At 40.6% G+C, this 123149-nt stretch overlaps 10 protein-coding genes across 14 annotated transcripts; 5 read left to right on the top strand and 5 right to left on the bottom strand.

Annotated features, from left to right (window-relative positions):
* The first annotated feature begins 3215 nt into the window (after positions 1 to 3215).
* On the top strand, positions 3216 to 7786 carry LOC115780978 (interferon-induced GTP-binding protein Mx-like). The gene is made up of 11 exons (XM_030730450.1): positions 3216 to 3348; positions 3465 to 3619; positions 4161 to 4299; positions 4514 to 4712; positions 4807 to 4885; positions 4979 to 5101; positions 5202 to 5343; positions 5621 to 5812; positions 5899 to 5975; positions 6064 to 6276; positions 7426 to 7786. The coding sequence occupies exons 1-11, from the start codon at positions 3243 to 3245 to the stop codon at positions 7699 to 7701; spliced, it is 1701 nt and encodes a 566-aa protein (XP_030586310.1). The 5' UTR covers positions 3216 to 3242; the 3' UTR covers positions 7702 to 7786.
* A 1881-nt stretch (positions 7787 to 9667) lies between these two features.
* LOC115780069 (interferon-induced GTP-binding protein Mx-like) lies at positions 9668 to 14502 on the top strand. 2 transcript variants are annotated; one of them, XM_030729028.1, is made up of 12 exons: positions 9668 to 9941; positions 11048 to 11185; positions 11256 to 11410; positions 11615 to 11753; positions 12072 to 12270; positions 12364 to 12442; positions 12536 to 12658; positions 12774 to 12915; positions 13045 to 13203; positions 13309 to 13385; positions 13465 to 13713; positions 14007 to 14502. In XM_030729028.1, exons 1-12 carry the CDS (start codon positions 9755 to 9757, stop codon positions 14280 to 14282), a joined length of 1923 nt encoding a protein of 640 aa, XP_030584888.1. In that variant the 5' UTR covers positions 9668 to 9754; the 3' UTR covers positions 14283 to 14502. The 2 variants fall into 2 exon arrangements, with proteins under 2 accessions (XP_030584888.1, XP_030584889.1); XM_030729029.1 differs by lacking the exon at positions 9668 to 9941 and adding an exon at positions 10905 to 10953.
* Positions 14503 to 20243: 5741 nt separating this feature from the next.
* Positions 20244 to 26529, bottom strand: LOC115780072 (uncharacterized). The gene is made up of 2 exons (XM_030729035.1): positions 26460 to 26529; positions 20244 to 21486 (listed from the first exon to the last, which is right to left on the bottom strand). Exon 2 carries the CDS (start codon positions 21459 to 21461, stop codon positions 20547 to 20549), a length of 915 nt encoding a protein of 304 aa, XP_030584895.1. The 5' UTR covers positions 21462 to 21486; positions 26460 to 26529; the 3' UTR covers positions 20244 to 20546.
* Positions 26530 to 29526: 2997 nt separating this feature from the next.
* LOC115780071 (uncharacterized) lies at positions 29527 to 33126 on the bottom strand. Of its 4 annotated transcripts, none has more exons than XM_030729032.1 (7): positions 33069 to 33126; positions 31909 to 32002; positions 31478 to 31787; positions 31083 to 31141; positions 30742 to 30875; positions 30430 to 30566; positions 29527 to 30177 (listed from the first exon to the last, which is right to left on the bottom strand). In XM_030729032.1, the coding sequence occupies exons 2-7, from the start codon at positions 31914 to 31916 to the stop codon at positions 29806 to 29808; spliced, it is 1020 nt and encodes a 339-aa protein (XP_030584892.1). In that variant the 5' UTR covers positions 31917 to 32002; positions 33069 to 33126; the 3' UTR covers positions 29527 to 29805. The 4 variants fall into 4 exon arrangements, with proteins under 4 accessions (XP_030584892.1, XP_030584894.1, XP_030584891.1 ...); XM_030729034.1 differs by lacking the exon at positions 33069 to 33126 and adding an exon at positions 32126 to 32170 and having other exon boundaries at positions 31478 to 31810; XM_030729031.1 differs by lacking the exon at positions 33069 to 33126 and having other exon boundaries at positions 31909 to 32264.
* Positions 33127 to 33691: 565 nt separating this feature from the next.
* Positions 33692 to 41316, top strand: LOC115780070 (interferon-induced GTP-binding protein Mx-like). Its single transcript, XM_030729030.1, is given in 17 exon segments — positions 33692 to 33978; positions 34236 to 34376; positions 34496 to 34650; positions 38295 to 38433; positions 38594 to 38792; positions 38916 to 38935; positions 38938 to 38993; positions 39086 to 39164; positions 39167 to 39207; positions 39305 to 39446; positions 39517 to 39582; positions 39585 to 39674; positions 40366 to 40377; positions 40380 to 40441; positions 40567 to 40579; positions 40582 to 40829; positions 40939 to 41316. Coding segments are annotated over 17 exon segments (1875 nt in total). The 5' UTR covers positions 33692 to 33791; the 3' UTR covers positions 41164 to 41316.
* Positions 41317 to 41945: 629 nt separating this feature from the next.
* On the bottom strand, positions 41946 to 45448 carry thoc7 (THO complex 7). The gene is made up of 8 exons (XM_030729853.1): positions 45255 to 45448; positions 44902 to 45022; positions 44670 to 44794; positions 44502 to 44591; positions 42548 to 42605; positions 42366 to 42432; positions 42192 to 42261; positions 41946 to 42099 (listed from the first exon to the last, which is right to left on the bottom strand). The coding sequence occupies exons 1-8, from the start codon at positions 45271 to 45273 to the stop codon at positions 42038 to 42040; spliced, it is 612 nt and encodes a 203-aa protein (XP_030585713.1). The 5' UTR covers positions 45274 to 45448; the 3' UTR covers positions 41946 to 42037.
* A 2334-nt stretch (positions 45449 to 47782) lies between these two features.
* atxn7 (ataxin 7) lies at positions 47783 to 77584 on the top strand. Its single transcript, XM_030730393.1, has 13 exons — positions 47783 to 47948; positions 50767 to 50868; positions 56964 to 57176; positions 57372 to 57440; positions 64687 to 64791; positions 68820 to 69102; positions 70168 to 70487; positions 70895 to 70977; positions 71654 to 71934; positions 72104 to 72293; positions 72395 to 72516; positions 72721 to 73864; positions 74527 to 77584. Exons 3-13 carry the CDS (start codon positions 56972 to 56974, stop codon positions 74542 to 74544), a joined length of 2820 nt encoding a protein of 939 aa, XP_030586253.1. The 5' UTR covers positions 47783 to 47948; positions 50767 to 50868; positions 56964 to 56971; the 3' UTR covers positions 74545 to 77584.
* Positions 77585 to 77741: 157 nt separating this feature from the next.
* Positions 77742 to 82506, bottom strand: psmd6 (proteasome 26S subunit, non-ATPase 6). Its single transcript, XM_030729358.1, has 8 exons — positions 82223 to 82506; positions 81594 to 81799; positions 80890 to 81035; positions 80583 to 80802; positions 80391 to 80499; positions 80071 to 80239; positions 78039 to 78116; positions 77742 to 77955 (listed from the first exon to the last, which is right to left on the bottom strand). Exons 1-8 carry the CDS (start codon positions 82365 to 82367, stop codon positions 77859 to 77861), a joined length of 1170 nt encoding a protein of 389 aa, XP_030585218.1. The 5' UTR covers positions 82368 to 82506; the 3' UTR covers positions 77742 to 77858.
* Positions 82507 to 83908: 1402 nt separating this feature from the next.
* Positions 83909 to 90707, top strand: slc2a9l1 (solute carrier family 2 member 9, like 1). The gene is made up of 12 exons (XM_030730361.1): positions 83909 to 83947; positions 84708 to 84803; positions 84887 to 85047; positions 85120 to 85244; positions 85389 to 85518; positions 85687 to 85835; positions 88586 to 88773; positions 89133 to 89243; positions 89356 to 89457; positions 90071 to 90146; positions 90306 to 90433; positions 90522 to 90707. Exons 1-12 carry the CDS (start codon positions 83924 to 83926, stop codon positions 90705 to 90707), a joined length of 1476 nt encoding a protein of 491 aa, XP_030586221.1. The 5' UTR covers positions 83909 to 83923.
* Positions 90708 to 99362: 8655 nt separating this feature from the next.
* prickle2b (prickle homolog 2b) lies at positions 99363 to 112508 on the bottom strand. The gene is given in 8 exon segments (XM_030729466.1): positions 99363 to 101876; positions 102031 to 102355; positions 102357 to 102919; positions 103972 to 104158; positions 104756 to 104959; positions 106795 to 106932; positions 107904 to 108017; positions 112330 to 112508. Coding segments are annotated over 8 exon segments (2595 nt in total). The 5' UTR covers positions 112462 to 112508; the 3' UTR covers positions 99363 to 100944.
* Positions 112509 to 123149: the final 10641 nt, after the last annotated feature.

The raw sequence follows: 123149 nt of genomic DNA, 5'->3' as shown, positions 1-123149 counted from the left end.
TGAATCTGTGCCACAAACCTCTAGAGGCGAAATGGAGTTCGACGGTATTCAGGAAAGTGAGCGATCAGTTGTGAGATTCAAGTGAGAAGAGCATCAACACAATAACAAAATATATTTAGTAGTAAAATATGTGTAAGAAACAATAGCAGAGAGAGATGCAACATATTCTCCAAGATTTTGAGAGGAAAAATATAGAATTGTAAGTATTTTATAATGAAGGGCGAAAACACTGAAATCAAGGAAGAGAAGGAACACCCGGAGAAAATATGCACAGAGATGCATAGGATCCAAGACATGGAGAGCAAAAATACACCTTTGCAAGGACTGTGTAATAAAGTACATGCTTGCTTTCTTCCTTTTTTAATTTACTTATACGTTTTTTCAGCCTATTTTTTTTTAATGTATTGAAGATTTAACTGGGTCTGTATACGTATAAAGCAAATTTAGCTGCTGTCTAAAAGAAAATGAAATAAATATAAAAGCAGTGGGGCCAACTATAATTCTCTGCCATATCTAATTTCACATCCAGGAGCATGCTGTTTCTAAATGAGCAGCCAAATAGGTAGTTTAAGCTGTGGTTTATTTTTTTTAATTAAACCGTTATTTAACCAGGCAAACAGATTAAGAACAAATTCTTATTTACAACTGTGGCCTGGCAAAAGGGGAAGCCTTTTGAAGGGAAAGGAATAAAAGAACTAAAAAAGAAAACAGTAACAGTAAAATTGCAAGACAGTGTACAACAATAACAATCATAAAATGAATCGTGGTGTTAGTGGTGTTACTCACTATGCTGTAATGTTGTATGCTGTATTTTTTTTTTTTAAATTTTGTTAGTTATTTGTATACGGACAAATGTTAGGATAGATTGATCCAAATACTGATTGTCGATACCAACATTGGTATTTATATTTTGATATAAAGGATAATTCTTCTGGAAGAAACTGCTGGGAGTGAGGTCCTGAGGACTGAGACTCAGGTGGAGCACAGGGTTTATCTTTTTATATTTTGGAGAACTGCATTATTTCAAACACCATATAAACCCGAAACCTGTGCGCACAGAACACCAAACAGTACTTTCCCATCAGATCCTGAACCCTCACTGTGTTAATGAAAATACTTTTACTGTGGAACTTATTAAAGTCAATATTTCATATTTTACAGCCCCACCAGGCCAACCTGGTGTTGAGCAGCGGCTAGCTGACCCTTGTGTGGTGCCTTGTGTTGCCAGAAGGTGGATTTGAAGATTTGAATTTGGTGCTATTTGAAGATTCCACAAGCCTGTTTCTTCCCCTCTGTCTTGATTCTTGCTCTCTCTTCTTTCTCTCCATCCTTACAGTTCAATGACATAAAGTGTGCATTTGTAAAAAAAAAAAAAAAAGAAAGAAAGAAAAGGAAGCGTGTGAAGGTGCTATTGGAACGTCCCACAAGCTCGTGGCACTTTTTGAAAATCAATAATTTGTTCAAATGATTCACTTGGGATTGAGTGGCTTTTCCTACACTTGGCTTTAATTAGAGAGCAAGCTGCTGCTCTCTTTAATGCACTTTCAAAAGCTGTCTTTTGATCCTTGTCTTCCATTTAAATAAAAAAAAAAAAAGCAAAAAAAAATGTACAAATCTCCGCCCCTCGGTATAGAGAAGGACTTGGCGCTGCCCGCTATCGCCGTGATTGGAGACCAAAGCTCCGGGAAGAGCTCTGTGTTGGAGGCGCTGTCAGGGGTGGCACTGCTGAGAGGCAGTGGTAAGTACTCTCATTTCCAGCTCAGAAACTTTCTGTCTATTAGAAGAGTCAAAGTCAAGTACATAACGACATTGTATGAGGAAGTCAGGATGGAGACCTCAGAGAACATTGATGGATGTAGTGAAGGAGGACATGCAGTTGTAATTTTCACACCATCATCAACCACCTCAGCATTGCAAAATGTGGCACACAGATGAATAATGGACAGACTGCCACAGACTGGGTTGGGATCACTTTTGATTTTTATTTCATTTAATGCATGCCTTATTTTTTTATGTGTATGTGTGATACAACCCACACCCATGTAGGAGTAAAGAGTTCACTCTTGTTCAGGTGGAAGCTGATCACAGTTGAGTTTTGGGGAAGGTGGAAGTTTCTTTCTCAGAAAGAGAAAGTTAAATCAAGAAAGGAACTATAAACCAGCAAAAGAGCTAGTTTGGACATGACAACTTAATGTTGAACACATGCACCTTGGAGGAGAATAGTTTAAATTTTACTCTTTTTTAACTGTGGTGGAGGAACTCAACTGCTTCAAACTAATGGAAGAGGTTAAAAAACTTTCTGCCAGAAACTTTTATTGGTTTTTGTTCAGGTACAATTACAGTTTTAATTTTAGGCAACTAAACCGCCTGGTTAGGTTAAATGATTGTTTGAGTTAAATTCTTTCAGGCAGTCTGCACCCTTTAAAAGAAATAGTTTTTAAAGGGTGTAGACTGCCTAGAAGAATGATCACGTGGAAACGTTTTATTTGCTGATATAAAAAAAAAAAAAAGTCTATCATCAAGTACACTGGGTTCAGTGATGTTATGGATGGGCCTCAGGGGTCCAGGCCCACCCAATAGAGTCACAGGTTTCCCAGCAGAACATTGTCCAAGTATTACACTGTAACACACATGTACCATGCACCCAACCATCCACTTGATGTAAAAGAAAACGTGATTCATCAGACCAGGCCACCTTCTTCCATTGCTCTGTGGTCCATGTTCACATGCCCATTGTTGGTGCTTTCAGCGGTGGACAAGGGTCAGCATGGGCACCCTGACTGATCTGTGGATATACAGCCCCATACACAGTATGTACTCTGACACCTTACTATCAAATCCAGCATGATTTGATAGGTTGTAGAAGTATTCTGCATGCCTAGGTGCTTGGTTTATACACCTGTGGCCATGGAAGTGATTGGAACACCTGAATTCAATCATTTGGATGGGTGAATGAATACTTTTGGTAATGTAATGTAGTTCATGAATGCGCATTACAAACCAAGCTAATTAGTGTTAGCTGATAACTTTGAACTCCACCCTTTTTTTTTTTCTATATAAGAGAACGCGTGGCTATCAAAAACACCCAATATGGCTGCCACTGCGGGACATCACACTTGCTACATTTATGTTTTATAATGTCTGTGGTTTCACTTGGTTTCACTTTAACATTTACCTCCTTGTCTCACTTCTCACATTCTTAAAACACAGGTATTGTGACAAGATGTCCATTGGAACTGAAGATGACAAGAAAGAAGAGAGGAGATGAGTGGTATGGAAAGATAAGCTACCACAACTATGGAGAAGAGCTAAAAGATCCTGCACTTGTGGAGCAAAAGATTCGAGAAGGTAGAGAATACAAAATTCTTAAAGGTCACCACCAAAAGCCAGGCTAAAAGTAGAGGTAAAAGGTAGGTAACATAATTTGTTGTGTAGGCACACATGAAATCATATTCTCTCTTTAGCTCAGCTTAAACTGATTGGGAACGATGTGGGGATCAGCAGTGAGCTCATCAGTCTGGAGATCGCTTCCCCTGATGTTCCAGACCTTACACTGATCGACCTGCCTGGCATTGCCAGGGTGGCTGTGGAAGGACAGTCAGAGAACATTGGTGAACAGGTATGAGACTTCAGTCTCTCCTAATTTTTAACAAAATGTATTTGCTAGAAATTTGATCCAATAAAATGTGTTGACAGATTAGTTCTCTGTACTTTGCTCCAAAGTAAATTATTTGCAAATTATTGTAATTTATGTTTGCTGTTTAAAGTTTGGTTTTTGGACAAGCAACAAAGACTGCACCCTAAATACAGCACATGTATGATTGCTATCACTACAGCCCACAGAACACACATCCAGAGTCTGATTGGCACTGAATCCAGTTGGTTGTTAAACGCACATGTTACTAATAGCATTAATGAAAGAAGACGTTTCTCCATTTGCATCCATCCTATGTTTTTGTTCTGTGGTGTTTAAATTAAGACATCATTGTGGCACCAGTGTGGCTGCTGATTTTTTGCTGTTATATTTATTTATTGTTATAGATGTTTATTATTTGATCTGAACAGTCCTGATTGGATTGATTAGATAGGTGTACTGTTTATAATTACATTTGTACAATTAATGACATAATATTTGTTTTAATATAAATTCATACTTTCAGATAAAAGAAATGATCCAGAGTATCATCAAAAAACAAGAAACCATCAGCTTGGTGGTTGTTCCCTGTAATGTGGACATTGCAACCACAGAAGCTTTGAAGATGGCAAAGGAGGTGGATCCTGATGGAGAGAGGACTTTGGGTAAGCAAGTGTGTCTATCGTGTATTCTCTTTAATATAAATTCTTTTGCTGGGAGTGTTCAGTTCATTAAACAAGTTGCCTAATGAGCAAAATTATGTGTATCGAAACACGAACGCAAACTGTCATCCTGGAAGTTAGAGCCAGGTCACAACTTGCTTTTCCACAGCTGGTCTTTCTGTGTGCTGGGAAATCCAACACTATCTCTCTCTCTCAGGCATCTTGACTAAACCTGACCTGGTGGACGAAGGCACAGAAGAGACAGTGATTAAAATTGTCCATAATGAAGTCATCCCTCTGAAGAAGGGTTACATGATTGTCAAATGCAGAGGTCAGAAGGAGATCACAGAGAAGGTGCCTCTTAGTGAAGCAATAGACAAAGAGGAAACCTTCTTCAAGGAGCATGCTCATTTCCAGTAAGTTTGTTCTTTTTTTGGAAATTATGCAAACAAGTGTTTGCAGTGTGTTATTCTGTGTTGCATACACTCTAACTCTTTATTTGTGCTCTAGGATTCTCTATGATGAAAGTCAGGCCACTGTTCCTAAACTGGCAGAAAAACTGACTCTTGAACTGGTGCATCATATCCAGGTGAATTCTTGTTACTGCTTCATCGTATTGGTTCACTGCAGACGGCTTCAACCAGCTCCAGCTATGATGTCTTTATCTCCATGTGATTTGTAGAAATCTCTGCCTCGGCTTGATGAGCAGACACAGAAGAAACTCAAATGGACTCAGGCAAGGCTGGCCGAATTAAGAAAAGGACCTCCATCTGATGCAGCTGAGAGACTAAAGTTCCTCAGTGACGTGAGTTTACTAGCTGGCACATTTTATACCTCCTAAGCAAAAGGACTTTGAGCTTCTGGAAGCAACATGTCTTCTTTTATTTGAACCTGTTCTGTCTTAGAGAGTGTCAGCATTCACACAGGATGCTATCAGTCTCACCAAAGGTGAAGAATTAAGATGTGGCTACAAGTCCAACATCTTTTCCACGCTCAGAACTAAGTTTGAAGCATGGGAGAAATTCATACAGAACTCTGGAACATCATGTAAGTGAATTAACAACTTTTCATTACTTGCTTGTGACATACATTCTGCTACTTGTGCTGTTGTCAGTATAGTCGCTTGTGTTGCTACAAATGTCTTCCTGCAGTAAACTTTGAGTTTTGTGTAGCCGGCTCCTGTCCAGTTTTGTGTTTTATTTTTAGTTAATAAAATTTAAGTTAAACATGGTTCGAGCCTCAAGAGTCTTATGATCAGCCTTGCCTGTCGCAGCAGATAGTGACACTTCACACATGAAATGATGTAACTTTTATTACATTGCAGTTGAAACGAGTGTTCGGACAGCAGAGTCTCAGTTTGAACAAAAGTACCGTGGGAAAGAACTGCCCATGTTTATCAACTACAACACCTTTGAGGCCCTTGTCCAGGAGCAGATCAGGCAGCTGGAAGAGCCGGCTGTCCAGAAACTCAAGGAAGTGTCAGGCATGTTTTTTCTTAATGCTGCAATCATTGCAAGCCATCACCGTACATTATCCCTTGCCGATACTCTTTCATTTTATAGTTAGTTTGTTTTTTTAATCTTTCTAATATTATTTTTTTAGAGATTATGGGGAAAGAGCTGTTTGAATTGGCACAAGACAGCTTTGTTGGTTTTCCTAACCTCATCAATGCAACTAAGGTATCATCTTCTTTGTGACATGCTACTGCGCACATACTGTATTACTAAACATTGATTGAATATTTACTAAGATTTTTGTGTGATTCAGTTGAACATTGAAACCATCAGAAATGAAAGGGAAGATGCAGCAAGGTCCATGCTGAGGATGCAGTTTCAGATGGAGCTGGTTGTCTACACTCAGGACAACAGATACATCAGGAAGATGAATAAGAAAATTGCTCAACAAGGACTAGGACCACAACTGTACAGCAGTGGGTTCACCCCGAAAGAGATGATGAAACACTTTGGAGTATATTACAAAGTAAATGTCTCTGAAATGCTGTTCTTTATGTTTGCTCCTAAAAGCTTGTGATACGGTATAAAGTGTAGCCAGGTGAAAAAGTACATCCCATTGAAATAATTGACTCTTTTTTTTAAACAAGTAAACACTGAACCCTCCAGTCCAATGAAACCTAAAAACTAACATCTGTTATATTTAAACACACCTTCACCTTAAAATGAAAATCAGGAAAATCAGATCAGAACCTCCAGATGGAATATTTAGAATAATCTGGAATATTTATAGAATATTACACATTATTTGCAAAAGCCCTTTAAGGCTCTCACCTTTAAGGACAATTATTTACAAATGACATAGATTTCAAATGAATGCTAAAATACCCAGAACTGGCTGCCCCAGTAAATTCACCTTGATGAAAGCATAAGTCATAAATCCAAGTTAGAGTTGTTTTACCACAACTGTGACTTTTATTTCAAGCTTCAAATCAAGTCCAAAAGCTGAATTTGGGCCTCAAAATGGACCTTTCAGCACAATAATGATCCTGAGCAAACCTGCAAATCCTCCTGGATATGTCTCAAAAAGAAGAAATGGAAGACTTTGGAATGGAGTCAGAGGTCAGAGTCAGCTCATGTAGAAGTGGGAATGTTGGATCAACTTCCAAAACACAGGCTAAAAGCAAATCTAGTCAATCTGCCAGTAAATAATCAGTAAAGACAGAAACGTGTAGGATGCTGGTGATCAGAATAAACTTTCTGTGATGCTTGCTTCTGACACCAAAAGTACTTTTCTAAAGAATATGATACATTAATATTTTTGTGTAATAAATTGAAAAAGTTTAATATTGCAGCTACAAAGCTTTATGTAGACTGAGTTTAGGGTTACTTTTTTCTTTGTGTTCTTTGTTGTGAACAAAGTGCTTGAAAATTATTTTCATATTCAGATTAATTTGGGTACAAGGTTAAAACATTCCTTCAGCTAATTATTTAATGTTGAGCATTAAGCACACTAGAAAATGTCTCGACTTCTGTTCTGAACCAGACACACTTCTAATTTAAATTCTAAATACACATCTCGAGATATTACAGACCCCAACGATATTTTTGTGATCCAACCACATGCAGGAAGTAACTTTTAGTACATCCTTATTTTGTTATTTCTTTCATTCTGCAGATTGCTGGTCAACGTCTGTCTGACCAGATCCCCCTGGTGATCCGCTATCAGATGCTGCAGGAGTTTGCCTGCCACGTGCAGAGGGGGATGCTGCAGATATTACAGCAGAAAGAGAGAGCAGAGTCCCTGCTTGAAGAGGACACTGTCACAAAAAATAGAAGAGAAGAACTTCAGCTGCGCCTTGAGCGCCTCTCAAGAGCTCGCCTTCTGTTAACTGAATTTAGTATGAACACACACAAAGTCAACTCAATGGGAAAGTTAACATCAGATTTCTGACCTGACAAATATGTTCAGCACAAAATTGAACCTCACGCTACTCTTGTGTTACTTTCTGCAATAATAATTTTAAAGAAACATTACACTGAAGGTATAGGAATTAGAAGTATTAGAAGTATTTTTTTTCTTACTTCTTATTTGCCAAACGGCATAGCAACATCTAAAAAAAAAGAAATCCAGAGAGAAATATAACAAGGGGATATAATGAAGTGAATCAGGCAGATTTTGAATGCCCCCCCCCCATTTATGAAAATTTGAAGAGAATATGTGCAAAACTTCTTCTTTTTATAGAAAATTTGCTGCATACCAGAAACAGTTGCAACAGGAGTTCTTAAGTGGTAGAAAAAAAGAAAAAGCAGCTCAATCAGAATGTCTGTTGTGGACCAGAATATTTTTGCATTGGCAGGTACTCTGTGTACTAATGTGCTGTATCACTATAGGTTGTCTATTCCTCTTCAGTTGTAATAAATACATAAATAAAATACAGTGAAACATGCTAAACAAAACTCAAGTTTCTCAGAGTGTCTTTGCTGTGGCTCAGAATAACTGGGCTGGATCACTGCTGTGTATATACTGAAGTCACATTGTACATCTACACAAAAACCAAGCTATGCAATCAAAGGAGGTTTGTAAAGCATCCATCCATGTTCTTCAACTTCTCTAATTGCGGTGAGGCTCAAATGTAAAAGGTTTGCTGCCACTATCACTCTTCCCAGAGTCAGCTGTCCAGCATCTTCCAAAATTGATCACAAAGGCAAGTTTGTGATCAGACGTGGTTTCTTGAAGAAAGTTGTCTGCACACCAAGGATAACCGTGCTGCATTTCATGAGCTGATGGTACAGCTTAAATGATATTAGGATGTGTTTTAATCTACTGGGGAAATGAGAGTACTTTCTATACAGAGGACAATTTTAAAAATTAGTTAAAATAAAGAATAGTTTTGTCTAAATTTATCAGTCCACTTTAATTTTAAGTGTACTCAACTGAAGAAACCACTTTATTTCTTTATTCTCTCAAAGAATTCTTGAAATGACAAAATAAACTATTCATCTCATATTAAACTGTCCTTTTGGTTGAGATACAATATTTATCAACTCCAACTAAAATTAATTAAATCGCTCAAATTCATGTGTAATAACGCAGCTGTCGAGTGTCTTCTTATGGCTATTAATTAAGGCGTTTGCTGGATACTACATACTTCATAATTACGCAAATGATTGTGCACTTCGGCTCCCTCTTGTGGTTTCACACACACACACAAAAAAACAAACAAACAAAAAACACCACTAACAACAAAAAAACACCTTAAACAGCAACAATGTGGGTGTAACAATGGCACCAAGCCCGCATCTTCTTGGCCATGAAAAATTACAGAAAAAGAAAAGAAGGGAGCATGAACTGAATTAAAACATCCCGAAATAATCGAATAGAATAAACGTGAGTATTTCAAAAGGTCACACCATGGAAAAAGACAGACACAAATCTGACACAGAAACTGGATATAAAACTAACAGACGTTTTGTCTTTCTAACACGTTAATTCATTAATCAATTTATTAATTTCAGAGCCTTTCTGGAAGGCTCGAAGGATGCTGAATGACTGCGATTGGCCAGCAGAAACTGTCTGGTAGGGTAGAGTTACGGTAACATTACACCCCAACCAGATATGTCTCAGTCGCATGAACTCAAAGACAAGGAAACGAAACCTAACAGACCCCGTAGGTTATTACTGCTTTGGGATAAAATAATTAAAGTGAAGGAATGTAGTACTGTTATTGTAACCATGTTCATTTACAGCTCAACTGTATTATAGTTTATTTGACAGTGCTGCTTCTAAAGCAATGCGAAACTTTATAAAATTATGCACATGACTTTTAAAAGATGCTGCTTCCTGATTTGCGCTTGAATAGACAGCAGGTGCGGAGAAATGAAACCTATAGTGCAACTCAACCGGTTCGGCCCACAATCTGCTTTTGATAGAGCAGGTTACAGGTCACACTCCCATCTTGGTTGTTTTTAAATTTTTATTTTACGGAATACAAAAATTCGCCACCATGAGCACTCTGAACCAGCAGTATGAGGAGAAGGTCCGTCCCTGCATCGATCTCATTGATAAACTCCGCTCTCTCGGTGTAGAGAAGGACTTGGCGCTGCCCGCTATCGCCGTGATTGGAGACCAAAGCTCCGGGAAGAGCTCTGTGTTGGAGGCGCTGTCAGGGGTGGCACTGCCGAGAGGAGTTGGTAAGCAGGCTTATTTCTAATGCAGCAACTCTTCGTTAATTAGCTCCGTTTTGTCCAGTACAAAAATAACACTTTCATGCGTTACTTAAAAAAATATAAATTTTAAACCTCTTGGCGCTGTTTCCTTTTTTTTTTTAATGCAAATATTTAATTCAATTTGATTTCAAATTGAAAATTAGGATTTTTCGGCTTCTCTCTCTGTCCCAAATGGATGGATGAACTTATTCATTCATTGATGCGTATGTCACATATCATCTTAATGTTACAGCTCCAAATTATTTTAATTCCTGAGCAGTTTCGTTTTTAACAGCGTAATAAACAAGTCCATCCATCCATCCATTCACTTCCGCTTATCCTGTTCAGGGTCGCGGGGGGAGGGGTTGCTGGAGCCTATCCCAGTTGACATAGGGCGACATCTCCCTATGCCCCTCCCCCCCACCCCCACGTAAATTGCCATAAACTGCTGCAAAAACAGGTTTCTATTTATTAAACTGGCTGTCTTTTTTTTTTTTTTTGTAATTTTAACTATAAAATTAAAACAGAATTCTAATCTTTCAGGAACCGTTTAATTTTTCTCTGTAGCCCAAAATAGCTGAGGAGTTACAGTAATGTGAAGTCCACATGCTAAAATCTAGGAGGCGCTAATTTCTCTGTCTGTGTTCAGACAGCAGTACCTTGTGAATGCTTTGTGCTGCAGTGATACACCAAATATTCTCGTAAAGCTTGCCTTCTCTTCTTTCAGAAACTATTTGAATTTTCTCTTTTGCACAAATGGTAATGGAGTTATGGCCATTTTAAGGGCGTTTGTAAAATGTGTCTACCACCATGCTTATGACACATCCTCCTCCTGTCATGGCCCCCGGGTCTTGGGCCCAAGATTTTTGGAGTTTTGTGGGTTTGTGATTCTTTTTCACTTTGAGAACTGATTTATGTTCAAGCTCTATATTATTTGGTCCTTTGTATTTTGTAAGCCAAGTAAACAGAAAAGTCCTAAATAAAATACAACAGAAAGGTAAGGCTTTTGGGTTGACATAGCTTATCAAGTACTCTGGGCTTCACTTTAACTTTTTCCTCCCTGTCTCGCCACTCACTCTTTTAAAATGCAGGTATTGTGACAAGATGTCCATTGGAACTGAAGATGACAAGAAAGAAGAAAAGAGAGGGGTGGCATGGAAAGATAAGCTACAAGAACTATGAAGAAGAAATCGAAAGACCTGCACTTGTGGAGAAAAAGATTCGAGAAGGTACAGTGTAAAGCACTCTTAAATGTCGCTATTATTGATGGAGGTAAAAGGTGGACTATCCTTTCTTCAGCTCAAGATAAACTGGTGGGGAACGGGATTGGGATCAGCAGTGAGCTCATCACTCTGGAGATTGCATCCCCTGATGTTCCCGATCTGACGCTCATCGACCTGCCCGGCATCACCAGGGTGGCTGTCAATGGGCAGTCAGAGAACATTGGTGAACAGGTATGACCAACAGCATTCAGGTCCAGACAGGTTTTACTGTTAGTGGTATTTTGAACTTTGGTCGTAGCACACATCAGGGCAGATTAAAACACAGTTTACATATTTCATGTTTTAATTTTAGTGATTATGATTGTGTCTCATTTACAGCTATGTTTGTATGCTTTGTAATTTAATATTTGTTTTATTTCAAATTAATCCTTTCAGATAAAAATGCTAATCCAGAGTATCATCAAAAAACAAGAAACCATCAGCTTGGTGGTCGTTCCATGCAATGTGGACATTGCAACCACAGAAGCTTTGAGGATGGCGCAGCAGGTGGATCCTGATGGAGAGAGGACTTTGGGTAAAAATGACTGCTTTTGAAAAAGTGCTGCCCCGTTTATAAGCAAGTGTGTGTTGTGCGTCATTCATTTTCTATGTGGTGAATTTGACTGTGAATAAATATAGGAAATTAGAGCTCAGTCACCTCATAACCTTATGCACACTTTCAAAGCTGTGGCTAAATGGCTTCAGGGGTTATTGCTGTGCCACATCCTTAATTCAACAGAAAATTTGGCCACTACAGAAAAAAGACCCTAAAAACTGGAGCTCTGTAATGATCACTGTGATCCAACTGGTTTTCCCATGAGGTAGGAAATCCAACACTATCTCTCTCTCTCAGGCATCTTGACTAAACCTGACCTGGTGGACGAAGGCACAGAAGAGACAGTGGTTAAAATTGTCCTTAATGAAGTCATCCCTCTGAAGAAGGGTTACATGATTGTCAAATGCAGAGGTCAGAAGGAGATCACAGAGAAGGTGTCTCTTACGGAAGCTCTAGTAAAAGAGGAAGCCTTCTTCAAGGAGCATGCTCATTTCCAGTAAGTTTGTTCTTTTTTGGCAGTTATGCAAACAAATGTTTGCAGTGTGTTAATCTGTGTTGCATACATTCTAACTTTTTATTTGTTCTCTAGGTTTCTCTATGATGAAGGTCAGGCCACTGTTGCTAAACTGGCAGAAAAACTGACTCTTGAACTGGTGCATCATATCCAGGTGAATTCTTGTTACTGCTTCATCGTATTGGTTCACTGCAGACGGCTTCAACCCACTCCAGCTATGATGTCTTTATCTCCATGTGATTTGTAGAAGTCTCTGCCTCGGCTTGATGAGCAGATACAGAAGAAACTGAAAGGTACTAAGGTAAAGCTGGACAAATTAAGCAATGGACCTCCTTCTGATGCAAGTGAGAGACTTGGTTTCCTCATTGATGTGAGTTTATGTGTTTGTACTTTTTGCACCTTCTTAACAAAAGTGTGAGCAAATAGAGTTTGAGCTTCTGGAAGCAACATGTCTTGTTCTTTTATTTGAACCTGTTCTGTCTTAGAGAGTGTCAGCATTCACACAGGATGCTATCAGTCTCACCAAAGGTGAAGAATTAAGATGTGGATACAAGTCCAACATCTTTTCCACGCTCAGAACTAAGTTTGAAGCATGGAAGGAAGCCATTGAGAAATCTGGAACAAATTGTAAGTCAATTAGGAACTTGTTCATTACTTGCTTTTGCTATACCTTCTGTTACTTAATACTATTGTCTTTGCCACTACAACAAACTGAACACATTTTACATTTTTATGCATGAAATGATCACATTGCAGTCAGCTGGAATATTCAGAGAGAGGTCTCTCAGTATGAAAAAAAGTATCGTGGAAGAGAGCTGCCAGGGTTTATCAACTATAAGACCTTTGAGGCCATGATCCAGGAGCAGATCAAACAGCTGGAAGAGCCTGCTGTCCAGAAACTCAAGCAAGTATCAGGCATGTTTTTGCTTTTTTCAATCACTGCAAGCCATCACAGTACAGTATACCTTCCCAGGATTATTTCATTTTCTAATTTGACATATTCACAATTTTTGTTTTTAGAGATTGCAAAGAAAGAGCTGTTTGAGTTGGCACAGAACAGCCTGGTTGGCTTTCCTAACCTCATCAGAACAGCAATGGTATCATCTCCTTTGTGACTTGCTACTATGCACATTATTACACCGATTAATATTTGTTGACATTTTCTGTGTGATTTAGTTGAAGATTGAAGCCATCAGAAATGAAAGGGAAGCTACAGCAGAGTCCATGCTGAGGATGCAGTTCCAGATGGAGCTGGTTGTCTACACTCAGGACAACACATACGGCAAGATGTTAGCAAAGCGGAAGAGGGAAGATGAACAGCAGCCTGTTTTTCCCTGTGGTTCAGCCCCAAAAACCCTTGTGAACAGTAACAGCAGCGAGGCCACCCTGAAAGAGATGCTGAAACACCTTAGATCCTATTACCAAGTAAATTATACTGAAATACTGTTTTTTATGTTTGCACTTGAAAACACAGAAGCAAAAAAATATATATATTAATTGCTTTTTAGATTAAGTTTGGTACGAAATATTCAAATATTCTATTATTTTCTTTACAGCTAATAATTTAACAGATAATAACAAGAAGACTAAAAAATATTTCAATTTCCATGTTCAAATTCAGGTCTAGATATATTATAGACACAAACAATATTTTATGCTGCAGCTACACGCAGTAAGTAGCTTCTTAGTGAATCCTTATTTTTGTCTTCTCTATTCAGATTGCCGGTCAGCGTCTGGCTGACCAGGTCCCCCTGGTGATCCGCTATCAGATGCTGCAGGAGTTTGCCAGGCAGCTGCACAGGGAGATGCTGCAGATGCTTCAGGACAGGGAGAGAACAGAGACCCTGCTTCAAGAAGACAGTCAAACAAAAATTCAGAGAGAACAATTTCAGAAGTCCCTTAAGCGCCTCTCAAGTGCTCGTCTTCTGTTGACTGATTTTAGTATGAACACATACAACTTCAGCTCAAACACAAGCTTAAAACCAGATTTCTAATCTGTAGCACAATAGTTGACTTCACTCCACTTGTATTACACACTGCTAAGATTAAAATGTTATTTTAACTTGTAATCATCTGAAATAAAAAAAAAACATTGAAGGTATAGGAATGAATCTTTCCATAGCATTGACTCTGGAAACACAGTTTGTGATTTTATTATAGATTTTTCTTTTTATTATTTCTGTTAACAGCCTAACATCTAAAAAAAAAAAAAAATGCAAGGAAAACATAACGAAGGGACAAAACCTTCTTTTTATGGAAAATTTGCTGCACACCAGATACAGCTGCAGCAGAATATTTTCTGTTCATTTAAAAGGTGATAGAAAAAAAAAAAAAAACAGTTTGAAAAACGTCGCTAATGTCAATCAGAATGTTTGGACATGAATGTTTTTCCATTAATATGTACTCTGTTATGTTGTATTGTGTGTTACAGGTTATGTATTCAACTTCAGCATAAATAAATAAAGTGAAACACATATTAAAAGACTGACTTCTGAAAGTGAAAACATTTTAGAAATGTTTGCAAATATATTAAAAATCTCTCAACAAAGTATTCATTTTTTACAGAACGGATATACAAAACTTGTGTTGCATATCGGCATAAAAACCAAACCATGCAGCCAAAGGTACTCTGTGGAGTTCAATGGTAAATCTGTGGTGAGATGGAAAGTTTGAAGCTGCCACACTGAATAACAACATTGTTGGTCACTGCAGTGAATGTCATTTCAGTGATATTTTTCATCTTCAGAGACGGGAGAATCTGCTGAAAAAGAGCCATATTAGCAGCACTGTTATAGAGCAGCTAAATGTAAACCACTGCTGAGTGAACGGCACGTGACAGCTAACATGGATTTTGACAAAATGCATTCAAGTCTCAGAGCATGGAAAAAGAGGAAAGAGAGTCTCTGAGCTCATGAGCCAAAATAAATTAATGCGAACACCACACACTGCTCATCAGCTGGATAATACTATCCCTACAGTAAAATGCTGTGGCAGCATACTTGGGGTGTTTCTCAGCAGCATTGATTCTGTGTGACAACTGGTCAGAATCAAAGGGAGATGAATGCAGCCTGCAGAACAGTAGACATGTGGTCAAAAATTGAAACTGGTGGACACATAAGTAATACATACAAGTATAAGGTTTTTTTGTTGATAACTTGAAAAAGCTAAAATTGCAGTTATAAAGTGTTGTGTAGACTGAGATTAGCGTTATTATTACTTTTTTTTTTTTGCTGTGCATCTAGTATTTGCCTTTTTAATTAATTAATTAATTTATTTATTAACATTAATTTGGGTCCAGGGGTAAAATATTTTATTCACAGCTAATTATAATATGCTGAGCATTAAGCACACTAGAAAATGTTTTAACTTCATATCTCAACTATGTCCACTTCAAATTTAATATCCAAATTAAGGTCTGGATAAATATTTTTCTGATACAGCCACATGCAGAAAGTAGCTTTTTAGTACATCCTTATTTTCATTCTGCAGATTGCTGGTCAACATCTGACTGGCCAGATCCCCCTGATGATCCACTATTTGATGCTGCAGGAGTTTGCCAGCCAGCTGGAGAGGGAGATGCTGCAGATGCTCCAGGACAAGGGCAGAACAGAATCCCTGCTTCAAGAAAACAGTGGCACAAAAAATAAAAGAATTCCAGAAGCGCCTCTTGAGAGCTCGCCTTCTGCTGACCAAATGTAGTATGAACACATACAGTGGCATGCAAAAGTTTGGGCACCCTTGATAACGTTCATGATTTTCCTTTATAACTCACTAACATGGGAGCCTCTAAACAACTCTCAAATGACCTGAAAGCAAAGATTGTTCAACATCATGATTTAGGGGAAGGATCCAAAAAGCTATATCAGAGATTCCAGCTGTCAGTTTCCACTGTGAGGAACATAGTGAGGAAATGGAAGACCACAGGCACAGTTCTAGTTAAGGCCCGAAGTGGCAGGCCAAGAAAAATCTCAGATAGGCAGAGGAGAAGGATGGTGAGAACAGTCATCAACCCACAAAGCAGCTCCAAAGCTTTTTTTATACTTATTTGTTTTTTTCTGTAAGCACGAAGTACCGCAGCAATTTCCTAATGCTGTGAACCTGTTCACCCATATGGCAATAAAAACCTTCTGATTCTGATTCTGATTCTGAAAGACCTACAACATCATCTTGCTGCAGATGGTGTCACTGTGCATTGTTCAACCATTCAGCGCACTTTGCACAAGGAGAGGCCGTATGGGAGAGTAATGCAGAAGAAGCCTTTTCTGCACACACGCCACAAACAGAGATGCTTGAGGTATATTAAAGCACATTTGGACAAGCCAGCTTCATTTTGGAATAAGGTGCTGTGGACTGATGAAACTAAAATTGAGTTATTTGGATGTAACAAGGGGCGGTATGCATGGCGGAAAAAGGACACAGCATTCCAAGACAAACACTTGCTACCCACAGTAAAATTTGGTGGTGGTTCCATCATGCTGTGGGGCTGTGTGGCCAGTGCAGGTACTGGGAATCTTGTTAAAATTGAGGGTCGCATGGATTCCAGTCAATATGAGCAGATTCTTGAGAACAATGTTGAAGAATCAGTGACAAAGTTGAAGTTGTGCTGGGGCTGGATACTTCAACAAGACATCAACCCTAAACACTGCTCAAAATCTACTAAGGCATTCATGCAGAGGAACAAGTACAATGTTCTGGAACGGCCATCTCAGTCCCCAGACCTGAATATTATTGAAAAATCTGTGGTGTGATTTAAAGTGGGCTGTCCATGCTCAGAAACCATCAAACCTGACTGAACTGGAGATTTTTTGTAAAGAAGAACGGTCCAAAATGCCTTCAACCAGAATCCAGACTCTCATTGGAAGCTGTAGGAAGCATTTAGAGGCTGTTATTTCTGCAAAAGGAGGATCTACTAAATATTGATGTAATTTTTCTGTTGGGGTGCCCAAACTTATGCACCTGCCTAATTTTGTTTAAATAATTATTGCACACTTTCTGTAAATCCTATAAACTTCATTTCACTTCTCAAATATCACTGTGTTCGTCTGCTTTATGATATATTTAACTGAAATTGCTGATCCGAACAACCAATGATTTACAAAGGAAAATCATGAAAATTATCAGGGGTGCCCAAACTTTTGCATGCCACTGTAAAACACTGCAAAACCTAAAACCAGAGTTTTGACCTGACAGATATTTTAGCTCAAAGTTGGACCTCACTCCCCCTTTTTTTTCCCCACAGACTGTTCGGATTATAAAATGATTTTTTTTTTTCAGTTATAATCATATTTATTAAAAAACAAAAAGGAGGTTGAGGATTATTTTATGTCCAAGGATTCAGTCTTTTATCTCTCTGCTTTATGTTGTGCTCAACCTGTCGATGTGACTTGTTTGCCCAGTCTGCTGCATATTATCTTTTTATACTGTTTGTGGCCTGTGTAGGATAACTGGACTGTTACCCTAGAGTTAAGGTCTTCAGTTGTAATAAATACACAGTTCAATACATACATTAAAATAAGCCTCAGGTTCAATAATATACGATTACACAGTCAAAACTTTTTTCGAAATGTTTGTAAATATGTTAAAAATCCATAACCGATTATTAATCACCAAATTCATATTCTTTGCTCAGAATGCAAATGAGCTGGTCCACAAACATATGGCTATTTACAGAATTCACATTGCATGTCAGCACAAACCAAGCCATGCAGTCACCACCACTCTTCTTGGAGTCAGATATCCAGTCAAACTGGTTACTCAGCTTGAAATGGCTCAACAGAGAGATCACAGACCTGCTGTGGAAAAATTAAGGGTGAGTTTGACTTTTTAATGAACAACATGAACAACAGCGTCCTGTTTTAGAGGAAAAGTGACGCATTTGTATGGACATGACTGCAACAGGAAGCTGCTTCCTTCCTGTATTTTTGAATATGAGAGTAGGCCATCACAAACAACAGGTATCCTGTCCGTAGCACACCGAAATACGAAGAAAGACAGGCCAGCAACCTGCTGAGAGAAGCTTTTAGAGGGCATCATAAAATGTTTAGCTTACATTCAACAATTTAAAGTCAAGTCAAGTCAAGTTTATTTATAAAGCACATTTAAAACAACGACGTTGAGCAAAGTGTTGTACAAGATCTATAACCCCAAGGACTATACTAAATAAAAAATATAATACATAAAAAAAATAATATAAAGAAAAATAAATAAATAAATAAATAAATAAAATAAAAACATTTAAAACAAGTACCATAAAAATACCATAAAGCAATCGTCTAAAAGGAGGTAGCACTGCAGCCAAATGCCAAGGAAAAGAAATGTGTTTTAAATAAAGATTTAAATGTGTGTATTGTCTGAGCTGTGCGTATATGGAGAGGTAGATCATTCCATAGCTTTGGTGCTGCTGCTGCAAAAGCTCGATCACCTCTCTGTTTTAGTCTGGTTTTAGGCCTCTGTAAGAGCAGCTGGTTAGATGACCTCAAAGCTCTTACAGGGGTGTGACTGTGAAGCAGCTCAGACAGATACAAAGGTGCCAGTCCGTTTAAGGCTTTAAAAGTAAGCAATAAAATCTTAAAATTGATTCTTAAACGGACAGGGAGCCAGTGAAGGGATGACAGGACCGGGGTAATGTGTTCATGTTTTTTTATACCAGTTAAATGTCATGACCGGGGAGGAGATGGGCGAGGAAGGGCAAACACGAAGGACTCCGGAGACATACATAACTCAAAAGGTTTATTAAAGATGGGGGGAAAAGAATACAAAAACCTTTCAGAAGTGAGACGAAGGGAAACCACAGGGAGCACAGGAACACACAACATCAATGACGCGACAGAGAACAAATGGAAACTGAGGGCATAAATACACAATGGGTAAACAGGGCAAGAGGAAACAAGGCACAGCAGGTGAGGCAAATGAAACTAATAACACAGGGGGAAGCAAAGCTAGACACCAAGCACAGGGAAATCACACTGGCAAAATAAAACAGGAAGTGATAAACCAAGGAACACGCAGACAAGTCACAACACTGGGAACAAGACATCAAACATACTGGGAGGACAAACTCAGGAACCAAACTATAAACACAAAACGCTGGGCAAACGGCCCAGGACATGACATTAAAAGACGAGCTGCCGCATTCTGGACTACCTGCAGGTGTTACACCCTGAGAAGGGGAAAGGAAATCAATAAATACACTCGAACGCGATGCTTCTCCTTCAGCAGCTTCATTGAGAATATATAATTATTTTGAAGTATACACATAGATACAAAACATTAATATGGAACACTATAACAAAAGTACACATCAGTCAGTTCTAGGACAATATCACAAAATGATCTTCCTTCATCTGTCTTCACAGGTAAATAATGATTTCAACCAAGGTACAGTATAATTTCCCCGTCCTCCCTTGCAGGTAAACCCAAATATGACATAAATGCCCAAGCAAATTATTAAACACAAATTTAAATCATCAAACTCCAAAGTGTTGAAAATAACATTTATATACACACATCAACAGACATTTTTCCTTATTCCTATTCTCTCTACAATAGTTGTTCAGTACAAACAGAACTAACACGCACATGCATCGCCATCACCGTATGCACACATTCTGGCGGCGCAGTGCACTATGCTAGCGGCAGCGTAGAGCACTTAGCTCAGCTAGCTAGCCAACAGTATGCTACAAGAAATGCAAAAGAAATAACACTTCAAAACGTCTTGAACAGGTAGTGAGTCAGTCTACAGAGAGTCAAACAAAACTCGGCACATATCTCCACAGCTTAGGAGCACAACACTCATCACATACCTGAGAAGGGGAAAGGAAATCAATAAATACACTCGAACGCGATGCTTCTCCTTCAGCAGCTTCATTGAGAATGAAGCACCGCGGCCGGAGTGCCCCCCTCCTGCAGTGCAAGGTATGACTAAACGATCACATATCCCACACATTAACAAAAAGGCTCAACAAGTAGATCACCGATGGAAGAATGATAGGTTATATTCTTAACAATTCCCATGGAGATATTTACCTCAATTATGAACTTTGATTAATAATCAATAGAATAATAAAATCAACCTATCACACTCTCCCCTACAAAGTTAGATGTCGTCCCGACATCACAGCACTCATAACCCAAGGGTTCTTAAGTCATTATATCCTAGTTGGCTCAACCACGTGATCGGTGGGAGGGTACCGCCAATTAATCACCCAAATTTAGTGATCTGTTCTCTTCATTCATCATTTTCGGCACTGAATCTGTGTCTAGTATCCTTGCATAATTATAGGTTGGTAGGTCTGGAATGGATTGGTCCACAGTGTCACTGGTCGAATGTGTTGATATTGTATGGGCTGATGTTGGTAGAGCCTTTCATTTCCATATGCTGTACTATAGCATGTTGGAGTCCCAAGTTGATCATAGGTGAAGACTTTAGGGGCTCGTCTTTCCCTCCTTGGTGCACCATCTGTCTGTTCTTTTTCTCCTCCAGGTGGCTCTGGATGTTGGAATGCTGGAATTTCATCCACTGCTTTTTCAACTAAGCTCTCATCCCTGTCCTGATAGTTCTCTTCCTGTGGCACATTTTCCTGCTGTGTTTCAGGCTCATCTGTGTTTGCTATGAGCCTTCCTTCAATCAATTCATCATCACTCAAATTTTGTTTCTCCTGACCACTGTCCTGTTGTGTGTCTGCACGCTCAATCACTCCGTCTGCATGGGGCATTTGAGAGTGTATTACTGGTTTGTAACAGTACACCCATTCCTCTTCTTCATCTTCCTCTTTCTGATCTGCATTTTCTGTCTCTGTCTCCTTCACCCTTCTTTTCTCTTGCTTTGGTGGTGCTTTTGGCTGAGTTTCCAGAGGTAAGTAATCACACGGCAGCAACAAGTTGCGATGCATGGTTCTTGACCTTCCTCTTCCTTGCTCAGGCTTGACTTCATACACCGGGAGGCCTTCTGCAACCTGACGGATCACAACATGAATATCCTGTTCCCAGTGATTACGAAGCTTTCCAGTTCCTCCCCTAGGTGTCAGGTTTCGAACAAGGACTCGATCGCCAGGACATAGCACAGAGCTTCTTACTTTCCCATCATAATGTCTTTTACTTCTCTCTGCTGCCTTCTTTGCGTTCTCTCGTACTATTTCATGTGCCTCCTGCATTTCTTGTTTCCATTTCTCCATGTATGCTCGGTGGTCTGTTTTCCCTGTCCCAGTGGTGAGACCGAACAGGAGATCAATAGGTAACCTTGGGGACCTTCCGAACAGAAGGTAGAAAGGGGAAAAACCAGTTACCTCACATCGCGTGCAGTTATATGCATAGATCAACTTGTTCAGGGATTCTTTCCAGCTTGTTTTCTGCTGATCAGTAAGTGTCTTTAACATTTGTAATAGTGTTCGGTTGAAGCGTTCAACCTGCCCATTTCCTTGTGGGTGATAAGGTGTCGTTCGGGATCCTACTATGCCACAGTTCTTTTTCAACTGGGAAAAGAGTTGGTTCTCAAATTCGCCACCCTGATCATGGTGTATCCGTGCTGGCAGTCCAAACTTCAAGGCATAATCGTTAAATATACGATCAGCCACTGTTTTGGCAGACTTAGAGGTGGTGGCATAAGCCTGTGCAAAACGAGTAAAGTGATCAACGATTACCAAGATATACTCGTATCCACCTTTACATTTGTCCAAGTGAAGAAAATCTATTGACACCAGTTCAAATGGCTGTGTGGTAACAATACTTGTGAGAGGGGCCCTCGTTTCTCTACATGGTGGTTTTTGTTTCAGGCAAGTACAGGTCTTTGTCACATAATGTTCAATGTCTTTTTGCATGTAAGGCCAAAAGAATCTATCCCTGACCAACGATGTTGTTCGATCAGTGCCTTGATGACCCATTTCATCATGCAATTCTCTCAGTACAGTGGTTTTATACTTCTCAGGTAGTACAAGCTGTGTCTTGTTTGTTGTCTTCCTGCAAAGAATGCCATTGTTATCAATATGAAGTTTTTCCCATTCACGCAGTAGGCACTTACTGTGGGTGCTTAATGCATTGAATTGTTGTCTTGATGGCCTTTCATTCCTTATTTTGCACTGCATTATTGGGCTAATGTTTTCATCATCCTGCTGTGCTTGCCTAATCTCTGCCACTGGGAATGGTTTGTGTGTCTCTTCACTGACTGCTGTACACTGGAGAGGGGAAAGCATTGCACAGACATTTGCTAAGTTAGATTCTTGTGTCTCAACAGCTTGGGTTATTGTTGCCACACAATCTGATCCCACTTCCTCTGTGCAGTGTTTGATCATTTCCTCTATTTTAACATTTATTCTTGACAGGCTATCAGCATCCACATTCTCTCTCCCTGGACGATATCGGATGGTGAAATGGAAGTCTGCGAGCTCTGCCACCCATCTACATCCTGTTGCATTGAGCTTGGCACTTGACAGAATGTAGGTGAGAGGATTGTTGTCAGTGAACACTGTGAACGTAGGCGCATAATAGAGATAGTCTCTGAATTTCTCTGTGACTGCCCACTTTAGTGCAAGGAATTCCAATTTTCCTGAATGTAGGTGATAATTCCGTTCAGCTGCAGTCAATGTTCGGGAACCATAAGCTATTACACGGAGCTTATCATCCTGTTGCTGATAAAGAACTGCCCCGAGGCCCTGGTTTGAGGCATCGGTGTGGAGGATGAATGGTTTAGAGAAGTCTGGGAACCCGAGGATTGGTGGTTAAACCAAACAATCTATTAGACGTTCCAATATGCACTGGTGTTTTTCAGTCCACACAATTGGCTTATGGGATGGCACAGCTTTGCTCCTTCTTGTAGACTGTCTTGTGTTTGTCCTGTTTTGCGGCACATTATTGTCTTCTGCTGTGCCTTTCAGTAAGTCATAAAGGGGCCCTGCAATACGGGAGAAGTCCTGTATATACTGTCTATAGTAGCTTAACAAACCCATGACAGTCCGCAGCTCTCCCACATTGCTTGGCGCCTTATCTTTCAAAGCTCTTACTACTATGGTGTCACTTGGGTCGATTTTGCTACCTTCTGCTGAAACAATCCTTCCCAGGTAGCGAACCTCAGGTTTAAATAATTCGCACTTACTGGGTTTTAGCTTTTCGATACGCCCAATGTCATCATCTGATTTAGAAAAGGAAGCACATTCATCACGAAGCATCCCTTGTACCACCACTCTTTCTGGTTCACTCAGATGGCTCAGATCAATTGGTGGAACCCATGGAGTGTCAGGAACCCGCCCACTCTCTGCAGCCACGTGATTGACTAACACTGGGGGACACTGATTTGGTTTCTCTAAAATTGTAGCTGGATACACAGCTTGGACTTGCTGTAAGGTGCCCACAACAGTTTTTCCTGATAACTCAATGTCATGATCAGTGGGATTTTGCACATCGAGAGCAATGTAAGGAGGAACACCCTTTCTGAGTGTTATCAAAGTCTCACAAAACTCAAGCCCTTCAGCCCACTGAGGATTTATGTCAGGCTCAAAGAGAAGGGTAGTGTCTTTATTCGGTGGCTTGGTCTGCACCCTACAGTCAATCTGCACAGAGGTGTGTTTGGGTACAAGGATTTTCTCTTTTGACGTTCTCACCACATAGTCATGTGATCGGTCAGCAGTCACCAGATCAACGAAGGTAGTGACATTTTTCTCTCCAAGGCATGGGAAAGCCACTCTCAATGACTCATGCAGCTGCTCTGTTCTTGCGGTATCCATTTGCTCTACAGTACTGGTCTTCACTATTTGTTCAATGACATTAAAGCCTATAATGGGCTGTGGAAGGTTTCCACCTTTCATCACTAACATGGGAATAACAAGTTCTTTAGAGTTGGCTCCCTCAGCAGCCAAACTAAAATTGACTTCAATGAAACCCTTATAAGGCATGTTCTGTCCATTGGCAGCTGTGATTTTCAAGTCATCAGGTGCATCAAGTAACTCAGAGATGTCTTTTAATTTTTCATGTGGTAAATGTCTCTGTTTCCACTTTTCATCAACAATACACACTTGGGAGCCTGTATCCCATAACGCTTGAGTTCTGCAGTTTTGTATATAACATTCAACCATACACTGCTTCCCTACAAGAGCAACAAGACAGGATTGGCTATCCACCTTTATGGGGCGTACAGAACTTGTTTTTGGGTGAATGTGCTGGTTTACCTGAGGTTTTGGTTGTTTATTACAGTTTTTTCTGTGTTTTGGCCAATGTTCAGCTTGACAGATCTTAGAACAATAAATGCTTTTTTTACAGGCTGCACACCTTCTGAGTCTTTTGAGTTTCCCATGAACACCACAGTGGGAGCAAAGCTGTTGGGACATTACACTATTACTAGTTACTCCCTGTCCCGCGGGGGTAACCCTCTTCCGTTTAAAGGACCATCCCTGTCTTGTCTAGGGATTCTCACCCTGCAACCTGCGAGGAAGTGCTCGCTACTACCACATCTATAGCAGTGGGTGCAATATTCAGTTCCACTTTGCTGGCAGCCAACACACTTTCTGAGGCGTGCACGATTTAGAGTGGGATACTGGCGTTGTGGTGCAACTCTCGGCTGATTCTGAGCTGTATCACCTCTTTGTCCTGACCCTGCAGGAGACCAGTTTTGTGGCCAGTGCTGGAGCGGAGGAGGAGGAGGAGCACATTCTGGCACCATGGGTAAGGCAAAGTACTGTGTTTGTGCTGAATTGGGCTGTTGGATTGCCTCTCTGATTTGTGCAACTTCAGCGCCCAAGTTTTTCAACAATGCCATATCAGAACGTATTTCTTTGAGTTCATTCAGCAGGTCGGACTGGGGTTTGCTGTTGCTTTCAGGATTTTGGGTTTTTCCTTTTTTATCTGCAGGAGTGTCAGACTGGAGTGAGTGCACAGTGGTTGGCCGCCCCTGGGAAAGTGTTTTCTTTTTCTTTTGTCTCTCTGCTTCATTTGCACAGGCAACATTGAGTTTCTCAAGAAGCAGCTCATCACCAGTTGTTGCTTGTTGGAGGTATGGCTGCAGGTCACTTCTGATGTTGTCATTCTGCAAGCCTGTCAGAATTGTGTGGAGAAACATGCTTTGCACAAGGACAGGATCATATCTTAAACCAGATTCCTCTTCCTGTGAAGCAAATAGGATTTTTTGTCTCAAATCCAGAGCTCGAATTAAAAAGGTTTGTGGGGTTTCCTTACTACTCTGGACCTCTGATGTGAGCTGTTTGTACAGTTCTGTTGCACCTTTTTCTTGATAGTGGGACCTCAGAATCCTCCTCAAGGTAGGCAAGTTAAGGTTGGTTCTGCCCTCCAGATAACTGCGTAATTGTAAGCCTGGTGCTATTGACCTGATTACTGCATCAACTATTTCTATTTCAGGAACTCCTTTGCTGATGGCTTGTTCAATTTGGTGTGCTAGACTGGAGAAGGTAAGTTTGTCCTTTTGGCCTGGCTCACCAATCTGGCCAGCTATTCTGAATTCTCGGCCCCATGGTAATGATAGGCAGGGCTGGGGGACCTGTTTGGCATGGTTATCCTTCCCACTCACAGACTGTTTGGCTCCACTAATTGGATTTGTTTTTTCCAGTCGTGATAATGCTAAAGCCAACTGGAGTGTCTCTATCTCTCTTTTCAGTCGCTCTTCTTCTGAAGGCTGGGTGACCTGCTCTTGTGTCTCATTTGTCAGGTTAGCATCTGAGGTTATGTGTTCTAGTGCACTATTCTGAGTAGCCTGTTGCAACTCAGCGATTTTATCTTTCAAAACCAGGAACTCAGCCATACCTTGATCCTCAAGCTCGCCCAGCTCCTCTCTTTCTAAGTGCCTTATGACATATGAAATTAGGGAGGAGCGGCTTCTACCTGATACATTTTCAAGTTTTGAACCACCAATACACAGAAAATCACAAACTTCAATCAAAGTGTCCTTGTTCAATGTGTACAAAGCACCAAAAACTTCTAATTTCAAGTCCTCCAACTCTGAAGAATCCATTTCAGTCTCTAGTTTTTACAATGTATTAGTGTGATGCAGGACCTTCTCTTTGCAGAATAGACAGTGTAGCTCTCCTGGTACCAGTAGATGACCTCAGATTGCATGCGGATCCCTCTGCTCGGTCGCGGAACCACCACACCGTATCTCTCAGCCCGTTTGTAGATGGAAGGGGTTGAATGATGACCAGGGCATCTATCTGGGACAGCGGACCCTCATCACATTCATCCCAGCGGTGCCTCCAAAATGTTACACCCTGAGAAGGGGAAAGGAAATCAATAAATACACTCGAACGCGATGCTTCTCCTTCAGCAGCTTCATTGAGAATATATAATTATTTTGAAGTATACACATAGATACAAAACATTAATATGGAACAATATAACAAAAGTACACATCAGTCAGTTCTAGGACAATATCACAAAATGATCTTCCTTCATCTGTCTTCACAGGTAAATAATGATTTCAACCAAGGTACAGTATAATTTCCCCGTCCTCCCTTGCAGGTAAACCCAAATATGACATAAATGCCCAAGCAAATTATTAAACACAAATTTAAATCATCAAACTCCAAAGTGTTGAAAATAACATTTATATACACACATCAACAGACATTTTTCCTTATTCCTATTCTCTCTACAATAGTTGTTCAGTACAAACAGAACTAACACGCACATGCATCGCCATCACCGTATGCACACATTCTGGCGGCGCAGTGCACTATGCTAGCGGCAGCGTAGAGCACTTAGCTCAGCTAGCTAGCCAACAGTATGCTACAAGAAATGCAAAAGAAATAACACTTCAAAACGTCTTGAACAGGTAGTGAGTCAGTCTACAGAGAGTCAAACAAAACTCGGCACATATCTCCACAGCTTAGGAGCACAACACTCATCACATACCTGAGAAGGGGAAAGGAAATCAATAAATACACTCGAACGCGATGCTTCTCCTTCAGCAGCTTCATTGAGAATGAAGCACCGCGGCCGGAGTGCCCCCCTCCTGCAGTGCAAGGTATGACTAAACGATCACATATCCCACACATTAACAAAAAGGCTCAACAAGTAGATCACCGATGGAAGAATGATAGGTTATATTCTTAACAATTCCCATGGAGATATTTACCTCAATTATGAACTTTGATTAATAATCAATAGAATAATAAAATCAACCTATCACACAGGCAGCGCACAAGTGATTGATCTATGCCAAAATACAGAGAATTACAGTAGTCCAGGTGGGAAGTAATAAAAGCATGAATAACTTTTTCCAGGTCCTGCTGTGGGAGATAAGGTTTTACCTTGGCAATGACTCTAAGTTGGTAAAAACTGATTTTAGTAACAGCACTTACTTGCATCTCCATTTTAAAACTGCTATCTAAAATGACACCCAGATTTTTTACAGCATCACGACAGTGACGAGCCAAATGACTCGGAGTGCCAGAGGAGTTGCTTGAGGGGTCAGATTTACCAAAGCATATGACCTCGGTTTTGCTTTCATTAAGATTTACGAAATTCTTTCTCATCCAGGACTTGATGTCACTTAGACAGTTCAGCAGAGGTTCCCATGGATCTCTGCTGTTCAGTTTGATGGGCATATACACCTGGATGTCATCAGCAAAACAGTGAAAAGAAATATTGTGTTTCCTAAAAATCGACCCTAGAGGCAACATATACAATGAGAAAAGAATTGGGCCCAGAATGGACCCTTGAGGCACTCCACAAGAAAGCTTTGCTGTAGTAGAAAAACAGTCTCCTAGATGGTCAGAGAAACTTCTGTCAGTAAGATATGATCTGAACCAAGTCAGAACCGTGCCTTTAATGCCAATTTCATGTTCTAGGCGGGACAGAAGGATCTCGTGGTCCACAGTGTCAAAGGCAGCTGACAGATCAAGAAGTACTAAAACTGCAGGACTACCAGAGTCAACAGTTAAAAGCAGATCATTAAAAACTCTTAAAAGAGCCGTCTCTGTGCTGTGACGCAATCTAAAACCTGACTGAAACTTTTCCCACATTCCATGTCCACTTAAAAATGCTTGAAGTTGCTTAAAAACAACTTTTTCAAGGACCTTAGATAAAAATGGTAATTTAGATATAGGTCTGTAGTTTGAAAGAACATCAGAGTCAAGGTTCTTCTTCTTGATTAGAGGTTGTAAAACTGCATGTTTAAAGGCAGCTGTAACACAACCAGATGCAAGAGAACTGTTAATCAGAGCGAGGATAGTTGGTCCCACTGAATCAAAAGCCTCTCTAAAAAGGCGAGATGGAACACAGTCTGTGGGAGAGTTTACAGGTCTCAAATTTTGAATCACCTCCTTTAGTGTAGAGAGTGTGTCAGGTTCAACCTGCTCAAAGATAGCTCTGCTGGAAGGAGGTGCAGATGAGTCTGTTTCAGCCTGAGGTGAATTCTTATAAAGTGTGTTTTAACTGGAAGTACAATGAAAGAAATAAAACCTGAAATAAATACTTCTGTGCATTTTGGCTGGTTCTAATTGACCTTGTACAAGGCAGTTTTGCCAGATAACATGTCAGGTAACGTGGAAAACTGAGTGCACTAGGCTAAAGTGGATGGAAGCTTCTGACATCCACGGGGGAAAGTACTGATACCGCAATGGCAGCGTTATAATAGCGCGCTAATTTACATACAAAGAGGGCAACCACTTCATTTCAATAGTAACCAGCATTCTGCCAAGAGCAGCGCTCAAAAGCGACAGACCCAAAGAGGAAGTAATGTACTGTAATTACCAATGATCTGTCAGAAAACTAAAAACAAAACACCGCTACAAAAAATGCAGGAAAGATAAACTTTATTCTACACAGTAAAATGGGCAGTGTTAATGCAACACTAAAAGAGTCAATTTTAACACTGAGCCAGTGAACATATGGTCCCGCCCTGTACAGTGTTAAAATTACACTGAGCTCAGTGTTACATTTTCAGAGTTGATTTTACTCTGATTAGAGTTAAATTTAGCTATAGAGTAAAATTTAATCAGCACTCACATTGTTAATATACTTTTACTCTATGACATAAATAACACTCACAGTGTTATTTAAATATGACACTGCTACTTTAAGTGTTATTCTAAATCAACTCCTACAATTTTTTCTTAACAAGTGTAAGATCTATTTAACTGTTAATTAAATTTAACTCTAAACAGTGTTAATTTGTAACCAATTCAGTCAGTGTCAAAAAAATTTACACAATTATATACTGTTTTTATAAACCTATTGTTAATATTTCTTACGACATACAGCCAAAGATATTTGTAGCACAAAAAGAACCCATCTTCCTTGTCTTATTAATTTATTAAGTTCAGTACAAAAATAAAATGCACTTAAAGGCTTCTCTGCATTTTCAGTTTGATTAGAAAGAAAAAACTTTTCTAAGACAATGTGAATTGACTGGAACATCTTTATCCATTTATCTAAGAAATACATATTTTTTGAAGAACTTGACATTAGTGCCATTTTTAACAAACGACAAATATCAATTGGTCAGTGACAAAGTTAAAAGCACCCATTTTCTTAAGGTCACATAAAATTTTACACAAAAGCTTTTCAAATTAGATCTTTAGATTACCAGTGACCAATTAGGAATATGTTGTTGCCGATGAAATTCTGTAGCCCCAGTTGAAAGTAATTTTGTGTTTGACATGGAGAGAGAGAGTGTTCACTACAAAGTTCTGAAGCAATTTCAGCACCTTCCTTTAACTCTCCAAGTTCCAAGACGTACATGTTGTGGAGCATTTGATTATAAACAGTTCCAAATACGAAGTGAAAAATTTCATCAAAAGCTCCAAGTGAGCTGGCTGACTTGCATGGTACGACCTGCTTGTCCAGAACAATGAAGAACTCATGAATGGTGCTCCTCTTTGTCCCAACAGCAAGTGGGTAGGGCTGCGTAGTGGAGTTCATGGCATCAGCATGTTCCTGGACACTTGTTCCACTCTAAGTATGAAAAAAAGGAAAAATAAGTGGGATTTAAAATTTCTGTCAAAAACTGCCAGAAGCTTTCCCTGTCAAAGTTCAAATCAACACCTAACCAACACTCTCTGCCCCCAAATAGAAGAATACATAGCAATAAAAGGAATGAAATTGGTTCCATATAATTTTAAAACAGAATCCATTTCATATATGAAAAGAATCATAGCAAAAGAGGAGAAAGGGAACAGGTAATAGTTGTTGCAAAAATTAACATACATTACAAACCTTCTGGAAGACCACATGGTGCTCCTCATCCTGGGATGGAGAAACCTTCCCACGTCTTTTGTAACCCTGACAGGAAGGAGGAATCAGGTGGAACAGGAGAATGATGGAAGCCAGATCACTGTCCCAGCCTGTGAGAACAGAAATAACACAGAACATGAAAATAAAGAAAAAAAATTAGAAGGCTATTCCTTTAAAGCCGAAACATAAAGAAATCCAATAGAAAATTCAATTAAATAAAAAATTCTTTACAATTCCTCCAGCTACTATTAATACTTAGGTTTAAGTCCTACAGAATAAAACTACCAGAGGTAAGGGTCTCATCCAGTTCCTCCTCACTTGAAGCTCCTTCAGCACAGTAGATCACTTCTTCAAGGTCGGTTGAGGTAGGGAGAGTCTTGCTCTGCTGGATCACTTTATGCTTGAAAACAGTCGGCCACCTAAAGTAAAAGGCATTCTATTAATTGAGCACAGAAAATAAGACAAGAAGTACAACACTCATCAAAAATAATAAAAAACACATTGAAAATAATCACTGCAAACCATACACTACCATGTTGAAAAATTATGTAAAATAAAAACAAATGTATTCCAATATAAAACGAATGTTTGCAGTTTATGGGGGAAAAAAAAACGTTGGCACTAACCTCTCCAAAAACCTGGTAGCTACATCTTCTCCAAATTCCAGAATGAAGTCTTGATCAATCTAAACATATGGAAAAAGAGCTTATTGCAATATAACACAAAGCCAATTCATCTCCAGGCCTTTATTTCAGGGGCAGGTGTGTTTAAAGAGGTTATTAATTTAAAAAACAAAGATCTTACTGGATTGTGTGATCAACTCATGATCAGAAACTAACTTCTTTGATTTAATTTTTTTGACCAAACCTACTTAGGTAAAGCATCAAAAGTAAAGTGTGGAGTTTGCCCAAAATGAGATGTATAGCTATTTTAGAAGGTTTTCATTTTAGAGAACAAGTCAATTCACTTATGAACACACAATTGTACATCAACAGGCTATTTGTGTAAAATGCTGAATTACCAAGCCTCTGACATCTCTGAAGCGAGGAAATTCAGTCAAGACGCTGGATGATCTGTTTTCGTCCAGGACCATCTTGCAACGGTAATCAAACATCATCTTCATTTTGTTCCTGATGGCGGCCTCATCAGAAGAGTATTTCATGAAGGAATTAGCTTCCTTATATGGCTCTTCTCTTAGGGTCACCTCAGGGTTAAATGAAGCATCTCCTCTGGCTGTTGGTCCACACCCAGTCAGCTGACATGATGATCTTCTCCCCTCTGATAAGGTGCTCTTCCTCTGGATGGTTTTAAGCCTCCATGCTAAGTAGCCACTTTAACCATAATAGAAATCTTCCTTTAAAATAGGTTAACAGGCTATTTTATTAGAAAGGCAGCATTTGGGTCAAAAGATAAAGAATTTAAAACAACTTGGATATTGGATTTAATACTTACATATCCATTTTTGGAATAAGGATCACGCAGGTTTGGGAACTTTTCAATCATGCCTTGAGCATACATCTCTCTCACATGTTGTGGTGGTGCTGTCCTAAAGGAGCAAATTAAATTAGGGCTGCAACTTTAGTAATTAAGTATTCTATCGATAATTCCATTGATTACTGAAGTAATTGGATAAGAATTACAGTTCATCTGCATATTTTAACTTCCGTACAGCAGTTTTTCCCTGTGTGAAACAAACAGGGTGGATGAAGCAGCTACAAAGTTGTCTTTTCTTCACTTGCTGATCAGGTGGTTGATGGAGGACTTCCAGCTGCTTCCCAGTAAACGTTTAATAGTGGGTGGTTCGGGGGGGGGGGGGGGGGGGGCTTCTTTTGGATGCTAGAAAAACGTCTCCTTTTGCTCCACCTGAGCTCACGTCTCAGTAAGGGCTCCGCCTCTTTAGGTGTGTATGAAGCAAGCAGCAATAATAGCAGCGATCTAGCCGGTGTGGAGTCCGCGGGGTGTGCTCCTGTCTGCTAAATGCTGTGACAGCAGAATTCTGAAAGTAAACCGATTTTCTCAGCCCAGTGCAAGGGCGTCTCAGCGCCTGGCGATCAACGACTAAAACACTGTTTTGACTCAAGAATTACTTTAAACAAACCACAAACGTAGTTGATCATTTGATATTCATCTGAGGACGATTTCATGTTCGTTGATAGTAACAAGCATAACTTTAATAGAATACCATTAAAAAGTAGAAATAGCTGAGATTTAATTAACACCGACGATACATTTCATGCTGTTTCAGAGGAACCGCAGCTCCCGCAGAAGGAGTTTCCCCCGAGGCAAATTGAAAACATAACCCGGGGGAGCTCGAGGCAGGTGTCTGAAGTCAATTCCCAAAATCAGCCCTGAAGTATATTTTATAGGTTCCTATCAACGTTTGGAAGCGTAGTGACCCGTTAATGCAATTTTATGTCTAAAATGCCATCTTTATTTAATGCTAAATATAGGATAACATTTTGAAGGTTTAAGCTAGCTAACAACTCCTCAAACATCTGTCACGTGAAAAGCATATTTTTTTCTGTCTGAAGAACCATGTTATTTTAATATGCTGCTTTGAGTGTAACGACAGTGAAAATTCAGGAAAAAAATGAAAAATTGAGGAAACTTACCGAGACTTTTCCAGCAAGGCGGAGAAGTTGAAAATGGCGCCGATAAAATTCTCTTCGGTCTGGCACAAAGTGCAAGGGGGCGGAGCTTTTCAGAGTACTTTTTTACACTCAGTTTGGAGAATTTTCATTAACACTGCATTATAGTGTTTTAGTAACTCTAACCGAGTGCATTTCCTTTAACGCTTGACAAGTTACACTGTAAAGAGTTATTTTTAAAAAACCTGTTTTAACTCTGAATATTTACACCAACACTGCAGAACATAAGGAGGCATTTTACACCCACTGGTGTTGAACTGACTCTTATAGAGTTTACATGTTCTGACACTGCTTATTTGACACTCAGGATTTTACTGTGTACAAATGTAATCGGCATGCACAGCTGCTGGGTGGTGATAAATTCTTTTGACTTCTTTCCCCCTGCAGTGTAACCTGTTGGTTAACGTTCATCTCCAATAAAACTCTAGGTAAATTAGTTTTGCAACTGAGATACGTCACAACCTGTTACTGTAAATACTTGCTCTTATCACTGACACAATAGGGTAAAAAGAAAACCCTGTAGGCACGGAAATGCGGGAAAACGAAACCTACAGCCAAGCTTGTGGTTTCAACTCTGCAGAGTTTTCTGGTTTAATCCGCAGCCTCTTTCTGGTACAGCAGCCTGAACTCCTCTCGGTCTTTGCGACTTTAATTTAGGTGTATTCATTTGTTCTTGAGGTCATCACCATGAGCACTCTGAACCAGCAGTATGAGGAGAAGGTCCGTCCCTGCATCGATCTCATCGACTCCCTCCGCTCTCTCGGTGTAGAGAAGGACTTGGCGCTGCCCGCTATTGCCGTGATAGGAGACCAAAGCTCCGGGAAGAGCTCTGTGTTGGAGGCGCTGTCAGGGGTGGCACTGCCGAGAGGCAGTGGTAAGTTACACACACACACACACACACGCAAATAAAGAGTAATTATGAAGATAGTTATAAGATAATAAAGGACACACTGAGAAAACTGAAACTTTAGAAAATGTAATTTGATGAATAATCCCACAGGGACATAAATAATCCTGGCTCTATGGCTCTTGCTGTGTATTTAGTTAAGCTTTCAGTACGCTCAAAACAAACTTTGCTGTATTTATCAAATAATTCCTTTGACATCACTCATCATTCACTCATTAATCCAGGCATTGTAACAAGATGCCCTCTTGAACTCAAGATGAAAAGAAAGAAAGAAGGAGAAGACTGGAGTGGAAAGATAAGTTACCCGGGCCACGAGGAAGAAAAGATAGGAGACCCTACATCTGTGGGTGAAAAGATTGAAGAAGGTACTGTACAGAAACACACAATAATTTCTAAATCCGGCAATAAAAAGGCAGTTTTGATTGAGCTGCTGGATCTTTTAGGGTTCATTATGTTTTGTTTTTGTTTGTTTTTTTATCTTCAGCTCAGAATGAAATGGCTGGGGTTGGTGTGGGGATCAGTGATGAGCTCATCAGTTTGGAGATTGCCTCTCCTGATGTTCCAGACCTGACGCTCATTGACCTCCCCGGCATTGCCAGAGTGGCTGTAAAAGGACAACCCGAGAACATCGGTGATCAGGTATCATACTTCAGTCTCCCCCTGAAAAAATTCTTAGGGACAGCTTCGTTGGCAAAAAAAAAAAAAAAAAATGAGCGAAGGAAAACTGTGGCGGTGGGGGGTTGCAGATCAGAGCAACCAGAAATGACTTTCTACATCCTTTAGCAACCACATTAGGGAAATAAGGCGGGGTTAGTTCCATAAGTTTCATTTTAGTAGTTTTGCCTCTGTACACTAAATCATTAAACCTGTACATTAAATCAAAGAATGAAGATGTGATTAAAATGCAGACTTGCAGCTTTAATTCAAGGAGGCAGTTACTGATATATTTATCCAAAAGCATAAATATATCAGCGTAAGCATAAATGATCAGCTGGTGGCCCAGACCCGAACCGCAGAAATTATACAAAAATTCAGGCCAGTTTGTCTTGTCTCTTGTTTGTGTCCCTCGTTGAGTGAATGAGTATCTGGAGTGGAGCATGCTGCCCTCTGTGGCGGGGGCTGTGGTGCCGATCTCGGGCACTGCGGTGCTCCATGGTGCTGTCACCGGGGCCCCAGGTCCACCTGCGCCCGCCCTGTGCTGGGGTGTGGGGAATCGGGGTGCCTATTGAGCCAGCGGACAGCTGGCTCTCTTACTCCAGGTTTCCTGGTCATAAGCCCCCCCCCCCCCCCCCCCCCCCCCCCCCCCCCCCCCCCACACACACACACACACACACACACGCGCGCACATATACACACATATACAAACTTCATGTCGTGTGGAGAGGCCACGTGCGGAACCACACTTGCCTCTCCATTTTTATTGCATTACAGACATTACAAGTGACAATACACTCTGATACACATAGGACCTTGGGGATGATGAGAGGGGGCCACTATGATGGCCTCACTCTGGTCCAGTCTACCGTCAGCCCCCCAATTTTAATGGCACTTTAGACATTAAGGGCTTTGAGGGGGTGGTGTGGTCGAGCACTGATGGATGCTTGAGGCACAGCTGTCCCCTCAATTTTAACTGCATCTTAGACACTTCATGCATTCACAAACATGAAGCCATACACTTCAACATTTATAATTTGGGTGGGGGGTGGGGTGGGGCGGGCCATCCCACACCCGGATTTCCTGCACCTCGCCCGGGGTGGGAGTTGGGTGGTGCTTCGGGTGCCGGGCTGGCAGCATCGTGGGGTCGCTGTTGGCCCGGGTGGGGTGTCTACTTGCCCTGGCCTCAGAGGGTGGATAGATGTGGATGAATGTGCATTTGTCACAGTCCTCGTGGGTGTATTTGGGTGGGTAAATGCGTGTGGGTCGGGTTGTGTGTGGTGTGTGTGTGCGTGTGCGTGTGTGGGTGTGTGTGTGTGCGCATGAGCATGTGTGGGTGAGTGTGTGTGCGCATGAGCATATGTGGGTGAGTGTGTGTGCATACGTGTGTGCATGGCTGGACCTGAATCTGGGCCTTCTTGTGCCTTGCCTCCCGGCTGCTTCTCGGTGGTTGCTCCTGCGTCCCCCGCTTCCCCGGGGTGTGGATGCCTTGGGGTTCCTGGGCCGGGCTGGATGTTCTGGCGTGGGTGTCGACCTGCTCTCCTGGGGGCTGTGGGCCGGGGCGGCTTGGGCTTCTCCGGTGTGGAGGGGGGGGGGGGGGGGGGCTCTGCGGTATGTCGGGCGGTTCTTGGGCACCTGGGCCCTGGGGCCCTGCCACCGGCCTGCACGGGGGGCTGGCCTCTGGGGGGGCCGGTTTCCTGATGCCTCGAATTCCCTGGGGCCCTTGCCCCTCGACTGGGGGGGCTCCATCTGGGACCTCCCTCTTCCCTCTGCTGGGGTGGGTATGCGTTTGTCGCTGGAATGTGCGGCCGCGGGTTTTCATGGCTATTGATGGGCTGCGGATGGCTCGGATTTCCTGGGTCCTTCTCTGCCTGCCTCTGGCTCCTTGTGGGCGGAGCGGCGGCTTTCTGCCCTCGTTGGTAAGTGCATTCCATGACACAGAGACTAACACAATCACAGCATAACAAAATTGTTGTTCTTATACAACCATGCTTCATTTTGTTGTGCCTTTTCCACATAGTTATTTTTCTAGGTATTGCTTGTTCTGTTTTGGTATGTTGTCTTTTTTCTGGTTTTTTTGCAGTTGCAGCATTTGAATTGTTTTGGTCAGTATAGTGGTGCTCTGTCCTCTTTTTTCTGTTTTCTCCCCTTTCTCTCTCCTTTTTTTTTTTTCATTCCCCTCAGCCTGTCAACTGGAATTAAATGTATATGTACACAAATAAATAAATAAATAAATAAATAAAATAAAATAAAATAAAACAAACAAACAAACAAACAACAAAAACACAAAACACAAAACATTAACAAGAAAAGCTTATAGAGACTCTATAGAGCTTATCTTGGAAGAATAAATATGTTTGGCACAACAATGTATTCAGATCACAATTCTGCTTGCAAACAGTGCCAGACATGACAGGCTTTATAAAAAAAAAAAAAAAGAAGAAATTATACAAAAATTGCAATTTTATTATGTCATGACTGGAAGCTGCCTTTAAAGTGAAAATTCAAAGGATTGTTGCATGAACAAACCTGAAAAAAGTGGAAGAAATTGCATGATGTTTATTTTAGATGATATTGGGCCACCTGGTGGCAAGAATGGAGCTGATGAGGTAGTCAATTTTTCTCATAAGGAGATTTTGTTTTAACATTCATTGCAAAAGACGGTAAGTACGTAAAAGGAGTGCAGTGGCGGCTCCAGAAATATTTTTCTGCAGGTCCTAAGGGGGAGCTAAGCATTTTACTGAGGGTGCTATGAAGGATCAGTTGTTCTTTCAGTTCTCAACACACACAGACACAGGCTATTTTCTTGGGGGTGCTAGGGGGGTGCTATGACTTTTCCAGGGGGGAGCTATAGAATCACCCCCCCCCCCCCCCCACTGACGGAGTGTTTTAGCTGTATTATTTCTGGACATCTCAAAATGGTGACAAACCTTCTCCATTTGTCTTCACGACCACCTTGGAGATTTTAGTGGCTGCTTCGGACTGCATACCCGATCACAGTGATGGGGAATTCCCATTTCCAGACAACTGCCAGCACATGAACAGGATTGATATCAAGAATTTCTCCTTTCAAAATAACCTTTTAACGAAATTTGCACCGCATATTTTGCAGAAAAAACATTATATGGTTAACATGCATACTTCCAACTTTTTAAATTCTCTAACACTGCGCATTGCAACTTACCTGTTTTGCTTTTATTGCACAGAAGCTGTCCTTCTTGTGCATGAGTGTAACCTGTGGTTTGCACCTTATCGTAAACCTTCTGTATTTCCATTCATGAAGGCATCTCTTGATTCTAGACTTTGACAGTGACACAACTACCTCCTTAACATTCTTCTTGGTTTGATGTTGTGAAGTGTTTTTGCACTTTGGTTGTCTTCTTCTCTTGATTTGGCCTCACTCAGCCATGAAACTGCATGTCTGTCAACTGTCCAATTACTGTTGAGCTTCTGAAAAGGAAGGAACAAAGTAACCCTGAGACTGTGCAAAAGAGAGTTCTAGCAACTAGAAGTTCAAATGTAATTAATAAATTAGGAGAAGGTTTGATACAAAAATATCTGTGGAATCCTTTTTCATTTTAAGGATATGGAGTATTAATAAGCAACAATGCCATATGAATTTATTTCAGATAAAAAGACTGATCCAGAGGTTTATCAAAAAACAAGAAACCATCAGTTTGGTGGTTGTTCCATGCAATGTGGATATCGCAACCACAGAGGCTTTGAAGATGGCACAGCAGGTGGATCCTGAAGGAGAGAGGACTTTGGGTAAAGAGAACTGATTTTTAAAAAAAAACAAACTCCAAATTCCATAAAACTATTAAACTGTATTCCACAAATATGCTGGCTGTGTATGCATTTGCAAACTGCAACTTAGAGTTTGAAATGTGCCAAGACTTTTGAGCTGTTCTCTCTTTCTGTGTCTCAGGTATCTTGACTAAACCTGACCTGGTGGACAAAGGCACTGAACAGACGGTGGTTGAAATTGTCCATAATGAAATCATCCCCCTGAAGAAGGGCTACATGATTGTGAGGTGCAGGGGTCAGAAGGAGATCACAGAGAAGGTGTCTCTCAATGAAGCACTAGAAACAGAAGAGGTCTTCTTCAAAGATCATGCCTATTTCCAGTGAGTGTTTTGCTTTGTTTTGGGATTTTTTTTTGGGGGGGGGGGGGGGGGGGGGGGGGGGGGGGTTGTAATCTTTCTATTTATCTGGTAGAGTCCTGAGTAGCTGTTTTATTCTTGCTGTAGCACTCTTTACAGTGAGGGTCATGCACTGTTCCCAAACTGGCTGAAAAACTCACCCTCGAGCTGGTGCATCACATTGAGGTGATTTTTTATTTGTATTTTTTGCTTGTTAAAACAGATTTACTGTACAAATGAGTTATTATTTATAAGGTGTGTGCCATGGGATTTTACAGAAATCACTGCCTAGACTGGAAGAGCAGATAGAGGAGAAACTTGCCCACACTCAGGCAGAGCTGGACAGATATGGTAACGGACCCCATCTGATCCAGCTCAGAGACTCATCTTCCTCATTGATGTGAGCTCCCTCACACTATGTAACATTATGTAGCTACACCGGTATCTTTACGTATGTTTAATAAACATAAAATACATGTGACTCATGCATGCTGCAGAAAGTGACAGCATTCACCCAGGATACCATCAGCCTGACTACAGGAGAGGAGCTCAACTGTTGAGAGAACCTCAATGTTTTTACTTCACTGAGACAAGATTTTGGGAAATGGAAAGCCTTCCTAGACCACTCAGGAGAAAACTGTGAGTGTTTTATTTTTTGGGGTACACCTGTCCATTAGCACGACTCTGCTATATACCATTCGTTTTGCAGTTAACAAGAAAATTGAAAAAGAGGTGGACTCATATGAAGAGAAGTACCGTGGAAGAGAACTGCCAGGATTATCAACTATAAGACCTTTGAGGTCATGGTGAAGGAGCAGATCAAACAGCTGGAAGAACCCAGCTGTCAAGAACTCAAGGACATAGCAGGTAATGTCATAGTCCAGAGTGTGAATAATTACATAATAATTATTCATTTTTGTTCTTCTGGTTTTGCAGTTTACCACATTTTTAAGAAAATAAATTAATGCTACACTGAATAAGCATCGAGTGGTTTTGATGCATTTGGAAGATCTGAGCGCACAGAATGCTTTTACATACCTCTGTATTATCTCAGTAAATACCAGTGTGCCAAATTCACACTACACAGGTTCATGCAGTAGCAGAAGCACTGGATTAGGTGGTGCACTTTGGGCCCTGGGTCCTCCCTTTTGTCTTCCAATATTTTTTATAGAGAATTACTTTTGTTTCACCACTTCATAAACTATGTTTCCACAGCTGGCATCTTTTTTAATGTTTTTTTGCAAACATACATGACTCCTTTCTGGAGATCAATCTGCACAGTTATAAAAGGGTTTTCTACATCATACAGATTATTTTCTTGCCATTCATCCTCTCTGCATGGTCGTTGACTAGTCCCACTTAAATTAAATTAAATTAAAACTGAGAATTGGTACTCTGTTGTTTAAGCTGCAAATGAAAGTGCTGAGGCCAGCCTTAAAAATACAAATGTGTAACAGATGACCTGGATTATACAAGAGATTTACCCAGAACATGCTTGCATCCATGAAGCAATCAGTTAAAGTTAAATGGTTTTGTTTTGCATATCTGTTTTCTCTAGATGCTATTAAGAAGGGTTCTTACAGCTGGCCCAAAGAAACTTTACTGGATTTCCTAACCTCATAAAAACAACCAAGGTATCTTCTGTGACTTCTGTGGCTACTAAGGCATTTTCAGTATTATGTGTCATTATGTATGTGTGTATTATGTATCATTTGCATAATTTTAAGAAATGTTTAGACTGACTGGAAGTCTTTTCCAGGCAAAAATCGAAGCCATAAGCAGCAAAAAGAGGCCACTGCTGAATCAATGCTGAGAACTCAGTTCAAGATGGAGCTGCTGGTTTACTCTCAGGACAGGACCTACAGCAGCAGTTTGAGTGAAAGCAAGAAAGAGGAGGATGAAGAGCAGGAGAAATATCTTCACAAAGGCATGCTGCGTATGCCTGAAATAAGCCGTGTGTACACCAAGGATAACCATGCCACACTTCTGGAGCTGATGCTACATCTTAAATCATATTACAGAGTATGTTTTCATTTAGTGGAAAAATATATGAATAGAATCAGTGTGTACATTTTACAAAGAGTGTTTTTTTAATTATTCACAACTGTTTTTTTTCTACTTTCTCCCTTAGATTGCTGGCCAGAGGTTGGCTGATCAAATCCCACTGGTGATCCGCTACCACATGCTGCAAGAATCTGCCATCCAGCTGCAGAGGGAGATGCTGCAGATGCTTCAGGACAAAGAAAATTTGGAGTTCCTGCTGAAGGAGGACTCTGACATTGGCAGCCAAAGGGCCGCTTTGCAGAGTCGCCTCACACGCCTCATGAAGGCCCGCGGGTATCTGGTCGAGTTCTAAATGTGAAAGCTTTGCAGCCAGTGGTGTCAGTTGATGGGGAGACATATGATATTTTACTCTAACATGTAGTCTTTTCATTCAAGAGAGATAAATTTGATGCACTCAATGCAAATTTTTAAAAACTGCTTAAACAATCACTTATATATATTGGTTTAAATAAAGATAGTTTTGTCTAACCTGAACTTCCGTACTTCATTCTAAGTGTAAACTACCCAACAGCAGCCTAATTTCAAACCATTTATAGAATTCTAAAAAAACAAATAAACTGATCAGCTTCCCTTTGGCTGAAACACTGTAAATCACACATTTTTCCTTTGTGATACTGCAGCTACCACATGCTTCAGCTATGGAAGCTTTTTTTTAATCTACTCAAATAACTTAGCTCCCCCTTGTGGTTCTACACGGTAATTTAACAAGCTGAAACGGTTAAGACAAAATTATATTTGTTCATCCATCCTCTTTCTTCTACTTCTTCTTCCCCTCATTAGATCAACTATACCAATATTTTAGTGCATAAACAATCTTATCCTCTACATCAGCAATAAACAAATGTATTTTTCCACCTTAAGCTCTGCAAGGACTAAAGTTCTGGCTTCCATTTGGCAACAATTTTTTCTTCCAGTATTAATGCTTCAAGTCTTGTGGTACATCAGCCCCACTACATCTTTTTCTTAAATCTAGTGTTTATAAAATCTTTGCCTTCAGTCTGAAACCTTAGTTAATGATTTCAAATAATGTTGAGGGAAATGTGTTAATTTAGTTAATGAATTGAACACAGCAGGTGTGAACAAGTCATCTTTATTCAAAATACATACAAAAGTACGAGACAATTAAAATCAGTTCGCTTTTTGTTAAATTCAGGATGCCAACATGTTCACTCTCCGTTCTCGGCAGGGCTCTCCTGACTGTTGTCATCATTGTCCAACTTCTCATCATCTAGCAAAGAGAAAATTGGTCAGCAAGGCAAAGTGACGCCACCTTCTCCGTTGTACACTTTTTACTAACCTCTGAGAATAAAATGTACTCACTCTCAAGGGTCTGCTGTAGCTCCTGTATGGTACTGAGCAGCACATGGAACTGTTTCTTCCTCAACTCCAAACTGAGTGGGACAAAAGCAAATTTTAAAAAGGCAGAAAATCTTACAGATGGCTAAATAACATCTGAGAGCAGAACTGAAGAGTTTAAGAGACATTTGGCTTTACCTTTGCATCCACATTCTCCTTGATGTGAGAAAGATGCTGCAGTTCTTTGTCAAGCGCCTCCAACTGCCTGCAAAAAATAAAGTAAAACTGAGCTCAAAATCAGATCATAAAGAAGCTGAAAACCATAAAAGCAGAGCAATTTAATCAAGATTTGATGAAACAGAAGGCAAGGACAGGCTTACTTTAGTGTTTCATGCCGGTCTGGGTGTTGCTGGATAACCTTAGCTAGAGCATCATACTCTGAAAAAGTAAGGAAAGAGTGCAGTGGACAAACTAAATCTTATAAAATAATCAAAGACTTTTAGTTTTAAAAAAAAACAACAAAAAAACAGGGCAATATGTTTTCTAATATTTTTTGTGATACACCTCCAACTGTCGTCAGTGCACATGAAACCAACAAAAGGTGAGTCTTTTTTTCCACAGGGAACCTCAATGAACACATTCTTACGTTGTCTTAAGAGCTTGAAACGTGTGTGCACTTCTTCAGTTTCAAAAAACAAAAGGTGGAGAGTCCCTGGTATTTAAACCCTAGTGGAGGTTGCCCCCTTTGGAGGTGGTCATTGACCCACTTTTGATCATGTGTATCATCACATGAACCAAGCTGTGAAAAAAAAGGCACGGGTCATACCATCAAGGATTTCAGGCAAAACCACTGAGACTTTGCCCCATCTTATCATGTAACCTACTGAGGTCACCTGAAGTAAGGTATGAGTGGGGATTGAGACGCCTGGAAAGGGATCTCAAGACTGTATTGTAGGTGGCTGACAGCTGGTGTGGTAAGCTGTAGTGACGGCCAGTCAAAGTGTCATGAAGCTTGGAAGTTTTCATTCCAGTTGGTTAAAAAAATGTTACTTTCTCAAGGCTTCATGAGCACACAACACCTCTACTGGTCAAAACGTGTGTCATTTCAGTGATGTCAGCATGGCAATTATCGCTGTCAAGAATAAAAAATAAAAACTTAACTTGATGTTGTGTGGTTCATTCATTCATTTATCTAATCAGTTTTTGATTAGTCTGTAAGTAATGGTAATAGAGGTCTATTGTTGTCAAAACCTTGTGATTCAGTTAGATGGAATTTTTTTTTTTTTACTGTGTTTGGACTCGGCCAGTTTCTCTTTTTGGAACTAACCTCTCCGGCTTTGGAGAAAACCCTTTTACACGGTACTGAGGAGGCAGGGGTACACAAATATCCCACAGCAAGCCTGTATAGGCTTGGATATATGCACCTCTGCATAGGTAAATGGACCGGTTCTTATTAGCACTTTTCTACTCTACTCTACCCGAGCACTCAAAGCGCCATGTGCCCAGATGAGATGTTATTGCTGTAGTCCAGTGCTCAGCACAGAATTAACACTTCACTTTAGAATGAAAAGAAGAAGAAGGGAAAAAAAAGCTTGTAAATATTATAGTAGTAACACATTGATTATTTGCAGGTATATCATTGGAAGAGGTCAGCTTAATGTGTTGCCATACAGGGAAAACCTTCTCTTAGCAACTCCATGAAAACAAGCTCCTCTGTCACAGGCAAACTGGTGAAATTCCAACACAATCATGCAAATTTGGCAGGGATCCATTGCACTTTAAATATGCTAATAAATCATGTCAACACTCGAACCGCTACCTGAACTAGCAAGGATTACGATGTCATCAGTGACATCATTCGCTCTGAAAGAAGCAAGCCTCGATACGCGCTTCATAAGGCTTCCTGGATTTCTCGACACACGTTCCAAAGTCTCAGAACAGTAGTCCCATCACTGGCAAGCCACCACCTCTGTTCATTGATGGTCGTTCACAGTGGACATATATGGCTTCTTTTACTCCTCTTTCGAACCATCTGTCTTCCCAGTCCAAAATGTAAACACTGGTGGCTCCTCTATGTTGTGCCATGCGTTTTTGGAGTGGTTGTTTGGTTTCTCCAGTGCAGAGGTCCACGCACTCCTTTACTGCACTGCACAGCATACACTATGTTGCTTAGCTTGTGTTTGGGAGTTTTATCCTTGGGATGAACCCATTTTTGTCTTAGAACTGAAGAAGCCTCTTGGATGAGAGGTGAAACATCAAAAAAACATCTTAAAGAAGTCCAGTCCCCTTTTTTCAAGCTCTTAAGACTACCATGGACCTACAGACATTTCTTACCTTGGCGATTCTTTCGTATCCTCTTTGCCCTCTGAATTTCCTTTTTGCATTCTGCTATCTTCTCATGCGCAGACGAAATGTTTTGTTCTGCAATGTGAGAAAATTTAAGAGTTGGAAAGCAGGCGATACAAGATATGATGTACCAACCTCAGAAAATCCAGCCTTACCTATTAGAGTAGATTTTCTCATAATTCTCCATTTCCCGAAGATTCATGTCGTAAACCATCAACGTCTTCCCCATGGAAAATTCACACTGAGCCAGAATGCCCAGCATCCTCTGATACTGTGTGAATCTGAGCAGAATTACAGCACTTTTTTATGACTCAGGACAAGTCCTCCGCAATATTTAAGAGATGCGTGGAGACAGAGTCCATATCCAGAGTATGTAGAGCCCACTTACCCTTCCTCGGGGGTCCCAGACGAGTTGCACCATTTCGTGAAACTCTTTAGGAGTAAATTGATTCGGCGGTCATCTCCAGCTCCGTCCCCGTCGATAAGAAGGCGTTTCCGTATAACTTCGTCTGGAATACAGGTGAAATAATAACAGCATTTCAGGTACACCATGTAAACCCAAAACACCGGCTAACGTGGCTACTAGATGCTAGCTACGTCAAAAACAGGTCCCTTCTCCGTGTAAGAGTGGCTCGTTTTTGACCATATGACTGGGTACAGCGATATTTTTAAGGGCCTGGATAAACGTTGCTACTCACAGGTGGCATACAGCTAGCATGAATGCAGCGAAAGGTTACTCACCATCTGTAACAGCCCCCATGTTTGTACGGCGGCTTTGCAAACTCAGCTAAGCAGGAAGCGGACAGCCTCCCGCCCTTCTTCTTTGGTTTGGTGCGGGGTTGGAAAACTAGTCTGCAGGTGACTTACTGCCACCAACCGGACTGGGGTGGGCAAAAGTTGACTGCCATGGGATGTTTTGTCTCTTAGGAACAGAATGTGCTTTAGGGTCAAAGTGAAACCTTCAGTTAGAAAAAATGCATTAGGGTTTGTTGAGTGGTGGAGTTATGAACTGTCAACCTGAACTGATCTTTGTTCTGTTTGTAAACGCAAAACTGTGTGATCAACATCCCAGTTCAGCTGCAACATGCATTCATCTCTAATACATGCATTTATTATACTTCACAACGTTACCCACAATACTGTTGTAATTTTGTAAATTTAAAATCAAATTTTAATATTTTGGCTGGGATATTTACATTACATTTACTGAGTGCAAGTTATATTTAATATGTAATGATTAAACAAAGAACAAAAAAACGCACAGACGTGTGTCCTTCTCATACACTCTGGGTTAAATTCTGCAAACCAATATAAGTGGGAGCTATTATTCTTGATTAGCTCACGTATAGTGCTGTGCAAAAGTCTCGAGCCAGCCCTCATTTCTTCATATCGTACTAGAAAAATGGGAAATAGGTGCAGCAATTTATTTAAAGACGTGTGCAAATATCTGTGAGTACACATTACATAAGGCAAAAGCAGAGTTTGTACAATTCTAGTGAGCTAGAAAGTCAGTGTTTGGTATGAGCACCATTATTCTTCAACACAGCCTGAACTCTCTTAGGCAGCTTTCCTGTCATTTCTTTAAGTAGTCTTCAGGAATAGTTCTCCAGGTTTCTGGAAGGACATTCAAAGCTCTTCTTTGGATGTTGAGTGCCTTTTGTTCTGTTCTCTGTTAAGATGATCCTACACTGCTTCAATAATGTTGAGGTCCAGGCTCTGTGGAGGCCATTCCATGACTGATAGTGTTCCATTGAGTGTTTTTCTATCCAGATATCCTTTTACTACACTGGCAGTTTGTTTGGGATTATTGCCATGCTGAAAAATGAAGCTGCTGCCAATCAGACATTTTCCAGATGCACGATGGACCAATGCATCTCAGATCCTGTGTCAGGTCTCATAATTTTTAAGGACACACTGCACCATACAAAGATAGGCCACATTTTCAGCTAATAGCTCTTAGGGAATCACTTTGTTGGTGTGAAAATCCTATTTTATTGGCTGTCAAAGTGAGTTATTTTTGGTAGTTTTTGTAGATTTTAACTAAAGAAATTGGAACCATTTATTATTAGGCTGAGAGAGATATTTATCAGTGCTAAAGCTACACTTTAGCACTTACATTGTATTTTTAGCACTTGTAAAGTTCTGTCTGCTATGTGTGGAAATAACATTGATTCACCCATTTCTCTTCCTTTTATCAAGGACATTTTTCCACACATGCATCAACAAAGCCACCAGCATTGTGGATGATCCCATGCAACCCTCACACAAACTCTTTTGTCTCCTGCCATCTGGCAAGAGCTACTGAAGCATTTGGGCCCTCAAACACACACACATACACAGAAGTAAACACTCTACATCTTACAGCTGGGCTAGTAACACACACACACACACACACACACACACACACACACACACACACACACACACACACACACTCACTCACTCACACACACACATACATATTTGCACATTCATATTTGTATTGTGTATATTTCTGTGTATTTTATTTTTCATAATGTTGTGCACTTTTGTCATTCTGTGATAGCCTTATATGAAACACCATGGTCCTAAAGGAATGCTGTTTCCTCTCACGATGTACCGTATTATCTCTATGTGGCTGAAATGACATTAAAGTGACTTGACTAGAGTTGCCTTGAGTTAAGAGCTATTTATGCTTGAACGATTCAGAGGTCAGTGTTAAGTGGCTTAACAAACAAACAAAAACATTCCTGCCACAGGCATGTTGAAACACATAAGAGCACTTATTTGGGCAGTTATTTTGAGTCATTTGAGACATGAAAACTGCATATAGCCTCGCCAGTTATATCTGGTTAAAACTGCTTTAAAGTGTACTACCTTAAATTAGGTTTTAAAACTTTTTCTTTTTTACCTTTTCTTTTATGCTTCCACCACCATGTTTGCTTCTCTCATAGATTTCAACTCAGGATTCCTTCATTGACATATAATTGTTATCTCTGGTTCCGCCTGTAATCCATGGGTCATTTATTTAAAGCTTCTAAATCGAATAAAAAAACATGTTTGATGAACATTTTGTAGTATTTTGTTTCATCGGCTAGACGTTATTTATCAAACTTCCCCTATCACAAATCTCCCAAACTTCATGCCATTGTAAATACTGAATTTAACTGGACAATAAAATAAAATAAATATTTTTTATTAAAATAATTAAATCTCCTGGTGGAAAAGTGCCATCCAGTCATTGGTCAGTTCGCTCTTGCGTCGTGGCGCGGTGACGTCTCTCCGTCCCAGAATGCAGTCTGGTAAACAGACATGGAAGCACCAGGTGAAGACCTCCACAGAGGCTGAGCACTAAACTCGCTCTTTTCCACCGTCTTCTGTCTCCTTCACCCAGTGCATCCAGTTGATATATATCAGCCAGGTGTGAGATTTACTTCTGCAGGATCCAGAGCCTTGGTAAGAGTGAAGTTGTAGTCGATATGCGACCGCGGCTAATGACTTCTGCTGGGCTGTCAGGCTTCTGTCAGCTTCCTCGCTGTTGCTAGTCATGGCAGGCTAACGTTAGCCAGCTAGCAGGCTACCGTTAGCCAGCAGTGCTGTCCAGTTACGTTTGTGCCAGTCACAGACCCACACTGGACTGAGCCTGCTGTCGTAACACAACTGCTCATAGACATTTGGTCTGTTGTCAAAAGCCCTATTTCTGGTGAACAATTACGTTGTCTTCGGTGTGCTAAAAAAATAACTGCGATAGTGTAATTAGGGTCGAGTGGAAGTGCCAGCTGTTCCAGCCAATAAAAATCCAGGCTCATCTGCTCTCTGTTACCTGTCAGAGTTGCACCTGTCTGCCGATGACAAGAACGGTTTTTTAAAGAAATTACATAATGCTGTGTTCTTCCACTCATGGCCTTTAACATACTAGTTTCGTAAAACCTAAACCACAACTGAACTACTGATATGTTTATAAACCAGAACAATGTTATTACCATAATTAACATTGCTATGAATCTGTGTTCGATAAAATATTCTGTTTGGCTGTCATTTTATTCATCACAAGTTATTTTTAAGCATGCACTCAACAACTTAGAGATATTTTGTTTGTTTAGCTTTTGTTATTTGGCCAACCTTTTGGGTAAGGGTAAAAAAAAGGAAAAAAGAAATGGACAGCACAACAGATCACATCGATTGTTGTCATAAATATATTCAGAAGTTAATATTACCGATATTCAGCAGATATATTAGTGCATTCTAGGCATTTTTACATTCATTTGCCATCCTGATATACTGCTAAACATGTTATAAATACTTCCTGTTAATACTGTGACATTTTTAAGTAGAGCTGGCCAATATTAGCTATTTGTCCTTTTTTTTTGGTGTCGGCATTTATAAAGGTAATAAAAAGATGTGAGAAACGCCCTTCAGGGTCTGTCAGTATTCTAACACTAATATTTTAAGTTAGCTGAAACGTTTTGCACATTGTCACAAGTCAGAATGTTTGTGGCTTTCTGAAGATTAAATAGTAGGTATGTTACAAAAAATGTCATTCTTTCCAGTTACATCTAAAACCAATGCAGATAGAAAGAGCATGTAAAAAATTACATTTTTATACCAAAACCACACTAATAGCACAAATAATATGAAGTTACACCCAATTAACTAATCCGTTAGCATGCACTGTTTTACCGAGAAAAACAGCTTTATAACAACCAGAATAGTTTCATTTTGTCTAAACTGACTATTTTTTTTTCATTTGTTGATTGATGATTTGCATTGGCCTCCATGGAATGTTGCTTTGACAATGGACATTTTCCTTACGTTATTAAACTGCTTTCTGATCAAGAAAACTTGATGAAACTTTAACAGTTTGAAGTTGAAACATAAAATTACACGTCCATATACTTTAAATTGATGTCCATATGTGCCATCAGTGTTTTGACACGTTAACTTTGGCGAGGTTTTTGAAAAACAACCGTTCAATACGAAAGACTTGACAGAATGAAAAAAATGGAAAAAAAGAGGCTGTCCAGGGGAGTCCCCCTACATTATAGCAAAATACACACCTTCATTTGGTCAGAAACCCAGTTTTTGGCAGACCGCTGCAGCGTATTAGCCGAGGCTACAAACAGGTTAGCTCGGACTGTGTTGCTAGGCTATGATGCAGTGATTGTAACATACCTATAAATAGCACATTCCACATTCACCCATGTGCCATACTGCATGGTACATTTACATGGTGTCTTGTGATTATTTCCCAGTCTACCCGATGGAGAGTTAACGGTTAAAATATTGACCTCCTGCAATCTCGAGCCATTTTCACACATGCTCTTCAGCCCTGGATTTATATGTGAGAATGCAAATGTCTGATGCAGCTGGATTGGAGATTGAACCTTTTTTAACCTGCCAGTTCTCTGATATATAGTCTATGTGATGTTAGATTCGAGAATAGCGCAGATAATGCTATGGTGAATTCACAATGAGTCATTGGTCATCCTGTGCCCCCAATCGTGTAGTCAGGCAGCTCCCTCACTTAAACCACACAGTGTGTTTTATTAATAATGTCCTGCCACGTGAGAAGAGAAAATGTTATCATTTTTCAGAGTCAGTGTGTGAAAATAACTTTGGACTGCCACTCTCGCAGCAGTAATATTCAGATTTTTCTCTCTGATTTTGCCAAAAGGTGTTAAATATATACTATTGTTGTGTATATTGATAATACACATTTTTTACATAGCACCAGTACATCCAGGTCTCCTTGCAGCAAATTTACTGTCATTTCATGCATTAGATGATATTATAAATGGTATTTAGGTTGCGGGTTTTAAGCAAAAAACTTTGATGAGCAACCTTTTGATTAACAAATAATAAGTTGGTGTGAACCATATCCAACAGTGCGACACTGAATATACAACAGTGTGTGTTATATGAATAAAGACAACAAAAACAATAACTGTCTTTAAAAAGGAGGAGTGACAGTCTAGTCTTTTACACACTATCTAATCCATCCATCCATCCATTCACTTCCGCACATCCTGTTAAGGGTCGCGGGGGGGCTGGAGCCTATCCCAGCTGTCATAGGGCGAGAGGCAGGGTACACCCTGAACAGGTCGCCAGCCTGTTGCAGGGCCAACACGGAGTGACAGACAACCTTTCACACTCACATTCACGCACTCAGTCACACCTATGGGCCACTAATAATTCTACTTATTAAATGTGTTTAGAAAGTAATGATGTGATATTGCTACATCTTCCCTCAATGCTTGTCTGTGTGTGCCTCTAGAGTTCCTATCCAGTGTGTGTGCGCCAGCCAGGAATCACCCAAACTGATGTGGATCAACTGATTGAGTTTCAAGATAAATTCCTTGTTTCTTGTTTTGCCAAGGTAAGATCTCACTGCTGCTCATTTGGAAATCCTATTGATAATTTATGTTTAGTTTTTTAAAAATGTTTTCTAACTGCTGCAGAAAAATCACAGTTAGTGCTTAGGGTAGTGCTTCTAGATGTTCAGCATTGCCACTAACTTGGAGACATATTGTAATTTGGTATATCACCTGTGTATCAACACAGGTGATATGTTGCCTGTTAACCATTTTCATTTTTAAATGCATGTACCACAAAAGAAAACATTGTTTTTATGGATTTTGTAAGTCAATAGGCTGAGAGCACAGACTATGTGTTCATGTACTTTGGTAATTATGTCATGTTATAATCAAGTTAACGTGTGTGTGGCACAAGAAAGGTAGCAAAAAAAAACCCCAGAACAAAACAAAACACACCGTTACTCAGACGTTATTATACATTTACTGATCAGAACCATAAAAACACAATAAAATTAATTTAATCCATCACAAAAGCCCTACACTGAATACTATTTCTACTTTAAAGTATCAGGGATGCTGTAGTCTCATTGAGCAACACGCTCAATGAGACTACAGCATCACTGAGTTGCATTTGAGGATATGGTTTGTACTAATATTGTATTGGGTTTTTAGAATGCCGTTTTTCTTTTACTTTACATGTATGTTGTTTCAATTAAAAACATACTAGTAAAGCATCTGCTTCTCAATGAATATCAAGGAAATAGATGTTACCTTTGTAAAACTTGTAATTTCAAGACTTCTGCATTGGACTGCTTAATATTACAGAGGTCTTTTTTTAGGTTCTGCTCTGTGTATGTTGCTTAAAAGATCCAACATCAGCTGTCTGATCCAGGGTCTGCTAATCTCCTTTGTTTCAGTTGTTTGAACCCACAATAGATTTTGATTAGAATCACTGGAATAAATCATGGGAGATGATTACACACTCCTGTGGTGTTTGACCAAGTGGCAAATTCTGGGCTGAAAAATGAAGCAACATGGAAGTGCCAAATAAGTAGTTACTCTAGTGGCCACTTGAGGCTGGCCCTAAAGCAAGTCAGTCTCCATAGGTTGTTTTGTTAAATAGCCCAAATAAATGGCATTAAATCATATTTATAGCCTGGTACAAATAAAAATGCTTTACTTCAGTTTTGGTGAGTGAAATTCTAGTATTTTATTATATATTGATATCTCTGTCTGTGCGCTGTACCTATACAGTTGAGTTGTACCATATCATGTACTCCACAATAATCCCAGTATGTATTTTAACATGATATAAAAGTGTTATATCACATTATTAGTGATATAGTGACGCCATCCATTTACATTCCCTGATGTGCACAACAATGAGGAAAGCCCAGGCATGTCTGAGAGTGAGAGCCACAGCCAGTCTCTGATGGCGAGTTAATACCTCAAAATGGAGCTACTTCAACAACTTACAACAAAGCACAATACTTTGGAAAATATGCAAGATGGAAACAACAAACTTGTTTGACTACTTGAAGCAAAAACACACCATTGGGTACAACCAGGCTATGAAGGCAGGTGAGGAGGAGATACTGGCAGCTGGTCATGTGTGACCCAGATGTAAACGAATGACTCAGCCAAGACAGTTATGTTCTGTATCACAGGAAGAGGATGGATGCTTGGGTTATATAGTGGTAAGAGGACTTTAAACAACTGGTTAAAAAGCCTGACCCAGGGTAGAAAATATTTTTCAGTTTTATTGTGTGACATTACAGGCTCCTGGTGAGTTACAAGGTTAAGTTAGTTCAGTTATTGTTAAACTAAAGTATTAGGAGATATTTTATGCTTGCAATTTCCATTGCAAATTATACCTGTGCTACTTTTGTGTGCACATTTGACTTATGCCGTGTCACTGTATACAATGCTGTGTTGCACTATAATGCTACTGCTGCTGGCACCTTGTTTCAATAGATTTACACTTCAAATGAGGTAGTCTGTCATCAGTGACAGTAGCTTATTGGAAAAGAAGGATGTAAAATGCCCTTCATTTTGTTTGAACTAATAAAGGCTGCTGCCTGCAAGATACAGTCACTGATAAAACATTGTTTGTTTTTCTAGATCATCATAAATGTTATTGCAGATTTCCTTGAAATATCATAATATAATTTTGAGGCTAGTGAGCATTAGTTGATAAGTTAGCACTCCATCCTTTCAGTCACCTATGGTCATTTCTGTCTCCAAAAACAATGGGCAACATCATGATTGCTCCGTCCATCTTTTATATGCAGTCTGTGTCGTTGACCAGGATGTATATATTGATTCTGGAATTCAAGATCAGCAACTCAACAATGGCGTGACTTGAGAACCAGTGGGAGTGCTCAAAGTTTCACCTTACTAGAGAAAAACATTCTTTTAGAGGGCAGTGTGGATTTCACAGAGAATATTCACTGTAAAGATGATGTCATAAAAACAGCAACAGCATGAGGAGGGGTGTAAGAAAGGCAACAGTCCCCTGTAAACTTTTTTTTTTTTGTGCTTACAGAGCAATTTCTAAGGTAATGTAGCCAAGTAGAGTGTAAGTGTCTGCTGAGAACAACAGTATGAAACTGAAAAGGACAGAATCAGACAGGTAAAAGAAAATCCTAAAGATAATAAAACTGGGGATGACCAGGTGGACTGGGCTGGACTTGGCTGCATTTGAAGAGTTGGCTGTCCTCTAATATATCAATCACTATGTACTGAAGTGTATAGAAATGGGGACTTCTTCCTCTGAGCCGCAGGCAAGAGGCAGCAGTGGTGACTTCTTTCAGGTACGGTAAGCTTGACATTCCTGTGTGTCATAGGCATGTTATCACTGGCTTTGTGGTGCAGTTGCTTTTATTTGTAATTGTTTGAGGGTAGTTTAAGGAAATGTCATTACACTTTGCTCCTAATAAATGGTGCTAATAAGTTACATATGTAAAATATTTCCTCTCCACTGAAGCAGTAGTTCTCTGAAATTAATGAGTCAGGGTACACGAAAGGATGACGTCAATAACACAGTCCTCCTTCTCTTGAAATGCTCTTGATATAATCAGTGCACTGATCGTAACTGGTTCCTCCCACTTGAATGCCACAGCTATATGGGGCAGAGTCCCTGAAACTGCACTATTTCAATCATATTGCTTTGACCTCGTCAAAGCAAAATGCTGTGGCAACAAATGCAACAGCTGTTTAAAGAAATGAGAAGTCTGGGGTCACATCAGATTGTCAATGATTGAATCCAGTTAAAGCATTAAACAGTTTACAGAGAATGGGCGTATTGTAGCTTCAGTCTTTTTTTTTTTCTTTTTAAATACCCCCTTTGCCCCAACCTGGGAAAAAAGTCACTGTTTTTTGTTTTAGGTAGACTTGTTCGATTAATAAATAGATAATGTAGGGAATGGGTTCATCAAGACAAAGCTAGTCTGTATGAAACAAAGAGAAAAAATGTTGGGTGCACATTTTTTTGGTGTTTGGTCAAAACACTTGCTCTGCATGTCTCTTAAAAACAGCGATAGTTTGTGTCATTGTGTAAGACATTTGTTTGATTCAGATAACTATTTTGTTCACTGCTGTGTATGCAGCTGAATTCATATACAGTATAAGAGACGTTTCAAATCCCTGTAGGCTATTTTGCCTCCACTTATACTTTGTGAAACAGAATACAAACTTAATTTATATATTTTTAAAGAAAATTAGAAAGCACTGCAAAATCAAAACAAATAAAAAAAAATAAATAAAAATTTTATTCTTGGTAAGGATGTACACTCCAGGTGTACATATACCAATCAGTTATGTCAGACTTATTCTATATTCTTCTCAAGTTCAATCCTGGATGCCACTGTTACGTTGGTGGGCTTGAACAATCCAAATAGCCTCAAATAAGTCAGATGTCAAAAATGCTTAGTCTATGTTTTTCTACAGTCTATAGTTTTTCTGCTAAATACTGTCACACTATGAACCCGTGGTGCATGGCTTCATGGTCCGTGTTTACACATCTTTTAAAAAGTTGATACAACAGATGAGTTTGTCTGACTTTTCCCTGGTAGACACATCTTCAGGATGAGGTTTTTAATTTGGGTTTAAATGTTCATCCAAGTTTCTGAATTAGGGATGCACAACTGAAATTCTGGTTTGATACTGATGTTCGAGATCACAATTTAGTTGATATTGTATGTCAATACTAACTTTTTCTTTTCTTTGTTTCCTTATGTTGTCATTGCCATTACTTATTACTGCTTTGTGCTAGAGGTGTTAAGATGTTTTCAGTATATAAAAACCGAAGTAAACTTCAGGTTTTTAAGCTCTTCTTCACAGTGTTTGATCACCTGGCTCTAGCCCAGAGTTGATTTGATGCAGCAGAAAGCCGTCAGCGATTAATAAGTTAATATTGCATTTGCCAATAGGCCGATAACAGTCAGCAAGGCGAACGGCAGCCGATACTGGTGTTCAGCTGATTGTATCGGTGCATCCCTACACTTGAAGCTAACTAGAGGGGGCCAAGGTCATTTTTGTTCAAGGCTCTTTGGAGTACTTGACAACTCAGGATACACATTAAAAATCTTTTGACACATATTGGATTTTTTTTTTTCTCGTACAGCCGACATTTCTTATCAGAAGAATTGGTACTTGAACTAGGCCTTGTTATTCTGTCAAACTGACAGATGGTTGTGTCTTAAGAATTTCAGATAGAGGGGTAAAATGGGTACACGGAGTCCAGCACTGCATGATTTATATTAAAGAGGAAACGCCACAGCAGATGAATTGTGCCATTTGTAAGTCATGTCAGTTAGTACATCACGTCGTCTTTACACGACATCTGTATTGTTCCAGGTTTTGTTTCTGGCACGATGATGCACAGGGATTTCATTTCATGTTTTTTTGTTTTTGTGTTTTTGTTCAGCTTGCATTAAGTGAACACATGTTTTCTGGGTTGAATTAGAAGTGGTTCATTTTGAAAGTGAAAGTAAACTTGGCAGAACTGACTTTACAAATATAAAATGCTTAGAAATTAAAGAAGGATTGGTGTGTATCACTCAGAAACCTCATATTTTAGACATGTTTAATAGTAACATGAATCTTTCTTTAAATCGGATATGATAACTGATCATCATCCTTCTATACAAAATCTGTAAATGTATTTCTTTTGTATTCTATGTATTGGGATGCTTGTGCATACAGTCCAAACATAAACTCATAATATGAGGGTATTTCATTAGTAAGCCACCAGTAGTAAGTCTATATATTGATTGCACATTTGACCAACAGTATATTGGTTAATGCCTTCATAATAAATATGCAACTGGCCTCAAAAATTTAAATCCAGGACAACTATTTTGTTGTCCTGGATTTAAATTTTTTATGCTCTTGATTTTGACCCATGGCTGATAGAGAGATGTTAAAGTTGGTATTTTCTAAGTATGGGATTATTCTGATTAATTTCCCTCCTTTTTTTTTTATTGATAGCACAGCCATGTACTAGTGTCACACCCACCTTGTGTATTTAGTAAGGTTACACCTGTTATATTGAGACAAATCTGAAAATCAAGTCCTGATAACTTGTGCATTAAAATTATTGTTGTTGTTGCTGTTATTATTTATGTAGTTAATTTATAACCAAATCACAAATTTCCCTTTCACAAACATTTTTGAAAGGGCTTTATTTGATATTGTGTGTGTGTATGTATATATGTGTATGTATATATGTGTATGTATATATGTGTATGTATATATATATATATATATATATATATATATATATATATATATATATATATATATATATATATATATATATATATATATATATATATATATATATATATATATATATATATATAAAATAAATAATTAAAACTATAAATGATATTAGTGAATGAGCAACAGTGAAGGGAACCGGAGACCTTCAGATGAACCGCCAGACAGCCGATTTATTCGACGTATAACACTATGTTGTGTAAGCTTTGTATTGTACTTGTAACGTCAACTTGGCACACACGGTGATTTTTTTCCCCCCCTCGTTTTTAAGAGGCGGGTTTGCTGAAAACAACACGCGTATGCCCGTGTCAGTCAGTGAAACAGTCCTCCTATCCCGAGCTCGACCGGCGCTGACTCTTATGTTGTTACATTGTAGCGGAAAGAATGTCGGAAAGGGCCGAGGATGACGTCAGGGGGGAGCAGCGCCGAGCGGCCAGGCAGCAGCTGAAGCAGCAGCAGATCCAGCGGGGAGAAGGCTCCACAGCAATGGCGACTGTTGCGGAGCGGAGATCGTTGCCTAGTCCAGAAATAATGCTGGGACAGCCTTGGAGCAACTGGGTCGACGCCGGCAAACTCCACGGCAACGACGGTGAGTTCCCCAGCGTGCCGAGTGTTTGAGAGGAAGCGAGGAAGAGCGCGACAGTTGCCAGTCCTGTCCCTTTTTTTTGGCCGATTGCATGCAGTTTTAGGTTGAATATGAAGAAACGCTACTGGTAGCAACAGCACGGGCAGGGAAGCAAGTGCAACTATTCATTTGTCTGTTTCGGATCGCCTCATTTTTCAGGTGCTGAATCGGAGGAAAGTTTCAAAGACTTCGGGAAAAATCGAGAAGCCATGCGTTTGTGCAGAGAAGGTGAGTGTTTTTTTTTTCTCCCCTCTAGGGCCAAAGGTGTATTTTGGTTCTGGGGCTTTGCACACATACACTCACACACACTGACATGGATTTAAACACTTTACCGGCGTCGTTCTGCAAAACGTACTGTAAAACATGGGCACCCAGACAACCGGATATAATCAGCGAAACGTGTCGGCAATTCAGGTGGTGACATTTGCACATGGACCTAAAATAACGATTAGCAACTTAGACTTGCTGTATTTGAGTATAGTGGTAATATATGTTTCTTTGGTTGTGTGTTTCAAAGAATTTTATTGTTTAGCATTGAAATTTCTCTTGTTTCACATCTCTCCCCTTACACTGGGGTTTGTTACTAAGAGAATTGTAAAGTAGAAGGGAGTTAAAAAGTTACTCTGTAGACACATGTATGCTTTTTTTTTTTTTTTTTTTAAAAGAAAAAACATAAATCAAAATATTACTGTTAAAACTGTGACAGGAACTTGTACACTATAGTTAGGTTAAAATGACAATAAGTTACATTATTGACTGTTTCTGTTTCACATCCAACACATGATATCAGCAACAGTAATGCTTTACTGTGTATTTAGAAAAATACTGAAAGAATATTGGAACAAAATGCACAATTTAAGATGAGTTTTTATTGGCCAGTATGTGTGATCTAATCATGTATGAAAAATATAAAGCCTGCCTGGGATAAAAACAATTAACCAGACTACATTGATTAAAATGTTGATTAAAATATACTGACTAGGATCCTGCTAGTAGGTGTGGTTATCCCAGGGCCAGAAAACAGTAGGTTTAGCTAATAAAATTCCTGAAGGTTGATATGACAATAGTCACAGATAAAATAACGACAGAGGACATCATCTTAAACAATTGGTAAAACTCCAAATGTACGATGCACACATTATGTGGCTTCTGAGCAACAGAGATGTTTCAAAGCAGTTTGTACTGCTGTTTTATTTTTGGAAATGCCTCAATTAGCTTTAGCTGATTGGGCCTGCTGGCAGGCCTTGATTTAGAATGAATTTCATCACAAAGGTAAATTGTTATAACAATAAAATTGCATCTTCTTTACTTAAACTTTACAATGATGATTAATTTTTCAAGCATAACATAACACACCAGACCTCAAGATAGACATCGGGATGAGTCTGCTGGTGAGAAGAGCTGAGGACTAACCTGTTCATTTGAGTCACAGTTAAATCAAGTGATGAATCAACTTTGTCACTTCGGTGATACAGTGATCGTAAGCTTAGTTCTTTGATGAAAGGTGTTACGCTGAGCTAATGTTGTGCACTGTCTTGAGTTATTAATTAGGCAATCTGCTTAAAAGTGTACCTATCGATACGGCATGTTTTTTTTTTTATTTAATTTGTTTTCCCAAGACAGCTACTTCGTAGAAAGGATTTTTATCTCCTGCTCAAGGACAAACAAGCAGGGCATGTCATTTATGACCTTGCTGTTAAGGGGCAGTCACTGCAGTGGCTAGGCCACCAAGATTAAAATGCATTCTTTTGTTTAAGCTTCTTTTCAGAATGAAATGTGGACTAAAAATAATAATCTCTGTTTTGAGATTCCTTTTGCACGTAATATATTTGGCTGAGAAAATAAATGGCGATAATGAAGCAACAACTACAGGAAGCTCCTTTAGACACTCGATATTTAATTTGACTGTTTCTCATTCTCATCTTTGTTGTCAAAGCGTGTATCTACATTGAGTGTGGACAGTGACACAATGACACAGGCTCATGATCTTCACTCTAACAGCTGATATAGAATTCTTCGTAGAGCCTCTGACTTAACCTGTGGAAGTGGCAGATGCCGTTACCAGCATTCAAGCTTGCGTGCGGTACCTTCGTCGTTATTTATCTTGTGGTCCTGCCCTGGTGTTTTATATGTGGTGCCAGATAAAATGCTAGGACTTTTTCCCTCTTGGGTCCCCAGGTCCTCTTTGTTATAGTCAGGATTTTTTATTTCTTTTTTTTTTTGGGAGGCAAACATATTTGTCCCTCAGGTTTTTCCACTTCTTTGTACATTTCTTCACATGCATTTTAATAGCTTTGGCAGTCTCCATCCAGGCATTTACTGACATCTGTGAGTTTTTATATTGAGGCGATGTTTATTATTTTCTCACTGATTAATTAAAAAACTGCAACAAAAAAATAGCCAGAAATGCATAGGAAGAATTGACAGCATTGAACAAGCCAATCACAATAGTTGACGTGACATGTAGTTGCCTTTCCAGGGAGTTGTACGTTAGGCTACGGTGTAGGGTGTCCGAGGGGTTTGCGGTTATGACCTAAGCATGGTGTATATTTAACACAAGCATAGAGCCCCTGTAAGGTCCAGAGGTGTAGAGATTGGGTTTGGGCCCTCAGACTTAATTGATGTTACCTGTTAAGTGATTGCATGTGAAAGGATTCATTTACTCAAAATAGAGGAATAGGACAGCAGATTTGGACATATCATGTGATGTTACCTTAATTGCTTCCAAACTTTCTTGTTGTTTGGGACATTTTACTTTATATTGTTTATATTATGCACGGCCAAGGCTGAGCCATTCAGGTGATTTGAACATCTTCTTTGCAGTGGCTTTACGGCGAGAATGTGAGGTATTAATTCACTTGCTTTTGACAAATGGCAACACCAAGTAAAATAAAAAAAAAAAAGTTGATGAATATTTGAACAGATAGTATAGCATTTGATTGTGCCCCTTTGATTTTGTGTCATTACTATTCACATTATGGTTCTTTGCTCTTTCCATGCTTTGTTTATTCACCTTTTTTTAAAAATGTTTTTGGGCTTTTCCCCCTAACCCACTGTTTAACGTCACAACACTATGAACTGTGGGTAATTCCCTCAGGCAATGTTTGCAAAAATGCAGTGTGAGCATAAAGGGTTCAAAAAGTCTGGGAGAGAGCCCTTATGAATTTGACAGTTTGACAGTGGGACAGCCCTAAGGCCTCACTGTCTTAATAGTAATGCACTTTGAAGTCTATGAGCGTGGAGGTTGGGGTTGGGCCCTGCTTGTTTTTGGGCACATGAGTTTTGGTCCACACTTATGTCATCATTGCGCATCCATCTTTATTTTGTTTTTCCTCCTTATTGGTTGCATGGGGTTAATTGCACAGTTGTTCAGAGGCAACTTATCTAATATTGTTTTTAGTGGTCAACAGAGTGGCCTGTGTGCTTAATGCTATGATGCCCACATCCACTGGGCAGATAAGGGGATGGTTTGAGTATGAAAATGAAGTAAATCATATGCCGGGTTAGCCACCAGTTCTCAACTGAGTTAAACCGTATGGCAGGTTTCAAAGCAGCACGTTAGACGCTGCTCTCCAACGCCATCAACAAAACACTAAATGAGAGAAAATGTTTTGGAAGAATGGTTTCCCCATCCCTCCAGTCAGGTTCGTGAGACTCGGAGAGTCGATGCCAAAGTGAATTGAAGCTGTTTTGATGGCTCAAGACCTAATACACAACTAAGACACGTTGTCTTTAATTTGTCACCTATTTAGAAGAATTTTCAACATAAAGCAGAGAGTCATCTAAAATTCAAGGCTGCTAGGTCAGTTGACATGTGGCTATTGTGAAACATGTCTTTATCATGTAGTGGTGTCTGTCAGTGACTGTTGTCTGTGTCATAGGGCTCATCAACACATGCTGCTTGCAGCAGAAGTTAGTCTTTATAGAAAGTGTGTGTGTGTGTGTGTGTGTGTGTGTGTGTGTGTGTGTGTGTGTGTGTGTGTGTGTGTGTGTGTGTGTGTGTGTGTGTGTGTGTAGGTAGTCCGGGTATTACAAGTGGATGACTACATCTCTCCGCCATGACTCACCACCAGATTCCTCCTGTGGCATTACTGCCATTCTACCACACGCAGATAAATAACACACACACACAGATTGTAAAAATGTATGGCACTGGATGACTGATGAATTCATCATTCTGTCATGCTGTTGATAAATTTTACAGTGGCGCTGTCACAGTCAGGGAAGCTGGGAAATGTAGTGCCACTGTCAGCCACAGGTCAGATTCAGCCAGCATGTGTGCTGCTCAGAGGCAGCTAGAGCTGCTATGATTCCACCTAGATCATTCATCACTGCCACGAATGAGGATGCTGAAATTAACTGGACTCTCATTCTCTTCCTCTGCCTCATGCTCTCTTTTCCTCCTCTTCAGGCGTAGGCCCTTTGCTCACTGCCTTTTTGTCTCACAGAGGCCGCAGACAGCTTCTCTGTTCGTTTACTGTGCTCTCTTTCCCGTTTTGCACTTTTTTTCTGGCTTAGCTTCATTGTTCTCTTATTTCTCCTTTGCGGTGACTTCCTTTCTCACTGTCCTTTTACACCCCATGTTTGAAAAAGAAGAAAATGGAGGTTGAGAGTGGGGCAGACAAAGTGGCGTTAGACCACTTTTGAAGTCAGACAGTTTTAGCAGTAAACTCCATTTTGGTGCCAGGGCACTGAATGTAGAGTAGCAAAGCTATATAGCATGTCTACTTTCATAGTTGAGCAACCCGTTTGAAAAATACTCCATGTGAACAGCAGCAGCAGTTTGGAAATGAGTCTTGCTTGACCTTGCTATTGATCCAGTGAGGAAATGTGGTTGGATGCTGCAATTCCTGGGCTGTTTCAGTAAAAGATTTGAGAGAAGGTGCAGTTTTAATGAAGAACATGGGAAGTTATTGATTTAGCAAATCTGTTTGTCCTCTCATTATAACTGCAGATTGCTACTCAGCAAAGAGAATTGCATATAGACAGAATGGAATGAAATTAGATGTGTTGAACACAAAAGTTGCCTAGGTTTGTGTTTAGCTATTGCTTTGATGGCTTGCCCTTTTGCGATTGGTAACCAGTGAATACTGTCCTCCATATCACATTTTGGCCCTTGTCATTCACATTCCTTTGTCTATTAAGTGAGGATATTTCTCTCTCTGTAGCAAACACCAGATACTTTGAAAGCAAGTCTTTTTGGTCCATTGCTGTTGAATGAGACACTTGACAAAATGGCTTCACACAATCGACACACATTAAGTAGCATCGGACTTGTCACTTCATCTACACATGACTGCCACTGACCTCCTCAAGAGGGAGTCCGCCAGGTACATCTTTTACATCGTCTTTGCTTAATGGCCCTCATTCCTTCCAGACTCAACCAGTGATGTTTGGAGAACCCTTGACTGTTCTGGAGGAGTACATATTGGAGCGAGGCACCACTTCTGTGCTCTTGTATCCTCTCCTCTGCTCATCTCATCATAAGGCCCCAGGCAATCTCTTAATTAGCCTCCTTAATTAGGTGGTTTCTGGTTCTCTGCGCCAGGGTAAATTTTGATCACATTCTGCTCGGGAGCGGCACTTTCCTCTGATTTGCCTTGGAGTGGCTTTAAAGTGTGAGGTTGGTTATTAGGTGGGTAGAGATGCTTGAGCTGAATTCACCTTGGCATTTATGCTTTTTATGCTTTTCTTTGTATTCACATTCCTGAAAGTTGCACTGCCTGTGGGAGACTATAGGAAAATGTCCATCTTTACAGTTTCACCCTAGAAGAAATGCAGTCATGATCCGCAATACTGTGATACTGATTTTCATTTTAACCCTATATTGCCATCTTCATTTAAGTATGACCTTACTTTAGGGATCACGAGAAGATCAACTAGTTTAAAGATTCTAGATTTTAAGCATTTCTATACACCTGGGACATCCAACTTTCACTTCTTGAAAAACAGCATCATAACTTTGTTTAGACTTGTTCTTTATCACTTAATTTTGTGATTTTGTGAAACAAACAAATATTCATAAACATTTTTAGTCTTCTGTCAAACAAATTAGAGAAGCAAGAAAATGCTGGCGTGGTATTATGGCTTGAAATATGTTAACTGATTATCAGAAGTAGCAGCTTATTTGAAAAAGTAAAGTGAAGAGAGACTTTTTTTTTTATTTTACAGTATACACAATAAATAAAATGTGTTTTAAGTTAGTAAAACAAAAACAGTAGTTTGTGTCTAGTTAAAATTGGGTTGTGCAGGTGGAAAATGTAAATAAATGGTCAATTCTTGTAAATGGTCAAACCTCCTTTGACAGCAAAAATCTATAGAAGATTCAGAATGAGATTTGGACCTTTTACAAAACTGCGTCAGTCCGTTCTTAGAATGTCTGGTGTTTCCCTCAGTAGCTCAGAGTGTGGCACTGCAAAAGGCAGACTTTCTTTGTTTCTAAATAATAATACAGAAAGCACTAGGGGACAACACCTGCCTTATTAAACTTGAGTCTTCAGTGATATCTCCTAATTATTAAGTCAGAAATCCTGCGCGCTCTAAGCAAGTCCTGTGGTTGTTTATATCTTGGAAAGGCAACCTTTGAGTTGCTGGCTGGGCCCTTTACCTTGTTCTTATCACCAGGACATGTTCTCCGCAGTGAATAAGGACTCCTAAGTGAAATATATCTACAAATCACTCCTGAGTTGCAAGTGCAGAGTTTGCTTGGCAGATTGCTTTGCCTGAGCTTGTTAATTTTTAAATATTCCTATCATGGGTTGTGTTAAAAATTGATTTTGTGTCTAAGCTGTTGAACAAGAATGCAGTTTTACTTTGCCTCTGTATACCACCACAGTGGATTCCTAATAAAGCAGTTACTATGTATGTATGTAGCTCCTTAATTTCAGCAGGTTCAAAAGAAAATGGACAGTTGGCTGATAAACAGTTTCATGGCTAGGTGTGGCCTGTTGCCTGATTATGTTGTATCAGATTAAGAAGATAAAAGGTCTGGAGTTATTTTAAAGTGTTATTTTGGCGTTTAGTGAGCAATCTGTCCAAAGACGTTATCAATTTCTGATCACTTTTCTGTGTGCAGAAAAGCAGGTTTACACAAGTTTTTACTATATTTGTTAAACCTCTTTAAGTTGAGACATTTTTGACTTTGTGTTTGCTACATTTCCAGTCTGTTGTGGTGGAGTAGAAAAGAAAAATTCTGAAAACTGTTGTTCAAACATTTATGGACGTTACTGTGTGTTATAAAACAATTCAAAATTACTGTTGGGGCACAACCAAGAACTTATTTTCTTGTGGTCTGCTGTGTTTGTCAATTTATCCCTGTCCACATTCCCCCCAAAATTAAAAATAAAATAAAGTGGTCAATGTTTGATTGTAGATTGAACTTTCTGCAGTCTGCTGCCAGCTGAGGCATCAGTCACTCTTTTATTTACTGTCCTTGAGTTGAGCCCCGTCTGCTTGTGTCTTCCCCTGTTTACAGACATGTCCATATTTGGCCAGTGTCCCGCACAGGACGACTTCTACCTGGTGATGTGCAGCCACTGTGGTCAGGTAGTCAAGCCACAAGCCTTTCAAGCACACTTTGGTAAGTGACACGTACATGTGTGTGCGCGCGCACACACACACACACACACACACACACATGTATGCCTTGATGTATCTATTTTTTCAGTTCGTTTACATGCAGATAGTGTGCTGAGGTAGGTTTAATAGTTTCCAGTTACAACGATAATCCAGTACACTAAGGAGGTGGCTGTGGGTGCACGTGCAGAGTGAACAGTAACAAAGCAGTTGGGAGCCCTATGCTCATGCCAAGGGTGATGGTGATGTTTCTTTGATTAACATACTCCTTAGTAGTGCTTGTCCTTGTACCTTTGTTTTCAACACCGCACCCCACCTCCTCAGTTTTCTTCCCCCTGTAGTAGCCTATTTATATATTTATTTATTGAACTCACCATCTCATGTGTGTTCAAAATTCCTGTGTTAATATTTGACTGGCCTCTCTCGTCTTTCCAGTAGTGCACTGTTTTAACAGGTACAGCTCAGACAAGATTTCTTGTACTGTTAAGTTAGGGGTGTTTGCTTGGATGTTTCAGTGCAGATTTCCACTGTTTACGGTAATACTGAAGCTGGATCTTTGACTAGTGTGCTAAATAAAAGTAAAGATTTCTAAAGGTACTGATTGCATAACCCTGGATCTTTCTAAATTTGCTAAACAAACTTGTCTATTCTCACTTTAACTCATTTCCTAAAACATTAAGAGGTAGTGTGGCACCTCCTTTGTCTATAGAGATACTTACTCAATGGAGGAACTGTATTATCTTTAACTAAATACCTGGAAGTGTCTTGTGTTCCCTGAAGTGCAGCAGCAATTACACACAATTACACAAAGTTAACCACAAGAGGGAGGTATAACAGCAACTGTCCTTGGAATGGTGTCAACGTCACTTCTCCATCTTTGTCAAATAGTATAGACAGATACAAGCGTGTCAGAAATACGCCCTCTATTTTTGTTACCTTGCATGTTAAGTGTCAAGGGCTTTTAAATGAAATGTATATAAACACTGGATGGCAGTTAACATCAGAGCAGTTGGCTTTACTACATCTTCAAGGGTTGTACTGTTAATGCAGACTGTGCACAGCTTGATTCTTCGTGTAAAAGCAGCCAAAGAAAACGAGTTTTACAATGATTTCATCATGTTTCTTGACATTTGTTTCTTCAACTGTTTATTGATGATTCTTTGTGTAAATGCATTGTCTGTAATGTGTTTATTATAATGGATGCATTTTTTTTTTCCCCTCTGCAACATCTTCAAGTTCTGTTCTTAAAATCAGGGTGTAGCTAAACCCAAAGATTTCCTGTTGCAGTAATTAACAAACAGTAAATCCTCAGATTTGAGTTGCTGGAAACAAAGAATGAAATTGTTCTTTTCTTTTTTCTTAAAAATGTTGTAAATAGTGAAATGTTTATCAATATTATACAAACAAAGATGTTTCTCTTTGTGAACTCATTACATTAGGTCCAACCAAACAGTCTAAATCTAAGTGAAACTCTGTAGCCATAGTAGTGTGTGTGGCCATACAGAGTAGCAGTACTCTTGCTGTGATTTACCCCATGTCCCCTCTGTGATGTCATTATGGGAGGACCCCGTGTGGCGTTAACACGGGGAAAAGGCACTGATCTCAGCACCATTGAGATGGTCTCAATATGATATTAGCGTGCTTCTTTGAGCCCATCTGTCTCCCGTTAGGTGTTTGTGCTTCTCGGCTGAGGCTGAGCCCAGCAGGGGTGACACTCACCACAGAACGGGAAGCTGCTTCTTTGCCTGCCGTTTTATGCATTCATTTATGAACTCCTCAGATATCCAGTGGTACAAGCAAAGACATACAGAATTTTGCACTGAGCCTCTTGTGCTCAGGTGATAAGAAAAGTAAGCTTGGTGGATTTGTGTTTCTTATGGTAACAACAAGGTTTGTAGTTTTACTATTTTTTTATACATTACACTTTGTCATGGCTTAAACATGGTTCTTTAACTTCTGCAGCATGGGATTCCCCCATACCACTGAGCCAACTGTTTGATAATATGAAAGATGATATTAAGGCTCCTCCTATGTCTTGTGTCTGTCTGGGTTTATTTTCCTCCCCTACTTCAGTTATGACTACCATTGCATTCTTCTACCATTGCTGCTGCTGTTGGCTTAAATTTATCATTGTTTTGTGGACAGAGCACTAAGTGTCTCACTTGTGGTTTCTTGGTGTAAGTTTATGTGCAGAGGTTTGCTGTTGACTGGGACAGGACAAGACAGGGAGGGAGGGAGGCAGTGAAAGAAAAGCTTTTGGGTTGTTTGGCTTCTAAGGAGTGGGAGGGAAAATATCTGGAGTGTGGGTTGAATGGGTCTGCAGGAGGAGGCCCCTAGGTGAGAAGAGGGCACTCTTAAAAGCTTTTTTTCTTTCTGAAAAGAGAAAGTAGAAGGGTGAAGATTCAGATGTATGTGTGTTTTTGTGAGGAATATAGCTGAGGGCAAATGGGAGTGATACCTCTAAGCATTCATCTATATATCCACTCCACATTTTGCCTGTTTGCTGGTCTCCTGGTTTTGTCCTACAACCCGTTCCCCAGCTTTACCGTGCAGTCATAGCTAGAATGGCCCACACCTCAATATCACACAAAATGTGCCTTAATCAAAATGGACCTTTGAGGGGTGACTGAACATATAACCATGAATTGGTCCACATATAGTTAGGGCAAAGGGTCTGTGTAACCATACTTAGCAGAAGTCCGTTCATGTTTTTGTTATTTCTGGCCATTTATGAAACAAATGTGCTATTTTGTGCTTGATTAAATAAAACTCTACTTTAAAAAATGTTAAATGTATATTTTTTTCTACAATCCCAGTAATTTTCCTTTGGGAAATTGCTGAAATCTCTTTTGTGGAGGTTCTATTTTTTTTTTTTTTTTTTTTTTGTATGCAGGAAACCCTGGTCATGATATTTGGCTAACACAGAGGCTTTGTATAAAATTACTAATACTTCTGATGCTGATGTTGTGTATCCTTTTCCCTCTCACTCACACTTGACTATGAGGGTTGAGTCAAATGTTTTTGTTTTTGCCTTTGTCTTCTGAATTTGTCGTTTCTCTGTATGTCCTGCAGGCATCTGCAGTTGCCTTGCTCACAATGTAGCTTACAGCAGGAGATTCTCCGTGTCAGACATTTTCTCATACTGAAATGTCTGAGTTTGGTTTAGGTGAGGGAGCTCCCTGGATTGAGCGTGAACGAGGCAGGGCATATGACACCCACGCTCACGTCTGTCAGTCTCTCTCTCTCTCTCTCTCCGTGTTATCAGAGCAGCAGGAGTGTGTCGGCCTGTGTCACCCACCCTGCCCACTGTTTCTATTAGGGAGCTGCTAGTTTGCCAAGATTCAAAACTTACAGTGACTTCTGAAAACACCTTCATGATGGTTTTGTCCAGCTTTTTTTTTTTTTTTTTTTTTTTAATTAATGTTGTGGCAGCTAATGAACTTTAGACAATGATGTGATTGTGTAGTGGTGACAGTAGTCTATGTTGTGGGACAGTAGCTTCTGCTGTACACTGTTACTAAAAATAGCATGCGATGAGAGCCTTCTTTGAAAGTGCCTCTGTAATTGTCTTGTGTAATTCTGTAATTGCTGTGGTTGTCTTCACACAGGGGCCTGTGTTTGTTCATTTTGGAATGCAGAGTGCTTAAAGATAGCTAGTTTTGGATGCAAGATTGTGAGCATTTTTTTTTTTTCTTGTTCTATTTTTGTCTTTCCATCCACAACTAAGTATCATTCTAACCTTTTCTGCTGTCTTACTGACTTTCATCAGTTCGCACAGCAGCTGTTATAAGAAGCTCAGGCAGGAAAGAAAGCTCTTGACCTGTTGGTTCTATTTCAAGATTCAGTGTATGAATCACAAATACTGCTTATTAGCTGTTCAGCTATCATGCTCACAGCTGTTAGAGGAAGATTATTAATGTTTCTATTTCCATTTTTCTTTTCTCATGACTCATAACCATGTATAGTAGTGTTTGGTGATTAGTGTGTTAACTATTATGTTTTAATGAAGTCTGGTTTATGTTATTACTTTAGAGAGAAGACATATTTCGGCCAGCAAGCCAGCCTCCACCTCACCCTTCCCTGTGTCGGCAAGGAACCGGAGCAGTGGGATTGGGTCCGGGGTGGGCTCAGTATCTTTAGCTGCAGTGGCTACTGGAAGCATCCTTGGTCGACCTTCCACTGCTAGCTCAAGCTTATCCGCCTCTTCATCGTCGTCCTCCAATCCCAAACTCGTCAAACCAGCCAAAGAGAAGCTGCCAGGTGTCCCACGAAGATCCCCCTTTGTCCCCTCCAGGATGAACCAGCCAGAAAAGATGTAAGTTTTACTTTGCTCAGGTGCAGTGTTAAAGTGTCAGTTGTTAGCCCCATAAAGAGTAGGGCTGATAAAATAACTTAAAAAAATGTTACATCCACATATCTGGCAGACATACTTTTTTTTTTTTTTTTTTTAAAAACAAAAAAAAAAAAGGAAACTTACTGTAATTGTTGTAGTTATAGTAGTTAAATCTAACCACAGTAATAGAAATTCATCTTCTAGTAAGAGTTTGTTTCCACTAATGTCTCTTTTCCACTAGTACCTACTTGACTCGACCAGCTTGGTTTTTAAGGTTTTCCATTAGGTGGTATTACCTGGTACCAGGTACTTTTGTAGTACCTACTCAGCCAGGTTCCAAGCAGTCTGAGTCAAGCCAAATATGTGACATCAACAGAATGCATGCCACTGATTGGCCATGCAGTGATGTCACTAGAATCAAACTCGCTGTTTTTGAAATCTGGCAACAAGATAACCAAGCACACTAACCAACACAGACTTTTTGTGCTTGGTGGCTGAAGACAGAATCCAAAGGGAGCTTGATGGAGTGAACATTTGTTTGTGTCGCAAACAAATGACGTCATGGGACTTCCAGGCCACCTTCCTAAGGCGCTACTCAATTGTAGTGGAAAACAAATAAAACCGAGTAGAGCTCAGTCGAGTCAATCTGAGTAGGTAGTAGTGGAAAAGAGGCAAAAGCGTTGGGTTGTTTGGGTAGATTAGGCCATTGTGGGGAATATTGCAAATTAGTAAACAGGGCTACTGTTTATTGACCCCACGCCATCCCTCCACTGGATTGGCTTAATTTGGCAGTCACACCTAGTTAATTATTTACTTTATTAATAAAGTTTCTCAGTTGTATTAGATTTATATAAAGTATTGATTTTGGACTTTTTCTTCTTTTAAAGTTGTTTAATATATAATGGAACATATTAGATGTGTTTGTCCTCCCAGGGCCATCCATACATCCCCATCTGTCTCTTACCATGTGCTTGCCACTGGCTCATTGTTTCTAACTCTCAGCTTCGTCCTTGCTGCCCTCTTCATCTCTGTCATCTTATCTTCCAGCCTCACCCCAGCTGTCAAGGTGGAGAAGATGCATCTGAAGGTGGACTCGTCAGCTAAGCCGGTGCAAGCTCCATCTGCCCCCACCACCACCTCATCCTCCTCTACATCCTCTAGCACCACTGTGAGCTCCAACACTACCACCATCATGACCTCCTCATCAGCCCTTAAAGCAGGCCTTAACTGTCCCTCCATACCAAAGCCTCCATTACTGGCCCCAGGTCAGATTCCCAATGGCAAGGGCCACCTCACTGTCCTCTCGGAGAAGAAGCAGGACAGCAGCAGTGCGAGTAGCAGACGTCACGTTAACAAGAAAGTCACAGGTCAGCTGGGGGGGGGGGGCTGGTTACAGTTTTGTACTGTCATGTTTTTGCAGGTTGACAGAGTATTTAACAAGATTTATACAACATTACTTGCTTTACCATTAAAGGGTTTGTGTAACCTTGCTTGTTAACCTGTTTATTAGACCAAGTGATGCCTGCAATTAGTTTTCCATTTTATTGCCCATGAAAGGGTGTAACTAACAAAGATAATTTAAGAATGTTGTCAGAAGCGAGAACAGTTCTCTGTTTCCAAAATGTTCCATACATTGGCCTAAAATGCAAAGGATTATGTAAAGTTAAAGTTTCATAACACAACTTAAGGTTCAGGACACTACCTGAACATGTAACATCTAACTGTAAGTATGAAAGTAACAAATACTTTTTCCCTCCCTTTGCTCTGCCATCAGAACGTGAGTTTAATCCAGATATCCACTGTGGTGTTATAGATGTGACATCTCGGAAAACCTGCACAAGATCTCTAACATGCAAGGTAACGAGTCTCTGCTTTGCCCTCTGCACCTGAGCTGTTGTGTTATGTTATTTTAAAAAATAAAAATGGGGCCGGTAATGCTCAACAGTTTTTCTTATTTTCAGTAATTCCCATTAAAGGATCAAATCGCACTTGCTGTTTTCACAAGATGATATAACTTTTTTTTGACATACTTTGTGGAGGCAGCAAGTTTCAAACCTCTGGGTGAGCATTTCCCACGACAGCCACAGACTGACGATCGAGGGCCGGTGTTTCTAGGACACGTGCTGTCAGCTTTGGTAGTTTGCCACAAAGAGGAGCACAGCGTAGCTCTGCGTAGCCTGTAATGATGAATTCTACTGTATAATATAATAAACTTCAATGTCTGCATTCAGTGAAAGAGCACAATGGTGTCACTCATTGTGTTTTAACAGAAGTGGAGTGCTTTGGCACAGAGGATTCAATTATATCAGGTTTTATAATAAGAATGTAGAATATTACATAAGTTATTTGTTGCTTTTTTTTTTTTTTTAAAGAATTGTTCTGATTAATTGCAGCCGAGCCATGCATATGTCATACATATTTCAGAGTTACAGCTGCCAAGAATAAACTGTAATAAAAAAGGAAATTAGAAGCTGTTCTAAGGAGAACCTCTTCCCATAATGCAAATTCAATTGACTTTATAATGTCCCAACAGACACATTCCTTAAGCCAGCGGAGGGCAGTGCCAGGGCGGAGGAAGCGCTTTGACACTTTGCTGGCAGAGCACAAGAACAGAGCAAGGGAGCGGGAGAGGGAGCGAGAACTCCACCAAAACCATTCCCAGCAAATCCCCCCTCTCAGGGACCCACACCCCTCTTCCCACCTCGCCCCTGGCCATGATGCCCACCAGGCGGCTCATGGAAACGGCCCAGCCCTTGATGCCACTAAGCCTTTGCAAATTGGAAAGCCCAAATTTCACAGCCCTGGTCTTCCACGGTAATTTCTGTTCCACACTTTTAATTATTTACTTTTGATGCTTGGATGATGTCTGCGTGTAGCTTTCTTCACCCAGACGTGAAACAAACATGATTTCAATTTAGCATTTTTTCTGAAATGGCTTTGATGAATAAGGTGAAAGTTACCAGTCACAATTTCTCTTTATTAGACTAAACAGCAGTCACGGAGGTGGTATTTCCGGAGACTCTGCAGTAGTTCACGAGTCACTACACCATCCCCAAATGACCCCTGATGGCTTTTCTAGACCATCCAGTGATGAGGGAGAGAACGAGGAGCGTGAGGACAATGCTGAGAAACTGGACTGTCACTATTCAGGTTATCATCCACGACCGGCAGCTGTAAGTGCACTTCATCTGCAGTTAGCCACAAGCAACTTTCCTTTTTATTACACTGGTCAAGCCATTAATGATCATCATCTCTACCTCCTGACTATTTCCAGTACTGTACTTTTGGAAGTCGACTGTTTGGGAAAGGCTGTTACTCCTTTGACCGGCGATGGGACAGAGTGCGATGTGCTCTTACTACAATGATGGACAAGCATGTCAACTCCCAAATGTGGAAGTAAGTCAATTTCAGACTCCTGTTGACACTGCAGCAACTAGCTGTGTAATGGAAATGCTTTTTCAAAACACATATTGAAGTAGTTAATGATGAAGGATATGCAGAGGGTATAATATCTGACTGTTGTGTTAGGGTGGGAATTTTAAAAAAATTTAACAATTACATTAACAGTCAACTAATTGATTATGTTCTTTCTTGTTGAAGGAAAATCCCCTTAGCCTTGGAGAACTCCTCCTCTGTTGCACCCACCCATAGGACAAGCACAAATTCCCACTGTAGCACTCCCTCTTCAGGCTTCCTGGGTCCTCCTGCCACCTTGCCCCAGACTCCTTACAGCCAATCCTATGAGGGCAAGTCAGTGCTCTCCTATGGGACCACCTTAAATGCCCGCAGCTCGCCGCAGGGTGGTGCTGAGCACCCGGCCTATGGCACCACACAAGCCCGACAAGTGTCTTCGTCGCCACAGATGCCTTCAGCCCACTTGTCCTCATCCTCTTCTACTTTAGCTCCTTCCCTAGCCTCAGGCCGGGTGCCTAAGTCCCGTTCCTCCAGCCGCAGCACTACCAAGTCATCTTCATCTTTTAAGCCCAAGGAGAGCTCGTCTGGCTCCTCCATATCTGTCATCCCCAACACCACGAGTGGGGGAAGCACTGGAGCCAACAATACCAGTAGCGGCACTAGCTTCAGCTCGGGGAAGAAGAGGAAGAACAGCTCTATCCTCTCTTCATCCCATGGCTCCACTGAATCTTCCTCTTCCAATGCCAACTTCTCTTCCTCCACTTTTAAGAAGAACTGTGCAAATGTCGGCAGCTCAGGGAGCACCTACCACCACAGCTCATTAGGTCCGTCGTCCTCATCGTCATTATCCTCCTCCCACAGTGGAGTCCACAGTGTGGGGCTTAACTGTGGCCCTACTGTGCGGACAAACTCCCTTAGCCTCAAGGCTGAGCCTTCTGGCGGTTCAGCTGGTGGCTCCTCTGGGCCGCCAGCGCGAGGTCCTCCCTCGGGCAGCCCTGCAGAGTCCATCAAGCGTATGAGTGTGGTGATGAACAGCAGTGACTCAACCCTTTCCTTGGGGCCTTTTGTCCACCACCAGTCCTCATCTGACCACCACACCAGCTTTACTCACCACTCCTCAGATGGACGCCCAGAGGGCAAGAAGCGCAAAAGCTCTTCTGCCTCCAGTGGCATAAATAGTGGAGGTGGGGAAGGTGGGCTCGGAGGTGGGGGGCCAGGACCAGGTAGACCCAAAGTGGCCAAGTCCCCTGCCATGAACAACATCCATGGGAAGCATGGGCGGAGTATACCAGGGACACCAGGTCTACCCAACAACTCTCATTTACATCAGGTTGGTTTTGCACCGTGGGTTCAGGATGTGTTTATTTTCACTGGTTGCACCTAAAATATGAAGATTTTATTCATTCCTCAGTTCACTGCGAACTGGAAACATTAAGATTTAGGGATGTGGGTCAGATGTCATCTTATGCTACAGATGGGTACTGCTGAGATTTTAAGAATACTACTCTTAGTAACTGATTAACAATCAGGTACTTTAACAGTTTCTTGTTGGTTGTTTTGATGAGAAAAATTAAACAAGTTAACATTAAATCATAAGTACAGTGCCATATTTTCCATATGTACTGTAAATCTCTTGCACCCAACTCCTAAAGAGAGTTCTCATGTTCATATGATGAAAACCAAAAATTAATTATAATTTCTCCACTATGCTGGAGCTGACTGGTACCAGGTTCTTCAAAAATTAGTCCCAGTACTCGTTAATTCTGGATTCAGGTGATGGCAGTTTTCTTATTCTGTACACAGATTAATCAAAGTGTAGTGCATGACTTCAAAATAAATCAAAGTAGTTGCAAGCAAAAAAGTATGACTATGAACACCTCACGGTTCTAAGCTGTTGCGCACATAAACTGCATCCTGCAAGCAAAGTGCCAGAACTAGTTTATAGACAGATTACTTCACAGTCATTGTAATAGATCTTTTCTTCTTTTCCAGCCAAAGGCTCGTCCCTGACAGCAGCGTCCGGCTTCAGCGTATGAAACTGGCAGACGGGCGGGAAAAAATCCAGAGCAGTCTGCACACTGTTCTGGAGTGCATGAGGCCTTCTGAAATCAAATCCACATTACTCTCAGCTTCCCACAATCCTCAGGGTGGAGATAATTTGGACTACCCAATGATGTATATGTGGTCCTTACTGTTTCTCCCAAAGCCATGTGTGTGTGAGGGGTGGGCAGGGGTACTGAATGGGGATAGCGTGAAGCGCTAGGGATTCCCCCAAGCCACTGTTGTCCCAGTTTTCTGAGAGGTCTTCCTGTCTGGTTGGAGGAAGGAGGAACAATTGCAACAGCCATCGGTCTCTTGTCCTGTGGTTCAAAGGTCATTTGGTTCAGGTTAAGGGCTGCTGCAACAAGCCGTCATGACACTGAGCAACTGGGGAGACAACGAGCAGATCTCTTCCTTTTGTTTAAAAAACAAAAAACAAAAAAAAAACAGACTGTGTGAGTGTGTGTGAGAGTGTGTGTACGAGTATTTTTTTTTTTTCTCATGTCAGATTCTGCTGGACTACTGGAATTTCCAACTTAATTACACCCCCAGCGCCTGATCTCAGAAGCCTTGCAAGCAAAGCAGTAGGAGAAGCAAACTGTTACTTGCAAAACCTTAAAAATCACACAATCACCTTGTTTCGCTTTTTTGTTAGTATGATTCTCCCCTACGACATGCTGAGTTACCTTGGGTAACATGCAGTAGCCTGAGACGAGCCCGTAGGGATGATCTGGTCACTTCTTTTATTACCCAGAATAATTATGCAAGTGTTACCTTTCTATGATTTCTTATGATCTTTTTACATGGAACTACAAAGGAGCTTTGTAGACTTGGTGAAGATGGTTGTGCTTTTTAAATGTGAAAAGGACACCTGATGTGCCCATTCGATTGGATCTTTTGTCAGAGAGCGAGTTTGGTCTTGAGGACACCTGTTAATTTTCAGAATCTTTTCAGTGTGCAAAATGATAGCCACAGTAGACCTACCCCCAACTGTGAACAGCACTAAATAACTACTTTCTCCACAGGCACTGCTTAGTAGTCCACAAAGCAAGCCAAAAGCTGCTATCAGCTTTGCCAACTGCTTTTTTCTTTTATTCCTTTCTTTTTTTTTTTTTTAAGCAAAAGGTGGGCAGTCTTGCTCATGAAGCGGTGATGGCGCATTGTGGATCTGAAGAAAATCTGTGCAAGCTGTATTACTATAGCCACAAGTTACCTACTTTTTACCTATACCGCTGTGTGAATTCCACAGCTGTATGTGGGCAGATGTGAATTGTAATTATTATTATTTTTTTTTTACATAGGGAATCAGGTATGGTACGTCTTAACTGGAGCAAACTTGCACATCACCTGTCTTCTGTGGGTATGATTGTCCCTCCTGTGTGTAACCACTACCCAAGCTCTGGACGTTACAGTTTGAATGCCTCGCAGTAACACTATGTTCAGAAGAGATTTGTCACAGTAGACGAGGCATTGTACTCTATTCCTCTGTCAAAATGGAGTCTTAAATCAGGCAATAGTAGCCCACCTTGTTGGGATTTAGCTTATGTAGAGCGGTCTGGGGTCAAGCGTTACAGTGTGAGATTCATGGAGATGGCTTCACTGGATATATTAGAACTTTTGGCAACACCCATTTATGGATCCTCCACTGATGTCAAATAGTGTGGAAAACTTAGTAGACTTTTTCCTTTAAAAAAAAAAAAAAAAAAAAAGAATCTTAAGTTAGCTTTTTTTTCTTGTAGCCTATGTATCAAACAAGTATTGAAGTATCCCTATTTGAGAAAATATTTTGTTAACAAATTGTACATAGTAAAATATGTATTTTTGCACAGGCATTTTTGTACGTGAGGAATTTTTGGTACAATTTTGAAAATCATTATTTATTTAGTAAATAAAAAACAAACAAAAAAAACCCAAAACAAAACAGATGAAAAGTCAGAGAACATGACTATTTGAAGTGGTTCACTGCCAAGTCGATATAATGCAATATGCCTATATGTAGAAGCCGAAGCATCTCATGAATCATGTACTGGGATCCTTTAAGGAAAGGAGTGTTGCCACTGTAGCATGTGTCTGTATGACAGGAAACCTTTATCCACTTTTCAAGGTCTCAATCACACGTGCTTTTACAAGACATTTTATGTTGCCTACGAATTAACAAAATAAGTTACTCTGTGACCCAATTAGCCTGTGATTCTGCGATGTCGTGCAGGCTCGAAGCTGCGCCCCCGCTGTCTAACCATTTTTTCGCCAACTCTTCAGTTGTAGTTTTTTAAACCTTAAACACATTTCACGGTTGAAACACTTGTGTTCTTTTGTAAAGGCTTAAGGGCCTTGAATAGTTGTTGCAAGGAATAGGAACATTTTACAGTCCAACTTGCTTGCATCATTGTTGCCAAACAAGTAATTTGAATCACAGCTTTTAAAGAATGCGTTTAGCAGCTTTTAAAAGATATAACAAATTAAGAAAGTGCCTGAATTTGTTTCATCCCAACTGTTTGAGGACAGTATTCGTTGGGATGTTTTTCCCTTACTTGAATGTTCGAAGTATTTAGGGGGTTTGGTTTTCTATGAACCCTAAATGTGATGGAACCTGAGCTTGTCAGCTGCCCATTATGAAACACTTGTTCTGTTTTTGCTTTCCAGACAAAGACTCTGAGATTTTATTAGCCTCTGTGTGTGTGGCCTAAGCCCCCTCTGGGTTGTTAGGATTTGTATTTAAAAACTTCACTCAAGAGTTTTGTTTACCCTCAAACTCCACTGACATCTTGACTTTGTTTCCAGTACAAGGAAACAGCGAAGGGATGTTTTCTTTACTAGCACCATAGACTTGGAATGTGAAAGTAATGAGAAAATACAGCTTGTCTGGGAAGATAAAGTAAATAAAACCACCATTCATACTATGTAAAAGGAGTGTATAGCTATTTTTTTTGTTTTGTTTTTGGGGTATACATTATCAGAATCATTTTCAGCTGGACTTATGTATTGGCTGCTATGTAATTCATGAACAAAACATAGGTTAGAATTAATATTTAAAGTAAAGATTGTATAGTATATTTGTTTTGTAACAAGTTTCTGTAAATAAAATAATTTATACTGCTATTTATAAGAAATGATGGTCTCTGCCTCTTTACTAAAATGAAAAAAAGAAACCTGGGAAATACAGCCTCAACAGTTCAACAAGTTTTATTATGTACACAACAGAAAAGTCATTTTGACAAAAGGTTTGGCTATACCAAAAGAACAATACGAGCCCCTTGTGTTAATGAAGATGATGGCCTCCGTGGTTACATGTTAATAACTCTTGACAACTTCTGGACTCTGTTGAGCAGCAAGTCGCCCTTCTTGATGGTTTCTTGGTACTGCCAGTTTTTGCTATCGGGTCTGCAGACAAGAACAGGAGATTTTAGAGTTCTGGGCCATTGCTCAGGAATTCTGCAGAAGTATTTAAAGGATGGTTGCGTTACCTGTTGGTTTCCACAATTTCATTAACTTTATCAATTTTACAGTGGAGGCGGCCAGCAGCTATGAATCGGGATAGTTCCCTGTGGGAAGGAGAGGGGGGATAGGTTTAGTTAGCCAGGTAAAAAACAGCAACATTCCCTAAAACTTGAACAGCGAATTTTAAAAATATTTATTTCTCACATTGTCAAAATATTCCTCTAACACTAAAATGAAGCTTTAACTGAGTACTGAATCAGTAAATCAATACTGTGACTAACATCACACTTATTGGGAGCAGAATTCAGGTTATTCTGATTCATTATGTTTCCAGTTTTGTCCGTATAGGTTATCATAGGATTTGCCCCATCACTCAATTCACCATCCTGACAGTTTTTCCAGACACAGATATACAGGTGCTGGTCATAAAATTAGAATATCATGATTTAGTAATTCCATTCAAAAAATGAAACTGATATTTCCGATGTTTGTTTCTTTTAATTTTGATGATTATAACTGACAACTAATGAAAAGCCTGAATTCAGTATCAGAAAATTTGAATATTGTGAAAAAGTTCAATATTGAAGACACCTGGTGCCACACTCTAATCAGCTAATTAACTCCACACACCTGCAAAGGCCTTTAAATGGTCTCTCAGTCTAGTTCTGTAGGCTACACAATCATGGGGAAGACTGCTGACTTGACAATTGTCCAAAAGACGACCTTTGACACCTTGCACAAGGAGGGCAAGACACAAAAGGTCATTGCTAAAGAGGCTGCTGTTCACAGAGCTCTGTGTCCAAGCACATTAACAGAGAGGCGAAGGGAAGGAAAAGATGTGGTAGAAAAAAGTGTACAAGCAATAAGGATAACCGCACCCTGGAGAGGATTGTGAAACAAAAGCCATTCAAAAATGTGGGGGAAGATTCCCAAAGAGTGGACTGCAGCTGGAGTCAGTGCTTCAAGAACCACCACACACAGACGTATGCAGACATGGGTTTCAGCTGTCGCAGTCCTTGTGTCAAGCCACTCTTGAACAAGAGACGGCGTCAGGAGCGTCTCGCCTGGGCTAAAGACAAAAAGGACTGGACTAAGTGCTCCAAAGTTATGTTCTCTGATCAAATTAAATTTTGCATTTCCTTTGAAAATCAAAATCCCAGAGTCTGGAGGAAGAGAAGAGAGGCACAGAGTCCATGTTGCTTGAGGTCCAGTGTAAAGTTTCCACAGTCAGTGATGGTTTGGGATGCAACGTCATCTGCTGGTGTTGGTCCACTGTGTTTTCTAAAGTCCAAGATCAACGCAGCCGTCTACCAGGAAGTTTTAGAGCACTTCATGCTTCCTGCTGCTGACCAACTTTATGGAGATGCAGATTTCATTTTCCAGCAGGACTTGGCACCTGCACACAGTTCCAAAGCTACCAGTACCTGCTTTAAGGACCATGGTATCCCTGCTCTTAATTGGCCAGCAAACTCGCCTGACCATAACCCCATAGAAAATCTATGGGGTATTGTTAAGAGGAAGATGTGATACGCCAGACCCAACAATTCAGAAGAGCTGAAGGCCACTATCAGAGCAACCTGGGCTCTCATAACACCTGAGCAGTGTCACAGACTGATCGACTCCATGCCACGCCGCATTGCTGCAGTAATCCAGGCAAAAGGAGCCCCAACTAAGTACTAATTGCTGTACATGCTCATACTTTTCATGTTCACACTTCTCAGTTGGCCAACATTTCTAAAAATCCTTTTTTTGTTTTGGTCTTTAAAATTCTATTTTTCTGAGATACTGAATTTTGGTTTTCATTAGCTGTCAGTTATAATCATCAAAATTAAAAGAAATAAACATTTGAAATATATCAGTCTGTGTGTAATGAATGAATATAATATACAAGTTTCACTTTTTTGAATGGAATTACTGAAATAAATCAACTTTATCGTGATATTTTAATTTTATGACCAGCACCTGTACAGATGATTCACTCTGCATCTAACAATTTATACCACAAGATAATCTGAGACACACAGATGTAAAAGAAACAAACAAACAAAAAAGACTCACTGGTCAATGAACTCTGTGCTGACACCAAAGGCCTCAGCCATGTAGCCCAAGGTGAGAGATCGGTAGGACTCTAGCAGCTGGCTGTAGGCCTGAATCCTCATCTCTCTCACATAGTAGCGGTAGTGTGGGGCAAAGAGCCAGTCCTTCTTCATCTCCTGCTCCACCATGGCTGTGGCACAAAGTTCCACATTTAACATTTAAGTGTCAGAATATGGCAGAGCACCAGCATACATAATGGCTATAAGTACAGACCCTTCCCATTTAGTAGTCATATTTATTTTTTCAGAACAACAACAACAACAAAAAAATGGCCTCCTTACCCAGGGACTGGAAGAAGACAGAGTAACGGCACTCGTAGAGTGAGAAAAGGTACTGGCGGACAGAGGGCAGACTGTGAAGCACCTCCAAGATCTCTGCTCCCTTTATAACCTACAGAGAAACATATTTAGTACATTTAACAGCAGACATGTTGCCAAGTTACAAGTTGAGCAGATACTGAGTCTCTCTCCTACCTTTTCACGGAGGTCAGGCCTTTTGAGAGCGATCATGCAGACATAAACGGTGTAGGTAACAAAGGTCTTGTAGTCCATGAGTTCGTAGGAAGTGAAGGTGGAGACTGTGTCGAGGAAGAGCTCAGCAGCTTGCTTGAAGTCCCTGATGGCCACGCAGTACAGGCCCTGGTAAACCTTCAGGCGATTCCTCCTGTCCCAGTCTCCCCCCTCCTCAATAAGGCTGAATAGAGATGCACAGACAGGCGAGTGTTAAAAAGAACAAAATGCTGACAGAGTTTTTTCAGAACAAAGATCTAAGATCCTTTACCTCTTGGCTTTCTCCGAGTTGCGTGTGATGAGGTCACTATCCATGTAAAAGAGGCCAATCCTCAGCAGATAGAAGACGATGTCTAGCCTGTGACCCAGAGCCACTGTTTTGTCATAGGTCTTCCTGAATGCTGTTAGAGCGCCCTCCTGTGGTGACATCAGACAAGACAAAAAAAAAAGGCAATGTCCACTGTTATTTTTCAGGTTTGCATATATATATATATATATATATATAACTTTGAGGTGGTCAACTGTGATAATTTCATGCAGTCATAAATCCAAGAGGAAAAAAACAAACAAAATAAAAACAGCCACTTCCAATAACCCAACTGCTCTATATTTAATTCAATTCAATTTTATTTATATAGTGCTAAATCACAACAAACAGTCGCCTTAAGGTGCTTTATATTTTAAGGTAAAGACCCTTATAACAATTTAGTGCTGACTTCAGAAGGAAATGCCAGCCTCTTTGAGACAATATCTGGGCACTTCAAGGAGGACAGAGTCCCCAACAAAAATGATTGATTGTTGGACTGTTATTTAATATCTTTCACCCAAAACACTTAAGAATTAGATATGAGTCGTATCTGTATGACTTGATTAAAGACATACAGATACAAAAAAACATCCAACATGGCCAGGGCTTTGACAGTGTTCATTACCCTACCTGGCAGCTCAGATCTTTTGATTGTTCACAGATCATACCTTATCTCCAATTCTGATGAGATACTCCGCCTTGGCCATCATTGCGTCTCGTATCTCACTCTCTCCCAGGTTCTTCTCCGCATCCTCCAGCACATCATCCAGGCGCTTCAGCTCCTCCTCGTTGGCCTTTTTCATTTTACTCAGCAGGTCACTGTCCAGCTGCCACTTCAGCTCCTTACACAGACTCTCATAATACGGCGCCATATCTAAAACACAGAGAAACCACGATAGTTTAAACTGTTAACGATGAGGGATGACGAGGCTAACGTAACACGTAGCTTACACTTTCCATGTCATATTCAGTAAAGGACTTAACATGACATCGTTAAGTTTGTTGAAGGGAGCTGTAAAGTCTTTAAAATAATATGTTGTAAATATGACCTGTGCTGTGCAAAAATATGAACTAAGCTGTGCAAAAACACTAAAAGCTCCCCCCAGTTGACGTTTTCTATCGTTAGCTAGCATGCTAACTTTCCTGCGCTGGCCGTCATTTATAAGTTACTATTTTGCACTTTAGCCGCATTTGTGGAGCATTTATGTGCCCAGTGCATTGATGACGAAAGCAAATGGTCCACTGTAAAACTTGTGTTTGTAATGAAACAGGTATTACTAAGCGAAACGAAACTCACTGTTAGCTTTGATAGCGTCCATGAGCTCGGTCTTCACTTTAGCATCTTGTCGGTGACCGTCCATGGTGAGCAGGAACTTCAGCTGTGCTATCCTCAGGTCGGGGTTCTTGGGAAGACCCTCTTCCTCTAGATTCTCTAACGGCATTTTCAACCACACTTGTGTAAACAAATTAACAAACTCAAGCTTTTCTTTGAGTAGACAAAGCCTACTGCTCGCCTACACGGGCTAGTGAACGATGACTACGGAAAACACTGGACTCTGCCGTTTCCGCCGGATCGGCTGTCAGCGAAGGAGGCAAGAGCGGAGACAGACTGATAATTAACAAGAGACTTAGGGAAGTACTGCCCTCTGCTGGAGATCAGTGTGAACAACGCCCCTGTTGTTGTGACATATGGACAAGTTATATGTATACACCAGTCACATGGCAGTAACTCAGTGCGTTTAAGCATGTGGACATGACTGAGATGGAAGAAAGGTGATTTAAGTGACTCTGAAGGGGGCATGTCTGTTGTTGCCAGACAGGCTGGTCTGAGTATTTCACAAACTGTTGATCTACTGGGGTTTTCCTACACAACCATCTTTATAGAAAATATCCAGTAAGGAGAAGTTCTCTGGCCTCATTCATATCAGATGTCAAAGGAGAATGGCCAAACTGCGTTGAGCTGATGCATGCAACGGCAACTCAAATAATTACCTCATCACAGCCAAAGTACGCAGAAGAGCATCTCTGAACACAGATGTCGAACCTTAAAGACCACATCAGGTGCCACCTCAGTCAGCTAAGAACAGGAATTCATATAGACTCAGTCTTCTATCGGACAATAGAAGATTGCAAAAATGTTCATTTAGGCTTGATTGCTGCTGCAACATTTGGATGGTAGGATCAAAATTTGGCATAAACAACATGAAAGCATGGATCCATCATATCATGTACCCATGGTTCAGACTTGTGATGGTGGCTGGCACACATTTGGCCCTTAGTGCCAATTGAGCATCTTTTAAATGGCACACCTCACCAGAGTATTGCTGCTGAATATGTCCATGGTTTTATGACCACAGTCATAAAGGGACTGAACACATACCCGTCTTCTGACGGCTGCTTCCAGCAGGATCATGTCACAAAGATTAAATCATCTCAAACTGAACATGAAAGTGAGTTCACTGTTCTCACATGGCCTTTCAGTAAAATGGAGCACCTCCATTGGATGTGCTGGAACGGGAGATTCACATTGTGGATGTACGGCTGACAAATCTGCTTGTTGCTCGAAGCAGAACTGTAGACGTTTAAATGAAAACTAAGTATAAGTGGGAGGTTCCACAGGTGTAGTAGTATATGCATTTCCCTAACAAGTGAATGTGCCCAGGAGGAGATGCAGATCTCTTAGCTCCCACATGTGATTGTGAACTTGCGCAATTACGATTGTCTTCAGTCTGAAATTGCTGCACAATGATCTAGCTCTCTATTGCATTAAAAACCGGCATTAAAAACCAAAACATCTGTCAGTGATCAAACCAAGTGTGATCAGTTCCATTGTCCTGCACAGTAACATCAGTCCACTGGACAGATAAAGGACTCACACAGGGAAGTTACTGTCAGGGTGGTAGAATGATGTATTTCAGAAGAGTTAATATTAACTGTGGTGAAGCACTTAACAGAGTCCCTGCAGTTTGGACATATAAAAGGGTTGTGTATCAAGAGGATGGAAACTTTGCTTCAGCAGCTGGTAAGCTTTTACTCATTTCCTCTATTTGCTGCATAAAGGCAATATTTATATATATATATATATATATATATATATATATATATATATATATATATATATATATATATTACATATGTACATGTAAATGTTAAATAGACAGTTTAAGCAAAATAAAAAAATACTTGTGTTAAAATGTTTAATGGATTTGTACTTGGTTATATAGCCTATTGCATGTATATTATGCTTAATGCTAAAAGGCCTTTATTGGCAGGAAAAATGCAAGAAAAGGATTTTTACATGAAGAGAATGAGTTATTTTTTTAGTTCACCTGAACTGAGGGGATCATCTAAACCACAGTTTCAGCTGAGTCACACCACTCTGTCAGGTTCAAGTTACTTTTTAAACTCTACCTTCAGCACAACAAATATGTCACCAAACACATTCAGTGTTGAGCTGAAATTAAAAAAAAAAAAAAAAAAAAAAGATTTGAAATTTGTGTTTAACCGACACTGTGAAGAAGGCTTTTCTCCATATCCTATCAAAGCAGATCTTAGATCTTTTACCAAGGAGCCGGAGAATTTCCATTTACTTGAAAAATATCCCTGATTATAAGAATGAGAACACGTTAAAACTCTGTTGTCAGAGGTTCTTCGATTGTGTAACAGGAACAGCTTTATTTGCAGTAGTTGGAGGACGGTCTCCCAAAAGTTGGAAAGTGACTTTTACAGGTAAAAGTAACCACAATTAGAAAATAACATCTGATTTCTGTCCTTTACTTTAGACCCATGGCAATGGTCTGCTCCTCATCCTTATTTTGGGATTTGGAGGTAGCTTTCAGCATGGCTACCAGATCACTGGACTGAGCTCTCCTTCACCAGTAAGATACGCCACCTTCATCATTTCTTCTCCATTTGGTCTTTATTTTGGGATCATGTTTAAAAACTAGAACTGTCTCCACAGTACATACAGCGCTTCATCAACAGCAGCTGGTACGACAGATATAAAGAGCCTCCACCTCCGCAGACGGTCACAATGATCTGGTCTCTTATTGTATCCATGTATGCTGTCGGGGGACTCTTTGGTGCCGGCAGTGTCAAATTCATCTCAGGCTTGATGGGCAGGTGAGTATGAAGACCCATGTACTCAGTCATGCAGCCTAAAGAGACCTGAAGTGACGCGTGTTCCTCCTTCAGAAAAAAAGCAGTGATCTGCAACAGCTTCATCACTGTCGCTGCAGCAGCGATCATGCTGACAAGTAAAAGTGTCGGTTCTTTCGAAATGAGCATTGTGGCGAGAATCATATATGGCTACTCAGCAGGTAAGCCCCCATATTATATGCACTGCACTGCTCATAAACATGCCTTTACATCATCTTGAAAATCTCTATAAATAAAGTGTTAAAAAAAAAATATATATGTCTTTACTACCTTTACTCATCATGCTTACCTTACACGACCTGCAGGCTTGGGATTGAACACACATTTGATGTATCTTGGGGAGATTTCACTCAGAAAGATAAGAGGGATAGTGACTCTGACCTCGGCCATTTTTACAGCACTTGGCAAACTGTCTGGGCAGCTTTTAGGGTTAAGGTAAGCACTTGATGTTGATGTGCATGAGAAGAACGGAAAGTGATCCAAAGTTGAGAGCTGGAAATGAGCTTAACCCCAGTGTCAAAAAGTACCTGCAGCTTTTCACAGCATAATATGACATTAAATTATAAAACAAACACAACATTTTCAATATTGATTTTTTTTCAGTGAGCTCCTTGGTCGTGAGGACACGTGGGACATTCTCCTCTGCGTTCCTGCAGTTTTCTCAGTGGTTCAGATTGTGGTGTTGCCTTTTTTCCCTGAGGCGCCAAGATATTTATTCATAGAGAAAAGAGATGATAAGGCATGCAAAAAAGGTTAGTATAATGATGATGATGATAAAATGTATTTATAGTTGGCTTTCAAAACTCTCAAGGTCACCTTACAGAAATCAGATACACTCCTGATCAAAATCTTAAGACCACTTAAAAAATTGCAAGAATTTACATTTTGCACTATTGGATCTTAAGAAGATTCTAAGCAGAGCTTCACAATGCTAAAAGAAGAAATTGGCTCAAGAGACAAAAACTTTTGAGCAGGGAATTTACTGAAAACTGCATTTGCACTCAAACATGATTTTTTCAGCTGATCAAAAGTTTAAGACCATAGCTCAAAAAAACACGAAAACCCCCTCAAAACAGAAACCAAAGTGACAAAAAAAGGACTCAGTAATGAGTAGCTGCACCATTCTTGTTGATCACTTCAAACAATCGTTTAGACATGCTTGATGCCAGTGTTTCCAGGAGGCTAGTGGGAATGTTGCTCCAAGTGTTGAAGATGGCTTCACGAAGGGCAACCACTGTCTGGAACTGATGTCCATTTTTGTAAACTTCCCTTGCCATCCATCCCCAAATGTTCTCAATTGCATTTAGATCAGGGGAACATGCAGGATGGTCCAAAAGAGGGATGTTATTCTCCTGGAAGAAGTCCTTTGTCAGGCGGGCATTGTGAACTGCACCATTGCCCTGTTGAAAAACCCAGTCATTATCACACAGACGAGGGCCCTCAGTCATGAGGGATGCCCGCTGCAACATCTCCACATAGCCAGCTGCTGTGTGACGCCCCTGCACAACCTGAAGCTAAATTGTTCCATTGAAGGAAAACACACCCCCCCCCCCCATGTAGAAAACATCTCAGGTGGGATCTCCTTGTCATGCCAGTAACATTGGAAGCCATCAGGATCATCAAGATTAAATATTTTCTCATCAGAGAAGACAACTTTCTTCCACCTTTCAATGTCCCATGTTTGGTGCACCGTTGCAAAGTCCAAACGGGCAATTTTGTGGCGTTGAAGAAGACGTGGCCTTTGAAGACGTTTTTTTGTTTCTGAAGCCCTTCCCTCGCAGATGCCGTCTGATGGTTATTGGGCTGCAGTCAGCACCAGTAATGGCCTTAATTTGGGTAGAAGATCATCCCGTGTCTTGACGGACAGCCAATCGGATCCAGTGGCTCGGCGCTGCTGAAATTTTTTTGGGTTTACCACTTGACTTTTTTGTTCCATAACCCTCAGGATCATTTAAAAAATGCAAAATGACTGTCTTACTGTGTCCAACCTCAGCAGCAACGGCATGTTGTGAGAGGCCTTGCTTATGCAGCTCAACAATCCTACCATGTTCAAAGTCAGTGAGCTTTTTTGCTTTTGCCATCAGGAGGTCTTGACAGTGTAAAGACTTGACAGAAAATGACATGGAATCCAAATTTTTGCACAGCTTTTGGCTTTTAAAGGCTACAGTCTTAAACTTTTGATCAGCTGAAAAAATCATGTTGGAGTGTAAATGCAGTTTTCAAAAAATTCCCTGCTCAAAAGTTTTTGTCTCTTGCGCCGATTTCTTCTTTTAGCATTGTGAAGCTCTACTTAGAACCTTCTTAAGATCCAATAGTGCAAAATGCAAATTCTTGCAATTTTTTAACTGGTCTTGAGATTTTGATCAGGAGTTTGCACTGTCCTCTTTAAATAAATAAAATGAGAATAAAAATAAGTTGGGAGCATGAAATTGTCCAAAATGTCTTGGTATGCTGAAGCATTAAGAGTTCTGGTAACACTTTTACAGGGATGTACACTTAAAATACGTGCTGTGGAAATTATGGCCTTAGTCTTGGAAATTATGCAGAACTTAAATTTACAGACAGCACACATCCATGTAAAATATCTGTAAGTTAGGTTAAGCCATTACATAATGCTACCCGCGCCCCGAAAAGTACAGCTAAATCACCCAGAAATTATGCATGTACTTACACATAATTACAGGGTACTTACCCTTAGTGGCAGGCTGTATTATTAAGTGTTACCAGAGTTCCTTTCACTGGACCTAAGGAACCGAGCCCAACTCCTGAAAACAACCTCACACCATAATCTCCCCACCGCCAAATTTACATTTGGCACAATGCAGTCAGACAAGTACTGTTCTCCTGGCAGCCACCAAACCCAGACTCATGCATCAGCTTGCTAGATGGAGAAGTGTGATTCATCACTCCAAAGAACACATCTCCACTGCTAATCACAATCCTTGTGACCCGATGTGTTGTTACTTTTCTCAAGAGGTGCATGCCAGGTTACATCATCATTTACCGCATAGGGTTCAGAGGGGATTTCCGGTTATGTACATATGTATGCATGTACGCAAAGACCCGACAAAGAAGCATAATTCAGGCTTTAGATGTCAGACGAGTTACTGTGTAGCAGCCAGATATGTCTTTAGCAATCAGCAGGCATGTACACCTCATCATTCTACATGTAGATCTACAAAGATCTACAAATCTACATTTATTTTAGTAGTGTGGGGGTCACTGATAAGATATGATATCAAATGCTCAGTCAGTGAACCACAACCGACTCTGTGTCAGTGCTCTCATTCAGGATTGTTTGATTTTCACCTTCGCTTTACTGCGGCCAACCTGAAATAAAGTAAAGCATGGAGGGCAATATTTTTTAGAGGATCCAGATTGTCAGCCACTCCCCAAGTTTGTCTGTCATAGTCTGCACACATCTGCTGCTCTGCTCTGAATCTGTCTCTATGTGTTTTGTATTTGACCACGGTTGAACATTTTCTGGATTTTCTCGTTCCAGCTCTCCAGAGTCTGTGGGGCCAAGGTGACTACACACAGGAAATGGATGAGATGTTGACTGAGCAGGCAGCCATTGAAGCAGCCCCACAAGTGAGCCCCTTGCAGCTGTTGAGAGACAGGACTGTCCGATGGCAACTCATCACCATGTCCACCATCTACTGTTGCAACCACCTGTGTGGCATGTCTACAGTGAGGACAGGCTTTTTAGTATGATTTAATACCATATGATACAATCTGATGTAATATATGACACAATATGATTTGCTACAATGCAATATGATACAACTTTACAGCAATTCTGACTTTGAGCACATTTTGGAGGTTCACACACACAGACATGCACACACACACATAACATACATTTATACATATGAAGATTGATTGTTATGCCCTTCCATAGCCATAACAATGACACATATCAATTCAATTAGCATCAGACCGATCTTGATTAAACAACAGGATAGACTGATGTATTAAACAGATTTCATACTCACTTCAGTATCTGAACAATAAAGATTATAAATTTACAGTACGTCTCTCCTTCCCAGGTCAGTACCTTCTCTTTTGACATCTTCCTGGAGGTGGGTATACCAAAAAAGAAGATCCGCTACATTACTCTTGGTCTTGGAGTGGCTGAAATCCTCACCTCAGTCGCCTGTGTAAGCAAACCCTCAGTCTGTCCCCGAATTAATGATTTGAGTGTACTGCCTTTATTTCCATAATTCTCCTTATGACAGTTCTATCCTTATTTCCCCCCCTCCTTCATATCAGGGTCTTCTTATTGAGCACACAGGGAGAAGACCATTGCTGTGGGGAGGTTATGGTGTCATGGCTGCTTGCTGGGTATTTGTCACTGTCACGCTCAACCTGAAGGTAAACGTCTCACCACTAGTGAACAAAGCACGCGGAACATATTATACAGTATGAACACCATATGTGACAACATGTAGACGTATGCTTTTAAATCAGTAAATGGAGATGATGTAGCCTGAGTGAATGAAAAAGGTGCTGTGCAAAAAAATTGGGAAAATTTAACATTTTCAATAAATAATGAGGTTGATTTCTTAAAGTAAGCAAGAATATGGATGGATGGATTGATGGAGGGATGGATTGATGGAGGGATTGATGGATGGATGAATTGATGGAGGGATTGATGGATGGATGGATGGATTGATGGATGGACTGATGGAGGGATGGATGGATGGATGGATGGATGGATGTTACAAGAAGAAAAGCATCTGCACTAAAGAATGTTTTGCATTTTAGTAGGATATAATGGACATATTAAACTAAAATATCCCAGAACCACACTGTTTGTACTCGTCAGTGACAAATGAAACTATACTGCCAACAAAACTACAGATGACTTGTTCCATAAAGGGCAAAATCTGCATAAGCTTTCACTGCTGAAGTAACATAAAGCAGTAATATAGAAAAATCTGATACAAAATCAAATATATTAAATTAAACGTGTCTTTTTACACAGGATTTCAGCTACTGGGTTCCATACATTACCGCCAGTTTGATGGTCATTTTCATCATCTTCTTTGGTGGAGGACCTGGTAAGGGTAAAGCACTTTTACACATGTAGATTAATCAGTTTATCACACTTGTAACCATTAGGGAAAACATGGATACAGTACCACTCAAAAGTTTGGGCACATTCACACATTCATATGAACAGATGGATGGATCCCCTATTGTTTCTCTGATTCTCACAGGAGGAGTCACAAGTACGATCAACAGTGATGTCTTCATTCAGTCTAATCGAGTGGCAGCACTTGTCCTCATGGGGTTGTTGCGATGGTTTATGTTTGCAGTGCTGGGCCTAGTCTTTCCATTCCTTATCGTACGTATGACAAAACTGAAAACACACCATAACATCCACAGGGATCTGTATGTCATGTTGAAAACATGACTGTTATTTCTTCTTACAGAACGCTCTCAGCTCGTATTGCTTTCTGCTGTATGCCTGTGCGTGCATGCTGGGCAGCCTGTATATGTATTTCTTTTTGCCTGAGACTAAAGGCAAGACCCTGCTGGAGATCTCAGAGGAGTTTAAAGCCATCACGCTCTGTGGGAAATCCTTTGCAGAGGAAAAGAGAACTGAGACCAAGTTATGATGAAGACCACAAAGCTACAGCAAAATCATGAGTAAAAAAAATCACGTTTTTGAGAAAAAGATTGAATGACTCTGAAAAATGTACATCAAATGCAACTAAATGACTGAAAAGCAATGATCTATTCTATTGCCCTATTCCTAATCTTTCTTTATCATTCCTTTTTGGTTTGTTGTGTCCAGTTAAATTTTGTTTCTTGGCCCCAGTATTCATTTCCACAGTAAATGGACACCAAAGCAACTGGTGTTGTTTCTATCACTGTCACTACAGCATGGAATTCATCCAACAACCAACTTGCATAATGGCCCTCCATTACATTTGTGTTACTCCACAACTGAGATGCATTAATAATTAACAATCAGTTCTTACTTAAACTTAAACCCCAAAAACATTAGTGCAGCTGTGCTGTTATATAATTTATCTGGTTACAACCAGCAGCTCCAGCAATAAATCATCCAGTGCTGCCTTCAGTCCGCTGAGGCATAAATTATTGAAAAATGTCCCACAAAGTCTACGTCATGTAAAAACATTCTTTTTTTCTTTTTGCATCTGTCATACACTGATTTTTTTTCACAGACCTGTTGCTGACATCAGTTTCTGTCCCACATGCTCTCAGGCTCACCTGAGTTTATTCACTCTAGATTATATATAATATAACCTCAAAGTGAATCTTTCGTTAAAAAGGAACTTCAGCTGCAGGTGAAAATAGGAAGCAATTAGTTAAAAGACTAAATTTTGTTAAGCTAAACTAATCAGTAGAAAACTGACCCAGTGCTGTCTGCGATACAAAACAATTTTTCCTCACCTTTTCACTCAATATTCAAGTCACTCTGGTACCTTCTAACCACATGGAAATTTGTGGATGCCAAAAGAGCAAAGATGAGTAATTAGTTACTGGACTCCTGCTTATACGGAGCTTTTTAACTCTAGACTGCTTTCGCAAACAATCACCGCACATACTGCTTTGGCTGTATCAAGGTTCTGTATGTTGCCCAAGGGCATCTCAACAGGTGGACAGGGATAAAACCATCAACCTTCTGATTAGTAGATGACCCACTCAAACCACAGCCACACAAATACAAGAAAGCATCCAACTATTTCTATTTTTCTATTTTTTTTTTCCTTTCTCTGATTGAGGATAAGCGCCTGATTGCTTTCATGTCTGTGCCTCTGGCTTTCTGGTGCAACCAACATATCAAATCTGGCTGCATATTTGTGCATGTTACTTTTTAGCATAGACTGTATAAAAAGATGGACATCACCTCTTGGTCTGAAAGCTGAAGCACATTAAGAAGTGTCTCAAAGGTGCATTCTTTCTAGCGAGGAATTCTGGTTGCAGCTGTATAGACGTCTGTGAGGAACTGATATCGTAGCACATTAACAGTTTAATCTGACTGACGTTGAATTCGATGGGCAGTCATCCCATTTTTGATGCTGTCAAAAAAATGACAGCAACAACCAAAAGTAGATTTTCCCATCAGTGCATACAGCCATGCTTTTAACACGTTGGTTTTATGACGTCTTTTATCTTCTTTCAGTATTTTATTGTGCATATTCCTATGCAATATGTATCAGTATTTCTACACCCTTATTAATCTAGAAAGAATCAGAATGGCCGACTACACATTTTCTGCCAAGATTTAATTTTTTTTAATCACGATCCTTGTTCTTATTATTGCAGACGGTGCAGATCACATTTAATTCCTGGTCTGTGAGTTCTCCTCACCTCCATTTGGCTCTTTGAGGAGCTGACTATGGCTGCTTCTGATGATATACATAAAAAGTCTGTTCTTCCTTATCACAAACCAACAGCTGCTAGCAGCCACAGGGTCTTCATTAGCTGTTAATAACACTCTGCCCACAGTTCACACTCTGGGGATCCAAGTAGTGATTGGCAGTATTTTGGCCGGGCTGATCATTCTGAACTGATATCTTGCTGTGCCTTGATAACAATGAAGGAGGAGTAATTGAACAAGTAATCAGAGGTAATCATTGTGAACAGTTCTTTTTTGCAGATGTGGCAAGTCCCTGTGCCTGGTTTGTGGTTTCAAATTATTGTTATTTCAAATTATATTCTTAAAAAATTTAAGTTCTTAAAAAAAAAAAAAAACATACAGTCAGTGAATACGAATCTAACAACTTATGAAGGACCTTGTACACCTTTGAAAGCATTGAGTTTACTGGCACAGCTGCCTTCACATATTTCCATCAGCAGATGGCGATGTTAACTTTGTGCTAGGACACAGCAGCTTGACAAAGGTTAGCGAGCACACAGCCAACCAAGTGCAATTACTGCAGCCCATGGCAACCAGCACAAATGAATTAAATGCTGATGTCATAGATGCTTAAATATAGTTTTATAGTGGTGTAATTGAGGCAAATTAAAGCTGTATTAAGTCAAAAAATATCTACTATCATTTATTGTCATTATATTTAATAACTTAACATTTCATACATTTTCACATACATTTATAGCAATCAATAGGCTTCTCTGTTCATCAGCATCTGTCCAAATCTCCCCTTGCCGCCATTTCCTCCACGTTTCACTGTTTCGTGAGATGTGTGGAGTTCAAAATGTAACTCAGTCACGTTGAACCTTGTACACATTTGAAAACACTCAAATGTGTTCAATTAATGCTGAGTTAGTGATACGATGTAGCATTTTTTAAAATTATTTTACTCTAGTGCCTATAATTTATTAGTTTTTATTCAAAATGTCTTATTCATATTATGTATTTAATAGAAAAACATAAATAGAGTAACACTTTTCAGGGTTTCCACTTGGAAAGCAGCCATTTTTATCTTTCACTTAGATTCTAACAGAAAGTAAAACCCTCCTCCAGTGGAGAACGGATGCAAATCGAAGAAAAGGTGAAATGAGGGCCATCATTCATCTGTCTCTCTGCCTGGCAACACTGAGCTCACAGATAGTGCTGCAAATCAGAGACGAGCGAACACAGCTGGATGTGTTATTAAATGAATCACTGTTTTATAAGTCTCAAGATTTCTGGACATGCACCCTGGTGCACCATGCTGTTGTCATGTGGATAGAGTTATTAAATGACACAATGCTTTTTTAGTGCAAAAATCCACCTGATTAAACTGACCATTGTGTCTGAAGATTATCTACTTTGTGTAAGTGGAAGAGAATGAGGAGCAGATGTCAGGGGAATTAGCAGGTCACACTGACACTAGTCACTGGCTTTACCAAAGGACAGTTTCAGTTTGTGTTAATGAAACCTGCTCAACAACCTTGTATAAAAAGCATTTCATAGAGCTGTTCATTTTACAGATAGTGTTACACTGCAGTTGTAACATGTGTTTGCTCCATCCTTGCAATAAAGTCATTAACAATAATAAAAAATAATGGGCACAGTTACACCTCAGGTTGCCCAGAGTGTCCATTTCTGTGTCAAAATGTGAAATGCCAGCAGAGACTTGCCACCAGACTACACATTTAGAGGATTGTTTAAAACACACATTTTGTGGTGAACCACTTTTGACTGGCTTCCCCTTCATGGTCTCGTCCCACTGGCGGAGCGAGCTCATCAGCTAGTATTTGTTTCACTGACTGCCATTTATGTGCAGTGCTCAGACAGTGGTGATGTTTGTCTGAAAGGGGCTTTCCTACTCTAGTTCCAAGACCACCAATGCTTAAGAAACAGCTGAAGGCCTAATCAGTCCATCCATCATCTGGGCTAAACAGAGACAGAAAAAGATGGAGGCACAGAAAAAAATGAAGGGAGGAAGAGATAAGTACTGTGCTGAAATGGTACCGATGTCCTGCATTAAATGTTGCTAGCAGAGGGAATTTCCTACAGGTGGCATGCAGATGGGACCCCTCCTGGGAATTGTGCTTCTTAATGAGTCACAGTGGTGAGAAGGGGTACAGTGAGCTGATACCATGAGCCCAATGGCAGTGCAGCACTAAAGTACCCAGCATGCTGTTCTCCATTATGGCGGGGTTCCCCTTGGAGCTGTTGGATCTGCAGATTAATCCAAACCTGGCAGCATTTCACTGCGCCACGTGTCATGCTAAGCAAACACTGAAAATGAATGATTATTTTATCTTACTGTGGCTGAATGACAACAATAAGGCCTAATGAGGGCCCCCATAGAGGCCTTTTATGAGCTCTAATTAATGGTACAGTGTGTGTCATGAGTGCCATTTACAGCGCTCTTTAAAAACTTGCCATCAAGTCTATAAACACGAGGAATTCGTTTGAGAAGTGAAGGCAATCCAGATATAAAGTCTTGACCAGCCACAGTTGAAGCCAGCGGAAAGGACAAAAGGTCACGCATGCTTAAGTGGGTGAGAATGAATTCTGAGATTAGCAGGTTTAGTCAAAGCGTACCAGTCTAATACTGTGCTGTGACACTTTGGAGCTGCTTAAATAAGAAGAGCAAGGAACTTGTTGGAGATAATTCAATTTGGGTGCGGTAGCCATGCTTTTGGTGAGTAAAGACAGATGGACAGCAGGGTTACTGTCACATGATATTAGCACATCCACTTCATGAGAGAAGTGAACCTGTCACACAGGATAGTGAGGCTAAACAGCAGTGATTCCAAGAGTGGACCATCAGGGGAGAAATCCCCCAGCCTCCCACAACCTTGTGACCTTTCATGTGGATTTTGGGCCGCACCCTACTTTAAACACGCAGACAGGTGAAGTGAGAAGCACTGGTTATCTTGCTACAATGCAATGATCTCCTGGGAAACCTGGCTTTCATTTGATGCTACTGTGATCACACCCACCTACCTGGACAATCTGCCTCACCATACTGGTAATACTACTCATAAATGCCTGGGGGGAACTGGGCACTGATTTGGCCTCCAGGCTCACCATATCCTAATAATACAGAGTGCTGCCACACACCCCTGGATATCCTAAGGGATTGGGGCTGTGGCAATGAAGGGGACCTATATAAGGCAGGCGGTTTTAATGTTGCGGCTGATTTGTTTAAAAGGCTGCTACAGTGTCAGGATATGGGGATTCACAATACCTGATGAAAAGAAAAGAAAAACCTTCCTAAAGAATAAAAACGAAGCTTCTAAAAGTGAAAATTTGCCACTGGTGATTTTCAGTCACTTGAGAAAGTGATTTTTTTGGCACAGTTATAACTGTATTTGTGCATTCCTTCCATGCTAATTGAACACACATGATAGAGCTGTATGAGAGTAACTGGCTGGTAAGGCCTCAGACTTGTCACGCGTCTCCTATTCAGTGAGGCCAGTGAGCCAGTGTGCGTGCGTGTTTGTGTGCGTGTTGAGAGTTTGCATCTACTTGCGTGCCAATGATAGCAAGCTGGTTGCGTATGCATGTGCGATAGCACACAATTGGCATTCTTCATTTGGAAATAACTGAATCAGGCTATTTTAGTTTGCTCAGAGCACAGCTGTAATTTGCAGCCATTCTGCTCTTAAGGACCCGTAATTATAGCTTTTAGAGTCTCCTAAAACAACTCAAACCGTTTCAACCCATGACAGCCGTGCATCTGAGACCTCTTTCACACACATATGTGCACATGTGTGTGGCTGTTAATGAAAACATTTTCCAAATGAAGTGGAAATTAAGACACAGCTATAACACATGAGCATGGGTTATAAACTACTAGAACTTATGTATTACAAAAGCACATTGCTTCTTTAGTCAAACCTTTATCAAGCATTTTTGTATCGCTGAAACATTCTGTAAACTGTTTGGCAGCAAAGTAGTAGCAAAGAAGAATGATGATTAGACAGAGATCTGTACTCATTTTCAAACAGGTCATTTGTAGTCCCAGATGTTATTAATCTAAGTTTGTACACGATAACTGAAATATAGACCTACTCAAAATAATAGGGCAAATTAAAATGCTTTTCATCCGCATGATCACGAGAACATTATTGTTCAAGTCTGATAATGACAGTCGTGATCATAATACAATAAAACCTCTTCTTCCTGACACTAACTCTGACTGTCACCAGACTAACTTCTTTGTGCAGCGAAGACACCTAACCGCTCATCGCTCTAAATTACACGCCTGGCTGACAATATGACTGTCACAACTGGAAGCATCCAAACCGCTCGAGGATTATCTCCCCACCATCCGCTATCTTGAATACAGCACAGCGCGGGAAGCATATGGCTGCAATCTGTGGCACCCCTCACTGTACGGCTTCCATTTGCTTTTAATTAAACACTTGGAGACTCCCCCCTCCTCCACACATGCACACGGGTAAGGGACTAATAAAGAAACAAACTAATACGAGCAAGTAACGATGATGGAAGGGAAGCTCATGTTTCAAGAGCAATAATATTCACAGTATTGTAGGCAGACAGAAGAGTGTGACTCTCACGGTCTCTCTCATAACCCTTTAAGAAAAAGATTAAAGTGACACACACTCCAGTGACACAGTCTACAGTGTGAAAACCTAAGGCAGGGGATAGTCCACATTTACTGGCCAGGCCATCATCAGCAGTCTGACATAATGTAGCTCATGTATTTTGCAGCTGGCTTTGCGGTATAATCTGCACGTCCCTGAGTAAATATGAGAGCCGGGGGGGGGGGGGGGACACTTTGGTGGCTGAACTTAGATGAAGCAAATGTACTAATGTGACAATGTCAAGTTCTTCAGTGGGTCCACTAGAGAGACTGGCATTTGCACACCTTCTTCCAAGTGTGTGTGTGTGTGTGTGTGTGTGTGGTGGGGTGGGATTATGGGGCTAGCAGCAGTAATCCCCACACCACATGGACGTTATTAATCCAATTTACGGTATGACTTTGCTAAACACTTTCCAGTACTGCTTGTTCTGCAGTACAAATCCATCCATGGCTTGTGTTTTTTTTTTTCTCTAACACTATTAAAAACATTTGGTCTCTACTCAGAGTATTCAAAAATCTTTTTTTTTTTTGTTGTTGAGTGGACTCAATCCAAGCTCAACAGTTTTGTGTGTTTTCTTAAGAAAAATTAAAAACTTTCAGCTGCTTTTATCAAGCTGTGGCCAGGAAATCTACAGGACAGGCTTTTCAAGCATGGCTGAGAGATCTTGCTTCCCAAGTTGCCAGTTTTGAATGAACAACTTGTGCCTTGAAAGCAGGCGTGAGTCAGCTGAAATGACCAAGTTGCCCTCCTAATGGTAGTGGGTGGGGCATAACTGGAAGCCCCCCCTCCCATTGTGCCAAGTAGCAGGCAAACATGCATCATCTGATATGGGCTCCAAATTGCTCCCTTCATGTAGCACATGGTGCACTTCTGCTTGTTAATTCATGAGTTATAGCACCAGGTACCTTAGCAAGCTACAGAAACAATTTAATCACCATTAGTAGCCTTTGCAGCAGCTACCTTTGCAGAGCCGAATCCCCAGTGTATAAAAAAAAAAGTTTGCTGCACCAAACTTTACTGAGCTGCAGCACCATCACGTTACTGAGACAAATATAAGCAAACTGGTTCTGACACCAGTGCACAAAGTAGCTAGAAAGTAGTAGAAAAATGGTTCACTGTCTTAATATTTTACAGCACAGTTGCACAATATACAGACATCATGGAAGAAACAAAGGGACAGAGGAAGCCAAAAAAGAGAATGTGACCAAGGAAGAGGATGTACTGGAGTATATTCTGGACTGGCTTTCAGTTAGAGTTTTATAGAGAGACAGACGCTAAGATGACCTCGCCATTGGATTTGTAAAATATTAGCTGGGTAGCCATGCCTCATGTTGTCATCGTCGTTTGATGACTGGTTGTGTTGGTGAAGTCGCCCATTCATTAAGTTTATCTTAAGCCAAGTCAGCCCATTTCAACAGGTTCCTTTGATACTTGCTTAACAGCACACTGATAGACTGCACCGGCTCCTGCTGGTTGTGTTTGCTTTCAGCTTGTCACCAAATGCACATGCACTGCTGTCCCTTTATGTCCTTTTAACATTGTATCCAATAAACCTTTATACAAAATTTACCATGTTAAACTATTTTAGTGTGTTCTGATGTTAATAAGACACCAGGGAACGTTTGGCCCCAAAATGGCCCACATCTGCAGCTCTCTTTTGGACACTGACTCACGGAGAATCTGGCTGCCCTCAGAACATGGCCACAGGTTCACATAATACAGGCCAGATGTCAGGTGCCTTGTGACGTTTGGGTCATATTTGCCCCCAAATGAGACACAGATGCCGTAAGTATTCCAGATTAGACCCAAATGTGTCTGCTTTGGACTGAATATAGGGCTCAGCCTCACAAAAATGTAATTAAATGTCAGTGTCACGTAATTGGCCAAAAACATAGGCATCATGAAAACCAGCTTTTAATTTGGCCAATTTCAGGAACAAGAATGTCTCAGGCACGCCATTAGAATGGAATAAAAAACAAAAAACAAAAAAAACTTGCTAGCACCACCAGGTTTGAATAACTAAACCCCTAGACCTTTGTCAGCAGTTTCCAACTTGTAGAAGCTGATGCAATAAACTAGAAATGCAGTGGCATCTGTTTGCAGGACAATAGACCTGTGTGTTTTTGAATGTGACTCCACCCACCATTGAACAATTCATTGGAGGATGATTCTAACCGACCTCTACATCACACTGTCATTCATTTATTCATTAAACAGATGGACAAAGTGCCTCTTTTGCACACTCGTCCAATCTCTGGAGAGAAACACAGGTCGACAATCACTAACCAGAATTCACTGAAGTACTCCTTTATTCCAAACGCAGGACCAGATCAGCCAAATAGCACATGCATACGTTGTTTTGGTCGTTTTCTATATCTACATTATAGATATTTAATACATAAATGATTCCATCTATACAAATATAAAAATATGTGAGGTTTCATTTACAACCATATTTACACCGACTTTATTAACTTAAGTGAAATTATTAATTATTTTATCTATTTACATACTATGAGCTGAATTCAATAGTACATTATATCCTATATCTAAATCACATTGCATGAAAAAGCAAAACTATACCAATCTGGTAATGTACACTTGTTTGCTGCATGAAAATTAAGTTAAAAAAAAAAAAAAAAGAAATTGCACCTCAGCTTTTGATAAACATTTTGACTTGACAGAACTGCACATGTAACTGTTAGCTTTAATACTCAGGAGTTATTGTGAAACAGAAAACAAAAAAGGAAAAAAAAAACATGCACTTTATTATTATTTTTTTTTTTTTTACTGTTGACTGTAATTTATCACTGACTTTCAATTACATCATAATCAATGCTCAATAACACTGAATAGATGAACTAGGTGTGTTTTTTTGTTTCAGATGGACAATTTTAGTGTACACAGGGTGAACAAAAGCCCTTTTCAGACATGGAATATGTAACACTGCTGGCTTCATAAATTTAAGTCACAGCATTCACATGTAGGTCACTTTGTTCTCATGGCCTCACTCAAACAAAACACTGAAGGAAGGAGACAATACTCATGTAATATTTATATACTCCAATTTTCATAACTTGCTGTCTTCAATTCTGTTTTGATAATTATAGATGCCCTGTTGTGAACGCAGTCATGGGAATACATCCACAGAGATACGCTCAATTATTAAACTGTAGCTTATAAACAGCAGCTCACTTGTCTGACGCGCACAGTGTCATCAATCCTGTCTCCATGTTGAGGATAATTTGTCATAATTAATAAATCTTGCTGCTAACTGATGCAGCAGGTACATAAACAGTCAAAAGCACACTAACTTGTTAACATTAGCTCATACTAAGGTTTTGTGAATAACTGAATTAAAGTCATCTTTAACACAGTCTGTCTTTAATACGGTATGTTAAGATTATACATACATGAAGTCACCGGTCCGTGTGGTATGCATGGACCACTGATGGAGTTTAAATGTGGAAAATGCTTGATGTTCGAACTTTGTCTGGTGTATAGAAGGGAAAAAAAAAAACAAAAAAAAAACATCAGTTTATTATGTATAACTATTTTCAGAAGGGAATAGCTTTTAAGCTTCTGTGAGACCATGAAACACACATTGAAAATTGGTGTCTCATGGGATATTTTCTAGTTAATTTTTAAAATAATAATGTCTGTTAGTGAGCTGAGGAACTCAGGAGACACATATGCAAAGTCCTAATCTTTTCCAAGCCAATCTGTTTGTGCAACGGCATACTTTCAGACTTGTCCAGTGTCTAGTAAAATTGGGATTGCTGAAGTAGCGTGTTCAGATGCTGTTAGATTAAGGGTAAAGAGTGCATGTCTGAAAAGGGCTAACAAGTTATATATTGAACAAATGTCAAGATATTAAGAGATAATGCAGTTCTTGCTTTTTCTGCGTTTGCGGGTATGTAACTGCCCACTGCGGTTAGGTCCTCCCATCCCCGCGTTGTTGTACTTGTGGACCAACTCCTGGTTGCTGAGGTAGCGCAGCTGGATGGGCCTGGGGATTGGTTCACCCAAGAAGTAACCTTCATCCTCTGATTCTGATGATGAAGAGCAAGTGGAGCACCAGTCATCGTCATCGTAATCATCCCAGGAGTATTGGTTCAAGCCAATGCGTCTGTTGGCCCCAGGGTTCTGTAGACTCAGGTCTGACGTGGTCCTGGGGCACTGCCTGAAGAGTTGGGGTTGGTATCTTCCCCTTCCTCCTCCACCAAACTGGTCCCTGGCGCTCCTCGATGGTGGGAAGCAGTCATAATCCTCTCGAACATGTAGCTGTGGTCTTTCTTGAGGTCTTTGTCTTCGCTCTGCCACCAAGTGGAGAGCATTTTCTGAACGAGAACGACGGGATCTACGAGAGTGGTGATGGTGGTGTCGACGCCTCTGTGGAGTCCCTTCTGAAGCATCTATCCGGATACTTGCCCCCCTTCCTCCACCTCCACCACCACCCACCCTGCGCTCACTAATGGGAGGCAAGCGTGAAGCGTTAGCATTGCCCACCAAATTAATCCCATCCTCTTCCTGAAAGGTGAAGCCAGGTGGCAAACGAGTAATGCCCATGCCAGAAGGATCACAGTACTGCATCTGGTATTGAGAGGGCATGTGGGGGTTCACTTCCATATAGGACTGACCAGCGGTGAGACTATGAATGGACTCAGAACTACGAAACTGCCCTGAGGAGTTAAGGGTGTCTATGTTACTTTTTTCAGACACATTCATTCCAGAGTCTTTGCTCAGGTCTGGCATGGAGAAACGTGAAAGGTGCTCCTGACGCTTTCCTCCAGCATCTGAGTTGCCTGTAGGGAAACAGTTGCATTTGGAGTGAACATTGACTTTCATTCACTGTCACTATAGGTAGAGGATACATCTTAATATGCCACAACATGCAATGCACTAAACAGAAAACTGCAAGCCAAACCAAGGTCTAATGAGTACTACTACCCCACCAACCTGTAGCATTGGAGAAAGCCAGAGACTCCATGGATCCTCTTGGGGTCTGTTCTAGTGGGGTCAGTTGCTCTGTCAAGTTAAGTGCATTTATGGGGTTCCTGCTCCTTGCTACTTGGGTAGTTGCTGGAGGCCCCACATCTCTGTCCCTCTCCCTCTGAAAACCGTGCAAACTAATCGAACGCTTGTCTGAGGAGAAGCCATTGTGTTTTTGAGAGCAGTGGGACACCTCAGTGAAGCTCTTTTGGGTCCTCAGTTTGGGTGGATAGTACTCTTCTGGAGCTTGCTGTTGGAACCACGTCTCATTCAGAGAGTGGCCTTTCATGGCTGAAACGGGGGGGTCGCTTTAAACCTCCGTTCTCCTTGATCCTGTAGTCCTGCTGTTGATTATTCTGTCCGGAGCAGGTGGGGTTATAGACACTTCTGACATTGCACTGGCTAAGAAGCTGAAGAGGAGTGGGATTAGCAGTTAGATCAGTTTGGGATTCATAACTGTAATCATCGCCTGCTTGATCCTGGTTCTGCCAGGAAGGTGGCTCACGAGTCAAACTGGGTGTTTGGCTGGAGAGACTCAGAAGATCCATTTGTAAAGACAGTGGGTCCACTTCTCCCGAAAATCTTTCAGCCTGCACCCTACCACCTCCTCCATTCTTTGCGGTTTTGGAGCTGCGTCTGGACTCTCTAGTGGAGCGAGCACTCTGGAAAGCCGAATCAGAGGAGTCTGAGCCATTGGGCTCTTCCCCTAGACTGCAGGAGCGGGAGCAGAAGATCTGACCTTGCTTGGGCAGGAAAGGCCGACCCAGCAGAGAGCGTTTACAACGTGCACAGCAGAAGCAGCCTTCCGTAGCATGCCAGTGCTGTCCGTCATATGTCATCTGGCCTTGATCAATACCTGCAGTAAAGATAAACACATGAATCCCCCATAGCTAAAATGACAGACAGCCATACTCATGTACAGATGTTATCAAAGGGCATAAAATAAAATAAAAATTATTTAAACAAGCTGTCTGGTGAAAAATTGCAGCATACTCCAAGTAGGTTATTGAGTAAGAAAATGGAAAATGGAGCTAGAGGCGGCAACTTAACTGTGTTTCAGGGTAAACTCATTATGACGCTCGCCCAACATTGTATAAACACACAGCATTTTGAGAATGTTTCCAGTTGTTGCAAGGGAAAAGAAAACCAGCTATTTGTTAATGACTACCATCTGGTTTGAGAGTGCTTTCTGGTGGTTTTCATTTATAATCAGTTTTATTTTTGAAGCCAAATAGTCCTCTGTATCCTGTCTGACTAATAATTACAGAGCAAATCTATAGAGAAATATGTGCCAAAAATCACACCTGGGCATCCTGTCCTGCGAAACACACACATATGTATGCACTCACGCATGCATGAATGCGCATGCATGTACGCGTGCGTGCACACACACACACACACACACACCAAAAAAAAAAATTGCTTTTAGGAATGTTTCCAGCTGAACCCCCCCCCCCCCCCCCCCCTTCTTCTCTCGCTGGGGTTGCGTCTAATGCTTCAGGATTTTAGATGTGTTTAACTGACACTTTATCCATGCATTTATGAAAAAAAAAAGAGGTCCAGAATGTGAAAAGTCACATGATAGTCATGCCTTTGATTTCACACCTCTTGTTGTACACTGTATACATGTGCTTTGTACACTTTGTGGCTCTCAGTGTTGCAGCCTTGCCTCAATACATCGAACTTTATTACATGAGAAAATGCTGAAAACAAGTTCACATTGTTTCTACTGCAACTCTTTTATTCTCTGTGCAAACTTGCACCTGAATCACCTTATACGTAAATCATGCATTTAGTACTTCAATATCCTTTTAGTAAGGGTGTACGACCTACTAGTGCTCAGTGCAGTTTTTATGAACATAATGGAAACAATGGATGGAAATGATGAATGGTGATGAGGCGGCATACCAATATGTTCCCCACAGGAATCGCAGTACTCTGCATACAGGGACTCGAAGCAGGAGCAGCAGTAGGGCCGTCCCTCCTTCATGATGTAACGCTGGCCCCCCAGCACCGTCTCGCACTCAAAACAGCAGAAGTGCTTCATGTGCCAGTGACGGCCCTCTGCCTCGGTGCACTCATCTGCAAAGATGATCTGAGAACAGAAAGATAAGAAAGTATCGTTTATCAGAGGTCCACAGAGATAAAACCTCAGTTGGGATATTACTGCGTGCTGAGTGACAGGACAAAGACTTTGCTTGCCCTCCCACTCCATACCATTTTCTCCTCTGCAGCTTATAGTGCTCTTAGATCATTCTTTGTTGCCAACTTGTGTAGGAGGCTAATGTGTGTGGGGACTGAAATCTAGATGGTACATTTGCTTTTAATTACGCTGCTGTTAAACCACTGGGGTGCATTTAAGTACCAAAAGAGTCCTTGTCCCCATTTTCAGAGTAAGAGTTGCTGTTAATGGGCTGGGAGATCAGGATATTGAAAGTCGACTCCTTTAAACTGGATAAACCTCAGCAGACATTAAACTCTGACCGTGTGCATTGTGAGCTCGTAAGCATCGTATGACAGCAATTTGGTGTGTCTACAGGCATGTGTAAGTGCAGAGTGCGTGTGCGTAAATACTAAAAATAGCTCTACTGGCACAGTTACAGGCACAGCTTGTCCAAGTGGGTGACGTGCACCTATTAAGACATGATCATACGTGTGTGGCCGTGTGTGTCTGGGTGTGATGTGCGTTCACCTCATCGCAGGCGGTGCAGCGCGGCTTGAGCCTCTCGGCATGGTGCCGGCCACAGTAGATCTTTCCATCCTGGTAGAAATAAATGAGATCCACCAGCAGCTCGTTGCACATGCTGCACACGAAGCATGCAGGGTGCCAACACACACCGTGACCCGCCCGGGATGCGAACACAGCGATGTCGCCGCCATTTATCTGGCCTCCACACTAAAAAGAAAGTGAAGCAGATCAAATTTAAAATGGCCACTGTGTTTGTCATGATTTAACTGCTTTCTCTCGCATGAATAACATGAGCAACCCTTAGTTCTAATTGTTAAAAAAAAAAAAAAAAAAAAAAGGTTTAAACCTCAAAGTACAGAATTGATTGAAGCCTTTTGAAGTTGAAGTTTTTGTAAGTCTTATTTTTTGAGAATAGATAGGGCAGCATCTTGATTTGTGGTACGGCATCACTGATTCCTTAATGTAAAATATTTCCTGTTAAAATGGTTCATTGGAAACAGGACATAAGACAGCTGCATTTAGAGAGACAAAATTCAAAGGGATCTAATAGTTTGTTGGACCTTCAGTCAAACTTAGGAGAAAAATCAGAGGATAATCACTGCAATTCCAACTACTTTCATCATCACTTAATCTTAGTTATTTTCTTGATAAATCAACTGATTGTTTGGTCTGCATAACGTTTCTGTCGAGTAAAATATATCCTAAAGCCTGAGGCAACATCCGTAACTTGGTCGTTTTGTCCAATCAACGGCCGGAAAACCTGAGGAGATTCCGTTTAGCTTCACAGAAGACACCAAAAACCAAACAAAAAACATTTGGTTGACTGAAAATGTTCCAGGGAAGCGATTAATTAAATAGCCGTGTCAGCACTACAGGAGATGCACTGTTCTCCAACAAATATGAGATTTCCATGAACTTAAGTCCACCTTCTATAGCATCTCTAATAAGTTCAGGTTAGTGCTGATACCAATCTAACATATTGGATCAGTGAATCTCTAACACAATTATGCATGACAAGTTGATTAAGCTCTGTGCACAAAGGTGTGTTTATAATGCAGCTTGGAAGGGCATGAGAATCCAGAGAGAGGAAGCTGAGGGGCTGTTGGAGGACACTGGTGGGACAAAAGGGAGCTTTAATAATGGAGAGCTGTATGGAGAGGATAAAATGGAGGCATGGAGGTGTAAAAGTAGAGAAGGTGGGAAGATAAATGAGCAGGAGCACCAGCCAGATAGGAGGAAAGGTCAGGTAGGCAAAGTAGATTTAGAGGGGTGGGAAGGTGGAGACGGAGGTAGAGTTGCAATCAGGTTATCTAACTGGCATAAAGCCTACTGCTGCAAGAAACCTCGTGGTGGAGTGATGGGGAATTCAATCAATACAAACAATACGCTCCCATGTGTGTGTGTGTGTGTGTCTGCCTGCCTGCTAACTGGATAAGAAATACGAGCTATAAAGCAGCTGTACCCAGGGCACAACACAGCACACAGTAACTCCACCTGGTTTGAGCCCGTTGTAAATAAAATAGCAAATGGCTAGTGGATGCATGAAGTGTGTAAGCTTATTGTTAAAAGGGCAATCCACTGAGCTCAATAGTTCCAGGCACCAGCACCACTGGATACTACTGTGAAATATTTTTAGGAGAATTTAGAGCAGTCCAACTCAATTCATGTCATTCAGCTTTTAAATAAAACAAACAGCTTTTAAATAGCTGCTGATGAGGTGAAGGAAAAAAAAAAAAAAAAAAAAAAACATCAAATCAAGAGTTTGGGGTGCGAGGTCACAACAGTAATAAAATGCAGACTGTTTCATCTCTCTCTTTTTTATGTCAACATTAAACCCTCTCACACATCATAAATAGCCGACATGCCAGCAGGTTGATCCACGTGTCTGTCACATGATTCACTTCTGTCATTTCCCTGTCCGCATAGTGCACCTCTGACCTGGTCACACTTGCTTCACTCTAATCAGGGCATCCATTGCATAAATGACATTTAAAAAAAAAAAAAATCAATGTATAAATTATGCTTCTGACATTTCCAGCTACCTGTTCGCAAATCGCTCCCATCATCGTCACAGGGAGTGGACGGACGTTGCCGCGACCCAGGTTTTCCCGCTTCCGCTGGTTGCTGAAGAGCTTCAGTTCTCGCTTCTCCTCATCATCCAGAGTGTTACAATAGTGTACCTAGATGAACATCACATCATACTCTTAACATACAGTGTACATTTTGTTAACATTTAGGATTTTTGCTTCCAAATGACATTTAAAGAACAACAAAAAAAAATAATGCATTTCACACTGATGCTCATTTTACTCTTGCTCTCCTTGCATTACAGCAAAGGCATTTAAACCTCCCCAAAAAGTCCCAGCTTAGACTCCACTACACTGTAGCATGTAAGGTTTAGTTTTTCATAATATTTTCTCCAGCTGAGTGATCATTAAGACTAGCGATGCCTCTCGCCTTATGCCAGCTGAGACAGGCTGAGATGGCGACTTTGAATAAAACTGTCATTATGTTTCTGCCATTAAAAAGTACTATCTGGTATTGTGCTGACTGCATTTGCTCTGATACAAAATGTGATCTCAAACTATTGTCTTTTTTTAATTTTATGTTTATAATTGGTCCTTTAAAAACAATAAAAAAAAAAAAAAAAGCACTGTAAAAGAAGTCTTGGTCTGGATATCAGTTATCTGTAATTCTGATATTCACTGACTCCACTGAAAGCCCAGCACTAAGTCATCTAATGATTAAGTGGCTCCCAGGTTGCAGCTGAAGAAACATTTGACCTATCTGATTAGCAGGCAGTATTAAGAACCCACCCACCCCTGAACAGAAAATGGCTCCATGAAGTCCCACAGAAATAGCAGCACAGGTTGACTGTTAGCTTAAACTAAGGTGCCAAGCAGTAGATCTTCTCAGGGATCCTGTCTTCTAATCTCTAAAGACAAACTGTGGTAAAAATTTATTAATGTAACCAACTTTAATAGGCAGCAATAAACACCTCCCTATCTCGCCTATTAGGGAGACAGACTCCATTTTTTATGCGTCTGTCTTCTCCCTGCTCCCCTCTTATCTCCGTATTGCCCTGAAGGACAGGAGGCGATGGATGGATGCATGGGAGGAGGTGGGGGAGGGCATCTGTTTGGACTCTCACCTCGTTGTCATGGGGCGGGAGCTGATTGAGCAGCTGTTTGATCCTGTATTTCTCCCCTGGGCTGTTCACATAGGGCACCTTGTCCTCAGGCAGGGAGCTGTAGTACTGATGAACCTGAGGGAGAGACAGTGAGAATGACGGAGAACCACAAAATGAGCAAAGAAAATGAGAAACCCAAAACATTTGAACTGAGGGGCTACTTTGAATACCAGTTAAGCTCTTAAATAGTATTATGCAATAAGTGATTTTTTTTTCTCCCCCGTATTTTCTATGAAATGTCACAAAACACTGAATGTTTTATTTCCGCAACAGTCAAAGAACAAAAAAGATTTAGTTTGAGTAAGAGCAATATCAAATGTTCACAAAAGCCTTTGATATTGCTTTGATTTTTATCATTTCAGGGCTTAAAGAAATAACTACACAAAGACCAAAGTATCAAGATCTACCACACACACACACACACACACACACACACACACACACACACACACACACACACACACACACACACACACACACACACACACACACACACACACACACACACACACACACACACAATCAATCTGATTTATGGCCCACCAGCAGAAACTTAATGGAACCCCACCTCTCCATCTCTGCACACTGACATGGGAATGCATTACTGACCTGTCACATTTACGTGCAGGCACGCACGCACGCACACACACACAGTGGTGATCAACACGTATGCACGTAGAAGTGTGCGTGCACACGAAAGTAGGTGGCAGTAGATTAATGCTAATCTGGAAATTTCAAATTACTTGGACATTCTTTACATCACCGCAGCAGACAATGAGTGTCATTTCCATGTTATTTATTGCACTCTTTTTATTACACTATGGGGTATAACAGAGGTCAGGCAGTTATATATGAATGTGACTGAAGGGGGTGGAGCAAATGAAAAAAAGGGTTTTAAAGGGAGATTTGACAATAGATCAAAAGAGAAAGAGCAAAAGGGGGAGGGGGAGACAGAGGAAAACATGGCAAAACTTAACATATAAGAATAAAGGAAGATATTTGAGTGAATGGAAAGACACAAAAATGGCAGGGCGAAAATACACACAGACATCATCTGTGATCGATACTTGCTGACAAGATCACATCTCTCTTGATGGCCAGGTCAGCTGAAGGGATTTACTGGCTAGACTTGTCCTTGGCAGTAACACAGTCTGCCACACAAAAACAGATTAACCTGAATAATGCAGACGTGAACCAGTGTGTAAACACCCAAAGCAAAAGTGCACGGCTTTCAAAAAAACTCTCAGATCTTAAAGATTAATTCTCTTAAAAAGGTGTGGCATAACATCCAGCATCAAAGAAGCCCTCCATTTCCTTCAAGTAGCCTTATCCAAGCACATTTGTTATTGGGATGAATTTATAGCTCATGCTGCAAGTGTAACCCAATTCCTTCTGCTCTGCTTTTGTTGGCTTCCACTGGTGCTGGCAATGGACATGAGAGCTGTGTTCAGAAGCACAATTTAGGATGGGCATTGAGGGTGGGGTGGACTATCTCAGGACAGGCCAGAAAAGACTGACTGGTCAATCACAGACATATCACACGACACTGAAAAGAAAATAGACATACATACACACGCCTCCTGATGCGCGTGCGCACACACACACACACACACACACACACACACACACACACACACACACACACACACACTGTTAATGATAAATTACAAAACATGCTTCCAAGAACAGCAGGGTTACATTCTGGAGGTGAAAGGCACACTACCCCGAGGAAAAGATCTAAAGAAAGATACGCACACATTCACATGATACAAATTTTCAGAGAGAGCCAGGAGAAGCAGCTTGTGATAATAACTGTAATCGAAAGCAGACGGAAGTAAAGACAGGGCAGAATTTCAAACTGTACTGAAGGGAGTGTTTTTTAAAGCTCAAGCAAATGGTAGGACTTTGCAGATGAGTGACAAGAGAGATTGCTTCACACAGCTGGTTTCTATTGCTGTTAATGGCCAGGCAGGCAGAGGAAAAAGACACCACCAGGCACCAGTTCTGACATTCTCACAACAAGCCACTTGGCAGCGGTTAGTAGACACAGATATTATATAGCTGAGAAAATACTGGTAGCTATAGTCAAACATGGGGGGGGGGGGGGGTTACAGTGAAGAGAGGGTTTAATGGTCATTTTCATTCATTGCCCTCCTGCTCTCACATCTTTGCTGAGATATGTGAATGCCCATGGCTCAAAACTGTACCTAACATTTCTAACGTCTGACGCAAACTAGAACTCATGTTTACAGTTTTGAAGATTTCTGATCTTAAACCAAAGTTTCTAACAGAATTTTGATTGCAGTGTGGCACTGGATGAAATTATTAGGATCGTGACTATCAAATTTTAGATTCAGCAGATATTAACCTCATGGTGGCGCTACGAAGGTCAAGTGGGAGGTAACTCAGATAATTAGACTTCTTCATCCTTCAGGGACTTTGACACATTTTCGGTCGACCCAACTAGCTTTTATATCCACTGACCCATCAGTTATCTTTCCTTTACTGCTGCTGGCTGTAATCAAGTCAAAGGCTGACGATCTCAGATCAGAATGCCTCTAATTGCCCTCTGGTCTATTTCAGAAAAGGTCAAACTGCCCTCACTTCTTTTTCTACCTGGCACGTTGCCATTTAATCCTTCCGCTTCAAGGCTCTCGGTCCATTTTAGAACCTGACATGAATACTAGTTTGCATGAAAAACCTCAAATTTAATTTCTATTTGGACATGCCACAAATAGAACTTCGAATCAAAGCGATGCTGTGCAGTCTACATGTTAGACTTCAGTAACATTCTTGGCCTTGATAAATGGTAACTTGGCAACATCCAATAAACTTATTTTAGATGAAGGATGAAGCAGCAAGAGCAAGATGACTGGCGAGGGAGAAAATGACCCAATAACATGTCAAACACATTGAATAATGGCTCCATTTGGTGCTAAAGATTCTTCTACTGAGTCTGCATTTCAGCACCCTGATAGTGAAAAGTAGAGCTGACAGCATTATTTTGTTGACAGAAACAATCCCAAAGTAAGTGCTGAGTTATCCCTCGGCTATACCAGACTGACCGGAGTGCTGCTTAAAGGTATCGTGACACAGTGGTACGTCACTTCTAGCTCAATAGGAGACGGAGAACCGGTTCAAAGTGGGAAAATCTTAATCTACCGTTTTCATCATGAAGCTTTGGCTTTAGCTTTGTTTGCGCTCCTGCTCTGCTGCAAAAGGTTGCACACCAGGTTTCCACAGCTCGAATGATTTCTAATGTCAAACTGCTACAGCTTGCGGCACATTTCATGTGCTGCTGACTATTAGGTTAAAGTTAAGAATTGATGCAGTTTAACATTTTTTCCCCAGTGTGCTGATTGGTTCTGGGGTTTTTTTATAGACTGTTTAGCATACGGCTCTTGTCATGCTACTCAGCCCAGTGCTCATTATTGCCTGAATGTTCCTGAGGTTATACTGCTACAAGATGAGAACCTAAGTGGCTATGGAGTTGTAAGCATGACCCTGGATATGGATGAAAAATAGCTGCTCTCAGTCTTTTGGGGTTGAAATGGGTGGGAGTGGGGGGTCGTTTATGTGCTTCTGTATTACGCACGCTTAGCTTTGTGGTTGTGAGGGCGATGAAACCTACTGTAAACATGTTTCCAGGCAGAATGAATCGGAGATTAATTTGACTGCTGGAGCTGCATAATCCTTGCTATCCATTAGCTGGGAGAAGGTGCAGTCAGCATAACAGGTATGCCAACACATGGAGACATGCAGGTCTAAATGAATAGTAAAGCTATAGTGGTTGGAATTTGTATTAGATTTCTGATTATTGTATTAAAAATGTGTTACATATTATAACTAAACCCTGCCTGTGCATATCCCTGAAACCCCTCTCTTCCTGTGATGTTTTACGACACCAAAACTTTTCCTAACACACTGTATAAACATACACTGCAACTGTCGTTATACTGTATGTGTGGTGAAATCAGAGCTTCTGAAGGGATACTGTAACATGATTCCACATCTTTCATCATTTTATGTTGCATATTCCATGTTCAAGTGTTCAAATTTGCCACCGAATTCTATGTTCAACACCTGAGATAAAGCACTTCATAGAAATGTTGAAAAGCTATGGATTCAAATGCTCAAGGCTCAACTTTCAACACAAATGGCACGTTCACACCACAGTGAATAGGTGAAAGGATTGGACCAGTAAACACAACTGCACGTAATTTACAAAAAAAGGTGACAAAAAGAGTGATGAAAGAATACCCAGCCATCACTAACAAGAAATGCTAGTAGACAGATCTACTCTGTCAAATATCATAGACTGCAGTGCTTCAAAGTGCCATCCAGTGTTAATGCAATGTGGTCCACATTAGAATAAGACAGAACATGCCTGTTCAGGTTTGAGTCCTGGCGGGACCCAGGCGTACTCCTCCAAGGCACAGCCCGAGTCATCGTCTGAGGTAGAGTTCCTCTGGAAGTCATACATCAGTTTGGTGACTGTCTTCTCCATCTCTACGGGCATGGCCGTCACTGCATGCTCCTCACGACGACACTTACAGTGTACACAGATCTTCCTGCCAATGACAAACAATCCAATTCATTTGTCACATATGTACATAAATGTGCAGATTAAGTAAATGTTTAATGGTTTAGAAATTAAAGCAGTAGTTAATCTTCTAAATGGTGCTGCGTAAAAGTGTGGTTTGTAGTTTCAACAGTTTTGTGCATCTTAACTCACAATACATTTTAATTGATGTGTAAAGAGGAACAGAATGTCACACCGGCTGGACCTCTGGCATGTATCATTAATCACAGACAATAAGTCAAATATTTTCTTTTAAAAGTAACCCCAGAAACAAAAACTCAAAAGTCGCTAGAGTAAAGTCCCCACTCAGTTTGGTGGAACAAAATCTGTTCATTTTTGCAGGCACTCAGTTGAAAGGTCGAGGATTCCCACAGTGGGTTTCACTGTAAAATGTGGGTGCCACAAATACAATGCTTATCACTTATCTGCAGTATTGTGTATGATCGAATGTCAAATGGGCTTTGGAAATTTGCAGAATACAACCACTGACACTGATGGAATACAGTTCTACGCAAACACAATACACAAGCACTTTGCTATGCACAAGATTAGCAAGAACCACTAGCAGATGCTTTGCAAGGAGAGTGTCCCGCTCATTAGCCAAGTGGATCCACCCATCTATAACAGGGAAAACTCTTCATGTGAAAGTTTCCACAGAAAACCTAACTGTGAGAGAGCGCAAGGTCGCATTAAGGTACCACGGGGTCTACAATATTTTGGGGTCCCCTTCCCCATCTTTACCCAACACAAGTCAACTACTGCCTTTTCAGCCGTGCTTAATTTCCAAACAATAATATATCACCAATCACAGCGTGACTGCTGGATTTTAGCTTCAGCATCAAATACAGCTCATAACCAGAGGATTAAAATGAAGCATGTGGCTTTATAATATGTGATTCTGGGTTTGACGGCTCACCTGCCTGATTAATAGAAGTGTACATAATATCACTGATCATCACAATAAAGCTGTGTTTTTGCAGACATTTCGGTTTGTAACAGACATGGAATTGCGCAGTAGACTGTAAGATGCAAATTATGCCCACAGCCTGATAAGGTCAGCTGTTTATGGAGGTAGCTCAGAAAAGAATGGCAGGATATGGGTTAAATACTTGTATGGGTTAAAATAAAAATGTAGGCCAACTTCACCAGGTCTGTATACTGATCCAAAGCGTAGAGACAGTGCAACCACACAGACCCCGTGTCCTTGACAGCTCTAAACCCTGCAAATAGAAACCAGGTGGGGAAAAAAAAGGTCACAGCCCACTAACACTTGCTGCCACTCAGGCGGCCAAACCAGGGAGACAATCCCATTACCTTCTCAGATGGATGCCGGCCTGTCTGACAGATAGCCCTACAGAGGAGCTTAAGGACACTCAGGACACTGTAACATCCTCAGCCATCCAAGATGTCTGTCTAAACATATGAATACAAAGTAGTTTGCAGTATCTGGATTCTTATGAATTTGTTAGTTCTTGTGGTGTCACGTACTGAGCATGTAACTGCGCAAGAGGAATTATAGCTCATTGCAACTCATTTCTTGTAGGCTTTATTTTATTTTTAAAGCTTATAGTACGTGTTGAATCTGCCCATACTACAATGACTACCAGAGCAATCAGGTCTGATTGGAATTTCGGTCCAGGTATCTGTGCCGAGTTGATCCTGCTTTCACACGCCATCACTGGATATGTCCACAAGCCTTTCTGTAGAACGGACTTCAGTTGCTGATATTCAAGAAATTTACTGTTGCCAATTCCGTATTTTGATGTAAGTTCTTGAAATGTAATAAAGTTTCCATCTTGAATAATATGTTCTAAATCATTTATACCCTTATAATGTCATAACAGAAAATTCAGTATTTTCTTTTTCTGACAAATATCTGAATTGTTCCAAACAAAATGTTAGTCTACGGGGGATTAGTGAAGACTTGGTTATTTTTAAAAATTCCCACCAGGCTGTCAGAGAGGTGTTTATACTAAGGCTTTTAAAGCAGTTATGACGCTTAATACTGGGGCTAATGAAAGATCCAGCCATGGGCTGTCTAATGAGTTTGATTTGATCCACCATGAAATGTACTGCAATCTACTGCCTAAAGAAATAGTAACAAGAGTTTGGTAGTTCTAGACCGCCATTGTGTTTTGGTTTTTGTAAAGTTTTTAAACTTATTTGTGATGGTTTGTTTTTCCATAGAAATTTTGAGATGTTTGAATCAAGTGACTTAAACCCATAAGCCTTTCTTAACTTTCCCCTGCAGTGTAACTGGGCACTTCTGAGCTCATCAATGGGTGTAGGCCTGCAAAGCTAGGACTTGGTCACAATAACAGTTGGCACTGTCCCAGCTTTTTGAATTCGTATGCGCCAACTGCCTGTTAGTATAAAATGCTTGGACCGCAGACAGCAGTAATGTAGAGAGCTGGCCATGTTTGATCTTGTCTCTCCCTGAAAAGAGCACTTCTTGTCCCTTGTTACCCTTAGTTAACAAAGCTCCAAATCCTGATTTAGCAATGATTGATGTGAATGATGGAACAGACACTGAAATACATGGAGATCACTTTATTTAGTTTAAGAAAAACATCTTACTGACATGCCACAACTAGCCCTATGACATGTAATGTAAAGCTGAAGTTGGATGATTGACTCTTTACAGACAGCTTCAGCTAAAAGCAGGCCTCTCTAACTTCTGTTGTCATTGTGGAAGGGCAGCTACAGACTTCACACACTGACTACATAAATATTAAGAAAATGTCTGAAGTGGGCAAATATTCCTTCCATGAATATTGATGGCCACGATAAACAGAACAGATGTAGATGAAGTCATCAACGAGCTGTCAAGCAGGCAGACTGGAAGAACTGTGTTTAGCAAATCCCAGTCCCAGGAGGATGATGCCATAGCCAGAGGCAAAGCAGCCGGCCTCATTACAGCCCAGCACCTTTACCATTATTACTGATTTAAAGCTGATTTGCTGGATGGGAACAGAACCTCATGCATCTGGACAACACACACAATGAGAATGAGGAAGTGCAAGGTGGATTCACCACACGTGGAGATAAAGCACTCATGAACACTTCAAGGTAGTCATTTTGTCCTTGGGCCAAGAAAGGACTGTCTGAGGTAGGAGTATACAAGTAGCTCAAAGGAGCCAGGTGAAACCTGAAAGAAAGTGTTTCATGCTGCGTTTCTTCTGAGAGGACACATCAAAAATGTCCCTGCCCCACAAGAAGAGTGGGACCTTCAGAGCTGTTCTGACCTGGAGGGGAGACCTTCCTCCAGTGGTTCACCCTGAACACATCCTGATTTTCTCAAAATCAGCAAATGCAGAGACTGTAGACCTGGAGGGCCTGTTTCTCCTTCCTTCCCCATGATTTACAGTCTTCATGGACGTGCCTGGGATTTCCCCACAACTGAAACTTAATCCCCGAGCTTCCCCTTGTAAGCTACATGATTTCAATTAGATCAGATTTAGGGACTCTAGTAAAACAAGTCATGTGCATCACTGACGCCTCATAAATGACAGACATAAAAAGAAGGAAGAGGCTTGTTATTTTTCCAAATGGGACTGGCCTGTTTTTTTGTTTTTTTTTTAAATCCCCTGTGAGATCTAAATGCTGACATATCATTGGTCAGTCAGAGTGAGGGTTTTATCAAGACCTGGGGGGTATGTTTTAATGTCAGTAGACAATGGTTCACATTTTGAGTTAATAATCATCCAGCACTCCAAGATGAGCACGGTATCCCAGGTAATAGGTGACTTTAATATGTAACTAGGGTCTACTATGCTGCTCTACAATTGGATACAGTTGTTTTAACTGCTGTCGATCAGTGCAGCAGGCTGTTCAACAAGCAAGGGCTCCAGTTTAATCAAATAGGCTGTAAGATCAAGTCTACTATCTCAAAACAAAGCAAACGTGGGCTCAAAGAAGAAGGCTCTGAAAATTGGGGTTAGGCTCTAGTCCTAATTCACAGAAGAACAGCCATAGAGTGTGTTGTTTTTGCCAGGCATCTCCCTAAATGACTGCAGCTTTTCCATGGCATCAGAAGATCAGATTAAAATCTCATCTTTAAATGGAAGCTCTACGCAAAACTCAGGATGGATGACAAGAAGAGAGAGTGCAGAGGACAGCTGGGTGCAAAGACAAGCCAAGTCGTTTTCGCCCTGCCTCTGCTTTGGTTTACTTTGGAAGAAGGAATGGGAGGAAGATAGAGTCTTTTCTCTTTAACTGCCTTTTGTTTAGCAGATGCATTGTTTCCTGCCAGTATCATTTGAATATATTATTTTAAAGGGGCTTCAAGAACTAGCCCTGCTTTCAGAAATTATAGCTACACAAGCATACAAAGTTGTACCTATGGGCTACATGGTGACTTCAGAGCTATTAGGAGTTAATCACAAGCAAACTGGACTGAGGTGTTCCTGACATAAGCCAGGCTTGATAAAGGCATTTTCCATTTATGGCTAATTAGCAAGAACCTGCTGCAACGTGTTGCTGATGACTGAGATTAGGCCCGCGCCCACCTGTCATGGTGTCATGGCCACTTATAGATTTGGCAAAGCCCTGCCCTCTTTTGAACTAGGCTCTGGTCCACACTTGAGAACAGCATTATTTTACAGCATTTTCAACAAAATTACAAAAACTATTTTGCTGACACTAAAGTAAGATAGCGTGAGCTGGTTTTTAGAACTAATTTAACACAGTTCACTTTGTCACAAGGAGCTCAACACAGTCTGCATTAGTCTCAGCAGACTGAGACTCATGTAACTGAATCATCATTCGTTTCTCCCTCTGAGAATTCAAAGATGTAAAGAAGTGGAAGGATAAAAAGGAGATGTTTACGTAACATCAAACTGGGACACTTTCTAGCTACAGCTAGACTATACATGAGACTGGTTCACATTACTTATTCACTGCAAGTTTAATTGTTCCATAAATTGACAATACTTTGGATGGAAACTTGCAAAACAGCATCAGTACAGCTGTTTTGAAAGCACTCCAGTGACAGATCAGTAAGTTTTTTTCAGTTCCCAACAGATATTAAATGGCTTTGGTCTACTAACCCCGATACACTTTTAGAGAACATATAAGCACTTCTGCTGGTCCCTGTAGGCATTTTGCTGTTATTTCACGCAGACCTTTCTTTCAAAAAAAGTCAATGGGGGAAAAGCAGTAAGCATTAGAGGCAGTTGTGTATGTCAGAAATTATGTTGGTCTGGCGTTTAGTTCCTGTTAGTTTGGCTTCTGCTCTCAGACCCGAGCAGCACAGAGATCCTGCAGCCAGCTGCCACATTATTCCACATTATTCATTACTCGCCCGTCAGCTCATTCATGTGCTAATCCAGTGGCTAAAAGTAAGTAATAGGTAAACCATCTTAACGGATCAATTAGTCCGCATCGTCTTTTTATGTAAAGCCACGGAGGCGCGACTATGGTTTGCAACAAACTCTTGGGTGTGTGTGTGTGTGTGTGTGTGTCTCTAAGACGACATTTAAAAAAAAAAACAACTTCATACATCTTGAAACACGTTGTCGAGAAGAAAACACTTTAAGACCTTCACTCAGACTATTGTCTGTTTTGTCAGTTTAAAATACAATCCATATGTCACACAGCTACACGGTCCGCAGCACACATTACAAGTCTGACCATTGCGCTACAGGAGGTGGGGTGGGGGATATAAACCAGCGAGAACACGTCCACAGAGAGAAAGTTCAGCAGTCTGCATTCAAGCGTTATTTGCTATCGAAAACACACACACACACACACACACACACACACACAATCATTAAGAGCGCAAGCCCCTAGAAAAATCCTGTAGAAGCTGAAACTTTATACACCAGAAAAAAAAAAAAGGGGCTGTAGGGTTTAATAGTCCAGTGACTATTTTACGCACAAATTAAAATGAGAAATCTTACAGCGGATTAAATCAGACGGGACCAAAAGTTCATGAAGAGACATTTGGTGGCGCATTCCCGATTCCACTGAGCATTTAAAGCCCCGGTCTCCGTTTGCGCTTTAATAGAAGAGCTACAAAAACAATCAATAACGTGCTGCTTACCTTCTTACAAACTGCAACCGAGCGAAGCCATTACCATGACCTCAGTGGCTGTGGTGTTGCGGGTTTTAAAATACGTGTTCCTCATTGCAGAATTTGTCACACAACTCCAACAGCTTCGTCACGAAAACACGCCACTCTCGCCCGCTGCGTGATCCGCACCCCCCTGCTACATTTATCCCGTCCGTTTAAAAGCCTTTTGTCAACCCTCTGCTCTTCGCAAATACACTCAGGGGGCTCTGCAAACGAGGAAAAAGAGCCGACGAAGAGCCAAAATGAAGTGCGTAAAAGCGGATTCCTCTTTGCAGTATGTCCAAGAAGGAGCGCAAATTCCACGAGAAAAAAAGAAAAAAAAAAAAGGAAAAAAAAAAAAAGAGACTGGGTTTTCACTCCAAACGAGAATAACAGATCTGTCCTTTGGCAGCAACGTTAAACACTGCTGCCGAGTGTGTGAGAGGACCGGAGCGGACTTTCAGTGCGTAAAAGCCCAGAGCGCTCCAAGAGCTCTGCTTTCTGCTGACCGGCCCACTCAGCAGCGGCGTTTTAATCCCTAACAGTTTGTCGAGTGCGCTTAAATAACGAGCTCATTTCCTGTTGTCCCTTTCAAAATAGAGGCATAGCGTCAAAAGTTCGGGGATATATATATATATATATATATATATATATATATATATATATATATATATATATATATATATATATATATATATATATATATATATACACACACACACGCACACATTTTGTTCACAGTTTAATCTCGGCTCATTTTCTTCTTTGTAGTATTCATTTCCGCACCTTCAACTTCATGTACTGAAATATTGTTTCTTTTCGTTTTGATGCCAAATGATTTGCTTTGCAACAAGAAGTCCACTAAACCTTTTCAACTGACCTTGATTTTTTATTTAAACTTGTTTAAACTACTGTGTTCTGGGTCAATAATTAAAGTTCAAATTTAACAAACAAACTGCGCTAGTAAGGGGCATCTATTTGATTTTTCCCCCCCTCCCCTTTCATCTTTGTCAACTCGTATGATGATGAATTATTAAGCCCCTTGACCTTGAATGCCAATGATACATTTGTAGGGATGTTAAACAAGCATGTTTGTTCTTCCTCAAAACATCAGCTTAAAGTCTTACTAGCAATCTTCGTTGATCTTATTAACGTATCTGACATTTTTATTTTGGATTTGGCTTCAATCCTTTTCTTCACACCACAGAATGAAATAGCAGGACAACTTTAATAAAACTTTTGTTTGAAGGCGTATTTACCAACTTCCTGTGTTATTCTGGGCCCTCTCTGGTTGGCTTCACACATGCATGCAGGCACGCACACAAATACACACTTCTCTGTCCTGCATGCTAATAGCCTAGTGTGATGTCAGCAAGTCAGCATCTCTACACTGGTGTAATTAGCAGCATGAATGACTGGTAGACTGGCAAGATTTACATGTGAATCAAACCACTTGCCTGACTTAGTTGCTGGGGGCAAAAAGAGAGGCAGAAAGGGAGGCAGGAGCGTGAAGCAGCAGCAGGACGCTGACTTGGTCAAGCAAGGACATGAGCCCTCATCCAAAAAGAGAGGGAAAAAAAAGCTCTTTAACATGAGAAACAGACATTAGCTGAAAAAAGGACAAAAGACTTACAGGCCAATGAAAATCCACTGTATGAAAAACAAATGAGCAGGATCTTAAACTGGTGTAGAAAATGCTACAGCAGTTTCATGTCACGTGTGAACCATTTTGTCTCTTTTGCTTAAAATTAAAAAAAAAAAAAAAAAAAAAAAAAAAAAAAAGATATAACTCTCCAAAATACGGGTGACAAATTATTTGACTGGGGGGGACTCTTTGACACAATCAACCAACACAGTTCGCTCAGATATTAGCTTTTGGCTATTTAAGCATTTTAGGTTCTTTGTAACTTAAGGGTGCATCCACATACTATGTTTTATTAATGCACAATGTGCAAGTACCAGAAACTGCAGTTCCTCCAATGACCATTTGAGGCTGGCTTCAAATGTGACTCCGCCCCCTGTCAAAGCTATCTTGTCCAACTAAACAGCAATTAAAAAAAACAAACAAACAAAAAAAAAGCTCTCTCTGCTACAAAAAACAGTTCTGGCTTCTAAGGATTATTTTTCAATTCATAATTCATCAGTCTGGATGGTAGCATGACCTAAAGTGTACCTGCCACCAGCATGTGTTCTGATATACCCATACAGTTTAAAATGCAGCTTACTAACTATGCTAACTAGAGTTAGTGCTTGACCATCTTGTCCAAATATCACCTTCAGGCTCCCCAACACAGCGCAAGCCAAAACATTAATTCTGAGGCTTCAGAATCCAGAGTTCAAAACCAGCGAGTGATGTCATGATGTCTACATCCATCTTTCATATACAGTCTGTAACAAACATCTACAAAAGTACTCGAAACAACCTTTGTTATACTTCCTGTTACAGCAGGCATCTCCAGAACATTTTTTTTTTGCCATAATGACACTTAAAACACACACACAAAAATACCTGGTAAATAGGAGACGAGAGAAAAAGTTTTATAAAAGCCCGCATAGACATTCTTACTGATCCAGAGTCTCCTCTCACATGTGGAAGGTAAGTCCACTTATTCTTGTACATAAGAATGTTTAACTCCTAATCCTTTAGAAATACAAGAATATGTTTAACCGCTCAGGCTGTATTCACAACCACTCCACAAGATTTTATAAGCCCTAAATGACAATGTCCTGCATTTGGAACAAATCAGGTTATGGGTCAGCTGGCTTGGGCCCAGCCGCTTTCCTCAATCAGTCATTCCCTTTTTCCTAATAAACTGCTCCCAGCCCTGCAGTAAGCCGTTTCAAATGCCACAAGAGGACTGAATAAAAGTGTAGGGGCCGGCTCAAGGGACATACCTCAGATAGCATTGCCTGCATAGGCTGTTGGCATGCACCGAGAGCCTGAGCTTGGTAATTTTAGACAGTGAGTCAAATAGGTTTACTCCCTTCCTAAGTATGCATATTGTGGTTTTTGTCTTTATCAAAGCACAGGATGAGCAATATTGTAAATACATGTACCCCTGGACTGGGAGCATATCTGAAATATGTAAAAGTTTTCCTGACTCAAAGGATCTTATCCTACAAGAACATTAGTCAGCTCTTACCAGGAGGAAGGAACTGATTTATCTAATGTCTGATATCGTCAAAAGACACTCCTGATAAATCAGTGTCTTTAACGAGATTTGAAACGTAGCCAAGATCCCAACATGGCCTCTGAAGCTTTACTTCTGCTTTTTTAGGAACACTAGTCTCCTCTCCTTTCATGTGGCAAATGCTGATGGCTATCACTGTAGAGTCAACACACCAGGCAGCTGGGACTCGACCCAACAGCTGATAGCTCTGACATGCTGGGAGGGAGGTAGAGAACCAACTTTCCATATAGCCTCTCCTCCCACTGCTGCAGAATGTTTCATAAGTCACCAACTAACGTAAAGGCCCATTCATGGTCTGTGAGTGTGTGTGTGTGTGTGTTGCTTCACTTTTGCACACCTGGAAGCTACCTCCCTCTCTCACAGTCTATGCAGTTACCCCGCTGCTTAAGACAGAGCTGATGTCTGCAACTACGTTTTTTTGTCTCTCCACAGGAGAGGACGTTTCAGTGTGCATTTATGTCATGCTTCATGCTATGCGATTGTGAAGTCTCTTTACTGCAAGTTGTCAAATATCACACTTTGTGACAGCAAGATTTTAACTCAGAATCAGAATCAGAGATTCAAGATTTTAACTCTGCCTCTCAGTGTGGCTGTTTGGATCAGATATAAACACTTTAGATATGACATGTGGTGACACTTTGAACTTTCAAGTGTTACCCATTCTAAAAGAAAACCAGGAGCAGACTGGAGTTAATTTTTAATTGCTGTGCTTGGATACATATTAACACAAGAAGGATCTCTGGCAAGTGAATGGCACACCTTGGAGACGCTGTGGAAGTTGTTGTCAAGCACTCCTGGTAAGCTTTGGACTGCTTTCAATCTTTGTTGTTTGCTTACATCCTCCTACGGTACATTAGGGGTGCAATGATTCATGGGAACACTTGCACCCAGTTATAAAAGAAGAGGAAAGAGAGGCCAGTGAGTATAAAGGTTCAGTGGGCTGATATTCAGTTAGAGCACACCGACCTCCCTTTTACCAGGAGCTATCAGTACTTCGGCCCAACTACTCTGGCCAGAAAGCAGATTTAGTGACACATAACGCTGGGCCCAGGAGCCCCTCTGTACCCTTGTTCCCAGCAGATAAGTGGCCATTATTCATCCTGTGTTGAACATTAACTGGATTAATTCTGCACGAGTTGAGGGGTGAAATTGTATTTGTCCGAAGGGAGGGAAATGGTGAGGAAATGAGGAGAGCAGCCAGCTTGGCTGAAATTCTAATTAGCTTGAGGGTTCGTTAGCACACAAACTCTACTCCTGCTGCAGAAGCCTTGCTGATACAGAGGCCTGTGTAAGCCATTAAGCCACAGAAGGAAAATGGAGGGAAACAGAAAGAAAGAAAAAGACAGGAGGGAGGAAAAAAGACTGAAAATGGACACTTAGCT

Source organism: Archocentrus centrarchus, chromosome 5, assembly GCF_007364275.1.
Source record: "Archocentrus centrarchus isolate MPI-CPG fArcCen1 chromosome 5, fArcCen1, whole genome shotgun sequence".
NCBI classification, from domain to species: domain Eukaryota; kingdom Metazoa; phylum Chordata; class Actinopteri; order Cichliformes; family Cichlidae; genus Archocentrus; species Archocentrus centrarchus.
This window is presented reverse-complemented; position numbering and strand designations above follow the sequence as displayed.

Bases quoted from the DNA above. Each gene is read 5' to 3' on its own strand.
- LOC115780978 (XM_030730450.1), top strand. From the start codon at position 3,243: ATGACAAGAAAGAAGAGAGGAGATGAGTGGTATGGAAAGATAAGCTAC. The intron at 4,886-4,978 runs GTGAATTCTTGT...TGTGATTTGTAG, and splicing joins AACTGGTGCATCATATCCAG to AAATCTCTGCCTCGGCTTGA. The intron at 6,277-7,425 runs GTAAATGTCTCT...TTCATTCTGCAG, and splicing joins ACTTTGGAGTATATTACAAA to ATTGCTGGTCAACGTCTGTC.
- LOC115780069 (XM_030729028.1), top strand. From the start codon at position 9,755: ATGAGCACTCTGAACCAGCAGTATGAGGAGAAGGTCCGTCCCTGCATC. The intron at 11,186-11,255 runs GTACAGTGTAAA...TCCTTTCTTCAG, and splicing joins GGAGAAAAAGATTCGAGAAG to CTCAAGATAAACTGGTGGGG. The intron at 12,916-13,044 runs GTAAGTCAATTA...ATCACATTGCAG, and splicing joins TGAGAAATCTGGAACAAATT to TCAGCTGGAATATTCAGAGA.
- LOC115780072 (XM_030729035.1), bottom strand. From the start codon at position 21,461: ATGGAGAAATGGAAACAAGAAATGCAGGAGGCACATGAAATAGTACGA.
- LOC115780071 (XM_030729032.1), bottom strand. The intron at 30,876-31,082 runs GTTAGTGCCAAC...CTTTTACTTTAG, and splicing joins GCTACCAGGTTTTTGGAGAG to GTGGCCGACTGTTTTCAAGC. The intron at 30,567-30,741 runs GTAGTTTTATTC...CTGTTCTCACAG, and splicing joins GGATGAGACCCTTACCTCTG to GCTGGGACAGTGATCTGGCT.
- thoc7 (XM_030729853.1), bottom strand. The intron at 42,606-44,501 runs GTAAGAAATGTC...TTACTTTTTCAG, and splicing joins GATACGAAAGAATCGCCAAG to AGTATGATGCTCTAGCTAAG. The intron at 42,262-42,365 runs GTAAAGCCAAAT...GTCCCACTCAGT, and splicing joins AGGAGAATGTGGATGCAAAG to TTGGAGTTGAGGAAGAAACA.
- atxn7 (XM_030730393.1), top strand. From the start codon at position 56,972: ATGTCGGAAAGGGCCGAGGATGACGTCAGGGGGGAGCAGCGCCGAGCG. The intron at 70,488-70,894 runs GTCAGCTGGGGG...CTCTGCCATCAG, and splicing joins CGTTAACAAGAAAGTCACAG to AACGTGAGTTTAATCCAGAT. The intron at 70,978-71,653 runs GTAACGAGTCTC...ATGTCCCAACAG, and splicing joins CAAGATCTCTAACATGCAAG to ACACATTCCTTAAGCCAGCG.
- psmd6 (XM_030729358.1), bottom strand. From the start codon at position 82,367: ATGCCGTTAGAGAATCTAGAGGAAGAGGGTCTTCCCAAGAACCCCGAC. The intron at 81,036-81,593 runs GTATGATCTGTG...ATGTCACCACAG, and splicing joins TCATCAGAATTGGAGATAAG to GAGGGCGCTCTAACAGCATT. The intron at 77,956-78,038 runs GTAACGCAACCA...TCTTGTCTGCAG, and splicing joins GAAATTGTGGAAACCAACAG to ACCCGATAGCAAAAACTGGC.
- slc2a9l1 (XM_030730361.1), top strand. From the start codon at position 83,924: ATGGAAACTTTGCTTCAGCAGCTG. The intron at 85,836-88,585 runs GTTAGTATAATG...TTCTCGTTCCAG, and splicing joins TGATAAGGCATGCAAAAAAG to CTCTCCAGAGTCTGTGGGGC. The intron at 89,458-90,070 runs GTAAACGTCTCA...CTTTTTACACAG, and splicing joins CTGTCACGCTCAACCTGAAG to GATTTCAGCTACTGGGTTCC.